This window comes from Neolamprologus multifasciatus, chromosome 14, assembly GCF_963576455.1.
Source record: "Neolamprologus multifasciatus chromosome 14, fNeoMul1.2, whole genome shotgun sequence".
Classification (NCBI taxonomy): Eukaryota; Metazoa; Chordata; class Actinopteri; order Cichliformes; family Cichlidae; genus Neolamprologus; species Neolamprologus multifasciatus.
This window is the reverse complement of record NC_140452.1, coordinates 24,770,762-24,887,846: the sequence shown is the minus strand read 5'-3', so window position 1 is coordinate 24,887,846 and position 117,085 is coordinate 24,770,762. Positions and strand designations below refer to the sequence as shown.

At 40.5% G+C, this 117,085-nt stretch overlaps 1 protein-coding gene and 1 long non-coding RNA gene across 4 annotated transcripts; one reads left to right on the top strand and one right to left on the bottom strand.

The window, feature by feature from the left end:
* Positions 1-7,952: 7,952 nt before the first annotated feature.
* Positions 7,953-68,592, top strand: LOC146504144 (uncharacterized). Its single transcript, XR_014868685.1, has 3 exons — positions 7,953-8,217; positions 16,019-16,134; positions 58,557-68,592. It is a non-coding gene; the product is annotated as an uncharacterized LOC146504144 (long non-coding RNA).
* Positions 68,593-70,384: 1,792 nt separating this feature from the next.
* On the bottom strand, positions 70,385-104,257 carry ets1 (ETS proto-oncogene 1, transcription factor). 3 transcript variants are annotated; one of them, XM_085130706.1, is made up of 10 exons: positions 104,173-104,257; positions 102,693-102,769; positions 98,832-98,979; positions 78,456-78,575; positions 77,679-77,879; positions 77,316-77,393; positions 76,589-76,837; positions 74,655-74,915; positions 70,947-71,065; positions 70,385-70,766 (listed from the first exon to the last, which is right to left on the bottom strand). In XM_085130706.1, the coding sequence occupies exons 2-10, from the start codon at positions 102,759-102,761 to the stop codon at positions 70,551-70,553; spliced, it is 1,461 nt and encodes a 486-aa protein (XP_084986832.1). In that variant the 5' UTR covers positions 102,762-102,769; positions 104,173-104,257; the 3' UTR covers positions 70,385-70,550. The 3 variants fall into 3 exon arrangements, with proteins under 3 accessions (XP_084986832.1, XP_084986833.1, XP_084986834.1); XM_085130707.1 differs by having other exon boundaries at positions 76,589-76,789; XM_085130708.1 differs by lacking the exons at positions 98,832-98,979; positions 102,693-102,769; positions 104,173-104,257 and adding an exon at positions 90,925-91,353.
* Between the last annotated feature and the right edge of the window lie 12,828 nt (positions 104,258-117,085).

The window sequence follows — 117,085 nt, the reverse complement described above, 5'->3', positions numbered from 1 at the left end:
GCTGAAAAAATGGGTTGGTGTATCTGGAACTGCTCTAGAGTGGTTCTCCTCTTATCTCCATCACCGATCCTTTTCTGTGGCAGTCTCTGATTTTAGGTCATCCTCTACCTCCCTTACTTATGGTTTCCCTCAAGGGTCAGTTTTGGGGCCTTTATTGTTTTTAATATATCTTCTCCCCCTTCAGCATATAATGGGCTCTTTTGAGGACATTTCTTATCATTGTTATGCTGATGATATTCAGTTGTACGTTTCTTTTATGCCCGAGGATTTATCTAAGCTTCAGCGTCTGAATGATTGCTTAGATTTGATCAAACGTTGGATGGCTGCAAATTTCCTCCAACTCAACGAGGGGAAAACCGAAGTCCTCGTATGCGCCCCTGATATGTTTCTATCGCAGATAGTGAAAGCCCTTGGTCCTCTCTCACTTTATGTTAAATCCTCTATCAGGAATTTAGGTGTCGCCTTTGACTCGAGTCTCACATTGGATGGGCATGTGAAATCTCTGGTTTGGTCTTGTTTTTATCATTTAAGAAATGTGGCTAGGCTAAGCCCGGTTTTATCTCGCTCTGAACTCGAGATTGCTATACATGCATTTATTTCATCATGCTTGGATTATTGTAATTCACTGTTTATGTGTCTAAGCAAAGGTTCTCTGGATCGTCTGCAGGTTGTGCAAAACGCTGCAGCTAGGCTTTTGACAAAATCCTCCAAGTACTCACATGTGACACCATTATTATCTCAGTTACACTGGCTTCCTGTTAAATTTAGAGTCGATTTTAAGATCCTGGTCTTGACCTACAGAGCTGTGCACGGACTGGCACCTGCCTACATCTTTGATCTGCTACAGCCCTATGTCCCTGGCAGGTCTTTGAGGTCATCTGATCAGGGCTTACTTGCTATAAAAATACTAAGAGGAGGACTAAGGGTGATAGAGCTTTTGCCACTGTGGCCCCTAGACTGTGGAACTCTCTCCCCCAAGCATTATGAACTGCGGAATCAGTAGCTGTTTTTAAAAAACAACTCAAAACTCACCTTTTTAAAACTGATTTTGGTTAATTTTTTGCCTGTTTTATTTTCTCTTTTTAAATCTTTTTATGACTTGTAATCTTATGTGCAGCACTTTGTGATTCTGTCTTGAAAGGTGCTATATAAATAAAAAAAAATTATTTATTATTTATTCCAGAATGCTGTTATATTAATTTCCATGATTAACAACTTGTGGTGCAAACACATTTTATGTGCAAACGGTAATTAATGCTTATTGAGCATTAAATATCCATCCGTGCCTAAAGAGAAGAGTTGAGTCAAACTACTTTAGACATATGTGACAAAATGAGCATGTACTTTTCTACCTTTGTGCCAGTATAAACCATTTTAGCCATGAATGTGCACCGATGCTGCCGGCTGTTTGGTTTCAGTACATAACTTTCACTGCTTGAGTTTGATTGAAAATGGACACTTTGTCTGGGTGCACAGTGTATGGAACTCAAGGCCGCCTTGAGATGGCAAGCATCAAAGGTATGTCATCCAATCAGTAGTTTCTCCATTTGAATCCCATTTAGCTGAAATTAACAGTTGGAGCTCAACTCATTCAAATCTTAATAGCATCTTTATCAACATTTGATGAGTTCCAACTTATTCATGTGGCATTTAGAACATGTTTAGAATGTTTAGATCCCTTTTTCTGTGGCCAGTATGTGTAGCTCATTTCTGAAATCAAGTTTCTGCATCATGCCAACAGTCCAGATCTATGAAGAAATAAAATGATTAAAAAAGTATAATTTCTAAATGCCTGTTGCAAAACTTTTAAACCCTTTGAGTATAACCAAAACTATTTTCTTCAGAAAGCTTTTGGTTCATTTCAAATCTGTTGTGATGGTGTACACAAGAAAAACTGCACACTATGCCCTGTCCAAATATTTATGGGCCTGCCTGCTAGTGTATGCTATTGGTAGACACAGCCAAGTAGAGTTCAGATTACTAGCCAGAATTAATTCTGGACAGCAAGAAAAAATATTAATAATAAATAAATAAAATTTAATCCAAACCACATTTGGAGGTCGTTTGAAATGCAATTCTAAAGCTGTTTCTTGGCCTGTATGCTTTAACCACTCAGACTTCAGTGTGTCTTTTTTTATCACTCTCAATGAGACATGCAATAGCAATGTTAAATGTAGATTTTTTTTAAAGTCCATAGCAGAGTCTAAGATGCTTCTAGTAGTGGACTATGTAAAACAATCTGGAGAATAATAAGCAGTAGATGGAGAGATAACTTATAAAAGCCAGTTTCCAATAGACACTTGCACTAGACTGTGCCCCAGACTGCTGCTCAATATATCAATGTAATTTACACCTTTTCTGACTTGAGTAACAAAACTGTGAAATATGTCTTTTCCCCACTCAGTTCTACAAAAATTATTATGGAATAATTAATTTTCTATTGTTTCGATCAAATCCAAGTTTCAAAATCTAGGCAAGGCAAGGCAAGTTTATTTGTATAGCACAATTCAACAACAAGGTGATTCAAAGTGCTTTACAGAGACATTAGAAACAAAAACAAATAAAAAGCATGATTTAAAATTGATTAAAACAAGCAAACAAACTAACTAATTAACAAACAAACAAACAAACAAAACAGTATATAAAATCAAAACAGATAAAATCAGAACAGTAGATAAAATCAGTAATTAAAATGTGAGTTTTGAAATTTAAGCCTAAGTGTGGATTTGGTGCTTTATTCAAATGCAGCTGAGAACAGGTGAGTCTTCAACCTGGATTTAAATAAACTGAGTGTTTCAGCTGATTGGAGGCTTTCTGGGAGTTTGTTCCAGATATAAGGAGCATAAAAGCTGAATGCGGCTTCTCCGTGTCTGGTTCTGACTCTGGGAACTGATAAAAGACCGGATCCAGATGACCTGAGGGATCTGGAAGGTTCATACTGGGTCAGGAGGTCACTGATGTATTTTGGTCCTAAACCATTCAGAGCTTTATAGACCAGCATCAGAACTTTAAAGTCTATCCTCTGACGGACAGGCAGCCAGTGTAAAGACCTCAGAGCTGGACTGATGTGGTCCACTTTTTTGGTCTTAGTGAGGACTCGAGCAGCAGAGTTCTGAATGAGCTGTAGTTGTCTGACTGATTTTTTAGGTAGACCTGTAAAGATGCTGTTACAGTAATCAAGCCTACTAAAGATGAATGCATGGACTAGTTTTTCCAGGTCCTGTTGAGACATCAGATCTTTTATCCTTGATATATTCTTGAGGTGATAGTAAGCTGATTTTGTTATTGTCTTGATGTGTTTTTCTAAGTTTAGGTCTGCATCCATCACTACACCCAAATTTCTCGCCTGGTTTGTGGTTTTTAGGTGTATAGACTGAAGTTCTCTGGTGACCTGTAATCGTTTTTCTTTGGCGCCAAAGACTATTACCTCAGTTTTGTTTTTGTTTAGCTGGAGAAAATTGTGGCACAACCAGTCATTAATTTCCTCAATGCATTTACCAAGAGCCTGTACAGGGCCTCGGTCTCCTGGTGACATTGTGATATATATTTGTGTGTCATCTGCATAGCTATGGTAGTTTATTTTGTTGTTCTTTATAATCTGTGCCAGTGGGAGCATGTAAATGTTAAACAGAAGGGGTCCCAGGATGGAACCTTGGGGAACTCCACATGTGATACTTGTCTGCTCAGATGTGAAGTTACCTATTGATACAAAGTATTTCCTGTTTTCTAAGTATGTTTTGAACCAGTTTAGTACAGTTCCTGAAAGACCTGTCCAGTTCTCCAGTCGTTTGAGTAATATTGTTAGGATGCCTGGGTCATTGACCCAGGGCTTTTGAGTTTATTATATTATTTCTAATTTCTAGTCTTTGGGTTTTCGTGAGTCATGTCTTATGGTTTGTCTCTGTGTAATCCTTGGTTGCTGTCTCCCCTGTCTGCTGTATCCCCGTGTCCAGTCTGTGTCTGCCCTGGTCCCACGTCTCTGTTCCCTCTGTTGTAGTGCCTGCATGTGAGTCTGTGTCTTTTGTTCAGTCTGTGTTTTGTGTTTCCTGTTTTACTTTGAAGGTTTCTGTCTTATCTCAGTGTGTTCAGTTTACGCTTCCTTGTCTCGTCAGTTCTGATTTGCCCCAGCTGTGTTTCCCTCCTGTTGTCCATTCCCTGATTGTTCCCTCTATGTATTTAAGCCCTGTGTTTCAGTTTGTCATTGTCGCGATCTACCGTTTATTTAGCTGTGTGTTTTTTCTCAGTCCTCTGGTGTAAGTCTATTTTGTTATTTTCAGTTATGTTACATTTGAGTTTAAAATTAAAACTGTTTTGAGTTACTTTCTGTCTCCGGAGTCTGCACTTTGGGTCCTTCTCCTGTCTGCACGCAGCCATCACATAACAAATATGTTGTGGTCAACTGTATCAAATGCTGCACTGAGATCCAGTAAAACTAAGACTGACATTTTTCCACTGTCTGTATTCAGACATATGTCATTAAACACTTTGGTCAGAGCGGTTTCAGTGCTGTGGTTCTGTCTAAAACCTGACTGGAAGGCATCATAGCAGTTATTCTGTTTTAAGAAGTAATTGAGCTGTTGAGAAACTGCTTTTTCAATGATCTTACTTAAAAATGGAAGATTTGAGATCGGCCTGTAGTTGTTCATTTGTGTCTTGTCAAGATTGTCCTTTTTTAGTATAGGTTTTATTACAGCAGTTTTTAGTGATTCTGGAAACACACCTGATAATAAAGAAAAATTGACGATCTGTAACAGGTCTGACTCTAAAGTCTTTGAGACCTTTTTGAAAAAACTTGTTGGCAGGACATCTAAACAGCAAGAGGAGGAGTTCAGTTGACCTAAGATGTCATCCAGGTCTTTGCTGTTAATCGGGTGAAACTGTTTCATGGTGTTTAAACAGTTTTTCGGTGGACACAGTACATATTCTGGATCTGCTGTTGATGTACCAATTGCTTGTCTAATCTTTTGGATTTTTTCTGTGAAGAATTTGGCAAAGTCATTGCAGGCCATGGTCGAATGAAGTTCAGCTGCCACTGACACAGGAGGGTTTGTTAGCCTGACAACTGTAGAAAATAAGACCCGAGCATTATGACTGTTTTTGGTGATGATGTCAGAGAACTAGGACCTCCTTGCACTCCTCAGTTGTAAATTATAATTGTGAAGTTTCTCTTTATAGATGTCATAATGAACCTGGAGGTTTGTTTTTCTCCATCTGCGCTCAGCTTTCCTACACTCTCTTTTTTTATTTTTCACTAGTGTGGAGTTTCTCCATGGAGACTTCTTCCTTCCAGAGATAACCTTCACCTTAATGGGAGCAATTGTATCCATTACATTTAACATTTTAGCATTGAAGCTATTGACGAGCTCAGTGATTGAACCTCTGGACAGGTCAGGTGTTAATGGGAAGACCTGGTTAAATATCTCACTACTGTATTCAGTTATACACCGTTTTGTGATCACTGCTGTTGATATATTTGTGTGGGCTGAGATTTTACTTTCAAAGAAAACACAGTAATGATCAGACAGGCCCACATCAGACACAGTAACCTTTGAAATGCTCAGGCCCTTGGAGATCAGTAGGTCAAGAGTGTGTCCTCTATTATGTGTGGGCTCTGTTACATGCTGAGTCAGCCCAAAGTTGCCCAGAGTGTTACTCAGGTCTTTAGTCCCTTTGTCCTGAGGGTTGTCCACATGGATGTTAAAGTCCCCAACAATAATTACACAGTCGAAATCAACACAGATCACAGACAGCAGTTCACTGAGATCATTAAAAAAGTCTGTGCAGTATTTGGGAGGCCTGTAAACATTAAGAAACACAACTTTGGATGGGGCCTTCAGCTCTAAAGCCACATATTCAAAAGACTGAAAACTTCCAGGAGATAGCTGCTTACATTGAAATGATTCATTAAATAAGACAGCAACCTCTCCTCCTCTCCTGCTCACCCTGGCCTCACTGATAAAACTGTAGTTAGGAGGGGTCGTCTCGATGAGAACAGCTCCACTGTTACTTTGGTCCAACCAAGTTTCAGTTAAAAACATAAAATCAAGGCTGTGCTCAGTGATTAAATCATTAATTAAAAATGTTTTCCCAGCTAAAGATCTAACATTTAATAAAGCCAACTTAAGTGTTTTAGAGGCATTACTTGTCCCCTCGTGTTTGGGAGCAGTCTGTGGCACACAAGGTATGTTTACTATATTTAAAGATCTTTTAGGGTGCAGCTCTCTGTGTTTTGACCAGGCCACATGTCTCCTTCTGTCACCTAAAAGTACGGAAATTTTAAAACCTTCTAGTAAGTCTAGACTAATTTCAATAAGGAAAGCTTGTTTGGAAGAACTGAAAATGATTTCTTGACATACAGGAATTACTTAATAACCTATTTGGTAATAAGACTCCAATGAACCATCATAGCGATGGCAATGATAGCAATGACAGGGATTAGGATGTGGTTTCGGCAGTCTATGTAGATGCTGGTAGTTGTGAAGATGAAGGTTGAGGGTAAGGCAGTGATGGGGAGGAAGAGGATTGCACGAACTGTCTGAAAGGCAGCATGAAAGAAGAGCACTGAGATTTACAGCACACAAAACAGAGGCTGATTGGATCATAGAAGGCAGGCAAGAAAATGACTGGACAGAGTAATAATGTCAGTATTGAGTTTCACAATGTGGGAAAGAGGAAATGATTCAATCTTCCGTTTCAGATACAGTGTTCACTTCAATTCAGAGAATGTTATGTAAAGTATAGACAGATGAGCGATTACAGAATTTCCTTATAGAACTATTTCAGCTTCATTTCATTTCAGTTTAAAAAAAAAAGATTAAAATATACTATTCACAATATAAACTGCAGCTACATTTCCTCCAGGCAGCCCTGGTTTTGATCGAGTGGCTGTAGTCTTTACAAAAGCTGTGTGCTTGTATTTTACAAATGAAGGTGTGGACTATTTTGCAGAATGATTGGCTGTTAGCAACATGCTGGGAAAGACTGGTGAATTGACTTATCTGGACAAAAGTGTTCTGAAATATTCTGAAACATTTTCTTGCTCTTCCATAGCCTTTTCCATGGCAAAAAGGCAGGCTGTAACTAAAAAATGATATTGATTTGTTTGAAAGCTGGTGGTTCTGCTGAGTAAGGCTCATCTGTTCCATCACCACCATCTGTGGGGGTATATGGCATGGAGAGTACCAAGTGAGCCTTGGTGATGTGTGTAAGGCACGTGAACAGCTTGTGCATGACCAAAAACTAGATCCTGAGCCGCCAACTCTTTTCATATTGCAGTACCAGCAGACATTATCTTTGTTTCTCAGCTACTTCTTCAGCTTATATTATGATGTGCTGCTTTTATTTATTTATTGTTTTTTTTTTTCTTGGAGGGCCCTCAGAAAAGAGTTGACAGTAAAAGCTCATGCATCTGCACGCAGAAAACTGACATGTCACATGTAATAACATCTAGAGGTTGAAACATCCATCAGTTAATATTGCTGTAATGCATCACAAGCCCCTCCCCCATTTTTATTATGTATTTATTTATTGTGTGGGTGTGTGCATGCCCTCGCCTGTATGTACATTTGTGAAGATATGTAGGTGATCTTTCTAATATTCACACCCCTAAAAGGCCAGGACAATGCACCACTATGAGACCCAAAAACCAAACATTTAACCAAGGATGAATATACAAGCACAGACAACACCAGGCAGTGTGGTGGACTCTGCCGTGGGGAGACATCCACTCCCATCAAAATCACCCAAATCTGAGTTCAAATTTCCTAACGAAGAGTCCTGATGAGGTGATTCTTGTTATTCCTGATATTACATTAATCCTACTTAATCGACCATCCTCATTATAAATATTTTTTTTTATTAAAAAACAAACAAACACACATTTTATAAAGTGTACATGAAAATATAAGCATATACATATAAGCAGAAGTTACTAATCTTGAGCAAAATTCTGTCTTTTCCACTCCAAAACACTAGAGGGCAGTAGTGCTCTGTCATAGAGGTTTTCTTAGTCAGTAGATTTACGTTTTGAACGACTGTGCATTTTATGGTATTGCGCATTATATGCAAATTCAGACAAGGAAAAAATTAAACTAATTAAAATTCCCACTTTATTTGGTACCATGGCAACCAGAGTAACAACGTTTACTGCTTTTAAGTAATCACCGTTTGTTCTTTTTTTCATAAGATAGCAAAGAAACCAGCCTTACATTCTTCCAGGTAAGATTCTTTACCTTTAAGTGTAAAAACTGTTTTGTTTGTTTGCTTGCTTGTTTAAATCTGAGATGAGGATTTTTCCACAAGCATTTTCTTTTCTTTTTTAAACTCGTCTCAGGTTTTCTCTTAACACTTTCGTGTCCTCTATTATAATGCCTGCTTTTCCATCCTCTGTGACCATATCAGAAGATGTAAATCAGTCAGTGGCTGCCAATAGTGAATCAGGTGTCAGCATAGAGAGGTGGTGTCATGCCGTGTGGGTGGATGTTGTAGCAGGATGTGGTAAAGGGGGCCTAGTGTCAGCAATGTCAGGTTCAGCTTCCTGTGGCCTAATCACTTCAGCATGGGGGCTCAGAGTAGATTGGGTAGACCCTGTTCTCCTCTCCAGGACCGAGTCCAAAGCCTCACCTTGTTTGGCTCCTGACAACACCCAAGTAATCATGGGCGAGGAAAAACCTTGTGGCCCCCACCTACTTCTCAAGCTCTGAGGCCATAAATATTTAGGATTGGCTGTAAATAGTAAGAGAAGGTAGGGGATCACAGAAGGGAGAGAAAGATGTTAGAGAAGGGGAAAGAAGGGCATAAGGATGAAGTAGGGCTGGGCGATATATCGAGTTTTTTAAAAATATCGATATATTTTTATATGAGATATAAGATGTGACAATATCTTTTATATCGATATAGTCTATGTTACGTTATAATTATAGTTGTGGAGCCACAAGTTTGCCTCTCTTTTGTCCACTTTTGTCTTTACGCAACGGTACTCGGCCTCGCCTCTCCTTCACTGAACACAACTCCCCCTCCCTCCCCCATTGCTTCACCTGCAGGCAGCGACAAGATGGACACGGCAAATCTCCGTTAACGAGGTACTGCGCATCGCCCCGTGCGTGCCGTGGGGCTGGACGGCGTCAACGTGTTAACGAGCTAACCACGCTAACGAGCTAACCACGCTAACGCCATGTACGGCCTAAAATCCTTTCATTCTCTCAAAAATTGACAGCGCGCCTTATGTATGAATTCTGGTTGTGCTTGATGGCCGCGAACCGATTTTATGTGGTACACGGCGCTCAGCAATCTGTCAAAAAATGTTTTAGTACGACTTTGGTAAGTTACGGAGCTGCACCGGCTTGATGGATTGTCGGAGCATTACGGCTACCGAGGAGCCTCGCGGAGTGATACGTACTGTGCGTCAACGTAATATTACCCTACTGTGTATAAGGACCATAAATGGCACCTGTTAAGAGACATGGTTACAAAGAGGATTTCAAACTCCAGGCTGTCAGTCACACAGTAGAAGTTGGGAACAGAGCAGCTGTGAAATCTGCCCTTGTTATTATGCTCAGCGTCTTTTAGTTTACATTTTGACTGCACAATTGTGAGCTCTTTGTTATGCACAAAAACAACATAGTTTTCTTTTATTTATGGAGCATTATTATTTAATAAATGCTCATAATTTATTTTTGAGTAGTTTTTTTCATGCTTTTCGTGTCATGCTTTGACTAAGAACTCTCTTTTTGTTCTTACCTTGTGGCTTTAAAAAAATATCGAGATATATATCTTATATCGCCATCCAGCTAAAAAATATCGAGATATGAATTTTGGGTCATATCGCCCAGCCCTAGGATGAAGGGAGGGGTGTTGTGCTGGGGTGATTTCACAGTCTAACTATTATAACCTGAGGAAAGGAAATCTAGACTGCTGGGATGCATAAGTGGAGCAGAGGAGACAGAAAAGGAGAGACGACGAAAGGAGCCTGAATTTAAAAAAAAAAAAAATACTGAAAGCAGGTAAAGAGAGGAAAAAGAGGCAGTCTATCTGAAATTTGTCATCCACATAGAAAAGGAAAGTGTAAGAGAAATGAGAGGGAATATACAATCGAAATGACCAGGATGTGAGAGCAGCTCTTAAGTGTGACATGCAGGAAAGTAGGTTGAATCTAGAGAGAAAATGAATGACTGGAAGGCAGGTACACGGCTAGAGGAGTTAAGGCTGAGAAGTTGTGTTGGCTTGATATGAAACCGAGACTTGAAGTATGAAATCCTTGAGCCTCGAATGGCTCAGCTGGCTCCCACACTGTTGTTCTACTTTCATTTATGGCTCAAAATGACGGCTTGGAGAGACCTAAAACAGTCTCACAGCCACTGTGTGATCTCCATGTAGTAACAGCTCAGTGCCTCTCTGCCGTTCTCATTTTCTCTGCTGTAATAGTGTTCCTAGGCAGTAACTTAAACTTGTCACTAAAATGGTCTGCTTTTTCATTTATACAAAAATAGGGAAACAGACAGAAGAGGAGGAATGTCTTCTCTTTGCATCTTCCCTTTGCATCTCAGCTGCTCAAGATGAGTACAGATCTTGAGCAGGAATGATACTTTGGATGTTGTACACAAGTACAAGTGCCTTTAAATTACAAAATTTGAGTTAATGTCTACAAATGTTCACACCACAGAAGACTAATGGGAATTGGTCCTCAAACAGAACAGGCAGGCTACTGATCCTGAGCTCAGTACACCTATAGGTTGTGTATATGCAGTTTAAAAAAGCAGAAGTTGCGTTTTTTTTTTGTTTGTTTTTTTAATTATATATACATTATTCCATAACAAAACTTAGAGGAAGCACATCCATAAAAAGGTGAATCAAACTTTAAACCTTTTGTTTTTATTTGCTCAAGCATTAAATCAGTGCATCATTATGCATTATGCTTTCTTGTGCAGACACAAAGGGAGAAGCTGGCAGATATTACACCATGAGGAAATTAGCTGAATACTTTGGAGACTGTTCAGAGACAGGCTGATGCTATGTGAGCTCTGTGGGGAAGCGCCCATCAGTCGTCCCAAACTCGTCTCTCCGCTGAAGCAGAGAATCACAGATCTGTTGTCCTACTGAGCTTTCCAAAGTTGTGAAGACATGGAGAAAATGTGTGCTAAAAATAAAAAAAGCTCCGGACAAAAAGCTAAAAAGTTCACTTTTACACTAAACTTTGTCACAGGTGCTATTGGAGGTAATTAGTGCGTGCTACTATAAGATGCAAAGTTTTGGTTGTCCATCTGCTGCAGAAAATTGCTCCTGAGATTCACTGAATAGTCTTACGTGGGCAAGGAATCGACATCATGCAGACTCTGTACTAAAGATAGTTGATCCGGGTGCATCAAACAGATTTTATTTTCACGTTCACCTCAGTTAGGCGTCGCATTAATCTGGAGTTATGTTTTTATCTTAGTGGCATAAATAACTCAGATTTTGACTCTCTTTAGCTGGGCTTTTGTTCTCAATAAATCCTAAGGGAAAATCCTAGCACTTTAGCCGATGCTCCACTGTACTCACTGTCTGTTTGGTGTAGAGCAGGTAGTACAAAAAAGATTATTAGACGTTTTTCACAGACTGAAAATTATCTGAAAAACTTCAATGAGCCTGCTGAGGACACAGTCAGGAAATGGCTCTCATACAGTGAAGAGAATATAACTACACACCTCTTTTCAGGTAATCAGGTTTACGTGGTTTAATATTCCAGTTCTTCATCTTCAGTGTTCTCGCCTTTGTATACTTAATTCTAAGAATGAAGGCAGCAGTTCTGTTCAGGCTTCAGCACAGAAAAGCTGATTGTAATTGAAGTTCACAGTTTCTGTTATAAAGGCACTGCGGTGCTCCGAGTCACTTCCACTCATCAGCTTACCGTGGATATAATGAGAGACGAAGGGAAAACATCTGAGAGGACTGCATCTAGACCAGCGGCTGTGGAACAAACACCCTCACTTTCAGAAAAATGAAGAAGGCAGATAGATGCCAAAAGAAGCTGAGCTTAAATCAGTGCAATTTCCTCCCTTCATGTCTCTGGCCAAAAGGACCTTTGAGAGTTTTCTACCTCTTTTCCTTTTTTTCCCTTTTTTTTTTGGAAACAGAAAAAAAAAGCCTGCTTTGAGATATACTGTAAATCACAATGCACAGGGAGGGGCTGAGCTAGTAAGAGAAAAGGGAGGCCTGTGGAAACACATTTATTATTTTCCTGCCAGTGTGCGTCTGCTTATGTTTTTCTTAGATCAAGACACAGTCCTAAAAAATCTGGTGCATTTCCTTCACTTCAGGAAGCACTTTCATAACTTCAAATATAATAATTTCCTTTTTGGAAAGACGCAGAGGATTATCTGTGTGTATTTGGATTTCATTTATCCGTTTTCTTACCCTGAAAGAAAAGGATTGAAGAAAAAAGGGGGATCTCCCATACAGTTAATGGTTGGACCTCTGGCCTCTGATCCTAAATGGGTTTTGATAGGTGTGGTGAATTCAGTTTCAGCTCAGGGATTATGATTTACCGCCTCTCTGGTTTGGCTCCAGGAAAGCAGCACTCACGTCCTCTGCCTATTTTCCTGTTTGTTTTGCCTCCCCTTGATGGTAGAAATAGTGAATATAAATGGCGTGCCGAAGAAATCCCTCCCTTCTCTGACATATGGTACTATAAAGAAGAAAGACTGAATTTCATTTGAAATGGAAGTGCAATCCATTTCAAATACACTAAAGTGCATTGATGAAAATATAAAAGATTTGTATGGCATACCAAAACTCGAAGAGTTGAACACTGAAGGGTCCTTAAGATTATTCGTGTTTCTCTATCAGAAGTGCTAGAAGTGTTGGAACAAGGCTGGCTGGTAAAGACGCTTTGTTTGATCACATGGATTGTTTTAATTCTACATAGCAAGCTTAAATGTTTTGCTAACTTTGTAGCTTTTATGTTTGTTCATTAGCAGATTTGGACTCTACTTTTAGCATTTTATATAGTCCTCATATTTGCCCTTCATGTACCTGCTTCAGACCCTGTCAGAAGAATTGGCTACCAGGTGAATTAATGACACCGTGTGTTTGAAACACTGATGTGATTTTTATTTAAATAAGGAAATAAACCTACTAAAACCACAAAAATAAACCATATTTATAATTATTATGATTTCCCTTACTTCAATAATGACACAAAGTCTCTTGTTTACAGGGCATTGTGTTTTTAGTTTTAGTTTGGAATCTTCTCAGTTACGAAGTACAGCCAAAATATGTGCAACAAGAATAACTTTTGCCAATCCATCCAAGACGTCTTGAATTACAGTGTTCACTTATCATGCCCCCCACCACCCCGTGCTTTCTCACATTTGAGGCTTTCCCCCATAATCTCTGTAGCTGGCCAACTATTTATGCAGTTTTGGATCAACAGACCAAGAGAGTGTTTTTATTTTCATGCGACAGACTGAGGTCAGATACTTTTTGAGAATAATACCAGAGTGAAATGAAAGGGCCCGTTTTATGAATAGAGGCATTACATCAGCTTATGCATCAGAAGCATTTGGCTATTGTGAAACAAACGTTTGAGATAGCATAAGGTAAGAGAATATCTGAATGCACAACACTGGAGGCAGAATGAAGTAAGGACAAATTTACTTAGAAAAGTGCAAAACAGGACAAACAACCTTGGAAATGTATGTGGTGTATATCCAATTCAATTCAATGGTATTTCTATAGTCCCAAATCACAACAACAGTTGCCTCAATGTGCTTTACATTGTAAAGACCCTACAATAATACAAAGAAAAAAGAGAAAACTCCAACAGTCACATGACCTATGACCCTATGCGCAAGCGCATTCGTGACCAGTGGGACAGAAAAAACTAACTTTTAACAATATATATGCCCTGCTGAACTGAGGACAAGGCTCACACAAATATGTGCAGAACAATGCTTATTTATGTTTGCTTATTTATACTTATTGTTTGCAGATTAGACATTTGACACTCCTGTCTCCGATAAGCTGACAATGAGCCAGCTAAACTACAACAACAGCTGATCATAACCTAACATTATGCCAGCTAATGTTAGGCTCCAGAGGCCCCAAAATCACACTTTCACTCTGATAAACACTGTTTTTAGTCATTTTAAGTGCCTGTGTCCAGTAATGTTAGAGCCGCCTCAATGATGGTTCACTGTTTTAACTAACAGTGGCTAACAGCAACTAACTAACAGTGGCAAAAATAGCAGTACTTGCAAACAGAAACATTCAGGATATCCTTAACAACTCGCCCTACATATTCACAGCTGAGAATAAGAATGGACTGACAACCTACTACAAACATTACACATAAAAGATGGCCACACCCCAGCCACCGTACCTAAGATTATGCACTTCAGTCTACACATTGTTACTTTAAAGAAATCAATATTCAGTGCTAAAATCATTAAATACACCTGCTAGTGTTTCCATTTAGTTCCTGCAATATTTTTACTTTTGTATGAAAAAATGTCGGTCTTTCTGAAGCACAAGGCTATACTTTCAACACTTAGCAGGTACACAAAACAGTAATTGGAATTTCTGAGTCTATCTTGCAAGTTTGTCTTGAAGCCAGAGAAGTTTTCTCTCTAATAACACACTTATTTCCTCGCCATTCTCCCCACAGAGAAAACTTGATGAGAAATAAGTCGAGTGTAGTATTACAGCCTCATCTAATGGAAACATTATTGGGATGTGATACAGCAGAAACAGCAGCATTCAGCAGCATTTCCAAGAATCCATTTCAAAGTTCAGTTTACTCCTAATCTAGAGATAATCCTTGTCATTCAAGAGGCGCCCCATTCACCGAAGGAGAGCATGACCAGTCATTGTTAATTTTTACAGCTTTATCATCTATTTATTGGAGAAGTCATGAGAATATTGTGACAATGATGAATAAAAAATTCCAACTGAAGTCATATATTATGAAGTAAGTCGAATAGCTAAAATCATGACTTAGGGTAACAAGGCTAAAAAAATATAAACACCTCCTAAAGGCTGCATGCTGGAAATGCATTTGCAGTAATAATTCTCATAGAAAATATTTAACAATAAGTTATTGAATAATGGTAAAACTGTCAAGCAGCTCTTCTTCACTGCTCCTTGTGTCTCCTTAAAAATATTTAAAATAAGCATAGCATTACTGTAGACTGGATTTTTATATATGCTGCATATTTGTAAATCATCCTAGCTGGAATAAGAGAGAGGTTGACAAAATGAAACAAGACTGTAGAAAGGTGGGGCATTGTGATTTTGAACGTGTTTGTGTGGACGTGGACAGGATGTGAACAAAGTTGCCCACAGTGTGTTCATGTGCATGTGCCTGCCTCCATGTCTGACTGTAAATCAGACATGGAGTGATGGCAAATTGTGCAGCCACACCATATGCAAGTTTAGCAGCTTCTGCTGCAGTATAGCGTACTGTTTAGTATACATCTAAAATTATTCAGTGGCATGTCATAACTATGGACATATACAGTAAGTGTCCAGTATATTTGATCCTATACAGCTTTAAAGCTGTATAAAAATTAAACTTCTGCTTCAACGGATTTTGAAAGCTCACCAGTGGAACTTATGGTTTCATGCTCCTCTATTCTTTATATCTACATACAACAATCAAACAAAGAAAAAAATGCCAGCTTTGTGCAGTGGCAAATGCCACAGCTGATTCTATTAGATCATTAGCAACACATCCTATACTTTTTAGGAACTCCAAAGCAGTGCGATTACAAAATTACATGGAGCTCATGCATTTACATTGCATTTATGGCTCAAGTTAAAGTTGACAATAACCTATTATCAAAATGAGACATAATAAAATATTATTTAAATCTGCAAAGAAATTAAATGAAATATAAAAATCTCCACTTTGAACTGGCGCAGCTTGCGACCTTGCTCAGGCCAAGCAAAGCTTCCATGGTCCCTCACTTGTTTTTCTTGTCTGCTAGTTTTTTTTTTCATTTTATCCCAAATGTTATCCCTCTGCCCTGTCCTATTGTTCCAGCGACACAGTGTGAACACAGGTTCTTGGATTCCCATTCAGTGAGGCGAAGGACAGCATTCCAACTCCTTGCCAAGACACCTTATCTGTGCCTGGCAGCCTGCAGACAGGAAAGAGCAGTAAGTGTGAGGGAGGGGGGGTGGCTGGAGAGGGCAAAGGCTAGAGGACACAAATGGAAAAATACAAAAAAATACTTGGTGGAAGATGCACAGTACAGGTGAAAAATATAAAAAGAAAATATAAAGTTATATGCAGAACACCATGTTTGAATATTTGGATTGGTTTATTCAGCTTTGTTGCATTTGTTGCTGGATAAAATTAGACAGCAGATTACACATTAATGAAGCAAAGATGAAGAAAAGATGAACAACATGTGCTGGCACAATGGCAAAGTATGGAGTAAGGGTGCAAAATACTGAGCTGAAACTTACACAGTTGTGAGGCAGCATACACACATGCATGTACTGCACTGTAAGCAAAACAGCTGTCCCAGTGTCCTGTTCCACACTGCTTACATTAAAATCAATGACAATTGCACGTGTTCTGTAAGCTGGTGGACTGAACTAAAAGCACCATTCTTTAGGTTTGTTCTTGCTTTGGCAATTTCAAAACAATGTTGCTGCCAAGTAGTGACTTTTAAAAGGTAAATATCTTATTATAGGTACAAAAACAAGCTCTTGTTTGGCACTGGCATGATTCACTGGTTCTCTCTGTTTAAAAGTGATAGGGGGGATTTATTTGACTTTCCAATTCTGTGCTGATGTCTTCCTCTTGTTTGTTTTTCTTCGCTTTGTTGCTGAAGCATAACTTGACTTTAAATTGATTTTTAGGTGAGAACATTGAAAGTTCACAATTTTGCTTTAGCGCGAGCTTTGAATTGTTTAATTGTGTGTGTGTGTGTGTGCGTGTGTGTGTACATAGGTAACAAAGGACAAAAAAGGCAAAATCTTATTATTTTTGAATGAGTTTTCCATGAATTAAGGGGACCAGCTTTATGGATCACATGAAATAATTCAGATTCAATTTCCACATTAATATTGTATTTTTTATTGGAATTGCTGAAACTATCTGAAATTAACCCACTTAACTCTGACCTAGGAGTCATTTAAGCATAGAAAATGAACTAAGGGATGAATTGGTGTTGTGTCTACACATAAAAGATAGAAAAAAAGCTATTTTAAATTGCATCTTTAGGTTTTTTGTTAATAGCAGTTTGTCGCAAAAATACAGTTTGTTTTTTCGAACATACAAAAAAAAGATAAACCAATTTGACAGAAAAGAGCACATACTGGACAAGCATAACAGCTACAGCAAATGAAGAGTGTATGTAAGTCACGTCCTTAAAAAACAGGAAATAAATCCAGTAAAAACCTGACACGGGACCTAAGAGATGCATCTGGCCCTTCAGTTGATCCATCTACTGTTCACTGAAGCCTCATCAGAAATGGTCTCAGTGGAAGGTTGGCTGTCAAGAAGCCATTCTTAAGAAAGGGAAACATGCCAGATTACACAAGAACTGGACTCAAAATCAGTGGCAACATGTCTGATAGAGGGATATATCGAAATTTGTCATTTTTGGTCAATGTGTGCCAAGGAGGCCGTGAGAGAGCTCGAACACAGTGTGTCTACAGCCATCTGTAACACACTGGAGTTTCTCTAATGGTTTTGGGGTACATTTGAGCCAAATTAATGGAATTATGAACACAGAAAAAAAATATTGTCAGATTTTGATCCACCATGCCCTACCGTCTGGAAAGTCTAATTGGCAACAGCTTAATGTTTCTGCATGACAATGATCCCAAACACACTGTCAATGCAGCAAAACATACCTGAATAGACAACACTACCGGTCAACGACTGGATTCTCCAGAGCAAGAATCTCAATGTGACTGAATCAGTGTGAGGTCATCTTAACAGAAAATGGAACAGAAGGCAGCAAACATCCAAAGAATTGCTTTGGATTTCCTTCAGGAAGAATGAAGAACTATTCCTGAAGACTCTGAAGAAAGAAACTTTTGACTTATTTGTAAGACCTACTTTATTTACTGGTACACATTCTGAACCACATGTCCAAATCATGGTTGAGGTGTAAAACTTCATGTATTTGAAAAAAAGAAAGAAAGAAAATAAAGTATGAAATACAGTTACCTACAGAAGCTTGACTACTTCATCTAGTGTATCATCCTAAGTGCAAAACTTCAATTAATGTCAGCGGACTGAGCTCTAGTTGCTCGATTGACATACTGTTCCTATTCCACTGTATGCTGTAGGCACACAGTTTAGAGAAGCACTGCAGGAAACTATCCACAGTTTGAGTCACAGATATTACTGTATATGAACATCAAGGGCAGGAAGGCCATCAAAAGGCCTTAAGTAACCCCAGTGTTTCCCACTTGACAGTGGATATTCTGACTCAAATCCCTTCCCACACTAATGTGAACCACATCCTCAGGAAATGTTTCAGTAATAATAAAAAATGAAGTGAAACAACATAAATAGTCTATTTTGTTTTGTTTTTGCTTTGTTTTGTTTTCTCTGGAGTAAGCTGAAAGACATAATCTGGAACAACACTGTAGTGTTTTTTTCTTCCCCTGTGATTTTTCAGGTGTTCCATTTATCCATCTATTGATGATTACCTATTAGGTTTTCCACGCCACCCGAGCACAGGGATGGTGTGTTGCAAAAACTCTGAAGTTAATATACTGAGTCAAAAACTAGAACTGTCACATAAGATTTAGCATTCATATTTATATGTTAGTGATTAACAACACTGCAGTTAGAGCTGCAATCATTATTACTTTTTTATTTATATGTGTTCATGTGCATGTGTTAAACTCATAAAGGGGAAAAACAGAGTGAGAAGAGAGAAAGAAAACAGGTTTGAGAATCATTAAAGAGCCAGAGAGTGTGATGGTGAAATCTAGTATCCAGCTGGTTTTGCACCATCTGCTGTGCTAATGCACTGATACATCATCATGCAAGTGCGAAGAAAATAATTGTGAACCTCAAACACTCCATTTGTAGTTACTGCAAATGTCCACTAGATGACAGTCATGTTCCTTTAATGCTCTCTGCTTCAAAGAAAAAAATGACTTGAAAGATGGGCTGAAAAGAAAAACTGTGTGTGTGTGTGTGTGTGTGTGTGTGTGTGACAGAGAGAGAGGGAGACTGTTTTAGATGGTCCTGCAGTATGGTATGTTGATTGCACATGGCTCTTTAAAAATTTCAGTTTATTGCTGTTTAATTTCTTCTCCTAGTTTTTTTTTACCTGTTGTTGTTGTTTCATTGTTTTTTTCCGTTAGATTGGAGTTTCACCAAACAGTATCAAAGACCTGAGCTCTGAATAACACATAAACACTAATGTTTGAACCGAGTCTGCTTAAGCTCTGGTTCTTGTGTAACAGAGGTGTCCAACTCCAATCCTCGAGAGCTACTGTCCTTCAGCACCCCTGATGTATAAGATTACTAGCAGTTTGTCCAACAGTGTGACACTACTGGTAAAAAGTTTTATTTTTTTGTTGTTTTGCTTAAAACTCTGAGGCTCTAAAGGCACTTGTGCTCAAATTAACTCTGTAATTACTCAACTTACTTAAGGTATTTCAGGGAAATAAGTTAGATTTTTAAATCACCTTTTAGACTGACTTCAATCAGTTCATCTGACAACAGCAGGGGTGTCCAAACTTTTTTCACTGAGGGCCACATACATAAAAATATAGGAGGGGCTGGGCCACTTACTAGAAATTAGGTATATAACCTTAACTTTAGTGTATTAAAGTTAGAAAAATCACTTGCATGTGGTCGAATATATTATATTGTTGAATATAATTAAAGACAAAACTGCCTTCATCACAGCTTTCCATAAATGGATCTTTATTGATTTATTCAGAAAAAGCTTTGGTAGCTCATTCTCAGAACAGCAGCCTCAGATTTCTTCTTAGACAGAAGATTTACAGCACAGAGAAAAAAAACAATAAAGGGGAAATGGGACGGGCACATTTCAAGTTTGTTATTTAAGTTATTGGGCTTAGCAACACACCTATTAACGTTCGTTTGAAACCGTTATCAACATTAACAGACTGAACTGGACTTAATAACAGGAGTGCATATAATTTTAGTAAATTATTCTGGTGAGTATCAGCTGCGCTGGGTATGTAAATCGGGACATCCAGCTGCGGTGCTGATCGCCACTCGTGCCAAAAATCCGGACAAATGTCACTTGATCAAGGAGCAAATCTGCATCAGATGAGATCAGCTGACTTTGCGTGTACGTGGGCAGTGCACAGCGGTGTGTACTCTGTGTGTTAACAAGAAAAGCGCATATAAGAAAGTGGTGTGCAAAAGCAGAGTAGTGACAGAATTGATGCGCATTATTGATATTTGAAGCATGTGTACCTGCACATTAACACACGGGTACTGTGGAATATATTTTTTACTCACCTAAAGTGCTCGTCCACTCCCCGCAAAAAAATAGCAGCTGTGCGGTGTCTGTGGCATCAGTGCTCTCATCGCATGCGATGGAGTAAAGATCAAAAGCACAGCTTTATCAGACATTTGCAGTTTAATGTTGGCTGACAAGTCTTCGACAACTGGATTTCTGGACATGCTGACGTTGTTGACGGGCGCATTATTTCGGTGACTTTAACGAGGCCGTGTTTTATGAGGTCTCCATCTGAAAAAGGCTTGCCATGTCTTGCGATGAGTTGGGCGACCTCATAGCTGGCTATTGTAGCCTTTTCCTGGACCTTTTGAGCACGAAAAAATTACTGTTGCTGACCCCGCAGGAGAGCTACCCTTTGCTTTAATTTCTGCTCTCGCTCAGCACCAGTGTAGGATGCATAGGCCTGATGTTTGGTTTCATAATGACGTCGTACATTATACTCTTTCATAACTGCCATAATTTCAGTGCAGATCAAACAGACACACTTCCCCTTGAATTCTTTGAAGAAATATTCACTCTCCCACCATGTCTGAAATTTTCTGCATTCACTTTCTACCTTTCGCTTCTTTGGTTCTGCCATGTTTAGTAACTAACTTGGGCTAAAATTCTTCTGTGATTGTCCTTTTTGGTGGAGCAACTGCCTCGATCGACAGTAGCTCCCCCTGGTGTTAAAACTAAGAAGTGCAATACACTCAAGCAAAAGTTGAAGTGCGGGCCATATTCGATTCTATTTATAAAATTACTTGCGGGCCAATTAAAAATGGATCGTGGGCCGCAGTTGGCCCGCGGGCCGGAGTTTGGACACCCCTGGACAACAGAGCTCACTGCAGGTAGAAGGGGCATCCAGCCAGGAGACTGCAAACATGCTCTCTCTGCTCAACCATAAGTTCCATTATAGGAGTAATTGTGGTTCAGCGGTGGTACCATGCTGGCAGTCCATGAGCATCTATGGACTGCAAGTTGTCAAATGGGGGCAGTGTCAAAAATATGTGGTACAGTCTGTCTGTGGGACACAGACTCATACTTGTGCTGTCGTTAGCCAGTTAGCCAGCCATTTGTTGTAAAATTTAAAGAGAAGAAGAGAAACCTTACATTAGAAACAATGAAGTATCCACTGCAGCCAATGTTCATGCTGTATATATTTATTTTTGATGGGGTTTTTTCCACACTTCTCCCATTCCCAGTAAACTGCTGTCGCTTCCTTTCCTGGTTTGGAAACTAGTCGACCCATCACAGTTTACATTATTTTGGCATTGTGCAATTTGCATTTGGAATTTTGGAGGACTCCACAGGAGCGTATTTGTGCTGGTTGAAAACTCTTCGCTGTATGCAAACACATATGCACATTTATGAATGAAGAATTACATGAAAACTCTGAATGGATCAAAGAGAAACACGTTGCAAAGCACTCTGTAGAACACTGAAGGTTAGAAAGTCTGATAAAATTATCCTTTCTTATCAGACAGGATGGGTTAAGATCAGATAGGTTTTAGGAAAGTAGGGGTCAATGCTGCATATTTGCCATTTCCTTTCCTTCCCTCTGTCCTTCCTTCCTTCCTTCCTTCCTTCCTTCCTTCCTTCCTTCCTTCCTTCTTTGCTTCCTTCCTTCCTTCTTTGCTTCCTTCCTTCCTTCCTTTCACACTTTCTCTTACCCTGCTGCTCTTTCTCTCAGTGGGACCTCGTGCAGACTCTACCCAAACACTGCCCCGTTGTTTAGGGCTGGGCAAGCTCTCTGCCTGACCACTCCCTGGACCTAATCGCCTCAGAGTTCTTTCCAAATCGCAATTACTGATAAACAGAGTTGGCTGATGGGGACAAGTGATTGTGCAGGCCATAGTTGGCAGTATCTGGCATCAGCCTAATTGTCACAAACAATTTGTCTCATTTCTTTACTCTTGCTAGTAGAGAATGATTCCACTGAGCACACTTGGGGAGCAAACCAGTTACGAGTATGCTCATTTGGGACTACTTTGAAGTGTTCCCTAGTGTTTCTCAAGAATCCCCCCCCCCCCCCCCCCCGCCCAATCTTAGCAGTCTGCATTTTGGGATTGTGTCTAAACAGAGTCCATTTAGAGTTATTTTGATTCATCATCAGAGACGGAGGGGAAAATATTTAATGAGCAAGTCACATAATGTAATGTCTGCTCTTGTTTCCCTTGGATTCTGCATGCAAACTCTTTTCATTTCACTAAATAAATAAGTTTCATTTATGCATTTTCATCATGGAAAAAGAAATTTACATTCCTGCCAGTGAATGAGTGCACATCTGGGAACTCAGTGAAACTTTATCCTATTATACGCTCTCACCCATCCCTGATCAGGTAAGTTCCTTTCTAAAGGGTAAATGCCAATGGGTACATTGCCATGACTCAAGAATTTTTCCTACTGCCAAGCTAAACCGACAACATTCAGTCACAAACCCGTTGTTCAGCCTTTTAAACTGCCATGATCCTCTATTTAGAATTATATGAGCCCTGCAGTTTCACAAGGCCTTGTTTTCCCCAGATGTGAATTTAAACAAGTATGCAACATGAGAGTTAAATGTGGCTTTCAGAGTTAGTACTGGTGCACATATTCTTGAGGTAAATGTTTTTTTAAAAAGGGAACAAAAACCTTTCAGCATGTCTTTCTAGGTATGTTGTGGGTGGGTGCATATGTGTAAGTGAGTGATGGGCTGAAGATGATTAAAGGGAGGAAGTCATGACCTTGTTTGCTCCTCTTCCCTCCTGAGTTATAACCTCAGCCAAGCCCAAATCATCCCTGTGCAGAAAAGAAAGAGGAAATGACCCAACTCAAAAAGGAAGTGCTGCAAGGTGACCAGTAGCAGTCTACGGGGAGGTGGGGATGGTATGCTCTCATTGTTGTGTGTGTGCGCACATGTGGCAGAGAGCCCTTGATTTGTGTTGGCCCACCTTTGGTTCTGCTAAACCACTGTTTCAGCAGTTTGGGGCAGGAAACAGCTGTGGAGAGTGAGGCTAAGGTAACAGTCTGCACACAGCCGTTTGAGGGTTTTCAGTGCACTGCTCGCCAATATCAATCAAATTGCATGAAGCTTAGCTTTTACTGAGCTGGAAACCCACAGAATTTTAGCACATTCACACAGACACAGACTTCAGCACACTGTCAGTAATGCTAGAGTATAAGATGATGGTTGAATTTTTTATTTTTTGGAAAGTCATCGTTTTCATCTTAGCGAGTGAAAAATTGGCACTGATGTTTTATTTATGTATTTGTGTCATGTTTTGAAGTTGAGAGCCTCCTGAACGAGCACCCAAGCATCCATATCGAGCAGATGAAGAGTAAAAGTAACATGAGGATAAATGCAGACTTTAGTGACACAAGGACAGAGTCATCGGAATATTTTTGAGCTTCACAGCTTGCGAGGAAGACGTGTCACTTTATGGGTAAATTAGTCACACCCCTCGCACAGCCAGCCACATCACCACAATCAACTGGGTGGCTTTTCTGTGGAATTTTGGCCTTGACAGTTAACATGTCTGCCACTAATGAAAACCATAATTTTGTACTGCTGTGTGTGTGCGCATACATATATATATATATATATGGATCTGTATGAAATGGATGTAGACAATATAGACATTTGCCATTTTCTCCTGAAGCATAGCCTGAAGCAATTTTCATTTGTATTCCCATGTATTTCTACCTGTAGCTAGTCCCTGCCAAAGCAGTGGCATTTGGGGTATGCAAGTCCCCAGAGCTTGCTGTCAGCTCTGTCAGGTTAGGGTGAAATGCGAGACTTGAATCAAGCCTGTAGGCAGCTCAAGCATTCACAGATGGTCTGGTAACAAAATAATCAAAACAGGCTCAGCTGTCTTGGTCCAGTGTTATTCTGAAGGATTAAATGATACTAAAGTGAGAGATTATTTTTGCTTCAATGTACTTTATGGATTCTAATTACATTTTCAAAGCCCTTGCCTAGGGATGGGTATCGAAAACCGGTTCTTGTTGAGAACCGGTTCCCACTGTTTCAATTCCTTGGAATCGTTTGCCATTTTTGCAAACGATTCGCTTATCGATTCCAGTCGCCCCGAATGACCACGTTGCGGAGCGTCATTTACCTGGCAGGAAACACGGCGCCTAAGCGGCTCAAACGCTCAAAAGTTTGGTTATACTTTACGAGAACGGATGACAACAGGGCAACTTGCAATACTTGCAAAGTACACAGCAAATTCAAAAGTGTTAAATGTTTTGGTGTTAGTAGTCTTAGAGTTAATTTTACTCTAAGTAGAGTCACATGCTTTTAATGTAACTCTGAGGTGTAAAATGATAGTAGTTAAAATCGAGTGTTAAAAATGAGTGTTTCTATTTCAAATCTGGAGGTGTTACAATGGAAACATTAACTCTTGACCTCTTAACTCTGAACTCCTAGAGGGGCTATGACACTAATAGAGTAAATTCACAGACTCCGCCCCCAGCACGGCTCCGATCGAAGCTGAAGTGAAGCCGTTTCAGAACATTTTGCTCTACATATTTGAGTTGTTTGCCATGCTTGGTAAGTCATTTTTTCAAAGATTGTTTCAATTATTATTATTAGCTTTTACTTCTGTGGCTCTTTGGAGTTGAGACAAAGCTGTGTGAAAGGCATTAGCCATGTTGCTCGCTGATAGCACCGCTTGCTGTTTTAGCTAGCTGAAAGGTATTGTTTTCGGCAAATACCACAGCCTTGAAAAAAAGCTTGCATGTGAATTTTCGGTTAAATTTTTTGGTCAAATACACCTAAAACAATGTCTAGAATGTGAAATGTTGATATAATGGTGCTACTTGAAGCCTGAAAACGATCTCCCATAAAAAACGAGCAAACAGCAGTAGCAGACGTCCCGACTGAGTTCTACGTTAGCATTTAGATCCCTCCAGAGTTTTGTGCACACGGTTTAGGTAAAAATGAAAAAGGTTGAGGTTTTACATTTAGTTCAGTATTACCTGTTGTCTATGTCCTTATCTTTTGGGAAAATACTTTACACAAGTAATGTCTCAAAAAGGATTCCTTTTTTTTTTTTTTTTACCGTGCTGCAATTGATTTGTGCCATTAATTAGTGTCAACTAATTTTTATTCAATCTCCACATAGGATATGCTTGTGAAGATGGAATATGGGGGAGAGCAGAAGTGCGTTGCAGTTCCACAAAGTGATGAATGAAGGACATGCATATTGTATTTTGTATTTATTGAAATAAGTGATGAGAATGCTGTTATTTGCATTTACCAGCTCACCTATGTCAGACCTTTTGATAAACAAAATTCTAATGAAAGTGAGAACATGTACACTGTTACATCTTTCAGAAAATATTTTGAAATTGTGGTGCACAGTTCAGAATAAATGTTTTTCAAAAACCATTGCGTCTTTTTAGTAAATGTTTATTTCCAAAAGAAATTTCTAGAAGTTCAGAACAGTAAAATTCCCGCTTTTTAGAATTAATTAGAAGATAACTCTTACGTAGTTAAACTAAAATACTCTTTGAGAGTTAATATATAAACTCTTAACACCAAGTGTTAAATTATCAACTCCAGAGAGATTTGGTGTTTAACACTAAATCAGAGTTAACATACCAACTCTCCAAAAAGAGTTAAATTAACACTCTCTGGTGTGGACCCATATAGACACTTTAAAAGTGTTGAAATCAAATCTGACAGTGTTAATTTGGACATGCTGGATTTGCTGTGTAGATATTTCATTTAAGGGAGGAAACACTACGAATATGCAAAAGCATTTGCTCACAAAACACGCGATGACCTTAAATGAATGTCGTGTTTTTAATTCCGCTCCGGACTCGTGAATCTCAACCCAGCAGCAGCGGTAACGTTTGCACGTCCTCTCCCGTTAATGCGGCAGGTAAATAATCAACTAACAGTGCATATTATGTTAGCGCGATCTGCCTTATTACAAAACCTGCCATTACTGTGCATTTAGATGACCATGATGAGAGAGACAGACAGAGTCTGGCTCAGATGCTGGCAGTTGTCGCTGCAGTCTACCGTTAGCGTCTCCTTTCAGGCCAGGATAGACGAATGTCACCGAGCAGTGACTAAGTTTGTGGTCAAAGGCTTGCACCCATTTGCCACAGCAGATGCCCCGATTTTAGGTAAGTGAATGTGTTTAATTGTAGGCAGGAACATTACTGGATATTCTTGTTTTATTGCTACAGAAGAATATTTATTTTATTATTTTACATTTACAATTTTTTTCCTGGGGACCCTGTGACACCCCATTGAAAAGCCGTAGGCTGTGGATCTCTTAAGATGTCACTGTTGGTTACTCCATGTTACTCCTAAATTTCTATCTCGTTCAAAGAGAAGATATAAAACAAAGTTCTAAGCTATTTGACCTTAGTGTTCTCCTTTTTTAAAAAGAATCGATAAGAGAATCGATAAAGAATCGAATCGTTAAACAGAATCGAAAATGGAATCGGAATCGTGAAAATCTTATCAATACCCATCCCTACCCTTGCCTGTCATTGACCTTCTGTATACAGGAGTTGCACAAACACGGCATTTTGGGATCCAACTTGAAAAAAGGCAGTGACACAGTTAGACGCAAACAAAACATTAGAGAATCTCATTCAAACACTAGATGGCTTAAATGCCTTCCTGACAAATTTGCAAAAAATTAAAGCTTGTTAGAATAATAAAAACTTTAATTTTAGCCTTATAATCAGAATCAGATTAATAATTGATTTAATAATCCCAGAGGAAATTATGTGGTCACAGTTGCTTCAAGATAATAAAACCAGTCACCAACTTCACAAATTTAAATATTACAAAATATAAAAAAATTCTCTAGTAAATATAAATAACTCTAATTATAAATATCCCAGTATACTGCACAAAATTAAAATACATATAGTTGGAACTAATGATATGAAAAGAGGGACATCTTTTCATATCATATTATATAAGCTGTATCCATGTACGTTTGCCTCTATCAATAAATCACTGCACCCATTTCCCATTTTTCAAACAAAAGATAAGGAAACCAATGGTGGTTGAAGACTTTTCCACAGTACTATACGTCTTATGCATCTTATATGAGTGACCTTGCAGTCAAGCAAGATCGTGCTCATGAGCTCACAACTCAGGTCAAGTGAGTTGCTGTCCTGCTGGTTATGACCAGCAGCAGGACGTGGTTAACCACATGAATGCATTTTCAGTCATAATGTGCCTCTCATGAGGTGCAACCTCTTCAGATGTAGAAACATTATATGTAATTTAGCCAATATCATTTCAGAAATCACTGACGATCCATCTGCTCTGTTCTTTACGTATTATGATGTGTTTTGTTTTTTAAAAGTGTGTTCAACCCAAAGACTGGTTGACTTGGTATCTTTCCCCATGTCCATGACCTCCATGTAGTCCTTGTAAAGCGGATGCAACAAAAAGGAGACTCATGACCCCATGAAGCAACCAGGCAAAACACTTCATAATCCCTTTAAAATCCATTAACTCAGACTTGCTTTGTGTTCCAGTATTCCTTCAACGATCTATTTACATGTGTATGAAAGACATTTTCCAATTAACTTCATTATGAGTTCTTTTCTTGAGCTCAACATACATACATAACTGTGCAGCTACTTTTCATCTCCCCGAGCAAAGCCGAGCAGAGACCTCCGCTGCTTGTCATCTGGATGGGTGGCATCTTGTCTTCTGAAGATCTGAAAGTTATGTTAGAAAGATTGGATTTGACAGAGCGATGCCTCATTCATGGTTCAGCTCAAATAAAATGATGATTTAATCTCTAACAAAGAGATTTTAAATAAATAGTTTGCTCATTTTTACATTACCTCCATTATTGATCAAGTGTCAGTTCAAGCACAGTTTGAGACTTAAAAAACAAGTTAAACCTTTAAAATAAAAACATGAATAACACAGCAGCTTCCTATTTATGATGACTCACATTGTCACAAACCATTTGTTTTACCAAGCTGAAGGACAGAAACAGAGGAAATAACTTCAGTTTTTGCACGCTAAAAAGGAAGAGGTGTCGTTTCACAAGTTTTGTTACCATGTGGTTGTTTGTTGTTGTTTGTAGCTTTTGTTTTTTCAGAGAAAAGGGGCACTGTTCCTCAAAATCTGTTAACAAACAGTTCATCTGTAGCATTTTTAATAATCATCTGACTTTAACTTAAAGCAGCTGTTAGCGGTATTTATAGAATGATCTAAAATTTCATTGTATCTGTTATGCAGCTGCTGGGAGTACATCTGGCAAGCAGCCTGCTATACCTTGGAAGCATAATTCTCTCTCTCTTGCACACACACACACACACACACACACACACTGGCTCTCTTCATGTTTCTCTGTCCTTTGTTTTTCCAAAAAAACAAAGTTTTCCCTGAATGTAACCTGGAAACAAAGTAAGGTATATGGCAATGATAATGCCAGAACTTGCAAACTCATCTGGAATATGAAGCTAGAGTAAAAAGCTTTCTGAAGAAAAAAAAAAATCATAGGAGTGAAACTTTGAAATCTATCCAGAAAAAGCAGAAAACGACAAGCAACTAGCACTTTTAATGGTGTGGCACAGCCTTCTGTTCAGTAGTCTTACTTTAACTATTCTTAAGGTTTATATTTTATACATTGATCAGCCACAACATTAAAACAACAAAAAATAGCATACCGAAGAACAGTGCTATTGATCAACTTGTGACCATGCAGTGTTTCATTGCGAAATGTTTGCATTTACATGAAATTCACCCTGACCCTATCCCCTAAACACCCACCCATAAAATGACCCTACAACAGGCTTCTATATGGCTTGTGGAGAGTCTCAGATGTTGACTCAGCCTTCAAAAACGCCCTAGATTAACATCTCCCTAAGCATCCATGGGATGCACCAGAACAAGACTCATCCATGGAGGCCATACCCTGAAACCCACACAACCCAAACAATCCACTGCCAACATCCCGATGCCAGGGCTACAAGACACCCTCAAATCTCCTATGCCCATAGTTTGACAGGTCAGAGTTGTGTTTGCCGAAAGATGGGGACCTACTGTACAGCATATTAGGCAAGTGGTTTCAATACTGTAGCTAATCGGTATGACCTGTTATTTAGTTCATAGCAAGAACATACTGAGTACATTTAAATCCTTGTATATGTCCTGTCATGAGAGCAGACACTCTAAAGAGCTTTTTTTGTGTGTCCAAGTTGTAAATTATACGGCTGGGCTTGGCTTCTAAACTCTCCTGTGGGCCTCTATCACATTTTTATGGATTACAGTTCCTTAAAGTGAAATTCCATGCAAAGCAGAATTCAGACCAGCCATGGTAGACAATTCAGCCTTGAATGGTAGATAATGTGAAAATATAGGCGAACATAACAAATAAGCGATTCCCCTGGGCTTGAGGCTGGATATGTAAACGTCAATCATTGCAGTTATAGTCGTTTTTATTTTTTGAAAATAGTCTTTTGAGAATTTCTGTGTGTGCTTTTCATCCAAACTAAATCCGAGGTCAACCACAGTACAACCACCCGATATTGTCTGCTTCCAGTGTCTTGTTCAATGTTCCTTCAGCAGGGTGAATGTTTGCTGTCTTAAATCCCACACAGTGTTTGTGGATTCAGTCTTTTACTGTTGATTACATAGTTTATTGAAGTTATCACAGATTTTTTTCTTTTTTTGGGGGTGGGGGGGTTGTAAGTCTTACTTTTATCTGCCTTTGGAAGATGTGTTATCTTTGATTGAGCTCGATTTTCTCATTTCGCCAGCTATAAACAAGGTAAAGATAAAACAAACATAAGTGCTTTCTGGGGTGGGGTGTATATCACACACATACCAACATATACTCATATCGGTGTAGAGAAAGTCTACACAGCCATTATGTTCTCTATAGTCTAAAGTGATAAAAAAAAAGAAAAGAAAAATCAGTGCCTGGACACTCATAAATAACAACAACAGCAACAACACACACATATGAAAACACAGCATACCAAATAGGTCTGATTTTACAGTCTGTTGTGTGTTTAATGAAGAGTATTTGGTTGAATCCCCGTAAAGTCACGCTACACCCTGCTCTGTGGGATGCCACTCCCTCTAATAGGGCTCCCTCTGGACAAAACCATTACAGAAGAGCCTCAGACACATTTATATAATGAATGTATATTAATCGGCAAATGGGGGTGGGGGTTGTTCAGGATGTAAAATTCTTCCACTTTATTTAAATTCAAATAATAATAATAATTCAAATAATTCAAAATCTTTATCTTCTTGGTAGTGTGTGCAGAGCAATGTAACATGGTCCTCATGTGAGGCTCATTGACAGTGTGGTTTAGGCTTTGGCTTTCTGTTATTCAAGCAATAGTTTCAGTTTTGTTGTGAGGTTTTAGTGACTCTTTTGACTCAATTTGCTTTGGTAACAGATGTTTATGTTTGCGTCGCTTTGAATCTCTGTTAAACATTTCCTTTTTTGTTAATTAGGCAGTTATTTTTGTCAGACACCCTCTGATTCATTGTCGACTTATCTGCAGAGGGCTGTGACAGAGCTTCTGAAGAATGTACCCTGAATTTTCGAACACGTGGCCCTGTCTGACTTTGTTGAGTGTTAGCATGGCATGTTCCAGTGACTTGCACATTTGGACCTCGCTGGATCGCAGTCTGTTTCTGTTGGAGGACTGGGCCACATATTTTAGCCACATGTGTGTTTGAGACAGAAACCCAAATGAAATACACATTGGGACGCAGAAGTGCTGCGCATGCAGTTGCATTCCTGGAAGCCGACTCGCAGGCTGACAAAAGAGGGGATGACTGTCACGGCTGAAACGGTATACCAGGAATTATCTGATGGACACTTTATTGTTATCGTTTTATTCCCTTTTAAAGGGTTTGGAACATTTGCTACTGTGTCTGTTTTTCATGTCTTGCTGCAGTAACCCTTATTTCTTGACAGAGGGCAGCAGTAAGCCATTCAAAAACAGAAGAAGAAGTAAAAGTGCTTCGCTTTGGTCTCTTACCAGAGCCGCATGCCAAAGACAAGCCATGAACTTAAGCTGATCACACTCTTCCTAATTTGTCCAATTTAAGCTTGTTTGATTCATTATTGAAAACTGTCTGTCTAAGGGGAGCCAAACCACCATTTGCTCCATCTCCAAAGCATAGTTGAAAGTCTGCCAGACATATTTGGTGGTTGCCTGCACATTACTGCATTGAAACAATATGTCAGTTTGGAGCATGACTTAATTTGAGCAATAAGCAAATATGCCGGGTAAACCATCCTGATGTTGTGAGACAAAGTGCATGACAAGGGGAGTATCAGGGAGTTAAAAGTCACCATCAACTTCTTGTCATAACGTTTTTTTCTCTCTAATCTTTGGGACTGTTGTGTTGGCCTTTTGAGAATTGTTTTATTACTTCAGCATTCCATATAAGAGATTCTAATGGTCCTTATGTGTCCCATTAAGACTTTACACCATCCCATAGAACCAAACTGGGAAAGTAATTTTCTCTGTGACAACCTGCAGTAGAAGTTCTTAGGTTTCCTTCTCTTAAACTCATGAAAACGCATTAACTCACAGCTTGACTTATAGTTCATGTCATGCACTCTTGATTCAAAATGCTCCGGCTGCTGTCAGTTGAAAAAAACCTTCAAACTCTAACAGTTTCAATTTTAGTGGAAGCTTGGGCAAGTATGAAAGAGCTTGTGCGTGGAGTGTAATTGAACTCCGTGGAAATTTTTCTGGGTTTTTGCAAAATCTGAAGAGAAAAAAAAATCAAGATAACACATAAGTAGATAGCGGGACACTACTATGGTATATGTTACAGTGCGGTCTAATGGAAAAATGTTTTATCTCAACATTTCATTCTGAGCTCAGCATCCTTGCTGACCTGCTGTGTAACTAATAATGTTTTTGATCAAGATGAATATTGTTTGCCTTGTTGGGTAAGACAGAGGGAGGGCAGAACATTAAAATACTGACCGTACTTGATGGTGTCCCCCAAGGCTCCTTTGAGAAGCATAGCTTGTCTTCATAAACAGAGGTTACTGTGGCACAAAGGGGGGTTTCATTCCTACAAGGGTTCATGTACTTGAGCTTGGCATTTTTTCATATTTACATTGGTTGATAGTCTCAGTAGATCTGTTTATGATATTTCCCCCCTCGCTGTTTGTTTGTACTTCTTTCTTCTCAGCTTTTGCAATCTCTCTCTCCTCCATGTCCCTCCCTCTTTCACATTCTCTTTTTATCTCTTTCTTCTCTCAGTGTTATATCCTGAATAGTGGGTTTCTATTTTTTTTCTCTCTAAAAGGCTTGCGTCATTATTCTCTGTCATTTAACTACATTTCACATGATATTCATAGTCTAAAACTTGATTTGTGTTGCCCTATCAGGACATAGTTGTATTCCAGGTCTACAGAAGAGGGCTTTGTACAGAAAATATGGAAAAAAAGAGGCTACCTGTTTTGACAGCAGTTCAGATATGTGGCAAACACGTAGCTGGTGAACTGAGCAGCGACAAAAACCAGACTGTTTGTGATTGCCGCAGCAAATCTATTTCTCCTGGAAAGCCTAGTAGAGAAAAAAAATGGGCCACAAAATTTTGAAGCACAACCGTTTTCACTGCACTCAGTTTACTTTTAACTGTTTCACGCCGTCTGTCTCACACCTGGTTGCTGGGCATGGCACTGAACAGAGCGCGCTCTGTTCTGCCGCTAGAAAAAAATCTGCCGAGCCATACGGAAAATAAATCAGCTCCACGTTCATTAAACAAAAAAGCTGTGGGCAGATTTATTTCATTATTGAGACACTCTCAGTTTAGTCCCCCCTCCCCGTGTACAGCAATTTAACTCTCAAAGGTATTCCTCCACATCATTCCTTTTGGCTCCTTGTGGAGCTACTGGCAATGTCCATGCTACTCTGGTGGATCTTCTTCAAAGTAAACCAGTGTATTGGTTATGGGTCTCCACCCTTGTTGCTATCTCTTACGCTGTGGTTTGTGAGGTGCTGTAAAAAAGGGGAAAAAATGCTAGCCCAGACACCCAAATTGCTGCATAATGAACCCGTGAAATATCCCCCACCGGGAGAGCCTAGGCTCTCTGAAACAACACAGACAAACCTGCACAAATATGCTGCTCTGTTTATGGAGAGGCAAAGCGCTCATGGAAATAATCGGCCTATTAGGGTCAGATATTTCAAAGTGTGCTATCTGTTTTCCCTCTTTACCCTCAGCTATGATCTTTGATGCAATTCCCACACCCAGTCTTAGAGTCGTTTGTGATAAAAATCCATCACTAGCTAATTTTCTGCCTATCTCTCTTTTCTTTTTTTTTTCTTTCCTTCTGCCTATCTCTCCTGCATGTGGAACAGGTATCTAAAGTGTTGACTTGTTATCATTCTGACTTCGCAATGCTGGTGCACACTGAGGTCACAGAGCAGGGAAACTGTGAAACCACAGCGCCCAAATCTGACATTCATGCGAAAATAAACATGGTGGCATGTCGGTTTCATTTAAGGTCTTGTGAGATTATGCTGATTTTGATTTTCACTCCCTTTCCTTTTTGAAACTTTTAGATAATAGCGTGCAGCTAGTAAGTCATGAAAGCAGCAATTAAGAGCAGTAAATAGCAGAAGCAGGTTGGCTCATTGTTGTTACAGGAATATAAATGTGGCCTCTGAAAAGAATCACCTGCTTTACGCACATGAAAAGGTGCCCTGCACGACCTTCCAGCTAAAGAAAGAAAAAAGAAAAAAAATCTTAGCCACTACCAGCTCCATCCTCTCAGGATCCACTGAGGAAGGAAGCAGGTCAGGCTACCTTAGTGCCCCATGAGCTATGCAGCACCATCTCCTGCAGGGACATTGGTTATTTTTGGACTGAAGGCGGATCGTGTTACGACTACGAGAAGACCCCTCAGACAGGAAATCACCCAGCACGCCACCTAGCTGCTCCCACATTCTTGGCCGTCAGCCTGACTGAATGGTGCTTCAGCATGCAGATGGTGATGTGAGAGGAAAACCCATAAGAGCAAGAGAGCCATCTTCTTTTCAGCTACAGATGACCTCTTGCTCACTCACGTCTCAGCCTTGTATGATAAAAATGTATATCGCCACACCCAGTTTGCTAAGGGCGTGCAATGATTTAGTACCTTTCTAGATGGTATATTGTAGAAATGCAGAAATGATGCCATTATCATACAATTTTTGCATTTCTGAGTCCAGCAAGAGGAAAAGACACCATGGTGCATGGTTACTAATCAGCTTACATCTGGTTATTTAAAATTGGCATTTGAATCAGTATTTATTTCTTGTGTATTTTTGTTATTCATATGTGGCCTAATATGTGGCCTCCATAATAAGACAGGTGGTATAAGCAGCGTTATGCTAATCCATTTTTGCTTACATAGCATCATAGATAAGCATGGCTAATGTTTCAGCAGTTTTCTGAGGCAGGCTTATGCTTACGCAAACTCTCTTTTAATCCCACAATGGTTTACAAAGGTGAAAGCAAGATTAGATCAAGCTTCTACACTGTTGAAATATTTCTTGCATCATTATCATAACCAAGCAAAAGCCTGCGCAACGAAGTCATGCGTTGTGCTATTTGTTTCATATGAACATTCCTGGGGTTAGCTGAAAAACCACCAAGTTATTATGTGGGAAATATCAAAGGCTGTGTGGCCACCAAGGCTGAAGTGAAGAGCGTGGGAGGTTTGTGACATACCCCCTGATTTCTTTCCATCTGCCCACCAAAAACATTTGTGTACTGCATTTGTGTGCGTGTGAGTGTAGTTAGTATGCATGGCTGTGTGTGTCTAATGAGACTGTTTGCCTGCTCTGCTGTGGACTTCCACTTAATTTCAATGAAGCCAAAAGAAATGGGAAAAAAACAACAACAACTTATCACCTCCAGGACAGTTGTTAACAGTCATGTAGATTTTATGAAACTTGTGCCTATGCTAAAATTTACTCTTGAAAGTGCCCACATTGTCATTTTTTTTCATACAGCATAATGTTTACCCGACTCACACCCTAAGACTGTACATGAATGATGGTCATAGCCACCGTAGTAACACCCACTGGTTCATTTGCTGTCATCTTAGTGTGTTTCTCGAGCCAGACATGGCCATGTTTGGAAAAGAGGATAATTTGAGTTATGAGTTCATGCTATGTTAGCAAGCTGCAACTAAAGACTGTATGGGTGCATTACATATACACAGTTACCTGCTCATTAGTCCTCAGCAAGATGCAAATGAAGAACAAATGTTAATGCCTGAAATGCTAGAGTCCACAGAGTTAACCAGCCTCAAGTGAACAGACAGAGCATGAAAAAGGCAGGGCGACGTGGCTAACACAACTTCAACCCTTAGTAAACATCTGCAAAGACAGCATGCTAGCACAAAGCTAGCCAACCCTAGTCGAGAAGCCAGAGAATAAAAGCAGTGACGAGCACTGAGGCTTGCAGCTACAGTGCTGCAAGCCACCATTTCTATCTGCGCATGTTTCTACAGTAGAATAACTGCGATTGCTTTGAAGTCTTGATTTGTGTCAGTGTGTGAGACTGTAGTCTCCAGTCTATATACTAACACTTATTTGCAGATTATTTGAATTGGATATCATGAGCAAATAAGTACAGATGATTGAAAGTTCTAATGTTAAAACTTTCAATCATTTCTCTCTCTGAGGTCGCTAATATGAAATACATAACAGAGGCCAAAGAGCAGAGTCCTGTGGGACACCACGCCGCAGGGGAATCTGACACCTAGCCTCCATCAGAGAAAATGAAACTTATATGTGTAAGAAATGATTTGAACCATTTTAGGGCTGCACCTCAAACACCCACACAGTGTGACGCCAAGGCGTCAAGCTCAGAGTGGAAATTACCTACAAAGAGCAAAAATTCTTATGAAACATACAGCACATATTTGGTTATGTTTCCTTACAGTGACTTAAGTATCATTATGCCAAATCACACTGGACTAGCACTGTTTACTATCTAATACATCATGCTAATCTTATTATTGCACTATATAAAGTGGGACTATTTAAACTATTGAAATTTGGCCATACTGTGTAACCAAAACCAGGCTTCTTTCCATATTTCCCCCGGAAAACCTTTCAATAATAATATTTTTTTTGGGATACAGACATCAGATACTTACACTTTTGGTTTAGAATAGCTCTTTTGTTTATCTGTGCATTTTACAATGGAATGTGTGCCAGTGCCCGGTTTATTGGTGTTCACGTCAGCCTGACCTCAGGGTGTAAAAGGGCTGTTTCGTCACAGTTACTTCACCGGCTCGGTTACGCACCATCGATCGAGCCTGAGAAAAACCAAGATGGAGGTGACCATTCTTTGAAACAACCCTGTTTTCTCGTATGCAAATGAAGAAATGTGTCAAATCTCCACAGCACCACATAGCATTTGGCATTCATTATGGATTTTGATGTATAGGCAAATAAAAGATCCCAAAATGCACCCATCGTGCAAGGTTTCCATCACACTTAGAATGAAGACATATCCGTAACGGATCTGATTCCTGCTTTGTAATCTTAAGATCTCAATAGTGTCTCAATAGTGAACACTGATTACTGTGTATTTATGGATTGTGTTTGTGAAGCTCATCATTACAATCACATCACTTAATTGAATTAGTTGCTACCTCAAAGACTTACACAAACTCAACAATATCTTCAATTACAATAACTTCCTTTGTATGTGGGCTGCAAAGCATGCCTTTAAAAGTGTGACTCAGTTTGAGTTATTTTTTTTAGTATATTTGGTGCTTTTTATAAAACTTTAAAGTGAGTAGAAACTATTCTCAATTTCCAGTCTTAGCTTTTTGTCCAAACATACTAGTGTTCATTCACTCTGTGCAGGGTGCAGCAGCTAAGTTTGAATGACTGGGCTAAAGGTGACCCTCTCACCTACTCAAGCTTGAGTACAGTACATTCCCTGACTGGAAGGTGGAGAGCATGAGGAAAAAGGAGTAGACCGTCTGCCCTCTTTCATCATTTCCCCTCCATGCTGCTGCTGCCCCTGAACCCACCTTCATTAAAACTCACTAGAGGGTTATGAATGGGCCTGTCTGGCCTACTGCACGGCCTTGAAAGCCCAGCTGGTTCCTATTACAGACTCTTACAATGCACGCGTGTGTGCATGGTTTGGTGTGTGTGGATGAGAGAAAGAGAGGCAGAGCTCATTCATCTGACACAGAGGGGTAACAGGTTCTAGTTAATCCCTGGCAGGTAGCCCTGATGAGACCCAGTATTCAGGTGCTGCCAGAATTGAGCACCATTTGGAAGTGTGGGAGGGGCACAAACATCTTTCAGTGGAAGTAAAGGTGGAGAACAGCGACGTGACCCCCGCGTTTTCAAGCCGCAGTCAATGCTGTTTCCCCGTGAACCTCTGAGACGCTTATCTTTCTCCTCCTGATCCCATCATCCTCAGCATCCTTGTACACAGCTTCCTTTAAAAAAAAAAAAATCATCTTCATCCTGCTCCCACTTTCCATGTGCTCATCACTCAGCTCTTTCAGTGTTTATGCTGTTCTTCTTTCACCTGCCTACCCTCTGTAATTTATAATAATACATTTCAAGAAAAAAAGGTGCCCTTTTTATGATAAGACATTATTTTCCTGGATGTTGTCCAAACACAAGGATGGGATTTCAGGCCCCGAGCCAGACATTTTGGGTCCACTTTTATGAAAGTATATAAATCTGACTGAGCCACAGAGGAGAGGTATATAAGCTCAGTCCCATGGCCGTTTGTTCTCATGTTGGTCTCTTATTGCAGCAACAAGCGGGGGGGGGGGGGGGGGGGGGGGGGGGGGGGTGACGACTGAAATAAAACTGCTTGGTTGAAGAGTCCGTGCTACAGTAGCTTCATGTATCATCCAAACAAGGGTCTTTCAAGCTGGAAACATTTCCACTCAATTTGTTAAGGAGAAGAACGGGAGTTACGAGGCGACTGCCATTATGAATCATAATTACTGCACAAATCCACGTTATCCTATCCAACTTTGAATTATATTCCCTTGTACCTTTAATGCTGCCGGACTGTGATTAAAAACAAACCGAAAAGCACGAAGGGTGCACTTGTGCTATCGGAGCCATCTGCATACTGACAAATGTCAGGCTGCTCTGAGTGACAGACGCTGTACATCACTGTGGTATTGGCGAGAAAGGGAAGCAAAAAAAAAAAGAAAAAAGGAAGACACGGAAAGAAGACATGTCTTATTTATGATAGCAATGTGGTTTAAATTGAGCCCACTCACACTAACCCCCCAACTCCACCCCCGCATTGAATTCCCAGGCTTGAGTAAATCGCCTCACTTACGTCGGAGTTTATATTCTCATGCCCTCCCAACCGCCAGGCCTTCGCTCCCACCCCCCACAAACAGATTTTTTTTCCCCCTCTTGTGTTTTTCTCTCTCCCATCACTAACACCCTCATTCACAGCAGCACCCTACACCCCCCACCCACCTCCCAAACCATCCTAAACTCCTGCACAGGGCAACACATGTGCTTCCAATTAAGTTTTCTTTTGTGAAGAAGCTGCCTCCTTCTTGCGTTCATGAGAAGAGATATATATGTATAAAAGGCATGTGTATAATGGTAAATTGCCCTCATTAGCAATCTGTAAAAAATATTTTTCCCATCCCATTTGCATATTTGAATTGGATTTAAGTTATATAGGGTTCATGCACATGTATTTACCTTTATTGCTTTTCTCAGACAATGCTATCAGGTGTAAATACAACATGCCCATTGCACGCCTGTCTCCGTTGCAAACGGCCTAAACAGGCAATCAAAAAATGTGCTTTTCTCATTGAGACAAAATGTGGATGCTAAAACACATCAACTTCCTGAAGTTTTTGCTTGCGACCACTAGAGGAGCTCCTACAACACATGAACACAGCAGCCCACTCGGTCAGAGTCTGAGTAGTTGCCGTCTGTGGCTGGGAAGCTTTTTATCGTAACACTTCAATGAAATTCTTGCAATCATGTTTCAGCCACTAATGGTAGCGTGATTTCCTTTTACCCTCAAAGAGTGGAGGGGTTTGGCAGATGTCTCAGAGGGTCACATATCATTCAGTGTTAAACTGTACATCCACTTTCATGATATAAAGGAATTGGCTAAACATGCATGCACATATGTTTATTCATTGTTTACAGGTGACTCACATAGCAGCGATGTTTAAATGGGGTTGTTTTCAAGGCTGCTTGCTGCAGCTTGTGATTGAAATTACTGTTGCTAGGGAGACGCTCTAATTTGGCTTCATTGTAGACGTTGTGGTTTGAGCAACAGGTGCCTGTTATTTTTGGTTGCTTTGTTGCAGGGCTCTGCGTGTTTAAGTACGCTGTGTTTGCATGTGTGTGTGTGTGCGTGTGTTTCTTCTGCAAGGGTGTATGCACAAAAGTGTGTGTACTGATGTGTGTCCTACCATGCTACCTTTGCATCTTCAGAAGGACAGAAATACACAGCCGCAAGCTGAGACAAGCAGGAGCAAATAAGGCTCTGCGGTTCGCCGAGCTCCACACCCATGGGATGCTTAGCATTTGTTTACCAACCCTCTTGAAGGTGTGAGATTTTTTTAAGGGTTATTTAAACCTCACTTCAATTCACACAAGCAAATCAGGTAAGAGGGGGAAAAAAATCAGGTTACCAAAGTTGTGTGAACTGAATCAACCGCCGCTCAACTTGACCTTTAAATTTTTCCATTCCTCTGTTTAACTAAACTGATACACAAGGGTTTGAGCTGACAGACTACGAGGATAAAGTGATTAGACTTTGCATACTCTGATCCTCGTTCTGTGATGTGAAACCGAAAGTGTGTGTTTATTATGAATTTAAATGACAACTTGCACTAAAGTAGCCTGCATACATTGCAACCGCTTCATAATCCACCTTATGTTGACATAAAAATGAAGCAACATATGCGTGAAACGGACCCCTTTTTAAAGTAAGTCTGATGGTTCATTTTTATTCTGAAAAAAGTAATATTTCCATTGACTGAGCTGTCCCTGATGTCCACTGATAGTGACATAACGCGTGTTAAATATAATCGGGGATTTTGGTAGCACTTTATAGTTCTGTAGTACTAAAACATTAATGGGGTAATAGGTCAATAAACAAGAGTGAATCATGCCAGCCAGTTTTCTCTGGTAACGCCTGTCTGGCTAAATGTTTTTACCTTTTTTGTGCTAATGTGAGCATAAGTTAGCTGACCTGAATTGCAAGCTATGGTGGCTCAGCTTATTTGTCCCGAGAGCTGAGTCGCCGGTAAATTATTCAGCCTGCTCTTTTCAAAACTAACAGTTGAATGCAAGCTGCAAATAACACAGCCAAGTTAAACCTAGTTGTTTTGTCTAATGTTACTACAAATATTACCATGCATAGAACCTTTATCAGCTAACACGATACTAGATTATTTATTATGTTAAACAACTTGGAATTTAGCTAACAAATTTGCAAATAAAGATTGCCTACTAGCAAAGATGAGGTGTGGTAGTTAGTTGTTAACAAGGGTGCAATTCGGTAGAAACCTCTGGTCTACATGTTCCTACTTATGCCCCAAAAGGTTGATTCTGTTCATCTGGACGTAACGTTTTCAACGGGAGAAACGTTTCGTCACTCACCCAAGTCACTTCTTCTGAAGAAGCACGTTTCACGAGTGATGATATAATATAACATCTTGGACACGTCTTCCTGACACAATTGAAAACTCTTCTTTCAAAGTGATACGTTTTAGCTATGCAAGGGGCTGCTTTCTGTAAGGAAATTAAGTGCATGGTTTGTTGGCTTTGGAACTGATGGTGCAATGCAGAGGTCTCAAACTTAAATGAGCTGTGGCCCACTGCTGTCATCTCTTTGGAGGGACACTTTAGTGTTCAAGTAGTACAAAAAAAACCCCCCACCAAACAAGAAAATGTAGTGTTTGTTTGGTTTTTTAAAAAATTTCAAATAAACTGCAAATGAACGCAATTGTTTTTCTGAAGCCTTCTTTTTCATTGAACTACCAACTAAACAAATTGTTACTCTCCTTCTTGCCAAACACGTGGCAGCACTTCTGCTGTCATTTTGTTCGTATTTAACAAAACAAAAATGCAGACATAAGTGTACACATTAGTTTTTGACTGCTAGTGAAATTGTTTTCTTTACAGACAACTCTCTCACTAAACTAACACAGCCAATCCCTCAACATGTTTGTACTCTCTGCTCATATTAAATTTTTTTTTTTTGCTTTTTAAAGAACTTATTTTAACGTTGCACTCAACAACAAACAAATCCTCCCTAACAAAAAAAGTAAGCTCAAGGGCCAAATTGCATTATAATTCTCCACGGCAATATCGGGGTGACGTGGGCCATAAGTGGCTCCCGGGCAAGTTTGAGACCCCTGGTGAGCAAATTGCAAAGCAGAATTATTTTCATATAATAACTTTCAAACTCTGAAATTCTCAAACTGAGTAAATCAACAGGTTCACCTTATTCCTGTTAGAGCCCAGAGAATTGCAGATGTGCTGCACGAAACAAAATCAAAACTTTTTTTAAATCTATTTATTAAATCTGTTCTGTAAGAAACTACCTGTATGGAAAAAAACATGTATATATTAGCTGAAAACATTTTATGCTGTTAAAATTTGAGATTATTTCATATTAAATATTGAGGTTAAATGGTGCAGCTGGCCAAATATAAAAGTGGGATTTAATCAGAAGCTAAAATTGAATCACCTGTGTCTGAAGAAGAAAACATGAGACTGAGCATATTGTGTGTAATAATTGTAACAATTGAAGAAATTAGTTATAATGCATATACGGTGACACAAAAATGCACTTCACACTTGCTGTTTTTTTCCTTCCACACCTTCAAGGCTTTCAGTGATAAATGTGTTAAGACTAAGGAAGCTCTTTTGACCTCCGCCACTGTGTCCACCCACCACCAGCCCCAGCAGGCCACCTCTTTCTAACCTTATGCAAAACTGATCTAAGTTTCAGAGAGTCAAAAAGAGTGAGAAAAGGAGAGATGGAGTGAAGCAGCAAAAAAGAAAAAAGTTTTACCCTGCGACCTCTCCCCAGGCCCCGAGCAGGGAGTAGGACTGAGCCCACCACATCACTGCATGGTGCTTGCCCCCTCTGTTATTCCAACTCTCTGGTTACGGTCCTAAACCCAAGGGGGTCTTTAACTCAGGCCTTGGGATCACAGGCCTGACTGTTAACAGCTCCAAGGTGAAAGGCCTTGGACATTGCCCTCCATGTTACATACTCCCCTGGCTTAGCCAAGTCCTTGGAGACTTCAGCCTCCTCCTTGGTGTGTAAGGACTATTTTGTGCTTAGGTCTTGGCATGCCAAGGTGTTGTATTACCGTTTTTTCACGTTGTGAAGATGGTGTTCACCTTTTGTGTAAACATATAATTAAACACACAACTTTTCAAGGATTCATTTGAATGCACAAATGGTCATTCGGTATTTTATATGCTACCGATAATTAAACGTTTGCCTCCTCCCTTCTCACTGCCACACACCAGCTCAGTATTTTTTAATCAGTCATTAGCAGTGATTAGTTTGAATCTCACATGTCAGATAAACATTGTAATCTCACCTAAAAATGATGGATTGCAGTAAAGAAAGTAAGCTAATAATAATTTAAATATATGCATGCTTGTCAACTAATATTCCTCTTTTGTTTAAGCCCCTTTCATGACCTGGCAATTTATCTTTTTGACAGTATGGCAGTGTTCAGACCAGTTAAATTTCCATTATCTCCCAAACCATTACCTGCTTATGTACCACATTTAAACCTGTCAAAATCTATCCAAATATAGTAATTGATGTGCGATCCATTGCAGGCCTAAAGACCCTGTGCTCTTTTTTTGTCAAAATTACACTTGTCATTTTTTATCTGAGAACTTGCCTCTCAAGATAAGAGTTGTTCTTCACCCACAGGTATGATTTGTCTCCTCTGTCAGCGGCATTTGTCTTGTCAGCCCCCCCCCCCTCCCCCAGAGTTAATTACATTTCTGCAAAAAACATGTATTGCATGCAAAGTATCGTGAAAACATGAGTGACTGAAGTAAGAATGTTTGAACCTTAAACGGTTCTATTTAGCAATTACGAAAATAAAATCTCACATGACTCATATAGCCATAGAGTAAATATGCATATGTACACACATACTGACTCAGTCTGTCAAAAAACAGAGGCAGATGGTACATTGTGATAATAATTATATTGTTGTGTCTGGCCTGGCAAAGGATTTCCTCTGGGAAGTGTCTGGCTGCTGCTGTGATGATGCTTCATTGAAACTGGGTGGAGGTCCATCGCTTAACAGCTGAACAGTCTGCTTTATGTGAAAACAGGGTGTCTTTTTTTTCCCTCTGTCACACGCATAGCATACAGTTGAACATATATGTATTTATATATACATACAAATACACACAGAGACATAACAGAATGAAAAAAATTAAATGAGCCAACTGAATGTTTGGCCAAAGGTCAATTAAGGGTTTTACTGCATTTCTCATATACTTTACATACTTGAGCAAAAAGATTGAGGAGTTGTGAACTCTGTACTTCAGCACTGGGGTTTGAATTATCATGCGCTTCATTGTTGTTTTGCCACTGCTTGCTCGTGTCTCCATTGACCCTTGACGTTCTACTATCTCAGCCACACAGACACAACACACCTACGCTGGTCAGCCAGCGGCCTTGTTCCCCTATTGTCTTCCATTCCACTAGTCATGACCCTGAACAGCACACTGCAGGGGTCTGTTCCTTTTTATAATGGAAGGGTTTCCTCCTCTTGCATTGTTGCTGTTTGCCAGCGCTTCCTCCTTTCATTCACTGACCTCTTCTCTACTTCCTGTTTGTGTGGTGTACCAGTGGTCATCACGGGGTAGTTTGGCTCTTAATTATCGTGGGTAAAAGGGTGTGATTGAGACAGTGTGAGGCAGAGAAACTTGCATCTTGTGTCTGTTTGTGATACGCTAATGCCAGATGTTTGTGCAGATTGTTGCTATAGCACATTACATTTTATTGATGCCTCTGTCCAAAAGAAAAAAAAAATCATATACTGTAGACTTAATGCACATTGGTTACTATTTGGGGTTTGTTGTTTTACTCAAGGGCCCTTGAATCTCAACATAATGATTTCATCAGCCATCATTAGTGATTAATGAATTTACCAACTGAGCTCCAGCTCCTGGCAATGAACAAGCTAGAAATGAACACGTAGACATTTGGTAACATGTTTTGTATTATTGTAGGGTCTTTACCTTACAATGTAAAGCGCCTTGAGGCAACTGTTGTTGTGATTTGGTGCTATATAAATAAAACTGAGTTGAATTGAATGAGTTAAGACAGATAAGACACTAAAAGTTTAACAAGTTTAGTCAAGTTTAACCTGATCCTTAATAGAAAGGATTGTATAGTTTTTCACTACAGTATTTTGTTTTTGGTGGGAGTTTATTGATGCTGATTGATATCAAGTTCTTTTGAACATGTTAACAAGTCTGAGAACTTTATAAGACAATAAATATTAGGTATATGAGTCGATATCTCAGTCCTGAAAGAAACAAAAGGGTCGTTAGGTAATTTTCATATCTTCACATTTATGGGCAATTCCAGTGTTTTTGTAACTGCTGTTAAAATGAGCACATGAAATCAGACTTTCACTTTTGAGACAAAGTAGCTTTTTATCTCTAACTTTCTAAATGTTTGATTGACTGTTAAAAGAAATACTTGCTAACTTTTTACCTGGTACTTTCTTGAAATCATATATTCATAACCTTTCCCTGACTAACTTTTATATAACTTTTCCATGTCACCAAGGACCCATTATTTATCAGTTTATGAAGATCCAGGCTGGTGGTGTGCAGTCGCCTCTGATTGCAGAACAATCTGTGAGTTCCACTTCAGATCTTATGTCCCAAGAGAGTCCTTTTTATAGTTTAACAGGAACCAAACCTCCCCTGTGACTTCTACTCATCTGTGCGAATGACATAGTTTTCTTCATAAATTATCTGTTATTTTTTCCCTCTCTGTTTTATGTTCCTCACGCAAAGTAATCAACAGTGATAAGGAGGATGCGAATATGTTTTTGTGATGGCGGAAAGGCAAAGGGTTAAAAACTGGAGCACAATGATACACTTTCAAATTGAATTTACATTCACACGCATGCATGGTTCTGCTAGTTTCTTGCCAATTTTTTTTTTACTTTTATGTTTTTCATAAACTATGGCCTCAAGTGTTTAGATGAGCAATTGAAAATAAACAATACAGCTGACACTAGAATTCAAATCAAACAATCCGCAGCACAACAATGAAGCTCAAGTGTTGGCATTACAAGTCAATGGCTAACTATTCATGCATACTTTGTTGCCCAGCCGATGTTAAAACTATGGCAGGAAATGATGTAAATGGTGACCCGGGGAGGCAAAAACATTGTATAAAGGGAGTCTCATGAGAGTCTGGCTGACAATGGATCAAAATGAGACTATAAGAACAATGGAACACAAGTTACTGACAACATTCACAACCCGACCAGATGCTAGTGTGAGAAAAAAGAAAGAAAGAAAAAAAAACCCTGCAGTTTGATTATTTGGACCTTTGAGCTGTTGAAGTCACGGCTACAGCCCACCTGGATATTACAAAGCCTCATCATACAGAGATGGGAGGCTGAACTCTAACTCATGGGCTCTTATCTCATTCCGACATCTGTTTGCACTGGGTCTTCCAGATGTTTCCTGCTTGGCTTCTGCTGATTCTTAGTAGGGCCAAGGGCCTGCACACTTGCCTGTCCTCTCAGCCTAATGCTGGTGCTAGACCTTTGGGTCCTATCAAATGTGTTTACCTAAGGCACCACATTGATACTAACTTGGCGACAAGGCTAAATCATGCTCCAAATGTCATCATCTGTTAGTGGGAGAGGCAAGTTATTTTTGATACAGGGCAAGTGCTTTGGAATTCATATAGGGCAAACAGGAGGATTTTCTTTTCTTTTTTTTTTTTTTGCTGGTTATCTTCTTATTCAGAGGACATGTATTTGTATTGTATCAAGGTGCAGCTAACTGACTCAGACGACTGAAGCTAAGTCACTGAGGCCTACGTGACAACAATCACTGCTTATTTCGTTAAATAATGGTGTCCTTTGTTTGTTTAAGATACAGTTTGGAAGACAGCCAATGGGAGTCGTGCTAATTTAGACTTCGATATGGAAAATGACTTCATCATTAGTTTAATATCTGATGTGATATTTGACAAACACTTCAGAGCTTAGACACGTACACAACCTTGTTAATGGAGATTCAGTTAACAACAAATGAAACAAAAACAAAAATATCTTAATACAACAGTATGAAGTAGGATTGACTTTGGAATGTGTGCAAGTATTCTAGCGTACACCGGAAACAAAGCTAAAACAACATTTATAGAGCTGAGAAGTTCTGTATGTCTACTTTTCAGTTCTCATGCCTCCAGCGCCTGATGCATGTATGCATTATTAGCATGTTCGAAAACAAACAGCAAAATTGACGATTCAGTAAAAAACTGCAATACTGTGATGGCATCAAGTTATTTGCAATATCAAAATAGATATTATTTGTATTTTAGTCTCAGTTGAAATAGAATCTGTTGAACTAGATGGGATAATAAAATCTTTAATTTATTCTGTAGAAGAATTTAAACAAAAAAGAAAAGCTCATAAAAATAACAAGTGGCAAGGTTAAACCGAATATAGGGCCATAGGGAGTCTTCTAATTGTTGGGATTTTCTCTGTTTTATTGTAGGGTCTTTAGCTTATAATATAAAGTACCTTTTTGTGATTTAGTGCTATATAAATAAAATTAAACTGCATAGGATTTTAATTGATCAAATGTATAGTTAGGGTTGGATCATGTGAATCCACCCTGAGTTATTTATCAATAGGCCTAGGCTGCCTTTCAACTTGTGAAGGATTATAAGGCCATTTGTAAAAAAGTTGAAGTCCATTCTTCCACAGTGAGAAAGAAATATTCTTAAAGATAGTGGAAGTGTTGCCAGGAGAAAGCCTCATCTGTCTAAAAGGATCATGGCAGCACAGCCTGTTGCATCTGAACAAGCCACAAGACTGCTGGAACAATGTCCTTTGGACTGACAAGACCAAAATGGAGATGTGCCATGTTGGCAAAAACCAAACACAGCACATCAGCACAAACACCTCATACCAGTTGTCAAGCATTTGAGTTCACCATGTTTTCTTTTATGCACTAAAGTATTGTAGAGTCAAATGTGAGGCCATCTGTCAGCTAACGCTTGGTCATAATTGGGTCTTAGAACAGAACAATAATCTCCAGTACAGCAGCACATTTACAACAGAATACGTGAAAATGAAAAGAATCTAGGTGTTTGAATGGCCCAGTCTAAACCTCAACCTGATTGAATCCTGTCATCGGACCTTATGAGACCTGTGCAAAAAGAAATGCCTACAAACTTAAATCAACTGCAGCAACACTGTAAAGAAGAGTAGGCCAAAATTCCTTCACAACAATGTTAGCAACTGATATTCATAGACGAACCAATTACATCAAGTTAGTGCTGCTAATAGTGGTCCTATAAGCTACTGAGTCATGGGGATTTTTTTTTGACACACTGCTGTATTTTGGTGCAGTCTTTCTTTTAAAAGCACTAATGACACAGTGTAATATGTTGTGTGTTTCATATTTATCTCAGGTTGAACAGGGTGAGCTGGTGGATTGACAGTGACTGCTCTTTCTTTTCATCATGACTACAGCTCATTTGACAAAATCATCAAATGTTTCACCCACATACATATTTTTTTTCGAACAGCTGTGTTTGCTGGACAATGGTAAAGTTATCATTAAGTTTTTAGTAATTTTGTTGTTTTACCTGCACTCTCTACTCACTACTTATGGTTAATGTTTAAAGGCATCCCCGTGGACTGGGGCCTAACTATATTCTACCACTTCATTTGCAGAAGGGAAAGAAAAAGCGATCTACCGTGTTTGTATCTAAGCCATGCAGAGATCAGTGTTTTACTGCACCTTGATAAAAGTCAGAGACAGGCTCTTACGAGATGCCGAGTTGGTCTATCATCTCTGACAGCCGTGGAGACTGCTTGCCTATCTCCTGTCTCATCCTCCTATTCCTGATATACTTCTTTACACAACTGTCCAACCAGTCATCCTCCCTCTTAAATCCCCTTCGAACTCAACGTAACCTCATTCCTGCTATCCTTCCTCTCATGTCTCTTTTTGCCGTTTATTCTTGTCCATTTATCCTGATTCTGCTTGTCTACTGATGGTGATACCAATACAGAAGTGGTAGGCTGTAATAAAGTTAGTATGGATGGAAACTGATAAGAAGTTTGCAACTCTGATTTCGTTATCGATATCACTTATCGATTCTCAGAGAAAAAAATGTAGTACAAATTGATTTGTTTTGCATTACATGTTTAATGTAAAGTATCTACAAACATTTTGCATTTGATTAGAACAAATTAAAACTGGCATTAAAAAATAAGAATAGTTGACTCGACTCGACTCGGTTTACGTTGTTTTCCGTTACAGCTGAGTACTACCTCAGAGTGTAGGGGGTGATTAAAGCAACATGTCCAAAGGTTTGTGATGTCATTGTATATAAATGAGTCCTTTGTTAGTAGATCACCTGCAGACCATTCTGCCCATCAGTGGATTTTTGTTATTGCGTCTTCATGCCAAGCTCAAACTGTAAAAGCTAAAATGCTGAAGATAACCGGCCTTCTCCTATTCTTTCAGTTAAAGGCTAAAGACATAGGATGTTGTGTTCTAAGTTCCACTTTGAGAGTCACCAACATCGCTAGGCAGTGTATCAAAGACATTACATTCGTGCAAATTACTTACATGCTTTGGGGAGAAATGTTTGTCCGTGTTTTCATTCGTCACGTTGTCTTTGCTTGTGAAATAGAACTATGCTTTAGAGCACTTCTGCCTCAGCTCCATGTTGGATATGTTCTGAACCAAAATACGGACCACGTCATCATGTAAATGCATCCTGACATTAGTGGAACTCATAACTGGAATTGACTAACATTGCAAGGAACTGAACAACTGGCAACCAACCAGTTCTTTACAAGAACTGGTTCTCTATTTCCATTCCTAGAAGTTACATTTTTCCATTGTTTTTTTGATGAATTATTTTTCCTAATTTTTCATTATTTATATAATTGTTATTTTTAGCAGCAGTAGCACTAATAGTAGTAGCATTTCATCTGCCTTCAGAACAGCATGCACTCGATTTCTGTGATTTACAAAAAAAGAAAATCTACCACAGCACAACGTCTCTGTTGTTCGAGGTGCTATACGACAAGGTGGGGGAGAAGACGCACATGTTTCGTCATGAAAGTGAAGTGTCTGAAAGCTTCAGACAGATTACAGGAGACGCTGTTTGATGGTTTGGCAAATGTATGTCACCCACACACACACAAAAAAAACCCAGGACCGTACACACGGTAGTTTATGCAGATTTTTTAAACCCCAAAGCAAACTGCAAAAACTTTAAGATGTGAACTTTAACAGAGGTATGTGTGTTAAGAGGAACACTTGGGGCGAGGAATGGGGGATGTTCATTGCCCTTTTGCAGCCATACAACATTGGTAGGTAATCATTCTAGCGCACAAAAACACCTACTGTAGAAATCCACTGGGTCCTATGTCTTTCACTGCTCTGCTGTGTTTGTGGCTTTCTATTCCTGCATCACTATGATGCTGAAGTTATGTCATTTTCCTGCTTATTCATTTGAAAGCATTTTCACAGAAAATAAACTCTCTTCAATAAATGGAGTCAGTTTGTTGCGAAATAGATTTGAGAGCCAATATAGGACTGCAGCTGGTCTAAAGCCATCTTTGTTATTAGTTTTGAGTTATTTCTAATAAGCACCTATTCTTGATTCTTGCTGTATTAAAACCACTGGCACTAATATGCAAGAGGCTTTGAGGCAAGAGGATCCATTTAATATCCTCCTACATTTCATTTGAATTATAAGGATCAGAGTTTATTTATAGAGTGTACTGCCAAGATGTGTGATTCTTTCCAGACCGTTTGGCACAAAGCTTTGCAGAGTGCCCAGCAGATGGTTCTTTTATTCACCTTATCTGGCTCTTTTCTTTTTTTTTTGGACTGTTTTTTTTTTTTTTTTTTTATCATTTTTCTTTTATAGAATGCTCTGGCTCAGTTCTTTTGGAGAGGAAATCCATCAGATCTGCAGTGGTGCACTGTACCTCTCGGCTCATAAATTGTACATGCCTGAAAGTAGCAGGAAGTAGAGGCCTAATAGGGTGTATCCTCCAGGTTTCCTGTTAGGTTAACCCACTGGGCCTGGGGTATTCTACCCTGCCAGTGGTTCATAAGACATGACCCCCTGTTGCCCTAGCACTTAAAATGAATGGGCCTATAATGTGGTCAAGCTGCAATATCATCACGGAGCAGTTTCTTTTTCTTTTCTTTTTTTTTGGTATAGAATTGTATCATATTCTGTTTTCATACAAAAATATAAACCTCCACCCCCAAGCTATTTTAATGCCACAGTTACCTCTGTTGTCAGCCATAAAGAGCAGGTGATCTGCAAGACGGATTGGGGAGCTCCCATTCCAAACAAGCAATGTTAGCAGCTAACATCTTGTGCACATTGCAAGGGGAAAAAAAGGATCAAGAAATTACAGTTGTTGTTTGGTTATATGATTTCCAAATCATTACAGGGCTCACACTCTTCAGATGCACACATGCAGCTGTTTTTTCACTGTTTGATTGAATTTCCAGCTCAGCCTCATCGAGTTTCCAGGGAATCAGGCATAAGCAGGCACTGAAAGGGTTAGGCTTGAGCACGGAAACTCTTGCTCAAAGCAAATACACACACACACACACACACACACACCACACATACACGCAGAGAAAAAGAAAGAGAAAGAAAAAGGTGATCAGGTGCCACATCTACATCCAGTCCCACCTGGACACAGATATATATATATATAGAAACAAGGCGAGGGCCATAGGTTCACAAGTCCTTCTTCTTAAAAGGGGGAGGAGTATGTCCTTGGTGTTGACCCATGCACTTCTTTTAATTTTAATGAGAGCCGTCTGAAGGGTTGCAGGTGCTGGGAATCAGGTTTTGCGATACTTCTGAGTCTTGGCAGCTGTTGAAGTTGTTTAGGGTTCTGAGGAGTTTAGGTTTAGGTTTCTTGATTTTTTCATCACTGAATTGAGCTGGGCCTTTGAACCACCGGTGTGACACCACTAGCACTACCCCCAGGCCTCTTTTTACAGATGAAATGCTCAGGTAGAACATGTTGAAAGGATATGTTTTCAATTTGACTCATGCCACCCTTATCCCCCCCACACACAAACAGACACACATCATCGTCATCATTCTTACTATCTCCCTCACTCTGTCTACCTCCCTGTCTGCTTTGGTGGATGTGTCAGACAAGTGATTAATTCTCCACAGGAGAGGAGGGGAATGAAAGAGCGTAGAACACAAGAGGTGACTTGATAAATCAGCTCTTTATTCATTTATAGATAAATAAAAAAACACAACTTGGGTCAGAAATACATACCCTTGACTTGCACAGATGCTGTGCATTAATACCTTCCTGGCTTCAGTGTAATACAATCATTTATAAACTGCCTCTAGATGTACACCCCTGGAATTCATTCTTATTTCTGCAGCAGTTGTATGGCTAGAATTTGCCATGCATCCGAATTTCCTGCATACGGTTTAAGAGTAATAAGTACTAAGATACATTTATAAACGTATATGATATGGTATATGGCCAAAGAGCTTTAACAAAGATCCTAGTCAAATATAATTTGTAAAAAGCTGATAGATATCATTCAAGATATACTCAGAATAGCAGGAGCATTAGTACAACACATTTGTCTTTCGTGTGCTGTATTTCCAATAGCACAGTTCTTAATCAGCACTAACACAGACATTCATTTCTGACAAAGCCTGCCGATGACATCTACTCATGATGAAAAATAAACTTTATATTTTAGAAATTGCCATTGCTCGCACAGCCCCGAGTCCCAGCCGCACAAGCGTTTACACTCTTTCCAACCCGAAAGCCCCATTTTTACAACCACTATCAACACTGCGATTATTATTCATCACTCTTTTGTAAACATTAACTTCTGCACTGTGACGAATGCACATTGTGCGGATTTCTTCATGTAAACGTTGTTCTAAATATGTTTAACAAGGTATGAAAAATGCAGCAATGTGAGAAAACCCCGAGCGGTTTGGGAGTTTCCTTTCGAACAATGCTGATCTGTCTTTTTTCCCTCACTCGCTAGTTACATATAGTAACGTACCTGCATGCAAGTTTGCATATGAATTTTATGGCAACTTCACTTATATTGGCAAGAGCGCCCAGTTTCCAGCATTAAGCAACAATGTTACCACGTTCATTTATTTAGTAAGGCCTTGTCAGAGTGATAAATAATTCTAAATTCTGTTGACATTTTGGATGCTTGGCTTGACTATCTTACCAGAAGCTGTTTGGTAGAGGTTATACTATAAATGTCATTTCTGTGAGCTCTGTCCTGATGAAAATGTATTGGCTTTGAGGTTCTGGAGGTAGACAGAGGTAGTGAGTCGCTGTCAAAACAGGTTTTATTTATTTGTTTTTTTAATGACATCTGAAAGTTTGAGGAACTATATTTATACTTCTACTTATTATGTCACACTACACTGACACTACACTGCTTCAGTCCCCCCCAGAATTTTAATTAAAATGTTGTTTTTTTTTCCATTTTCTTAGAAATGGTTGTTTGGAGAGCTTTGTGGTGCAGGGCCGTCACAATGCTCATATTTTACCTCGAGCTGGTTAAAGGCGTTCATCTTTGCGGGAGAAGAAAAAAAAAGTCATATGACTTCCTGTATGTGCTTCTTTTAGTGAGAAAGTGTGTGCGTGTGTCCAACACAGAGAGAGAGAGAGGGAGGGAGAGACAGCAGTTCTAACTAAATAAAAAGTAGAGTTTGTGCAATCAGCAGAATATATCCTCTTGCTCATTCCTGTGTGTGAGTTTGCGACTTTGCGTGTGTTTGTGTGTGTCTATAAATAGAGGTACATGTTCATGCTGATATGCATGTGTGACCTCTCCACTGCGAATACATTGTGTTTACAACTTGTTTAGCAAGTTGCTAATGGTTGCTTGGTCAATGACCCCAAAACACAGCCCCCTCCACCCTTCTACCCCACCTCCTCCTCCTGCTTACCAGTCCTTATCTGTGCTGCCACTGCCGCCCACTCGTTCTCATTCGCAACATGGGAGGTATGACCACGTTTGCAGAAACTGAAAGTGCCGTAGCGGCTTTAGGTAAACACATCGATTTCTACTTCATTACTTCAAGGGTGAGCAAGACGGCACTCCTGTGTGTCAGTTTTCTCGAGCATTTTATGCAGCATACTGAACTTCATTTTTTAACACTCAGTCACATTGTAAACCACGAAGATTCACTCAGGATATCACCTCAGGCTTTTAAAAGTCACGGGCAGTAAAATTTACATTTTGTCATGATCCTCAATAGATATTTTTCCAAATCAAGCTGAACTTAATGCTCATGCCCACCCACAAACTGACTGCCGCAGTTGCCTAAAACCACTGTTTCCATTCACTGCACTCTGCTGACATACAGCTGACAAGTTTATGAGTGAAAGGTGAACTTTAAATCATAGCTTGTCGAACAGAAGGTATGTTTTGTTTTCTTTTGTTTTTTCTGTCTTGCTTGTTTGTCTCATAGTTAGCACACTATGGGACTTATGTCATACTATATGACAAATAAGACAAAAGTACAGTGACGTGCAAAAGTCTTGAGCCAATACTGGTTTCTTTAGACTGGCCTTTAGCAATAGCATTTTGCAAACTCTGTTTCTTGCACTTTGTACTTCAATAAATTGCTCCACCTATTTCCCATTTTCCTAACAAACTATAAGGACATGCGAAGTGGGTTAAAGCTTTTACACAGGGTTTTTGTTTTAGTTTCTTTGTTACTGTACTCTGTAAAACTGTAATTAGATCTGGGCAAAATTTGATTTTGTAGCTTCCCACTGATCACAACAGGGATCAGTGTTTGCTTATTTATCATTAAAAAGCCATTTAGAAATAAAAATAAATAGAATAAGAGTAATTTGGGAGTGATTTAATGCTCATATTTCAGCATGTAATAGTTACAGATGAGTGCAAATCTAACTTTTGTCCTGTCTCCCTCACCTCCAACCAATCGCAACAGATGGCTGCCTCTCTCTAAGCCTGTTCAAACTGAGTTTTCCTTTTGCCAAGTGCTTGCTTATACGGGTCAGGGTTTTCTGTTATTATATATTATTATTATATAGATTTTGTCATTACAAAGTGCCTTGATGCGTCTGTTGTTGGGATTCGACCCTACATAAATAAAACGGAATTCAATTGAATAAAACTGATCAATAAATGCAGGCACTAATTCTGCCGGGGTTATGGACGAGCAGATAAACTGATGTATACCTGGCAAAACAAAACAATGAACGCAATGCTCTCATGCCAAATAGGCTCAAGTCAAACAAATCAAATGCTGTGCAGTGAATCAAGCAACACTTCTGTCTGGACACTGAATACATGCTAAAATGTAAGCAGGAGGCTCACATGTTGCGTAGGCACAGCTGAGTTGATAATATTATGCAGTTGTCTGGTGAGTCATTCACTTCGGCTTGGAAACAGACGTACACAAAAACGTCTGCGATAGAGAAACATTGACGTTAATCCAATTGAGCAAATATCCCTCCAAGTTCTCAATAAACATTTACCCCAAAATCACGAGCAGTGTCACTTGTCATCTCTAACTCCGCTCCCGCCCGCCCCCCCTCTTGTTCACTCTCTCCTGGGTTAGTTGCTACAGGGGAGATGGTGAGAACAGTGGGCCGTAGCGTTTCCCAGCCACAGCCCGAAAAGATTGCTGCAGAGCAAGGAGCCCACCTCTCGCCTCAGCACAACCGCACCGCACCGCCCCCCACCTCCCCTTCCCCGGCCCCCAGTGATGTGGGAAAAGACGGGGAGGGTGTCCCACTGAGCGTGCTCAGGCAGACGTCCGGGCTTAAAACCTATCACTGGAGCCCTCTCAGCTGCAGCATCAAGCAGGCCAGGCTGTGCTCGTTACAGAAGGCTCACTTCATGATTGTTTTCTTTACCATGTTGTTTCACCGTGGCTCAGACCAAACACAAACTGCCACACAAGTTGCAGTGGGAATGAGTAAGGCTGCATTGCATCAGTGACTCGTGACTTTGTGTTACTACTTAAAAAGCTCTCCATACACTCTGCATCTGTTTGGCTTCAGAGTTGTTTTCCCGGGCCGGACCTGCAGTTCTTGAAACCCATATCATTTCTTGCCTTCTTACCGCTTTTGTAACAAGACACTGCTATAATCATTACTGTTGACAACCGCTTCAAGTCTAATGACTCTTCTCCAGCTGCGTGGCTAACATTTGAAAGTTACACAACCTCCATGGCAAGCGTGAGGGACTGCATGGTGGCTCGGTGAGTAATCTCGGGCTTGTTCCCTTGTAATGCTGACAAAGAGCAGGAGTGTCTGTGCAGTGTCAAATGCAATAACAAGCCAAACACACGCAAATGCTCACACAATGACGGATAAATCGACTTTGCATCAGCAGAGAGGATAAGAACTCCAAAACATGAGGAAAGAGAAAAAGAGATCATTGACCTTCATCTAGGCTTCGAAAGCATTATAATTTTAAGGCTTTTGCATGTTTTCATGAGAAGTTCTTGCCATAGGAATGGGAATATTTCTCCACAGCTTGCACCTTCTGTGTCACAATGTGTTTATGAGACTAGATCAAATCAAGAAGGGGAAAGGGCTTTTATTATTATTATTATTATTTGTGCAGATAATTAGGAATCAGACGTCATGATTGCTATATGTTCACATACACACCCCCTCTCTCAGCTGAGAGTTTTGCACTGATTCACAGTCCATATGTGAGGGAGCAAATCTTTGTATGGGAAACTCTGTGACCTGAGGCGTAGCTTTCCCCTCCACGCCATGTGAAAAACTCCCCCTCCACACTCTCCACAGCTTTATGCTATCTTTGAGTTTCATTGTCTCAGTGAAAGAGTGACCAGTTGGCACCAGATCGCCAAGTGTCTGCTTTACATTAGTTCTGAGTCACAAGGAGAGTCATGCTTGTGCTGTCAAAGAGAAGGATTCTTGGGAAAACAGTTTATTTACTCAGGTTTCTTGGATTTGTCGAGATACATGCAATGTCATAGCCTTGGGGGAAGCAGCGTAAGCATGGATTGCCCCCTGTATCTGTGTGTGATTGCGAGTTGGGGTGTGGGGATTGGTTTGTGGTTATCTGAACAAGAGCTTTTTGGCACATTGTCATATGACTCTCACACACTGTGAGAAAGGGGAGGATGTGAGCACACCACCAGTATTATTGTTAAAAAAAATAAGACTATTTTTGCAGACCTGCAGTAAACACATGATTACATAGCAACCACAGAGAGTTTTTTAGCATGTCAATGCATATACAGGCAAGATGTTGCTGACTGTGGGTTTCAAGGGTATTTGTAGCTCATTAAAATGACTAATGTTCTGTGGTTACAGTTAAAGGAGAAATAGTCATGTATATTTATAACTGATGTCACTTACTGTACACCTGAAAACAAGGAAATTAGTCATTGTTTTCCTTATATTTGTTTAGACTTTAATGTTGAAATTACGTTTCATTTTAAACTTTCACACATATTTTAAACTGTCACCATGACCCTGATAAAGACAAGTGGAAGAGAATGGATGGATGATTTTGCAGGTATTTGCTGACTTTTGGCGACACAACTAAAAATAAAGCTTGGAAGTCGAGAGGGGAATCATGGGACTTTGTCTACTCCAAAATAAATCTGTTCAAAGCTCTCCTAAAACGTCTTCTATAGCGGATAATCGACATGATGCATTTACTCCAACTGAGTTATAGAGATTTTATAATTGTTTTACTGGAACATGATCAGACAGTCTGCTTTGGCAAGATAGAAATAATTTAGCTTAGACATTATCGGCCCGGGAAAGTTGCTTTTTTCGGTTCAGCGAAGATCCAAGTTGCTAAATGTCTCTATTATTATAATTACATAAAGCATTGCAGACCAAACATCTACAGTAATGGCTCTCCGAGACTACTTGGCACAGTGGTGTTTTGAGCATGCTTTGTAGAACATGTTTACAGTAGCAATGCAAACAAAGAGGGTGAGGTTTTTTTTTTGTTGTCGTTGTTTTTACCATATTCACAATCTTAGTTTAGCATGCTAGCATGCTAAAATTGCTAATTGCCATAAATTACAAAGTATAGCTGATATTGATGCTATATAACATCAGGAAGGAATTTAGTGGAATCTTTAATGTTCTCATTAACTTCCTTTTCTTTTAAATTCATTAACTAGGACCTTTTGCTCTGCAAGGGCCTAATATCCACTTACGAGGAAATTATATACTGTTCTATTAAAACGAATGTCCGCATACGTGGTTTTCATTTTTCTCAGAAACAAAAATCAGGTTAAAAAAAAAAGATAATTCTTTGTTTTTACATTCATCAGGTCCCAATCAGCCCAAATAGCAAAGAGAAATTAAAAATGCATGCCATGAAAGAGTTCGGGTCTTAGGAGGTTAATATATTTTCTGTTGACCAAATTATAGCTGACTGTATCAACATAATGCTGTGATGATCCATATACATACCTGATTAGAAGTCCTCTTCCTATCTAATATACTTGTAGCTTTTTAGTGCTTGCACTCTTCCTCTGTTTAGTGCTGTTATAACACTGATACTTAAAAAAAACCCCATATATTTAACTGTGTTATCAGAGCACAGATAGACTCATGTTGTATATACATGCCTTCACACAATTCTTGGGTGTTTCTGTCCTTTCACACAAAGCTCTAAACTCTCAAGAGCTAAAGGTTAAACAGTGTGCTTCAGTCATTTTTGTAGATGCATAAGGGTGTATGCTAAAATCGATCAGTTCTCTAGTTATTTTAACTTTTTGTTTGCTTTTCAGGCTGCTCAGTAAATAATATATTTGGATCATAATGCTATTATTCCCTCACTGCCATTCTTGCTTAATGCCAATCTAATTTATCTTTTCAGAAAAATCATATGCTGGGCTCATCCCACACGAGACAGTTTCTCAGACCCGTTGCCCTGAAGGTAAGCCAAAACAGAGCCTGAGACATCTCATGAAACACATCATATGCCAGTTCTCATGACTCACTACAAACTGCAGATCAGCAGGTGCTGTGAAACTTGGTTTCTCCTTTATTCTTTACATATCACTTTGGTGTATTTACACTGACCATGTTTTTAAAGACAACGTCAAAATATCTCATTTAAACAGAAATGCTTTCACTGATTATTTACAGCTTACCATCAAATGAGCAGCTGAGTGCTAAACCAATAATTTGCTTCTAATCAGCTGTCAATCCCCTTTACCTCCTTAAAGGAAGCTACGAAAAAAAAGCTGTTCAAAAAAGAACAGCCCTGAACTGAATGGATAAAAAGACCCTCATGAAAACCATCAATTAGGAAGTAAATACATTTGTAAAAATCCACTAAACACTGATGTTATCAAACCTTTTCAACAGGAAATAAAGCACAAGAAATGCTACATTGGAGCATGGTGAATATGTATTGCTTGGCAACCTTTAAGAAATGGTTCAATTTTTGGTTCAGATTCTGCCCTCGGTAAAGGGACCTCCGAGATGGAAAAGATTCTATTTGTGCAAATCATGTGTGCAAAGCCCAAATAAAGCATGGAAATTACACATCTTCACTTGATCAACCTGCTTTGTTTTTTTGAAATGCAAAGGGAGGTTTCTGTGGGAACTGGTTTAAATTGAATTCAAAGTGTACACCTTTCCTTTCACGCTTCCTCAGCTTACCCTTAGCCATTTTTTCTTTTTTAATCCATTCTTCCGCCATCATCAGCCTTTCTTTCTTTCGGCATTCATCTGTGAAATGCCTGGCATGGGCAAAGGTAATTGGAAGTGACTTTTTTGTAATTCAAACTAAGGAGAGATTGACAGCAATATAAAGGCTCTGTTAAAAAAAATCATTGGTAATTGGTATGATTATACACTTCTGTAGAGCAAGAAGTCAGCAGAGATATGAATTCTCCTTTTCCACAATGCTTACTACTTTTGATTGGCATTTTCTTCTCTCCAAATGCTTTGCATTGCAGAATTATACATACGTTCATTAAGTCTCATGTAAACTTTCAAACCTCCACACTTAACCACCTGTAGTTTCATTTTAACACAGACATGTAACTCATTGTAACATGTTCCGAAGTATAAACCCAGTGTTATGTGTTGCAGGCAGGATATTTAAATGCTGTAACAGTCATATAAAGAGGCTATGAAATTAAAAAAAATTATGATTAAAAAATGTAATCTTTAAGGAAACAATTAAAAAAAAATACCAACAAAAGTAGCACACTTCAGATTTATTAGCTCAGTCTGACCCAGGATTACATTCAAAGACCAAGTAACTACTGCGCTGTAAATCAAGCTGTGCCCAGCAGGAGCAGGATCACAAAGTCAATAGCCTTCAGGGTCAAGGGTCATTGGGAGGAAGCTCAAAATCAGGCAGCTGGTAGTTATAACTTTATCTACACTAAATGACACAGTTGTTATACTAACAATTTCTTACAATGTAATTTCAGACAATACCAAAAAGTAAATATAATGACATTCAAGCATGTTTGAATCATCTTTCAATCTCAGTACTGTGTATTTCATCAAAGGTAACATAAGTAAGCATTTATTTACCTGTTTAAAAATGCTTAGATTTGTAGCTGGGCTGGCCTTTACAGTTTGCTCCAGCTGCTCCAAAAAAATGTCTGCAAGAACTCCTAAATTTCACTTGACCAGCCTTATAACTTCCAAGTTATTTCTCCCATGGTTGTATAGCCAAGGGGGCCAAAGCCTATTAAGTAGTTTGCTGGCAGAAATAACACAGGCAGCCTTACTAATGGGGAGGTATTGCTAAGAACTGAAGGAACTGCTGCTTACACTGTGTGTTTCTCTTTGGATACAGTGAATCACTATGGTTATTTCTGAATATCTGTGGAAAGTACCTGCTATAATAAGCAGGGTTTTCTGGAGTTTGTTGACTTGCAGTCAAAAGTGATACAATGGAAGCAACAGCAATGACCACACAGGAGGGAAGAGCTGTGACTCAAAGATAGAAAGTAAGAAGCAGTAGCAAAACACATAAAACTTGCGGTAGGAAGCTGAACTTCAGTACTAATCACGAAAAAGACAGGACGCTGTGCTGAGGACAGCAGTTGCAAGGATGTTCAACATGTGTTCGAGTGTGTACATTTAGAAAATGTTACCAATTTATACAATGTTTGCTCTCACTCAATTCACTGAGATCTATTTCATGAACAGAATAATGATGTATGATGGCTATCTATCAAATATCAGCATAAAATTGTCTGTGTAAAGATAGTAAAATACTACACTGGTATAATTAAATAAACTCGACTAAGAAGTATCTTTAATGTTGCCAAAAACATAAAATTTCCTCTATGTTAACAAGTCGGAATGCAGATGACTGAGAATAGTGCGTATGTGTATGTGTCTGGTGTAATATGTCCATGTGTGTGCACCCCAGACAGCAGGGAGAAAGAAAAGCCGCCTTTTTACTAACGTTGATTGGAAACAGATGTTGGCGAAAGCCAAGACAGCAAAGAAAATGTTTCGGAAAATTCTCAGGGCTCAGCCTTCCCTTTCTGGGCCCTGGCCCAGGCAACCAATCATTGCAGAGCACCCTCTGGTCTTTGGGGTGAACTAAGCACTTCTATTGGATGAAGACGTGAACGTGGGCGTTGGGAGCAGATGTCCTGGGAAAGTTGCTGAATCCCACTCAACTCACAGTAAAAGAAAGCGAAAACATTTGCTTGGTTAACTGGACAGTGACCAAAGCATGTTTTAATCCAGATGAACTCTCAGTGCATGTACAAGCTGACAGTGAATACATTAGCACTGTGTTACAGATTTATACATTTGAAATGGATTGCTTTTCAAGTTGTTATTCATTCAACTGCCTCACAAAAAGAAACCTTAGAAGAATAAGAAAAATGTCTTTAAGACCTCTAATTCTTTTCTGTCATCCAGTCGGCTCAAATGAATGCGAATGAGAGTTTCCTCGCACTATCATCTCCCCATCCCTTCACACTTCTAAACCTTCAACTGCTCCTTTGCTCCTTTTCACCTCCTAACCTTCACCCTCCTGCATTCAACTCTTTCTATTCCATCTCTCATCTCTCTGTTCGTCTCTGCCCCCAGCCCCCTCTCACTCCATCTTCAGCACCCAGATTCAGTCACAGTCTAGTTCACATATGGCCTCACCTGCACACAAAGCTCCATCTCACTCTTTTATTGTGCCAGTCTATTGCCTATTCACAGCAACGACGCAGCACAAATCAATCATCTTTCCTAATGGAAAGTCCACATTAACATGAGAAGACACTCAATTTCCGTCTCAGAATGCCAGGTCGACTGGTACCTGAGCTCCAGTCGATGAAGATCCAGGGCCCTGCAGGCACTCTCATTTCGGGTGGGATAGCGAGGTGATGCCGTCAGGTTCAGGGGTGGCACCAGGAGTCAATGGTGTATTAACTGAGGATGTGACAATGGCAATAAAAATGCAAATTGCCATCCAAAGCAGGGGATGGCCTGGATCTGCCCTTCATAAGCCTGCATAATACAGTCAGCACACACCTGCTAAGACATGCGGTTCAACACGTCTCAAACATAACAATACAATGAGTGAGAGGAAGGGAGCGTGTGCGTCTATCCTCGAGACCATAACACCGGTAACTAAAAGAGTTTTCTTATCACTGTCACTTCTCATTGATTTGTCTAGAAGTCCCCATTATGTACAATTTGTATTGGGTAAGAAAAAAAAAAGTTAATATGCAATTGAACAGCACTGGTCTCTACAAACCTTTTACCATTCTTCAAGTTATTTTTTGTTCTCATGAAAACGACTTCAACATGGTTTAACACCTATTTGACATTTTGAAACCAACATGCTAGACAGCACTCGCCACAATCAAAATAACACCAAAAGAGGAAATGTTTCTTAAAAGACTGATGGGTGATATTTCTAGTAGTTCCAGAGACTTGGGCAGTTCATACCAGGGTGCAGTGAAGCTATTCTGGTGTTATTGGAAAATCTGTTGTATCCTCATTGTTGTTAACTTTGGGCAAATTAATCCATTATGTTTTGTCTGATATATTCCATACTAAGGTTAAAGGCCAAGTGTGTAGGATTCAGCATGATTTACTAGCAAAAACTGTATCTCTGAGTCCAGTTCATTACACACACCCTCAATCATGGGAAGACTCTGACCTGACAGCTGTCCAGATGATAGTTATCAACAGCCTCCACAAGAAGGGTAAGCCATAAAAATGATTGCTGAAAAGGCTGGCTGTTGGTAGAGTGCTGTACTGAAGTAAATTAATGGAAGGTTTCGTGGACAGGAAAGTGTGGTAGCAAAAGGTACACATGTCTCAAAAAGTTATTTCAAAAACTTGGGAGAGCTTCACAAAGAGTGCACTAAGCTAGTTTGAGTACATCAAGGCTACTCTGCATTCCTAATGTTAAGCACTCCTCAACAAAGCCACAAGAAGTGTCTCTTTCCACATAAAGATAAAGTTTTGCATTTCATCATTGGAAATCAAGGCCATACAGTCTAGAAGAGGAGCGGAAAGTCACAGAATCCAAGGTGTTTGAAGTTTCTGCTTTCTGTGGTGAATTGCGTTGCAATGACCTGTGGTGTCAGTTTGCAGTGTTTTATCACGTCCAAAGTCAACATAGTCATCTAAGTGTAGATTTTAGATTAACTCGTGCTTCCATCTGCTGACAACCTTTACAGAGATGCAGATTTTCTTTTTTAGCATCTTCCTACCATGCCAAAACTATGAAAAGGTTTGCTAACCATGTTATTACTGTATTTGACCCAACTAACCTGGCCTGAACTGTCAAGAGGAAGATGAAGGCCACTATGAAAGCAACTTCAGTAACACCTTAGCAGTAACACCTTCATAACACACCACACTGATGCAGTAATTTGTTGTAAAGGAGCATCAATAAATCAATGCATAAATCAACACACCTTTTTACAAGGTAAACATTTCTGTATAAAACTTTGTTGCTTGAGCTTGGAAAATATTTGAGATATATATATTAAAAACAATAAATTGAAGTGTAATTAAAATCACCTTCACTTTTCCATGATAGTCTATTTTTGAGATAGACCAGGGCAAACCCCCATAATCGTTTAGCAGGGTCTTTTTGAGACAAGGGTTTTAACTCTGTTTATGTTAGTGCCTGCATACTATAGTAACACAAGACAGCACAACTTTGAAGGGCAATAGGACATGAATTTGTCCTCTGATAATAGTTTTTTTTTTCTTTTGGGCCATAAGGGCCCACAGGGACACATTGGTTGTATTTCAAAACTGCGTAATGGAACCACTGAGCTGTTGTCTCGTGCGTCACAGGGATTCTGTTTCAATGAAGAGGATATAATGTTGGGCAGTGAAGATAGATGTAGTTATGTTCTGTCCACAGCAGAATTTTAGGTCATTAACATTAAAGATTGAGCTACAGAAGAAATTAAAAGTTGGAAAAGATTTTGGAGTTCAGTTTACAATAACAATCAGTTTAAGGCACTTTATATTTTGAGATAAAGACCCTACAATAATATGTTGAGTGACATATTATATATTCCATATTATATGACATATAATAACATGTAGACTGTATTACATGCTTTGCCTTCCAGTGTTGGATTTATGGTTGTTCCAGTTCTACTGCTTTCTTCACAGTTCATTTAGATGTTCTAACTCTGTATACATGTAGTCTAATACGAAAAACTGATAGAGTACAAATACTATAGTGTCACCACAACTTGTTCTAGTTCCATTCACAAACTCTGAGGAGTTTGACTGATTAAATGAGCCAAAGGGTGATTTACTTAATCTATTAAAAATTACTATGTTACTTAGGGACCAGACAACATTGCAACATCTGTCACATCTTGTTATTTGGGATTTGTTGAAATTGATTCTGTAATCTGGCGCAGCAACTATTCTGCCTGTAATTACAATTGGATGCTATGCTGCTCCTTGATCCAAGGCAAAGGGCACATTGTGTGTATTTAAATTTACATGTATAAGTGTCACATATGTCTCTGCAACTAATCCTAAAATATTTTAGAAAATACTTAATATAGCTATTGATGAGTAAGTAAGCCCTTTAACTGTCTAATCTCTTACTGTTTGTGTGTGTGTGTGTGTGTGTGTGTGTGTGTGTGTGTGTGTCTTGCATTTAAATGTGTACTACTTTAAATCAAAAACAAATCTTGTAATTTAACCAGTTGGCATGTTACAGATTTTAGATAATACATACATTGCATTTGCATATATTGCAGTCATTATTATTCATACATTTGTAAATGTAATGATGAAGCAATAGCCTTTGTCTGAACACAAAATGGCTCGACAGTTAATTGCAAGTTACTTTAGAACCTCAGAAAATGGAGAAATGATCTAATATCCTTCCGAGACTGACAGGTGTTACACTTCTCACTTTGAACACAGGTCGCCTTTTCCTTTTCCTTTTCTGTCTCAGTTTTCTTTTTTCCCACCTTGAGACACTGCTTAAATCAGTGGAAGGTTTCTTTGAATAAGGCACAAAAGGGGAGAAAGAGTACTGTGTCTGCGTGAGCCAGCTTTGTGTCTCTGGATGAGGAAGAGGTGGGTATGAGTAGTATCATAATGATTTGGGTTTCGTTCCAGGTCTCTTGGAACATGCACTGTCTGGTGAAGTATTTTAAAAACCTGCCTCGTGAATGTGTCTGCTTTGGATCATCAGCCCAGTCAGAGAGAGGGAGGTGGAAGAAGAGAAGACCCACCTGCGTAACCTCAGCTTGTCCTCTGCCAAGAACACAAAACACTGATCCAAGAGAAGAATATGGGTCTAATTTTGTCAGAAGACAGCTCTATCATATCATGAATCTTATCACTTTACATATTTTTTTTTACATGGCAGTCTATTGTAAGGAGTACAACTGCCAATATAAAATATACTTGTCTAAATAAATACATTTAAACTCCCTGAAATAATAAAAATAACATATCAAATTTTAAAAAAATACAAAAATATGTTTAACGATTATTTTTGTAACTTTAGCTTGTTATAGTGGAGCCAAACAGCTGTGGGCAGCAGGCAACAGCCTTGCATGTTTGTTTTTTTTTATCTAGAGTGGAATTAATTTGAAGGGTTGAATGAGCCTCAGTGTGTTGGTTTCATTTTTATGTCACCTCATCAGTGTGCACGAAGCACAATTGTTAAAACTCAGACACACTATGGATGGAATGTATTTCAAAGGGAAACGATACGCCTCCTTTGAAGCACCACAGCAATATGTACAAAGGATGAATGTGTTTGACAAATTTGTACCACTATGACCTTGAGGTTATTACAGAATCAGGTCTTTACTCAAACAATTTTTCTGTGTTTGTCTTCATTAGTAAATCAAAACTATACGTTAATAAACACATCAGGCATACGCTTTTTGGAGACTTTATTCGATACCCACATTTGCCTTCAGAACTGGCTGAACTCTTCATGGCATAGATTCAACAAAGTGCTGGAGACATCGCTCAGAGACTTTGGTCCATATTGATATGATAGCATCACACAGCTGTGGATTTGTTGGCTACACATCCATGATGTGAATCTCCTGTTCTACTACATCCCAGTGGTGCTCTACTGGATTGATTGGATGATTGTGTTGGCCATTTGAATGCAGTGAACTCACTGTTATCTTAAAAGAAAGCAGTTTGAGATTATTTAAGCTTTGTGAGATACCATGAAGCAGCCACCAGAAAATGAGCAAAATGTGGTCATAAAGGGATAGACATGCTCAGCAGCAACACTCAGGTAGGTTGAGGTGTTTAAATAATGCTCAGCTGGTGCCTAAAGTGTGCCAGGAAAATATCCCCCATACCATTACACTGCCAGCACCCTGAACATTTGAGGTGAGATTGATCCACATTATTATGCTGTTAATGCCAAGTTGTGATGCTACCATCCAAATGTCGCAGCAGGAATAAATTCATCAGAACAGCCGACGCTTTTCCACTGTGTGCTATTTTATTGAGCTTATGTGAATTGTGACCTTAGTTTCTTGTTCTTATTTGACACAAGTGGCACCCAGTGTGGTCTTCTGCTGCTCTAGCTCATATGCTTCAAGTTACAGTATATTATGCATTAAAAGATATTCTTCTGCATGCCTTGGTTATAAACAGTGGTTATTTGATGCTTTCTGAACAATTTGAAGGATTCATTTTCACCATTCTTTAGAAAAGCCCTGAGATGGTTGTGCAGGGAAAACCCCAGCACATCAGCATTTTCTGAAAACTTAGACCAGTCCGCCTGCTACATGTTTCATTCAAAGTCACTTAAATCACCTTTCTTCTCCATTCTGATGCTCAGTTGGAACTTCAGCAGGTCATCTTGACCATTTCTCCACACCTAAATACACCGAGTTGCTGCAATGTGATTGGCTAATTAGATCACTTTAACAAGCAGTTCAATAATTGTACCTGATAAAGTGTGTGGGGTATGTACTTTGACAAGTTTCTCTTAATTTCACTTCATATTTTACAAAGTGATCTGCAGGTGAGTGAAAACTCTAAACTAGGGCTGTTATTTTACTGCCCAGTTATTGTGCAGTATTATCACAGTGATAATAGCACAATATCTGGAAATGCAAACAGCAATATTAATAACACTATGATTAAATTTCATCATTTAGTTGTTGTTTGCTGTTCAAGAACAGTATTGAAGCCAAAGTATGAATATAGGGAGCTGTAAAGAGACTCTGCGAATCAAAGCACATTACTTATATACATACAATATTTCCATATATGTTATTTCCAATAATGGCATGTAATCCCTACATTTCACACCCATACTCTCATTGAACTGTGACCAAAATCTATATTTAAACTATATAGCAAAGTGAAGAAAACACTAGGTAGGCAGATGGTTAACCTTTCATGTGAACTTTCACAATAAAAACACCACACGCAGTGATAAAATCTTTCTTCACATATATTTTATAACATTTTGAAGTACATTAAGTACATTTTGGAAATAGAAGCTACAGTTTATAAAACCTTTCCAGCAGAAATCATTGATGGGCCAGCATCAGCCTTTTTTACCTCTAGCAGACAGGTCTATTTTCTATATAAAAAATGAATTCAAAAACAAAAACAAAAAGAAATTAGCTACATTATTTTTGTCCTGCGCTACCTTTAAATTCCCATGAAAGCACCAGCTGTCTGCATCTCGTCTTTTATAAAATATAAATTATTGAAAAATATTCAAATGCTTGTGAACTAAATACAATAAAAATGATCTCATAACAAAAATACAAAGACACTATAAAATATACAAAAAAAACAACATCCAAAATAACAAGTTTTCCTTCTGAATCCATTCCGAGATATGCATATGCCACAAAATATTGTTAGGTGTACACTTGCCTGACTAGGTTTCATTAATACATAAGACCTGCAGTAGACTGTAGACTCTGACATTTAACAACAGTATAATTTCCTGACAAAGTAAATGTCAAAATATTAACATTTTAGGTAACAGAAATGTTTTCTTCGAGCACATTGATCTTATGAAGCCAACCATACTAACATTATGACGTTTGTGTTGGGAGGAAAAAAGAAAACATTTTTTTAATACAAACAGATAAAAAATAAGTCTTTTAAGCTCACTTTAATACAGAACACTGACATCAGAAAAATACCCGAACAATACCAAAGAAAAAAGAAAAAAAAAAGAGAGAAAGAAGATTTTCAAAACACTGGCGTCAACATATGCAATAAAGGAATGAACATACAGTGCAGCTTATTACTGACCCAACTGTTTAACTTCCAATTCTTTATCTTGGATAAGGAAACACTAAGCCAGTGCTGAATAACAATGGACAAGCTTGTTACCAGTTACACAGTATGAACGTATACATCATCTCTTACCTAAACTCAGCGGGTATCCAAAATAAAAAATTAAAAAAAAAAAAAAAAAACATCAGCAAAGACGTTACTCTTTGTCCTTAAGCTGTGTGCTTTCTGACATATTAACAAAAGATAAAAGACGACATTTCACGAATACGTGAGAGGTTTCTGGTCCCCATCTTCTAACGTTGTGGGTGCACCGTGGCCAAAGACCTCACATGGGCTTTGGTTATTATTCCTGCTTTGTCTTTTGCTTATTTGTGTAATCTGGGTCTCAGTAAAGCGTTATGAAACAGAATCTGTACAAATAGACATCTCAGAAGCTATTTTCATCCATATGGGTAACTTTCAGCTACTGTAAACAATAACATTGTATTCTAATATAATACTCAACTTTGGCATTTCCCATAAGGCTAGTGTACAGCCACTGTTCCCACTGTTTGGGAGGAAACTGTTGCCAATTTGCTTGTAACCAGTCATTCATATCTGAACTGAATGTAGATAAGCTGCAAAAGAATGTAAAATTGAAATGGAAGCCTCTGCCATCCGTCCTATATGTCTCAAGCAAGTTAACTTGCATCACTTGTATCAACCTGTCTTTATCAGACATCACGAGAGATCACCTACATTATCCACATCACCCATCACCTTCATCTATCCTCTAAAGTTTCAGATTCTCTATAGTCAACATTTATAGTCAGCTTTCCTATTACCTGACCTGCTTTCCTACACTGTACCTTCACACTATACTACCCTTCCTTATGGCCAAAACGTACAACACATCTGAAAGAGAATTATGCAAGATAACATCAGCAAACCAACTTGCAATTTTACTCTCTAGGCAATTAATATGAAAACGTGTCTAAAAGTAAGCTTACATGAGCAGTGAAATGAAATTACGCATCTAATCTGCACATGAAACAGCTCATCTGACTCCTGAATTTCCCCATATAAGATTGTCTACAGTTTGCTAATACTGGTGGTATATGCAAAAAAAAAAAAAAAAAATGCACGACTTTCAGTCACAATATGCGTCTCTAACGAGGTGGCAAACATGTACATAAAGGTGAACGTGTCAGTTTCAAAAGCAACGGCTACTTTCAGTTGTCTTTCAGACACTCTTGCTATGAGTAACCTCACCAGGTCTTCACACTCTACAAAGCAAGGGGCCAGTGTCTATAGTGTTGTCTGATAACGCATCAGCACATTTCAGTTGAAGGTTCCTTGAGAACAGACGAGTAAAACTTGGCATCTAATGTTTGGTTCCACTGTAATACTGTCACTGAGAACAATGTGAAAAAATACCCTTTACAACACTTATCCGAAAGATGTACAGCGACTGTTTTGAGAAATCGGCATTAGTATAGTGGCACAAGCGTAAACAGCAATTTATACCAGACACTTTTTTTTTCTTTTGGTTTTTTTTTTGGTCCTAGCTGAAAAACAGTCTGTCACTGCCAATGGGAAAAACAGTAAGCATGTATGCAAGTATAAGATTATACCTTCCTCAGTTCAGTTCAGGTTTTTTTGGCAACCGTTTTCTTAGCAGGAACTTTCCGCTTCGTTTAGCCCAAAATTTTTATTGTCTCTCTCTCTCTCTCCCCCTCTCTCTCAGTTCTCCCCCACTTTGCTACTTAGTCAGAACAGAACCTGAAATCTACCCGGTAACGCTTTGTCTGCTTTGAGCTGCTAAATGACACCAGTATAAGTCACTCATACACACATACACACATGCGTGCACACACACGCACCTCAAATGCAACAGGGTAAGAATACAGGTTTTAGGCTTCTGCCTTCGGTTTTAAAATTATGGTCTGAGAGACAGGAGCTCAAAGTTGACAAAGACCACAGTTATTCGTTTAAAAAAAAAACAGCAAAAAAAACCCAAAAACCAAAACAAAACATTTTGGTCCCCAAAATAATTGGTTTACCAATTCTATTAAACAGTTAAGACCACTTTATGAGCCTCAGTCCGAGTGGCTCCTTAACTTAACTTTTTGTCTTCACTTCCTTTTTTTTCATATCTGATTCACTCGTCCGTATCAGGCTTTACATCCAACATTGCATGCAGCTCCTCGGGAGTGTACCCCAGCAGGCTTTTCAAGTCACAGACAAAGCGGTAGACATAGCGTTTCCCAGATGTCTTGTGGATGATATTCTTGTCATAGTAGTAACGCAGGCCACGGCTCAGCTTCTCATAATTCATCTTAGGCTTGTTTTTTCTTTTGCCCCACCTTCGAGCAACCTGAAAAAGCACAGTGAACAAGCCTGTCAAGATGTGCCAGAAACATTAGAATACATACTTTTGTTGAAACTTGCAATTAATTGAGCTACATGGAACAAGCAGCCATCTTGTTCATCTGGCTAACTACTTAAGACCTCCCAGCACGTGTGCTAGATGACCAGTGGGGTCGCAACCTCTCACCTCATCTGGGTCAGAAAGCTTGAACTCCCAGCCGTCGCCTGTCCAGCTGATGAAGGACTGGCAAGACTTGTCGGTCAGTAGCTCCAGAAGAAACTGCCACAGCTGGATGGGGCCACTGCCTGCAGAGCAGATGGGGGTGGAAGGGGAGAAGGTGTTCGTTTAAGAAGAAGAGCTACATACACTGAGAGGACACATTGTTGTTTGTGCAGATGCCAGTTGCTGTGGGGATTGATTGAGGTGAGGCTAAGTTCAGAGCAAAAGATCTCCTGTTGTTGGAAAATGCTCCCAAGTCCCATAGTCTGCTTAACATTTTATCGAACTAAACTAGTATATTTCACATAACAATACGCCGAATCTAGGAGATATATTCCCATCAGTCCATGTGCTATGCAGAATGCGTTGAGGAACAGCACTGTCTGTACAATGTCCTGTCTGTGATAAAAGTCACGGCCAGAAGAAGCACGACACTAAGTACTTATGCTATATATGAAAAGTGTTACATATTCATGCAAATTATTCACTTAATTTGAAAAGAGGAACAAAGTAAAGCTTCTAATCTGGGTCAGACTGAAGTACAGCAGTGGAACTAAATGTCGTCCCAAGCACAGAAGTCCCATTCATCATGTATCCCCTTGTCTGCCAGTTGCCCTGTGCAGTATGTGAATTTAGAGTGAGAGTCTGTCTCTGCAAGCGTTCCACACTGATGAAATCACTATTTTAAAAATAAGAAGGGCTGCATTTAGGCTTCAGCAGCACATCTACTGTACTTGAATAGAGTCTGTTTTAAGAAAGAGAGCAGTTGCCAAGTTCAATGCAAAGTTAAGAGGGTGCATTTTTCCAAGAGTAACAGTAAATGAATAAACTAGTAAAACATAATTTCAATGTCAGAGCAAAAAGTTTATTAGAGTTCATGGAAAAAAAGGAGGGAAACAAAGGCGATAAAAAAAAGCCTGGTTTTGTCTCTGAACTAGATTCACTGCAGTGCACTTTGATCGTGTGGTTTTTTTTTGTTTGTTTTTTTTTCAGCATACACACGAACCCACCCACTTTTGAGGCTTGCGTGTTGAAATCACACCTGCCAGTGCAGCGCACCGCCTAAGCAAAACTGGAGCTGAGCAAAAGTCACCTCTCTCGAGTGCCTCAGAAAACCAAACGTAGCCTTTTTGTAACAAAAACAAAAGCGTTCAGGGAAACAGACGTGTGGGTTGAACAACTCGAAATTTAGAGCCCTCTAAGGCCTCGCAGGGACTGAAGAAGAAGGTGCATGACAGCAGCCATTCCGAGTTTGGAAAATAAGTGGCTCTGCCACATCGGGTGTCACTCATACAGAAAGCTTTGACTCGTGTTCCTGCTGCAGTAACTGTGAGCCCACATAAGGGTAATACCAGAACCTCATGCTTTCACGCCACAATGTAGGCAACCCTTTTTAAAATATGTTAAAATCTTAATGCACAATGGGCCTCACTGAACAAGCACAAGGTTGGGGCTCATCTTCATAACGTTAAGTATTGAATCCATGGCAATATGAGTCTAAAACCTATGTGGCTATTTAAAGGACAATAATTCAATGGTGTGGATAAAAAATTTTTAAAGGCGAGACCAGCTAATATTGACTGGCAAATTATTATTTTTTACAGTGTTGCAATGCAAAAGCCCTCTGTATGTACGAGCAAATACATGCAATAGTGAGACAGAGCGAAATATCATGAGCCACTGGTGGCCTGATGTTATTGCAGACAGAGGTGTAAATGATGAATTGTCGCAGGAAACCACGCAGATGGCAACTGGAGCCTTATCTCCCTGCAGCCTTATCAGGTCCCCTGTCCTCGTTACAAGTGTCACCTGTCACCCCGTGACTTAAACAGGAAGTCGAGCAAGAGCAAGCTGTCGAGCTGTCATAAACACTGTTTTGGAATTGTACAAGAGCTTGTTTCTTTATTTTGAGGGATTTCTTTTTTCCAGATAGAGGTCTCTTTCTCTCTCTTGCTCCCCCGATCCTTTTTTTTTCTTCTGTTTTTATTCACCCACCCACACATGCACATGGGCAAACACAAAAATGCTTCCATCTTTGAAAGACCACAACTCTCTTTGCACTACTCTTTAAAATAGCAGGGTCCAGAGCGGCAGTTAGAAGTTTTTGGTTGTTTTTTTTTGTCTTAAAAACTGGAGTGTTGTGGCATTATTACCTTCATGGTTATAGTTTCATAGTCAAAACAAGTCTCTTCTCACATTAGGCTGAAAACAGCTGCCATGCTTTCCTTACAAGTACACAATTTGGAGTTGAAACATGCAGTACATAAAAAGACAGATTATGAAACTATGCAACTATGACTCGTTTAAAATATGTTTACGCCGTGACTGCTTGCAGCCAGTTTGCATTGCTTCCGCTGGTTTAGCGTGCAGGGAGAAAACAGATTTAGATCATTCTAGAGACGCTCTGTGCCTTGGTCTAATCCATTTGATTATAAATTCATAACTATATCTTTCCAACATTTCATAAATGACTTATTGTTCTAAAAGTGGCTCTTGAACTAATGACCATACAGCTGACCAATTAACTTGTACATACCAACTTTGGGGCACTCTGCAGAGATCTGATGTATGCATTGTTTGTGACGTTGGAAAATATGCTTGGATTTCCCCCTTTTTCCAATACTGGCAGTCTTACTGCCGTGTGACTGTAATTTCAACAAGACCGAAAAAGTCCCAAACACTCTGTGAAGAGTGGATTCAGCATCAGCGTTCAACTGTGTCAGTGTTCAGCTGTGTTTACAGTTCAGCTTTAAACTAGAATAACTTGAATTAAACCCCTTTGCAGGGATTTGACAACTTTTCTCTTCGTATGTTTGTATGGCAATTGACATTAAAAGACAGCTAACTTGAGGCCAAAAAAACTGAGTTATTTATGTCATCTTTCTTGATTCATATGAACTTAAAAGTTGTATTTATGGCTCAGTGCCGATAAACGGTTAAGAAGTAGCAACAGCAGCAGTTGGGTTTCTTTTTTTTGCACCCTTTTGAAACCAAAAGTCATGCCAGATGCTAAAATAGTGCATTTGCTGCACAAGAGCATTTAAAATATCTCTCCATCTTACTGAACTTGAAGAACATACATAAAGCAGCTTTTTCAGCATGCATGAGTGAGAAGATGCCTCATGAGATGAAGAGATAATTTTACTCTGCTCTGGTGTTATGTGCAGGGGCAGGCATAATTTCTAAATTTCACGAGCGTTGCTAGGACGACCTGGAAAAAATAGGTTGAGATGCGGGCTGCCGATAAGAAGAAGGTAGATGAGAAGACAGAAAAGAAGAAGCGGAAAAAAAAGCGAGAGAAAAAGAAGTGAAGTAAAAGGAGGCATGAGTAAAATCTGTTTTATTTCCTGTGATGTGCATAACTTGGGTTGCCTGGGTAAAAGGTGTGCTTTTTTTCCCTTCTTTGGTCTAAAAGTGTTGCATTCAGGCACCACAAGATTTGGCACTTTTGCAGAGCATCAACAAGTTTGTTACACTACATTATACACTGCATTGTGTGCCCTACAGAAGTGTCTATATTAAAATTATATTCACAGAAATCAACAATCGGACTGGTTTTCCATAAACATCTACTGTTTGCATGCATGCGATCAGAAAAAATATATATAGACCAATATTACTCTTTTAATATAATGTCTGCATATAAATATAAAGTGTGATTTCTAGACATCTTACCTGTGTATCCTGCCAGTGCTGCTGCTGGGATGACGGGTTTGTCCTTGCTGAGGTCTGAGCGCTCCCTCACATAGTCTTTAAAGGTGCCCTTGGGCTTGTGGCCATGCAAGGCAGCGGGGTAGTCTTCTGAGTCAAAGCTGTCATAAGACGGTACCCGCTGCAGGCTGCTAAATGAAGACTGGCTGCTCCAGGACTGGGTCAGTCGGTCGCAGCTCTCATAGCTTTCAATGCTCTCAAACGAGTCCTGGCCACCAAGCTTACCTAGAAGGGAAAGGGCGAAAAAAAAAAATTAAAATTTGCAAGAAAGCCATTGTTATGTAGGTAGAAACTCTACACTCACACACATTACTGTGATTTCAAACTCTGACATTGTTTGTGGACAAGCTATATGATATTAAAATTTTAGCATTTAGGCCAGTTTGATGATGGCAAAAATCTTAAGATGATTCCCGTCAATGTTGCATTGACGTTGGCATTGCACATTAATGATTACTCAGTTTTATAGCATCATTCAATTTGTCACAGTCACACACAGGCTATGTTTTTTTAGTCATCCCAAGATGAACCAAGTCTACCACAGCCTGATGGAAAGTGACTTTGGACTTTCGGTAAGAGCCAAAGTTGAACCGATGGAAAAGAAATAAGTCCACTCGCTATATGACACAGATAGATTCTATGACAAATCACTATTACCTCCAAAACTGTCGGATGGTGAAACTTGAACAATAGCAAATAACTCTGAATTAATTACGAAAACCTTGCTGAGGTTTGACAAAAGGGACATTAGCCACACCTTAGAAGTAAATTGTTTTGCTCCTCACTAAGCTATAGCTTATTGCTCTACAGTGCCACGTCCCTCCATTTCACACCTCATTTCACTTTCACAACCAGCATTTGGGTTTGATTTTAAATGGAAGACATTCACAGAAATTGCCCCGCTATTTTTGGCCTTGAGGACGATAAGAGGAGTCTTTCAGTGGTAAGCCATTAACAAATGACAGATAATGCCGTGCCGCTATTGATGCTGAAATCTTCAACTGGTAAAATTGGAGCCACATGTGGATATCAATTGTGCTACAAAATACTTTCCCACGTCGGGAGAGCACAGTTCAATGCGCAAACACTTGGTATGTGTGATGCATGGGGATTGGATCTCAAGCCTTGCAGGCAAATGCTTGAAGCACTGGATGGAGGACTCGTATGGTTTACATGGCACTTGCTAATAATTTATACAGCTGGGGATTTGGGAGAAGAAAACCCCTAGCTTTATGGGTAACAGTCTAAATCATACCGCTAATTCCTCTGTAAACTATTGCTGGGAGAGAAAACAAGCTCGAGCATTCAGAAAAGCAAACAGTTTCATGAGAAAACCCCACGCTTGCTAACTGAGGATGACACCTCTATCTCCTTACCCAGAACCCTAAGGTTGAGCCGAAGAAAGGAGGCCAAGAAAAACAAGAAAGAGAAAAAAATACCTTCTTTTTTTTGAAGGTTACACCACTTGAACTGTTTTACATAAGGGACATGCGGCAAGAACAGAACACATTGTGGCTTTGGTTCGTGTATCGCTCTGACAAAAACAATAGAGTTTTTTTTTCCCCAACCCAGTCTAGAGTGTACAAGTCGGGTTTGCTTGAACCACAAGCCAACCAGAAGGCCTGCTTTTCTTCTCTTCTAATACTTGCACACTGATGTGGCATGACAAGATTCTGGTAGCTTCAGCACAATCACACGCAGGCAGACAACCATAGAAACCTTCAACTTTTACATGCATTCAGACAAACTCAAGCAAGTGCATGTGGTAAGCAGGTAATTCGAGCAAACCTTCTGAGTAAAATGTAAATGCACCACATTTTCACTGCAAAGCTAATCCCACATTCTTTAATGTCTCCTCAAATCTCAGCCACGTACTTATGCATTGTACGATCGCTCACCTCTGCTGAGGCGTCCCACGCACATGTTGTCAGGTGACACCACCTCTTGCTTGACAGAAAAGTAGTCTCCCGGCATGCCGTTGAGGGCCGTGTCCCGGAGGATGACCGCAGCAGGGTATTCACTCTCATATTTGAGGGTCAGCAGTTCTTCTGAGCTGATGGGATGAAGCGTCTGGTAGGACTCTGTGATGAAGCCGGGCTCTGAGTATTCAGAAGGAGGGACACACTGAGCGTGCTCAACACCATAGCCTGGAGCAAACAAAGGGAAATGAGTGTAGATAGAAAGCAGAGAAGGAAGGCAAGCAAGGAGCAACACAGAGGAGGAAGATCGATCTTAAAAGGAGTGGAGTCATTATCCCTCTTGTGCTGAGCCGCCACCGAAGTTCTCGGTGTGTGAATAGTCCAAAAGAAAATATAGCCCTGAGCACACAGGAACAATCTTGTAGATTTTCAGCAAGACATATTGATTGGAGCTAAACTCAGCAAAAGATTCACAGTGATGCCACTGTACGTGTGGTCACTATTCATCTACAGCTGCAAAGATGTACTGAGGATCTATATCTAGGAAATAAATCCAAGAAAAAAAAATGTGCGTGGGGGTATTATTTGCTAACACTAACCTACTTACCACACTGAACCACCTTATCTACTTCCTCTATTTGGATTCCCTTTCATATTTTAATATTTGTTTTCTCATGCTATTAGATTGACTGTGATGAATACTTACTGACAAAGTAGTCTGAGGTAAAGCGGGATTCCTGGAAGTTAGAGTTGAGTCCATTCATGGGGTAATGCTTTGTATCCTCTTCATGAAAAATAGATGGAGAATGAGAATCAGTGACCTCATCATTGATTTTATGTATCGTGTAACTGCATCCTGCTCTATCAAAAATTAATGACCTGAGCTAAATCGTGTCTTCCTGTTTGGCTCCTGTTACAAGAGCAAATACCAACAGTCCTAAACTGGAATAAGCAGTGATGTCAGCCTGTGTGGTGAGAGCTTTCTTATTTGACTTGCATCACAAAACTGAGACTTTTAAATCTCTTAAACTCATCGGATAATCAGAGGATAACCATCTTACGCCGTTACCTTTTTGAAGCATTTCCAAATGCTCCCAAAGGATGTCGCCCACAAAGTCAGGCGCCAAGTCCAAGAATCGCTCCTTCCCCATCGCACACAGGCTGGCTCCGTTGATGCCAAACTTGTCGAAATCGACGTTCTTCAGACTGAATTCGTTCACAGTCCACGTTAGCCACTCGGCCACATGCTTTTCTGTCCACAGTCTAGGATCTGCACAGGATTGCAGAGTGGCAGTTACTGTTAAATGTCAACAACACCATCCAGACACATTTACTCAAATATTCAGGTCAGCTTGTGAATGATACGATGGGACAGACTCTCATTTTTTGCAGTCTGAGCTGGAGCCAACTTTCACTTAATAACCAACAGCAAAGTGGGAAGCTGAAGTGACTGTAAACCACAGTTGTAATGAAAAGCTAAAAAAAAATCATAATTTGCAGATCACATGGGTTGCTTTAATTGCTTCAATTTTAAATGCCATCTCTTTGCTGTCTGTCTCTGTGTCTCAATTCTTGGGATGTTGCAGTCAGTCAGTCTGCCTGGACTGAATATATATAATGCAACGCCATTTCTGGAACAACTGGGCGTTTCCTTTTCAGTCAGTCTTTCTAAGAGGTGCTTTCTCAGAATCCTCTGAAGAAAGCCGAAATGTGAAAGAACTGCAGATGTGTGCGCCTGATATGTGACACACTGAGGTATTCTTAGAGGGCTCGTGCTGCAATTTGAGTTTTTAAATGAAAACATTAACAGGAACTAATGACAGCAAAAAGCAGCTGGCAGTCTTACCTTTGGGAATACCCAGTCGCTGCTGTTCCTTTGTGAAGCCACTAAAGGTGGCCTTCAAAGCCTGGGACATCATCTCTTTACTTCCTGGAGTTAGCAGGGGGACATCTCCACACTCGGGATCTGCACATCACAAATCAAAAAGAAGAATATTTATTTTGAGTAACACCAGCATCTGTTAGACTTGAAATCCAAATGACTAATATTACATGCTCCTTTCACTCCTATTGACAACTGAGGCTGCGGCAGTGCATCCTGTATTATATTTCATGCCGATAAAGCTCGCTGAATGGAAAATTTAATTGAGACAAAGAGGCGGCGGGAAGAGTCTTGTGAATGTGCGCTTCGGTTAGACATTGACACAGTTACGCACACGTGCATCCACGTCCACGCAAACACACAAACAAAGCAAACATTTATATGTTTGCTTTGTCAACAACATGGTTCAACAATTACATTCCGTCTAGACAAACACTGTCTCCATATCGGCTCCAATCTATTGAAACAAGGACTGTCACAGCTTTTGCTCTAACCTGTTTAAAAAGCAAGGGAGAGCCGTGTCACTGTGTGTATACTGTGTTGGTAAACCCCACATTTATTATCTTCTACCTGTACATCCTGGGTGGGAGAGTGGTCAGTGGCTAGTGCTGCCCATCAGCGACACTATGACCTCTGCTAGCCCTCCTACCACGTCGCCCCGACACAGTGGGCCTACTGTCACAGAACCCAGCACGGGGTCAAGCATTCTCACAGGTCAAGGGTCAAGGGATGAGGTGATGATGTCACTGCGGCTGCTGGCGAGTGACTTGGAAAGTCGGGGGTGGCCCGTCTCGAGGGGATTCAGTTACACACTAGGGTTACTGTTCTCGGCTCACAGCCAGTGGGCAACCAGTGGGACACAGAGCTCCCTTTGATGGCTTTAAACAGTGCCTGATGACTCGCACTCATCTAATTAGATTGACTGGGCTGCAGAAGTATGGCGATAAGGGGGCAAAACAGAGGATATGATGAGGAGGAGGGAAGGGGAAAGACCCTCTGGCCTCTAATATAAAAACAGACTAGTTAAAAAAACAAATACAAAAAGAAACAACAACCTAGGCTCAACAAATAACTTGTAAACAGCCACAAAAAAGAACCTAGAGTTTCAGTTAGGGCATATTTTATCGTTTAAATCTCCAAACCGTCCACACATACAGTGGGGCAAAAAAGTATTTAGTCAGCCACCGATTGTGCAAGTTCCCCCACTTAAAATGATGACAGAGGTCAGTAATTTGCACCAGAGGTACACTTCAACTGTGAGAGACAGAATGTGAAAAAAAAATCCATGAATTCACATGGTAGGATTTGTAAAGAATTTATTCGTAAATCAGGGTGGAAAATAAGTATTTGGTCACCTCAAACAAGGAAAATCCCTGGCTCTCACAGACCTGTAACGTCTTCTGTAAGAAGCTTTTCTGTCCCCCACTCGTTACCTGTATGAATGGCACCTGTTTGACCTCATCATCTGTATAAAAGACACCTGTCCACAGCCTCAACCAGTCAGACTCCAAACTCCGCCATGGCCAAGACCAAAGAGCTTTCGAAGGACACCAGGAAAAGAATTGTAGACCTGCACCAGACTGGGAAGAGTGAATCTACAATAGGCAAGCAGCTTGGTGTGAAAAAATCAACTGTGGGAGCAATCATCAGAAAATGGAAGACATACAAGACCACTGATAATCTCCCTCGATCTGGGGCTCCACGCAAGATCTCATCCCGTGGGGTCAAAATGATCATGAGAACGGTGAGCAAAGATCCCAGAACCACACGGGGGGACCTGGTGAATGACCTGCAGAGAGCTGGGACCAAAGTAACAAAGGTCACCATCAGTAACACACTACAACGGCAGGGAATCAAATCCCGCAGTGCCAGACGTGTTCCGCTGCTGAAGCCAGTGCATGTCCAGGCCCGTCTGAAGTTTGCCAGAGAGCACATGGATGATACAGCAGAGGATTGGGAGAATGTCATGTGGTCAGATGAAACCAAAGTAGAACTTTTTGGTATAAACTCAACTCGTCGTGTTTGGAGGAAGAAGAATACTGAGTTGCATCCCAAGAACACCATACCTACTGTGAAGCATGGGGGTGGAAACATCATGCTATGGGGCTGTTTTTCTGCCAAGGGGACAGGACGACTGATCCGTGTTAAGGACAGAATGAATGGGGCCAAGTATTGTGAGATTTTGAGCCAAAACCTCCTTCCATCAGTGAGAACTTTGAAGATGAAACGAGGCTGGGTCTTCCAACATGACAATGATCCAAAACACACCGCCCGGGCAACAAAGGAGTGGCTCCGTAAGAAGCATTTGAAAGTCCTGGAGTGGCCTAGCCAGTCTCCAGACCTCAACCCCATAGAAAATCTGTGGCGGGAGTTGAAAGTCCGTGTTGCTCGGCGACAGCCCCAAAACATCACTGCTCTTGAGAAGATCTGCATGGAGGAATGGGCCAAAATACCAGCTACTGTGTGTGCAAACCTGGTAAAGACCTATAGTAAACGTTTGACCTCTGTTATTGCCAACAAAGGTTATGTTACAAAGTATTGAGTTGTATTTTTGTTATTGACCAAATACTTATTTTCCACCCTGATTTACGAATAAATTCTTTACAAATCCTACCATGTGAATTCATGGATTTTTTTTTTCACATTCTGTCTCTCACAGTTGAAGTGTACCTCTGGTGCAAATTACTGACCTCTGTCATCATTTTAAGTGGGGGAACTTGCACAATCGGTGGCTGACTAAATACTTTTTTGCCCCACTGTATTTGCACAGCACACAATTACATCTGTTATTATCTGTTACTGTGCAGTAAAGCTTAATGTCACTATCTTGTGTAATCAACTTTTGGGGGGGGGGGGGGGGGGGGAGGCAACGTGCATACGGCAAAACTTAAAAACACAACTGGTCAGCTTAGGTCTCAAGTAGGTTAACATGCAAACACATAAAAAAATCAAAGAGTCAGCCAGGTCTTGATTTCACTGGTGAGTCTATTTCTTTAGATCATTTTTTTCTTTGTCCATTACATGCAATTTCAAATCATTAATCCTAGATCACAGAAAGGCTTGTCTTCAGGGCAAACAAGCTGTGAGGAGTGGGTGTGTCACACTTGCAGCACCGCCATGTGTCAAACCCAGATGTTCTGGCATCTCCACCGGCTGGTGGTTTTATCTGCCAGCAGTATACTAGAGCAACATACAGTTCATGCTTGTTTTCACCACTCACTGACGTCGCGACCTTGTCTGGAATGCACAGCAGCTTACCCCCCCTGTCCCTACTTCGCCCATGTAACCAATGTCTGTCTGGCTGTTTGTAAAATTAGGTTTCCCAGTTTCTGTTTTTTCGGTCTTTAGGTCGTTTTTTTCCCCTTTTCTTCCCCCTCTCAAGCTTTTTTGCAGCAGACTGGAGAAAGAAGACAGAGGAGCTCTTTGCTTCTTCCTGTGATTCAATTTGGGCTGTAATAATATAGTCTGAGCAAACAGAATGTAACCATTTCAGTCAGAAGTGAAGGTAAAAGGTTAAAGAGTTGAGAACAGCCATTGTTTTACAGTCTCACACAAAAACACTGTTTAACTACTGTCAGACATGGCTCACACATCAAAATAAAGCTGGTTTCTCTATTTGACAAAAAAAAAAAAGACTGCAAGGCTGTCTAAGTTTCTACTGAGTTCGTTTTGCTTTTAAGTTGTGTTGGTAATGCAGAGAGGTACATGTTGCAAATGGCTGCAAACTGAGATGTGACCGGGGCTCAGACAGTCTGTGCTTTGATGTGAAAGCAAAGGCAAAATGTGGCAGTTTATTTAAGCTGGCTCAAGTGGAGTTTGTCTGCACTTTCAAACCGCTTACACCCCTCCCTCCACACCGTTTTATCAACCCATCCGCAGCGCGTACTTGCCCACACAGACTTGAACCCACTTTAGCACTAAATCTTCCATCAAAGACACTTAACACTACAGTGCATGAGAACTAACATTAGACACTAGAGAGAGTAAAAAGAAAAATGTGAACCCCATCTACAAAAGCATATCATTATTGGGTTGTTTTAATACTTCTTGAAATCCTGTTCTAATTCAAACCACAAACACAATTTAAAAAAAAAGACTGTCAGGTCAAATAGTGTGTTTTATGTACATACACTCCTTTGTTGTAAATTTTTCTTTTTGATCTGAGCTGATCCCCTAAAAACATAATGCAGAATGTTCAGCAAGGCTGAAAGGAGAACGCTAAACGTAACAGTGAAGTGATACTAGAGCAGTCTCCATGGTGAATGATCCATATGAAAGTTATCTGCGGCAGTGCTAATGTACAATGTGCATCCATTAGCGAGAGAGGCGAGCTTGGATCTAGACAGTCTCGAGTAATGATGAAGTCCTGATACGATTTTAATGCCTGCGAGCCCCATTAGATAGAGAACGGTCAGTATGTACTGAGAGCTAGAGCATCCACTAGTCATCACTTTCCACATTAGACTGTGTGGGTCTGTCCGCAAAATGAGTCCCATCCACTTAGCTCATGAAATGTGGGAATGGATGTAAATCACAGGCAACATTATGGCATTTCACTGACAAGTATCTGACTTAAAAGAAGAGAAAAAAAGAAAAAGAGCTTCTGCAGCAAAAAGTACAAAATGAAACCAATTTTACTAATGAGGTAAAAACCATATTAAGTTCATCTATGCTAAGAATCACTGACGAATTGAGACTGATGTTTAGTCTAGATTACAGTAAAAGGTATTGATTAGCCACTCTCCTCTTGCCATGAAATGAGTAATGGACAAGCTGCTGAGTGCGACGACGATATTTCCCCCAGGGGTTCTCGCTGAGGCTGTTCCACCTTTACTGCTCTGCCCTTGTGAGCAAGGCCCAACCCAACTTTAGACAGAGGTACTTCTTTGGCACCTCAGGCTGTTAAAGTGACTCACATAAACACACATATACACATACACACCAAATTAGTGGCCGTCTTTGCCTGTGCGCCAGAGCGTGGGTGTGAAATTGGGATTTTCACAGCCAGGGCCAAAGTCTATTGGGCTGGAATAGGCACGGATGGGTGGGGCGGGACAGGGCTGGGGAAGATAGCAAGAAAGCATCTTGGGTGGGTGATGGGTGACTGAGTTGAGTGAGGGGTGGGCAAAAAAAAAAAAAAAGAGCAAGGGAAAGAGAGCGAAACCAATGAATGGGAGGTTTCATGAAGCTCCCTCTCTTCTCCTTGTCTGTGGCATGACATCACAGTGGGATCGGTGCCATCTCCCAGCCTCTGGCGGAGAGTCAGTTCATTCATAAAGCCTGGACTGCTGCCTCTGCTCCGAATGATGCAATGATACAACAGAGCAGGCAACCAGACCCAACAAATAAGGGACAATATGCTTTCTATCATGTGATTGAGCTATAAATAGGCCTTTAGTTTATGAGTGGGTGTGTGTTGGTGTGAGGAAGCAAGATTGGACTGTGAATAAAAAAATAAGGACAAGATCTGAAAGGGTAAATCAAAGCTGGGCTTTTGATAGCCTTTGTCAATAGTAAGGAGCCAGTACTTAGGACTGCATAGCTGTTTATTTATATCAGATTGTGGCAATTTGGGTATCCCGCTATACGCACATCTTAGCACATTGGGGGGGGGGGGGGGGGGGGGGACGTCTTTATAAAGATCTGCATAAGTCCATTTCCTGTGGCTGAGTTGCCACTTCCTGTGGGAGGTGAGGTGAATTGAGGGTTCGGGTGAGGGTTAAAACATTTCATAACAACCACTAAGGGTTTATACCCTTCTTGATTATCCCTACATGCACACACGTACATATTAAACAGGATTACGGCAAGCTGTGAGGAAAAAAAACAGGAGCTCCTGGTTAATAGTTAAGAGCTTATAATTAGTTCTTTAAGGCAGATCAGCCCACAGCTGACCAGAGGTGACAGCGGTATCTGAGGACGCCTTTGATGGAGATACATATCTAGACCCCCGGTCTGCAAAAGCAGGGTCATAAACTCGGCCGGTATGAAGGGGACCCATTCAGCACCACAGAGTGATAAAGTGGTGACTGAAGGCTGCAGTGGAGCAAAAGGAGAAGAACGGGGTGGCGGTCTGGTTTTAAGAGGGCTGCTTGTTCAGTCAGCCAGACTGTTTAAATTTCCATCTCAATGCCAAGAAACCAGGAATTGAAGTGTATGCAAGGCGATGAAGCCGGCCAGACCGGCAGCAGACCTTAGCATGCTTCGAAGCAGGACAACGTCAGGCTGAAGTCCTCCCACGCGCAAACCAGTACAATCCCACCATCACAGGCAGCAGTGCTGAATAACTAGTTTTATTCTTAGATCTTCACCACTGCCTTCTGGCTGCCCTCCTGAAACACAAGCCTGTGGTGGTGTAAAGCTGCTGTACGGGACAAGCCTAGTACTGCTGACATCTGTCTTTGGCCATGAAAATAGAGTTGCCCAGGATCATCACCACCACAGACACACTGGCTACTGAAGCAGACAATAAGTCAGACTAATACCCCATAGCTGCCTTTCTGTCTTTCTTTCCTCCACTCCCTCCTTCTCTGAAATCATATTAGCCCATGATGTGAAAGTGCATTAACGCTACTGTTTATGCTATGGCCTCAGTGCTTGATATGACATTCACTTTGATCCACGCCATCACCAAGAGACACTTAACATTGTTTTTCTTTTTTTGCTAAAAGCTTGTTAGAAATTCTGTCCTAGAAAAATAAAAAAAATAAAAAATAAAGAGCTTTCAGCAGGATTTGGCTCCTTGCTGCAACTTTAACTGACTAAAAGCTGCACTGGTCTGTCTTTAACAGTGTGAAAATGTCTGTTTTTACTTACTTAGTCCAATAAGATCAGTTCATCTTGTTTTATGCATCAGTGCATAGTGGGGGGGGGGGGGGGGGGGGGTTGACAGGGAAGTGCTACAGTCCAGAGTGCAGGTGGCGCTAGCCTAGCCATGTCCAGGCTCCACTGCTGTTATAAACAGACATGGGATGCTCTGGAGGAACTGTTTAGGCGTTAAACCAAACACACGACATGTCTGACAAACAGTTTACTTTCTGTGTTGCATTTTTTCCACAAAACATGGTGCCTGCCCCATTTTTAGTCCAAACTGATACATTCCGCAATCGGGTTCCTGATATACGCACGATTCATGTGGGACAGTATAAAGATGCACGTTCACACACTTGGATGGAGCCGTCTGCAACACAACCATGCTTACGGTTTGCAACATGTATGCTTGTAACGGTTGGGTCCAATTAGACATCATACGTATACACATATAAAAAGACTGTTGCTTGTTTGATGGCAAACTTTGGGCGGCAGATGGATACTTGATAAATAAATTCTCCCTAGACCGCCATGTTTTCATGTTACATGCCTCGCATTCCACCTCTGTTTTACAATCGCCAATGTGCTTCTCACAGCTTTCTTGTTTTCCTCTAACGTGACCAAAAATGACTCGCGGTCTAAGTGGCAAAATGGTCTCAGCTCAAGAAGATGAATCGCTCTTCTATTTTGGGCTCCGTGTCAGCTCCACAGCTAATAGGAGCGTAAAACATCTGGCCACATCTTTCTTCCTTTATCTTTTTTATAAAGATATGCACGCTTTTCACGATGCTGTGAAACTTCTCAGGTTTGGCTGACTGTACTGATTGAAAGATTTAAACTAGGATTTTGATAGCTGGAAAGTTACAACTCAGGGTTTTGCAATACGAGATGTAAGTGATTTCAAAAAACATGAGACTAACGTTGCAGTTGTGTAAACTGGTGCTCAAAAATGTCTTATCTTACTCTCTTTAGTTCTCTCTCTTAAACACACACTCACATAGACAAGCATACATAGACAGGGTGTGACTCATTTAGTCAAAGGATGACTGGACGTCAGGGGATATCGTGCTGCTTCATTTGACAATGTGACTGGTCATGATTAAAGCAATGACCAGATCTTGTAAAATTCCTGCTGGTGATTCAAAATGTGGTCACAGTTACCTTGAAACCACACGTAAAACAAATACATGTTGCAGAGCAACAAAGAAGTGTCTGCAATAAGAACTTAGGTGAAGCAAAAATAACAATGGTCTACAATCCCAATTTCTACGACAGAATGATGGTGATGAAATATTTAATACAAAAAAAAAGTACTCTAACTAACACAGCCCATAAAACACACACTCTGGACATGTGTCTTCCATTTGACTGTGTCGCTCATTACAGGCATCGCAGAATCAAACTTAAACGCCAAGCAAACACCACCCCTCTCTGTCATCTGTTGCTTTGGCGGGCTGGTCGATCTACATACATCTGACGCTGTGGGTCTGATACGGGCACACTTGGTGGCTGTGCCCCATTTGCTCACCTGATTACAAAAGGAGCATGCTATACACACCAACTCCGAAAACAGGTGTTGTGAAGCAAGCATAGACAAAAGAGAAGAAAGTGAGCACAATGTGGAGCACACGCCGAGCAAAATAAGTTATCTGACTTCGTTGTGGACAGCCGAACATCTGCACTGAAACAAACAGACTACCTTTAAAGACAGTGGACTGATCCCCAAAGCAGGCGTGTTCCTAAACCAGCCAAGTTTCCATTTTATTATAGGAAACACAGCTACTAAATGTGGAAATATAAAACAGAAAAAGATTTTCACGACAATGTAGAGATCCGTGGGCAGTTGTTGGAGGCCTTTCTGGACAGTGTAAAGCTAGTCAGGGTTCCCCGTCATGCTAGTAATGAGGGGCAGAGGACTGTGATAGCTGTAAGCTAATCAACACCGGCGCATAGCCAGTGGCGTGTGGTGTAGCAGGCGTCTAGTCCCATGACTCAGGGATTACAAACTAGGAATGACTGGGGATGGGACAAAGTGCATTCACCGGGAACTCACTACAGTATATACCACATCAAGGGCACGAGAGAAACTCATGTGGCCAACAGAAAGACATGGAAATAGAGGGAGAAAGGGAAAGGAGGGGGGAAGAATGCTAGTGGAGGAATTGAGTCAGTGGGTGGGTGAATGACTGAAAAGAGTAACAAAAAATGCTTGTTAATGCTTTCTGTTCCTCTCTCCTTTGCTTTGGTTGTTGGTGTTTTTATGTAATGCAAATAAAATGAGAAGCTGCGAGAAAGACATTCTAGCCTTTGTGATCTCTTTTGCTTTTATACCCATTTACTGTAGCCTCATTGGCCACACCTTGGTAGCTCCTCAACCCCTTACTCACCATATGCTTATTATTTAGTCGACTGCTGTCTGTGGAGCTAGCACGCCTTTTTTATGACTAAGCTTTATAAGCAAATATTAAGGTGTGTAGTCACGAGGGAAGCATCAAGAAAGACCCACGCACAATAACGGTTTTATGTTTCTATGGGCAACGCAACAGATGTAGGAACTAGTGAATGGCTGGCTGACTGGATGCGGGAATAACCCATTTAATGAAACAAAGTGGCACCACTGTGCAACACTGGAAAGAAAGAAAGAAAGAAAGAAAGAAAGAAAGAAAGAAAGAAAGAAAGAGTCATTGTGAAAGCCAAATTGTCACAGGGAGTCCCATTGAGCAAACTGGTATATGTTGCCCTCTAGGGACAGTCGAATCCCATTCAAATGAAACCTCATGTTAAGTAGGTGAGGCTGGACTAAAGTTTTGATCTCACAAACCAGATAGTCTTCAGTTCGACACGCCAGACATCAGAAGAAAAACTGACCCGTTTGCTCTGTTTGGCCCAGTTCATTGACAGACCACATCAAGAGAAGCACAGATCACCCAAACAGTGTTTGCACAGCTGCTAGCCAGCCACGCACACTCAAACACTAGCATATATTACACTGTGCTACTCAAGCAGTGCTGTCACAAACGCACCAAAGAAAGAAAAAAAAAAGCTTATGTAACTCCCTCTTTCCTGACTCAAGCTACTACTCCTCTCCACAGTGCACCAACATGAGAGGAACCATGAAAGAGAAAGTAGGTGAAGTCCTTCTATGAGTCTACTGTTTTTGCCATGGCCTGTATGTGCTTGTGCGTCTGCTGCCTTTTTTGAAGTGTGGATTTGGATGCCATATAAGGTCTTTCGGAAGAAACGTCAGAACTGCCAGTTACAACAAAGTGCAGCATTTTTGATCAGATAAACCTGAACCTTGCCAAAGCTATTTCTATGCTTCCATGCATACCACCCAGCAGGGCATGTTCACAAAACATTCCTGTCTTTCACTGAACCTCGACCTTCAGGCCTGGCAGAGACATAAACAAAACAGGGACTGCTCATTCAGGTCTAAAAACTGTATTGTAAATAATTAACTCTGTTGAATATTAAATCCATCACTGGGCAGCCATAATAAATGTTTCTCAAATGTACTACAATACGCCTGGTGAGGTAATGTTCTACACTATCTTTTAAATTAGTCTCTGTAGAAGTTTCCTCGTGGCTAGAGAGTGCTTTCAGCAACAACAACCCCACCGGCTGGGTCACAACAAAGTAAGCTTGGAGTGCTTCGAAGTGAATCCCGTAACAGTGAAGTAAGCAGTGTTATTTTGGGTTTACCTCTGCGCGAATGACTTTTAAAGAGTTACCTCTGCTGTCACTTCCGTCAAAAAAAGAAAACAAACAAAAGAGCAAGGTGGGCTAGAAACCACTTAAGCCTGTTAGCAGGGTGTGCATGCATGTGCAGTGTGTGACTGCAGGTGTTATTCAAAACAATGCCACAGACCTGACGGGGCTAAAGCTGAGCTGCCATCACCACTTGCTGCAGAGCTGCTTCTCACAGTAACAGTCCAAGAACTTGACCTGTGTGGACTACTTTCTTTCAGTAAGCTGTAAGCAAAGGGCGAGTGCAACTTGGTCATGCCTGTAAATTTGTTATTTCTTATCAGGCTGAAGAACAGCCTTGGGCATTGGTAGTACATCTATCTTGCGACTATGGTAACACCAAGAAGTAAACAAGAACAGTGTGCGTGAGTGTGTGCGTGTATGCATGCGAGAGGGAGGTGAAGAAAGGATGTGTTTGTGTGAAGTTGTGAACTGCTCCTTGGCAGGCTTGGCTTGACCTGAGTGCACCCAACTTAGCGTAAGTAGGAGCGAGAGTTGCGAAATGCTTTTGCAAGATTGTGCTACGCTTTGGCAACAATTCTGCAGCTGTCAGCAGAATTTGCGAGTTTTGTGTGATGTGCATGTATGAATCTATGCTCTGCAGGTATTGACAGCAGGGAGAAGGCGGTTAATGTGGTGAGTCACAACCCCTTAGTGGGTCAGCACTAGCAATTAGTATCAGATTTCCATGATGCATCAGTGCTGCTTGCTACTCTGCTAATAGGTTCTCTGCACCTGAACTGCAAAAGCACAGGGGGATTGGTTAATGTAAAAAGCTGCTGAATGCAAATCCTGCAAACATGCCACCATATGCTACGAAAAAAAAAGATAAAGAGAGAAGTGAAACCACGCAAAGATTTAAACCCCAACACGAAAACAGCTTACAGTTGCGGCCTCCCCTGCCTGCGCCCTGAACTACCCCTGGAGCAATCCAAAGGGTTCTGGGCAGTGGAGTTAAGAGAGAGGCAAGCCTCAGCACTGCAGATTCATCACCTCAGCCTGCCTCTCCTGATTTCTGGAAAGTCAGTTTCAGCCACTAAAGGAGGAGGTGGTGGGGAGGGAGGCAGAGAAGAAAGGGAGAAAAAGGAGGCAGTTTGGCTGGTGGGTGAGGGGAGGGGGTTATTAGGCACCACTGCCTGTCTCCCATGCCGGCTGGGCAATATGCCTCGGATTTCTCCAGCATGGCATGGAATATATGGGTCAGTGTTAGGTGAGATCAAAGCAGGATTAGAGAGATAGGGTTACCATCTGTACAAAAAGAGGAAATGTGGCAAAACTTAACTCGGATAGCTGTTCATGCTTGAGATCATCAGAGAACTGTCATAAAACATACAGCATGTCTTAAAGTGGCAGCTACACACACACATAAACAGTAAAAGTCAGACTGCTGTTTGCATGTACTAGTAAAAATTGCCAATGCTATGCAAAGCAGCACGCTTTGTGATGACTGATCACAAATGTAAAAAGTCCAGTGTCATAACTTTTTTTTCATATTAGCACATCATCACATCTGAAACAGTCACACCTGTCAGAGCCGGATTTCTAGCAATAAGGAGCACACACACGCACGCATGCATGTATGCATACAGTACAGTCTATTGCAAGACTCTAGACCCTCAGGCATGATTTCATCTTTCTCAAGTCTTGCCTGTAGAGTCCAATATTGAGCAACCAGCAGCGCCTTCATCAAAGAAATGCGTTCAGGGCGTTATGTCCCTCTCTCAGCTCATCTACTTGTTCTCGAGAATTAACAGCGTGCTTTACTGTGAGCGTAATCCGGAGACAGACGCTTGTGTTACAAGGAAACATTGAGGAGTAATGTACAGTAAGTCTCGTGTTAGCTGTCAAAGCGCTCAGAAGAGTTGAGATTACTCACCGTCCATTTTTTCAGCCTTTATGATTGTTAACGTCGGTTTCATATCGACAGCTGCCGTCATGATCATCAGATCAGCGTGAATTAATAACGCCGCCTCCCTCTTTAATTCTAACACCTCCAAAAGCGCAATATATTTCAAAGGAAAAAAAAAATCTTCTCCTCCTCCTCTGGCGTCCCGATCAGTTCTTGGTTTTGTAAAAAAATATATATTTATATATATATAATATTCTCCTCTCACTCTAAAAAAATAAAGGGAAAAGAAAAGAAAGAAACGATTCAGATTCTTTTACTCCTAACTTATCTTTCTCCCTCTCCGGTACACACACTCCCTCTTTTCCTCGTTCTTTCTTACTCACTCACTCACACACTCACTCACTTACTCCCTCCTCTGTATCTGTGGCTATGGGCGTTGCATTTGTGAAGAACCAGAGTGCGACGACAGAGAAGGGGGCGGTGACTGGGAATAACTTGCTAGCTGATTCACAATTCAATTACAAGGACCCCCCCATCCCACACCCACCTCTTCCCTCTAGACACACACACACACCCCCACACACACCAGCTCATGTGAAAGCTGTTACCTGTGACCCCGAGCAGCCTACATACGTCATCGCACTCACTTGGCGCCTTGCACTTGATGTTGAGAAACACGCTGGTGATTTGATGATGAACATTTTAAATATGTATACACATATTTTTAAGAGAGACTAACGGAAAAAACGTCTTTATCACCTAATTTAGCATGCAACAACATTAGGAATGAATTAATGTTGATCTATAAATCAGAGTCTGAGTTATTAAATAACTGTGTGGAAATAGTATTTCTACTAAAATCTCAAAACAAATAAGCTATATAGCTGAGATGAAGTTACTAAGAGCTAAAAGAACCTGGACTGTCTCTGTCCTATATATTCTGCGGGTCCAGGCATCCTCATAACTTGTAACTCACCCTCATAAACACCTCAGAGTATTTCCTGTTCAGGTTGCAGAGATCAATAAAAGTCAGCCACGTCTGTGTTCTTTATGCTGCTGCAGCACAGTCATAACAAAGTTTGTCTTTACAAACAGTTGGCCTATTAACCTTTATTGAAAATGAAGATATAAAAATAAAATAAAAATAAGGCACAAAAGTAATGCGAGGTTTAGTTGTCTGGATGTTTAAATCGATCTGCGTCACCGAGACCGTCAATGAAAATCTAGTTTGGGAAATGCAAACTGCTTTTTCTTTAGTTTTCTGCTTGCTTTTTTTTTTTATCTGCCAATAATCAGGAACAATGACCATGCCTCACTGGAAATTGAATCATGTATTTGTCCTGCTGCTGAAAAAGAATAAAGGCAAAAGAAAGACTGGGCTTTTTGCCACAGTAGGACTCCACTCTTCATAAGCTACTACCATCAAGGAGCACCTCCCATGGCAACAGAAGCTGTAATAACAGATGATTTATTTTTAACCAGGTTTTGTAAGAAATTTAAAATGTAAATAATTTTCTTTAGGGCACATTTCCCACAGCCATAGAATGAATCAATGGTACATCCTATGATGCACATCCACACGATACATCTGCATGTCTTGTACACTACGTCTAAATGGAACGATCTGGGAGGAGGCTGGGGAGCCAGGGATATTGATCACGCATGGATTTTTTTCAACTGGTGGTACTTCACCGACTCCATTAGCAGCCCTGGATCGGGTTTCATTGCCCTGATAGGAGCCTCATCTGTGAGGAGTGCTGGTGGGTTCTGTGGTGAGAAAAGCTGCCTCACCAGGGAGGGAGGGGAGCTTTAAAGTAGAGGGGGTGCTGGAGGAGAAGAATGGAGGAAGAAACAGTAGCTCTCCAGCAGTCAGCACGTCGGTCTCTCAAACGCTCTGACTGAACCTCTTTGTCTTCTGTTAATGAACTCCCTTGTATCTGTTCTTAAAAGGACAGCCTGGGTCCTTTTGTGCCTAAGGGCAGCCATTTATAGTTTAATGGTGTTGCTGACTAATATCTGGGCTGGTGACACTCTGGATGATTTTCACTTTGTTCCTGTCCATCTCTATTGGTTTACATATTTTGTTAATATTTCATTTGATTTTAGTGATGAAACGTGCATACTAATTGGTAAGCTAATATCTTAATAATAATCCTGTTAAAAAGTGATTACAAAAGCTCTTTAAATTCTTGGCTCCGCTATGCATCTGAATATATTTATATTATGTTAGTACATTGTTGAGCTGTTTCTCAGAGCAGTGGCCATTGCCTTAGATAGTCTGGTGTACAATGACCCTTAAAAGCAAGGCGAACAGCACTCTGACATGAGGAAAGGTTAAATGCTAAACAATCAGCTTGTCATCATCAGTGGTACAAGCTTATTATAACACAGTTTGGAACAATCTGAATTCCATAAGCAACTGCTAAAACAATCGTGTCATTTTATTTTTAGCAATAAACATGAAACAATCGTCTCATGCATGTACAGTACCCCCAGGACACATGTCCTAGATCAAACAAGTTTTGGTTGCAGTGTCTCTTTTTCTTCACCTGGCAAATGCTGTTTCCATGGTTTTGACAGTTAGCTGCCTTCACTCATTTGTGTTGCTGTATAGCACCCCCGGCAAAAACAGCCTTCTCTCTCTCTCCTCGCTGCTGCTTGCTGTCAGTCTCTTACTGGCACATCTGTGCTTTCTGCCTGTCTATAATCCTCAGATGTAACCGTTGCACCTGCTACTTTTCACAGAGTTAACTGAAAGGTTATTTGATTTAGAGCAATCCATACAGCTGTCAAGTGATATTTGTCTTTGATGGCGGCACCCTCGCAGTAGTTGCAGGAGCCTTGGATGCTCTGAGGCTTTCGATGTTTGGCGTGTGCATTCTCACACATTTCTAAACGTGAAGCCTTAAAAGATGACCGGGATAAAATCCCAAAGTCCCAGAGAATGTCTATGATCTGATGGGTATGGTATGTTGCGTGAATAGAAGCCATTTAGCATGTAATCAGTCAGTCATTTATTTACAGCCACTCAAGCACACACACACACACACACACACACACACACACACACACACACACACACACACAGGGCAGACAGTCAAACAGTAAAACAGTGGGGTCCTTGTGGCTTCTGTCTAACAGCTCAGTCTCAGCTCTATCTGTGGTGGATGCTGTCTGAAGGTGCCACAGGCTGGTTGCACTCCTGCTGAGATCAGAGGGTTAGCTGGGACAGGAGTGCTGTGTCCCTGTATGTGTGAGTCTGTCTCTGCTCATAGATGTCTACTGTGCTTGTGCACATCTCTTTCTTATGCCTCGCATTCCAAAATCCTTTTCTTCCAGAATGTGTTTGTGTGCGTGCATGTGTTTTTTTGTGTGTGTGTGTGCGCACACGCCGCTAAATTGTGTGGATGTAAAGTGCACTGGGAAAGTAGCAGGGCCTCCCTGAACAAAGGCTCAGCTCTTTTCTGAACAATTAGCTCCGCTAAAAAGGACATCTCTTCCTCCATTAGCGGCACCACGTGCCCTCCATCACTCCATTGTGCAGATAATTCAATTATCCCCACCCCCCTCCGCGTCTCTTTGCCTCCCAGACCTCCCTTTACTTGTCTTGCGTTCTTCTCCCTCCCTCCCTCCTCTCCGTTATTAGCACAGTCTCGCAGTCTGCTAGTCCTCACAGCTAAAGGGATCATACATCAGTGTTATTCTATGTTTCATATGAAAAATGAAGGTTGTGTATCATAGTAAATAGCAACGCCCAAAGGAATGGTCCACTCAGTTAAGAAACAAGCAGTTGTTGGATTCTTCTTTTTCTTCCTTTGGTTAATTGTTGTATAAATTCAGTTTATATTAAAATGCTAAAGTGAGCAACTGATCATTAACTACTATAAAGAGGACTTGACTCAACAACCAACGCAAATTACGGGATACAGTCAGAGGAATTCACTTTTACCGCTACTGGTAAAGTACGCTCATTGTTGTTAAAGGCTCTGCATATTGCTATGCTCACGACACAAACATTAAAACAATGGGAGGTCTATGACAGGATTCATTAAAGCACCACCTTTCCTGGTGAGCTGGCATCTGTTGCATCATCATCCCCATCAGTGATTGCATGTCTTTCAGAACTGCATGTTCTCCTACTGAAGTGGTTTGTAATTAGTCACTGCGCTATCAAGAGGAACTTACTACACGAAATATGGCCTGTAGAACTCTGGGAAAGGGAAGTTTAAGAAATGATTGGTACTTAAAAGCAGAGCATTTCCAAAAGAGAATAAATAAATAAAAACGCTAACAGGGAAGAAAGCAATCTTTTTTCAATCAGGGTACAATGCCAAAAGCTGTAGGTGAAAAGGGGAAAAACGTATTTCTGACGATCTCAAGTGATATTTTAAAAAAGCATTGGAGGAAATGGCTCATCAAAGGAGAAGAAGCGAAAAAATAATTTCAAGATTTCAGTTAACCGAAGCAGAACTTTGAATTATGTTATAGAGATTCCAGAGTGGTTCTATTGTAAACCGTGTCTCAGAAGCCTAATGTGGAAACTCATTCAAACGGTTCAGACATCTAAAAATAAAACTACAAATGTGCAGTGTAGTAGAAGCAGATGAACTCTTCACTATTTTTATTGACTTGCATTTCTTGCTGTAGCTCTATCACCATGCCATGCGCTTCAAATGTGCACAGTCGTGTAGCCCATTCCCCCGCAGTTGTCTGTCGCTTTTCCGTGTTTCCACTCTTGTTTTGTTTTATTGTTAGAGGGGGAAGTGTGCGCTGGCCTGATTAGTATCAATGTTTCCTCCTTTCCCATAACCCTCCAGACCCCCGCAGGCTGCCTGTTTACTTTTAGAAAATAAAAAATGGGCCTTCGCCCGTGAGGACGTGCCCCTCATCAGAGGCGAACCCCCCCACCCCAACTCCACTCAAGGCCCCACATCTTAGATCCTCCTCCCCTCATCTCTTCTCCTCCCACCACTGCAGTCCCACTTCTGTGACTTCTCTTTTTCCCTATCCATATTCTCTCCTAAAATTGTACTCCACCCCCACCCCCCACCCCCCAATTCCCCTCCTCTTGTAACTGTCCAGCTGTCAAATCACATCATATAAAACACAGGCCAATGGTCTCTGAGTGCCAGATCACAGCTGTGTCTGCGTGTACTAAATGGGAGTGCATGTTTAAATGTACAGTGAACTCAGGAGAGCCTGGGAGTGAATGTATGTGTGTGTGTGTGCCTCCCTGTATGTGTGTGTGTGTGCCTGTTTCACTGAATGGAAGGATGCTGTAATACAATATACACAAGAGTGCAGGGTGTGAATTTAATGAATGAATACGCGAGTGTGTATCACTCCAGGATGTTGGTGGAGCGTGTTTGCATGTGTGTGATTTCTGTGCCTGGATTTTGGTGAGATTGTGCAGAAATGCATGCTCACTCTTTTTTTTAGCACACACACACACACACGCATACTTAACTCACACATGCACATAAAGTGAATTTCCTCAGTGGGCGTTTGCAACAGATCCTTTGGTGTGAGTGTTGGAGAGTATAGAGTAGAGCTGGGTTAGTGTAAACATCACCATGTCATGGCTGTTGTCAGGAAGCAGTGTGTGTGACATTGGGCTCAGGGCCAAGCATGTAACATCCAAAATCCCTGCCTCACATCTGCTCTGTACTCTTTTCTTTCTCACAGTAACACGTTTCATTTTAAACACACCCGGTCCATTCACAGGAGAAAAAAATGTGACTTCAGTTGCAAAATCAGGCTCTAACCACCTTAAAAGACACACAAAATATTTCATCCCAAATATCCAAGACAGACATGACATGTTTGCGTTTATATTTATAGCGCCAATGGATTTGTTACATGAATATACATAAAGAGGGGGGTTTAAAGATGTGAAAAAAATAACAGAATTTAAAACTGGCAAAACCTCAGTGGTCTGAAAAAGAACAAGTATGCGTTCAAATACGAGAAATCTCCAAAGCTCTGCTTGCACAGCACCAGAAACTTAAAATTGTTTGCACCTGTATTTCTAAGTCTACACAAATCGTTTGTGGGTATTCAGAATTTGCAAATGTAAAATTATTAAGAGAAGTTTCTCTTTGTTTTTTTCAGTTTGAAAGAAATGAGTCAAATCAACGGCTCGGGGTGTGGAGACTGTGTCAGAGGTTATTGAGCAGCTTTTTGAGGTTAACGGCAACTCATAACAGCGTATGGCGGTAGGACAGAAACCAAAGCAGTTCTTATGACATTGCTGTTAAGAGCGAAATGACTCTAACCGCATCTCCAGGTGGCTCAAATGCTCTGAGACCTGCGGTCTCCATGGATTTTGGAGACGAGAACGAGAAAAGAAAAAGAAAAAAAAGAAGGTCAGCACTCGGTCATTTTTTTCCACTTAGCAATGTTTATGTCAATGGTTTAGCGCTGGGAGGAATGAAGTGAGTGCTCCAAAAGAGTGTGTCTCTGTAACAAACATCAGCAAATCCCATCAAATCCTGACTCCCTCTTGTACTGGCGTATGCAAGCATATGCACACACACACACGTACAAACACACACACATACACTCTCTCTCTCACCCACACACACACACAAGCACAAGCACTTAGCCCCCCTCCACCTCTCCAGAGACCAAACCAGAGGCTTGGGAAAAAGATGGCCGCCCTTTGGCCCCCTGTCTTGCCCCTGCATCCAGCTCAGGGAGGTGACGGAAGAAAGCCCGTGCCCCCCAGCACCCCTATCTTACTCCCGTGGCGTGCGTCCCAGTCCAACAGCATCAATCACTTTTGAGAAGTAGAAGAGGCCAGAGTCAAACGCAGGCAAATGCATTGGGAGGAATGTTCCAGTTTAAAATAAAACTAATTTGAAAAACAATGAACGAAAAAAAAAAAAAACCTAGAAAGAGAGGGCTGTTGGAAGAAAAATGAAGAGCATTTGCCCCCAGAAACAGAGTGGGAGGAAGATAGAGAGCGTAAGAGAGGGGGGTATGAGGGTATCTGGTAAAGGCATTGCCCTCAGGGTCAGCATCACCAACATCCCCCGTGCAGCAGAAGCAGAACAACAGGCCAAGTTGAGACTCTGCACGCGTGCATGTGTGTGTGTGTGTGTGTGTGTGTGTCCTTAAATGTGTGCAATACTGAAGTTGTGGAGACATAAATCTGCTCCACTTTGGGGTCTCTATTAATAGGAGCAACGCATGTCCATGGTGTAAATCATCACATTTTACTTTTGAAAGCTTGGTTTAAGGTTAGGTTGCGGGTTAGGGAAGATGACAATCAGGTTGGACCCTTGTCCTGAGCTCCCTTTTTCCCATCTAGCATACAGCAGGGACTTTTTTCACATAACTGGAAATACTCAGTTTTATTTAAGCATTGATGCCTCCTGCATAGAGCCTATGCAGGCAGCTAAGCACATGATGCCCACTCAGCTTGGTGTGAATTTTCCAGACAATTACCTTCACTATTCTGTACCTGGAAGACGATAAGTTAAAGGCTGTCAGCTCTGACTGAAACAGGCGTCGGGGTTTGACATTCATGGTGACAATACATGTGTTAAAATAGCTTTATTGTGTTATAACAAGAAAATGAGCAAGATTTGGTGTGCCGTGATCGAAGAGATGAATCCATTTAGCATACAAACTCTTTTGGTTGCTCTTTGTTGTTGTAGTGCCGAATCACATACAGGAAGGAATAAAAAGGAGGCAAATTTTAATCTCTATTTTCTTACAGATTACCACTTCTGTGTCTTGTGGTTTCATACAAGTTATGACAATGTTTCTATCAAGCAACTAAGGGTCTATTAGGAACATTAACATTTTATTGTAAAAGGCTAACTTGATCAAAACGCTATCACAATTAAAAATTGTTAAATTATGGGTCCTGGTTGAGAATCAGTTCATAAATACCACATACATTTGACATCAGACTGATGATTTCTTACCTGTAGGACACATTTCACATGCGTCCGGAACCTCCTGCAGAGGTATATTGTGAGGGTAAAGGGGCTGTGATGGGTAATACTGCTGATGGGGGTGAACCACACCTGGGTGCTGGGTCTGTGGGCCCATTGCCACACCTCCACTCTGCCTCTGGAGAAAAAAATGCAAAATGGAGACAAAATTTAATTTGTAATCATTTATCCACAAGATGACAAACGGAATGTGCAGTTGCATGCAGAGACTAGAATCTTAAAAGAAATCTTTTTAAAAATCACCCAGACTTCTCAAACGAGGGATGGGGACTTTTTATTTGATAAACATTAAATAAATCAGTTAGCAACACAAAATGTGGTATGGGCTTAGTTTATGCCTCTAACAGTAAGTTATACAGTCTTCCTAATTGTGATTTTGGTTATAGTGAGCTCAGATAGCATAGCTAATGAGGATGTATGTGGAAAATGCTACTTTTAAAACTTCTGTAGTGTGTGAGTGTTAGAATAAAAGATATGGTCAGGGTTTAAAATCACCCAAAATCACTTGAACCCTTGAAGAACAAGAGGAAAAGCCTGTTGTTTAGTGTGCCTTTCCATGGAATAATTATGCAGCTAAATTTGATGTGTTAACCAATGAAAAATGTTAGCGTATGAGCCTATCAATATAGCTGTCCGGTGGCTTTGTCCCAGAGTGTAACCTTGTATTTTGGAAACATTTTTTCATTGTACTCACATACAGATAACCCCTGCAGCTAAATTTGACTCATTCAGTTTATCTTTGCTCTGTTGTTTTATCCCGCTTATCGCAGAACTGTTCACGTAAGAGGCTGCACTGGGGGGAAGTCTAAAGTCAGCACTTGGCAGCAGAGCTAAAGAGATATGAAATTCTTTGAGGAAACAAGAGACAGTGGCGAAGAAGATAGCCATTTTTAGTAAATCAAAATCTAACTTTGACCACTCGTGAAAAACATCAGGAAATAGCATTCTTTAAAACTGCCATTTTTCTCACAGGCACATGACGGCTTATATAACTGGATATATAATTGGATATAACTATCCAATTCATCCAGCCTAGAATGAGCTTACATCAATGTCTTATAAATACTGATATACAGTGTTTAGCCTGTTGATGCTGGAGTAATACATTCTCAGCATTCACGCTACAACATGCAATTTATCTTGAAATGAAATGAAATTATGTTGATTTCATAGATGTCTCACTTACAGTGTCATTCAGTACAAGACAGTTGACTTTGTAGCACAAGGAAAGAGACTGAGAGCTACAGCATCCTATGATTTATGTCACACGTGTAAGTGACAGCCCCAGCAGACAGAGTGACTGGCAATCTGATAAGCAGCTCCTGTTTAAGCACTGCACCATTTATCAGTAGCTATCTAGTTTTATGGATGACTAACATGACCAAAGAATCGAGGAGGCCAGTTTACAAGGTTCTCGAGAGATTTGCATTTTCTATCAAGTCAGTCAGCAAAGGAGGGAAAGTTAGATAGGGAAGAAGGGAGCCACATGGAGGATTTATGGAGTAGACAGGCTGTCGCAGATACCAATGAAGATACCATCGACACCATAATATTCAGCTCATGTAGAACAACTTTAAATGTCAGGGTCAGCCTATATTTGGAGGAGCCTGCCTTTATAATGCATGTTTTTATATGGCCTACCTGTTATTTTAGGGACTAAAGTATTGGGAAATCTAATAGAAGTTTAGGGTCAAGTAATTTCTCAGGGGGAAGACTACTGTCGACTACTGTAAATGAAAATTCATATATTTTGGATGTGGGGCTTGCAATGCTCACCATTTTGAGTATGAGTATTAGCAGCATCCTATTTGTTTTAATAATCTATGTGAAGCACATTGAGTTTATGTGTAGTGGAATGTGTGAAAACATTCCACTACACGGGCTAACAATAATATTTATTGAAATATATTTATTCCTCCAGATATAAGAATGAATCTTTTCTTATGGACTCAAACACGTTTTGCTGAAAAACTGAGTATTGAACAAGCAAAGCTTAATACTAAACAATATATATATGAGCTGTATAATACCAGTAGGCCAGCTCTAATAGTAATTTGGTATGGCTTCGCGGGCCAAATGTAATTAGGCTGCGGGCCAAATTTGGCCCGCGGGCCAGAGTTTGACACCTATGAGTTAGACCATTCCATGTACAGAAAGGCATAACTTTAGAATATTGCAACATATTTTGCAATATGGTGAAGAAATCTTACAGTGCACATGTAAAAACAACTGAAACGCCCACTGTTACAAGGCGCTACATCTGTGTCACAATCAAACATATGCGCACAAACACATACTCAATTACCACCGAGTGGTTTTAAGAGGAAAGCAAACCCGGCAGATTTAATTAAACATACCTTTGTGTTACTTGAAATGTGGTCTATAAGGGTTCTTAATATACTTAATACAAATGATGTGTTGTTAACAGGTTATAATCTTTTGCACTTTTGCTTTTCTGCAAAGACAAAATGTAAATTTCCAAAAATAGCCGTGTCTGAAATCATACATCCATATGTCCATGCAAACAACTTGGAGTGCACAGATATCCAAAATCTAAATTTGCAACTCACTTTTGAGTAAAACAATGAGTTTTCTTCATATATTGTGGAGGTAATGAGTGATTCTGGGCACAGCCCTTGCAACCTGCTGCTGTTCACTCCATCCTTCATGTCTGGGGTTCTTTCATTGTGTTCATTATTTGTGTGAAAAAGATATGTAAAGAAAAGGACTAATTCAATGCATTACAAAAGGTAAGGTTACAAATGAAACTATTTGCATTTGTATCCATTTCATTTTCAACAAGCTGTGTGATTCTTTGAGTTTTTCTTTTTCTTTTTGCAGGCGTTTTCTGAATACTGCCTTTGTGAAATACATAGAACTTAGTTATTGTCTTAAAGAAAGAAAAAAATATCAGAGCCTTTGCTTTTTGCTGATAATTTATGTAAATTCAAGAGGATAAAGCTACCGAGGTGACATGGGCTCACCTTTTGACCAAGCTGCCCTTGTATACAGTAGTCTCAATTTCAAAGGCAAGCCCCACCACCTGAGCCAATTAGGAAACAGGGAGAGGCATCATTCTGTGTTTTGTATTAGAGCGGGGTGGGGTTGCCATTTGCATGTAACCTCAGTCTATTATCCTAATGTGCTGGCGCTCTGCATACAAATGGAGCCATTTATATTGCAGCACACTGGCCTTCACCCTTCAAATGCTCACCTGACAGGAATCCCAATGTTCCCAGCAACTGTCTCTGACTTTGTATTCAGCGCTACCATTTGGAAAGTGTTAAGGGTTCTTGCAAACACACTGCTGCAAAGCACAGTGCGGGTTGCTCAGCTGAGAAAAGTGCTGGTCTGCTGGGATTGCCTGACTCCAGTTTGATTGGTTAGTGCCAAGGCTGGAGGCCTAGGTCTCATTATTTACAATATTACTTGCTAAAGAGAAGTACACGGTGCAGGCTTGTTCTGCAACACAGAGGAGCTCGAAAGGGCAATTTCACAGCCGTGTAGAGAATTGTCTTGTTCAACAGCTCTGTTTCCTAACTTTTGATGAAATCATGAGGAACAGCATGTACAGATACAGGCACTTTTACTGCAAACCCTGGTGGAGTGAACTGAAAAAGAAATAGAGTATCCTCCTGTAAGGTGAAGGAATCCAGAGTTGCTAATACACTGACAAGAACACCACTCTAATGCTCCTGCACACATTCCTGCACTGAGCAGTTTGCACACACACACACACACAAACGCTCATTCGCTCACACTCATGGACGGCTGTGTGGTAGGTAGCCGAGGCAGTCTTAACACAGAGATAATTTATGAGGGAGGTCTTACCAGTGTGCCCAGACGGTCACAGGGGTGAAGGGCTGGGTAGGAAGAAACTGGATCCATGTAGTAACTCATCACGGACACTGTGGACAGGAGAAGCAGGGCCTGCTGAAGGGATCAATGTACAAACAGTGCAGGCAGAGAGAAGCAGCCTATCCGTCACACGCTGTTTACACTTTGTGTGTGCAGGTCCGTGGTATATGTGCATGTATGCATAGGTGTGTGAGAGAGGAAAAGCTGGGAGAGGGACGGGGGTCAAAAAAGAGACAAGATAATACGGGGAAATAGAAATTTGAGGTGTTTTTTTTAAATACAACATCCTGTTTTCATGCCATTTTTTACATTTGTTTTTGATTTACAATATATATTTGTGTTACTTTATTTCTATTGACATGTAGCCAATCAATCAATATCTCACATTGCACTACTTCTGACAGGATGTTATTTTTTTAAGAAAATCTTGGTATGTTCTCAACAAAAATGGATTTCAGCTGACGTAAATCCATCCACTAAAGAACATTTCCACCACTTCTTCCACTGTCTTCCTCCCTCCCATTACACCAGTCTGTCTCCTCCTTTCATCTACCTCGCTTCTTCCTCCTCTTCTCCTTCACCCTCCTTCCTCCTCCTCCTCCTCCTCTCCTTGCCGCCCTCCTCCACGCTTCTGCTTATCACTTAACATTGTTTACTCAAAGCAGCACCAACAAAAGAGACTGAAAAGTGAACTGAAGGACTGCATTAGAGGTGGGTTGTGATATGGGCAGTGTTGTGTTTCATACAGGTCTCATCTTCGTCACATTCATATGTTAAGCAATTTGGCATTTCTAGTCTGTGGCAGCTGCTGACAGAAAGATGTGCAGCCGCTCAATGCTTGCAGATGTTCGGCATATCAAAATAAATAAATAAATGAATTAATTAAAAAAAAAGATTCAAATGCTTTTATTCCCGTAGAAAGAAAAAAATAGCACAAAGTGAATAATTACTTCTGTCAATCAAACGCATCCCTTACTTTTAGCCGTTCAAGTCTCTCTGATTTATTGAGAAAAAGGCAAAAAATCAATAAAAAATCAATAAATCACTGCTAGATAAAACATTCATATAGGTCTAACTCCACATTTAGTCATATAAAGAGATGCTATTTATATATGAAGCTACATTTCGGAGCTCTGTTAGAAGTCAGTTTAAAGCCCGTTAATTGAAGACAATTAGCAATCCTGAAATTTCTCTTGTTCAGAGAAAATAAAATAAAACAAAAACGTGAAAGCAAGTTTTTATGCGCAAAATAAGTAAAGGTGGAACAGGTCGGAAACAACGCGTCGCGCATTCGGAAGAATTCCCGACGGGAAAAAACTAAAACTTTAAAGCCAACACTTGGATCAAAGGAGCGACGAGCGCAGATAATAACAGCGTCTTCTTATTCTACCACTGACCTGTAAGAAGATGCAGAAAGAAAAGAAGAAGAAAAAAACAACAACTTTGCACTTACCGACTGCGGTGTTTAAAAGTTTCCTGTGAGCGCTGGACAGCTGAGTGTGACAGCTGAGCGGTGGACTGCAGAGATGCTGTACCTGCCTCGCAGCGAATCCCACGGAGGAAGAAATGATATGCACACTTTTAGTCCCTCCCTCAGTCCTACGGTGATCCTCTCCAAATCCAATTTTTCCTCTGTATGTAGTCTTTGGACTTCACATGTGGTTCACATGCAGCCACAGTAGGTGTAAACTTGTAGAGAACCTGTGCTGCCATGTGTTTTCCTCTATTTTCAGTCAGCTTGTGTTTCAAATATCTATATTCTCTTTCAGTAAATATAATAGTGTATTTATTTTTTCTTTAGCTAAATTAGATTTAGGTTTGTTTATTTCCTCTTTTTTTTTTGTTTGTTTGTTCCTCTTCCTCCGTCAGAGTCATGACAGAGAGGAAACAGCAGGGAGGCAAAAAACAAAGGTTTTGACTATCATTGCAACTGTTGACTTTCCTGCGTTGTTGTCCTCTGACACCGTTATTTGTCTGACAAATGCAATTTTTTTTCTCTCTCTCTCTTTAAAACAAGGATCTCAGATGTCTGAGCATGTGTGTCAAGCAGCAATTTTACATTCTTGTATTATCTGTGTAACCTGGCACAGTATCCCAGACTTCTTAGATCTGGCATCAACCTAGGCTTAAATTACCTTTTAAATGAAACTGAGGCTGTTAGATCAGTTTGTCTTAGCAGAAAGCACCTGCATATTTATTTACTGTACATCCCTGACCATCATATCATCCTCCAACCTTTAACTGCAAGCGTCGGCTGGTGCATGCGGGACACTGATTAAAGCAGTGGTAGGAACACTGACTGCTCTTCTGCGAAATGAGAAGCCCGCCCACTACAAGGCAAAATCTACATCCACGTGTTCTGATAGAGGACAGTGATAAGTAATTGAGATTGGGCAGTGTTATCTGTCTATTTGCTTATTCATTGCTGCATTTGTTTGCTTATTTCCACGCTGAAAACTCACAAGCTTTCCACAGCATTGCTCCCTAACAGCATGAAGCGCCAGCTCCCCCCCACACTGCTTCTTCTCCCCTCTTCTCTCTCTCTATCAGCTCAGCACTCAACACTTGCGAGGCATCTGAAACACCTTGTGGCTCCATGATAATAGCATGACCTCAGTGCCGCATTTGTTTGAATTAGAAAGTGCACGGTCCAAACCTCCTGACAACCACTGCTCTTACCAGTAAATCTTAAGTCTGGGGGGTAAAGAGGTGTGTGTGTCTGTGTATGAGTGAGTGAAGAGCTGTGGGGATGTGGGGTGGGGGTCAAGTCCAAGGTGAGAGGCGTGAAAAAGTACCATAAGGGGCTTTCTCAAGACCTCGTCTGAATCCCTTGGCGTTCTCAGGGCCTCAGCACTCTGGGCCCCAGGGGACACAGATGGGCAACACGTCGAGGGCAAAAGGCGAGGGTATGACTTATTGCCATGTGGAGAGAAAAAGCACGAGACGCGCCCCCGTGATGAAACCAAATTGAATAAAAGCGGGGGTGAATGAGATCCAGATCTTCAGCCGATGCCCTGGCAATGCTGTTTCAATTAGCCGGCTCACCAGTTCAAAGGCGAGGCCCCAGATACACTTCTGCTCTGCATGAAGCTACTATCATCACTTTGCCCCTTGCCTTTCACCTCCCCATTACGGTGCCATCTTTTTCCGCTCAGAGCCTCAGCCTGTCTGCTGGCTTTGCTCATGTTTTACATTAAACAGATAGTGAACGCCTTGCCATCCCAGTCGGTGAAAACCATCAGTCAAACAACCTGCAGAATTTTACGACCTTTACAATCACTCTCTTGGTTTGAACTGCATCTGCATCAGCTCTGAATTATACTTATGTTGGGTTATTTTTATCAGAAGAACAACATTTAATACATTTTTTTCTTGTTTTTATTTGATCTAAAACCATGTGAGCTTAAGGTCATGACAGCATTATGTACAGCCCATATTGAAACACAACCCCTAAAATATGCTAATATGTATACTGAAATTACACAGTTCTCAAGCATCGCTTTAAACTACGTTTTTCCTTTTAGTTACGATACATAGGAATATTTATCATCCTTCTTGTTTTCTTGATGGTTTCCTGTCAGCTCACTGCTCAAGCGCTGCAGCCGTTTGTCCTCCACTGGTATCCCACATCTTGTTGAGCAGCTCCAGACTGAATCCTTTTGTCTCATTTTCTCATTTTGGATCTTCCAAAGATAGCACTGACAGGTGATATTAATGGCCTTTTATTAGCATCGTCCTGATTGCTACAGATTTTTTGGAAGCGCAAGATAAAAAGAGCGAGGGAGGAGAACAAAAAAAGAAGGAGAGAGACAGACAGAGAGGGAGAATATGGAAGTCCTCCACCCACCACTTCTCACAGGAGATCGCCTCTCTTTGATAGCCTGCCCGAATCTGTTCCCCCCATAGAAACTGCCCTGCAGATGTTGTTGCTGTATGTCGACTACAAAGAAGGAGCCCTTTATGAGAGGAACATCTATTTTGGGCCTCAGCGTTTCCGAGCTGTGGTGCTCAGCGAGAGAAGTGCAGGCCTAATCTTTCTGCTGTTGAAAACTGTGTTTTATTCTCTGCCCATGATATTTTTAGATTAAAGCGCAGTTCTAATGAATAAAGCAAGAATGTAATGTTTTATGACAGTATCAATATGCCATCACTGTGGTGGACTTGGGCCTAGAACAGCCTACGTTGCTATTGGCATCAGCAGACAGAAAAAGGGGTGGGGGGGGGGGCACATGCGACAGTAACCTCAGTGAAATCACGAATGTGGAGAAGCCTTTGTTTTGGGCCTGACTATACTCGTTTAGAAGTGCTTGTGGCTCAGATTTTCATCTTCAGCCACAGAACCGTGACTTTGTTGCACTGTTGACTGCGAGGCAAAGGTCTCGGGGGCAATATTAGCTCTTGATATTATTTTTAATTAAGGCACCAATCCTTCAGCCAAGTTGTCCAAACAGTTCTAAATAGGCTCTGTAAATCAGACAAACATCCTCAATATTTGATGGGTTGAGAGTGTGCACTATAGCCTCCAGATGGTTTGTGTTTCTCAAGCGTTTCACGAGGGATGGTACGGGACAGCAATCTTCTGTTCGAGTGTGCCTCTTGACAGAGCAAGTTCCTCCAAATCACATGCTGAGTCGCTGGACTTCTGCCTAGGTCTTCTCTCTCTCTCCCTCTCATGCTCTCTTTCCCCGCTGGTCTTCTGACTCCACTGTGTGTGGATTTATCAGTAAGCTATGTGTGTGCACGAACTGTAGCTCTTGCTTTTTTGCCAGTCAGTACTTTGTTTAATTAATTCCATGACAAACCGATTCGTGCTGAAGCTAACACTATGCATTTGGTCCTTTACACCCCCCCCCCCCCCCCCCCCCCCAAAAAAAAAAAAGGCCAGCACAGCTCACGATATCAGGATATCGAGCAGTTGTGTGTGCCATAGTCAAAGCTGTTCAAAGCTAATGCATTCTTTGATAAGTGTAAATGTAATGGTGCTTAGGAAAAACAAATCAAAACACTGATGTTCTACACTGAAAGAAAAAAAAAGATGGGAGTAGAGTAAGATGAAAGGCAAGCAGTCTGAAGATGTAGGGAGAGGACTAGATGCACAGTCCAACTTTCACTGGTTGATAAGATGCTGGCCTGGCGCCAAAATCCCCATCCCCACACCCCTCAAACATACACATACTCACACACGCATGTTCAAACACCCCGCCCAGTGGTGAGCACTGACCCTCACCACCCTCACAACCACCACACCAACACACACATACACGCAGCGCCACCACTCCAGTGGCGTCTCCAGCTCGCTATCCCTCTTCATTAGTGTCCCAGAACGAGATGCTTGTCATGTAATTAACAGAGGTTTTCTGAATGCCTGCGTAACGCACGCTCTCATTAGGAAAGCGAAAAAAAAAGGCTGGAGCGAGAGAGGAGAGGTGGAGAGGCAGGCCTGGGAGGCACGTAGAGGGAGAGCAATCAGGGGAGACAGATGGGGAGAGAGACGGACAGAAGGACAGAGAGAACACGGGAGAGGGGGGGGGGATAACGTGCTTAGAGCAGCAAGAAAAACAGTGACTTACATGTCGAGGGGCAAGGTTTCTGACTTTCCACGTGCCAGCTAGGGACACAACTGACAATTACGGGGGTCTGGACTAAATTATAACGACTTACCTCAGTCAACTGCTATTCTCGTTAATATTCAAAAAGTCTTCTAGAGGTCGTTTAAGCCAAGCCCTCCTCGGTTTTCTCTCAGGGTCATCGTATTTAAATGTGATGTAAAACGAAACAGATAAGTCAAGTATGAATAATGAGTATAAGTGTAAAGGGAAAGTTACCTTAGCTGTTGAAAAACATGTAATTGTGCTTATGTTTGAATGACTATCGGCCCTGATGACCTGTCCTCGGTCTCTATGATAGCTAAGATATTAGTCAAAAGAAACAGATGAATACTGCTGTATATTTCTCAGCACCTAATTTAGCAGTGTCTGGAGAAAGTCTCTAAAGTATAAAATGTTATGATTCTTGTTGAAGCCATATCAGGTATGAAGCAAAATTGTTCATGTGTCATCCGGAACATTTGTTTCTCTGGTGGATACTGTACCTGTGTGACCTGAGTTTTCTTTATCTGACACAGGTGGAGCCAGCTTAGAGGCCTATTGTATACGCTTAGGCTGGCATCACAGTACTTAAGCACAATTATAGTTCATGGAAGGCTAGGCCCTCGAATTTGGAATAAGGAAAACACACAATATAACCTACTAATCCGTAACTGGATTAGAGCAACACCTTTTAGCATGTGCACAAAAGCATCTGATGTATTAACACTTATTTAAGTGTCCAGCACACTTAAAATGTAGTGATCACATGAAAGTTCATGGAGATGCCCAGTATGGTGTTCCATGAAAGATTTCCTTCACTGCTATTCCTCGCTTTGTGTAAGGATACGAGTCTTGCAGAGTGCATAAGGATGCCCTATGGGTGCCCTGATAGCATCACACAGTCGATGAGAGAAACACTGTTTTTACAGACATTTGTGTCACGTAATAAATGATAATAAGACAACATAAGTGGGGGTGGGCGCTAATAAAACACATATTCATCCTCTTTTAGCCTCATTCAATGCTACAATTCAAAGCCTTTTGAAAAAGAGTTTGGCTATCTTGAAGAAGGCTTTTAATCTAAGTCCTCAGTAAGAGAGGTAAACCCCACGTAGGTGACCAGAAACCACTGGCCTGTTTTGTGAGCTGCTTCTAAATACAAATAAGAGGCAAGCAATTAGCAAAACATCAGCAAAGACAATTACAGCCTGCTAAACAAAGCAGTGGAACATCATTGCACATGTTCATGGAGACCAATAACCAGCAGTCTGTTGTGACGCAAATGTTCTTAAAATTTGTTCAAATTTGTTCTCATTTTTTATTAACTGTGCCTGGGACTCGGGGGTCGGGGGTGTACTGAACATAAATTTAGGAAAGGAACTGTTTGTGAAAACTGAGACAAAGTCTGACAAGTATTTTCAGCAGCTGTAGCTATGTTCACTGGTGCCATGATTTTTGTCTCTTCATGCTACAACAGTGGAGTGTAAAGTGTATTAATACTATGCCAATTGCAATTACAGTTATTAAATGTATGTCTGTGAGAATAAAAGGGATTTGAGTATGTTTTTGAATGTAGACTCAGTTGTAACTGACCTCAGGTCAGCAGACAGCTTATTTCAAAGAACAGGATCACAGTAACCCTCAGCACACTCAGATATAGTTCTGGGAACAGTTAAAGACCTGGCCAGAGAGGCTTATACACTGAACCATTCAGAGATATAGTGAAGGGCCAAATCATTGAGACCTTTATGAACTAATCAAATGATTTTAAAGGTAATTCTTTATTGATCTGGGAGCCAATGAAATGTCCTCAGTACTGGGGTAATATGTTCAAATTTCCATGTATGAGTGACTCTGCTTCATTCTAAATATGCCAGCAATCCATGGACCAAGAGCCAGGCTGAGAAAAGAATGCTCTAACTTTTGACACATATTTTTCTAAGTGACAAAAAGCTGTTCTGGTGACTTTATTAACATGATCATCAAAACAAAAATCACCGCCCATGCTTCCTTACTGTTTTAGAAATAATTATGATATATATGAAAAAATATTTCTGTCTTGGCTAAAGGCTTGGCTAAAGGTCTAAAATGTTTCTAGTCATCCAGCAGTTAGTGTCATCAGCGGAGTTTATAGATCTTGAGAGCAAAATAATAGGTACAACTGTATATCATCTGCATAAGAGTGAAAGGAGATGTTTTTATATAGTACAGTACCAAGCAATAGCTTGTAAAAGTTAAAGAGCAATGAACGAAGAGAAGACCCTTGAGGAACACCTGTTTTATTTGCGCAGTTCTAAAACTACTTATTGAAACATAAAAACCGCTGCCCTTTAGGTATGAAAGCGGTCGAGAACCTGACTGAATCATGAAGCCTTTGAATTAAAATGTCAAGATCAGCAGAGTTGAAGGCAACAGTGAGATCAAGCAGAAGTCAGAATGAAACTCTGTGAATCACTGTTGCTCTTCAGGTCACTGATGACTTTGGTAAGACCTGTTCCAGTTCTATGATTTGTTACGAAACCATACTGGTATTTATACATACTGTCAGTTCAAAAATATTTCTTCTATATTTTAAAAACTTTTTCTTTTTTAAAAATTTGGCAAAGGAAATAACGATTAGAAATATATCTGTAATTATTAATTACCACTGGATCAAAGTGTATGATTACGTGATTATGATTAAGTGTATGGTTTGGAATTTGGTGCTCAGTGCTACCAGAAATAAACACAGAGAGATTACACGATTTTCCTCCAATAACTTGAGATTTGCACATTCGTCCTGAGCTGTTTATGAGTGCAACACTATGCATTGCCTATTAGTGTATATCAAGGCAAAGCAACCCAATCAGGGATATGGGACCATTAACCAGCTTCCATCTGATTTAAGAGGAAAGCTGTGACATTAGAAGCCTCACATTATGCTGCATCATAGTGCTGCGTTACAATGGGCAAGGCTGTGAAGCCATGTTAAGGGTCATGATGGCTGTCAAAGTGTCTCTGAAATGTTGTCGCCAGCCCACGTAAAACAGCATGTGCTTGGTCACCAAAGGAAATGTCATGTTGTAGATAACCACTTTGTTAATCTACTTCCATCTGTTAGGTAACTGAGGGCTTGAGTCTGCAAATCTACCTTTGTATTTTGTGGCCACTTTTTGACCACAAAATGCTCATTAGAGTCTTAATACTGATAATAATGCAGCCACTAGTAGCATTGCTGTTCAACATATATTTAGCCAGTGATGGGCTGTGGAGTAACCTGCAGAGGAGCGGTTATCAGGGTGATGAGAGCAAAGAAGGAGCTGCTTTTCAGTGGCTTGTTTTCAAGGGGTTCTGTGCTGTTTTCAGTCCTTCCCTGAATGTGTGATGTAAATCATAAACACAGGTGTCATTAATTCTCTCAGTTAAAGCAAAACCAGAAAAAACTTGTTAATTGCACCAAGTTCCTTGTATGCCATAGGTAAGCAATGGTTTGATCCCAGCCAAATTCACTTGACTATTTCCAGAACCAAAGAGAGTTTTACAGGGAAGTCTTTCATCTCAATCGGGGTCGTCTCTTATCCACTTTCACTCTTTCAGTCCTGCACACTTAGTCTCTGTCTCTATCTGAGGCCTCTTATTCTCTGACCCACTGCTTTTCCCAGCTGTCTTGCAGGTTGGTGTTTCTTTGTTTCTACCATTTCCAACTGCCAGATGCCACCGCTCACCCTCACCTCACTCATTCCTACTTCTACTCCCACTTCCAACTCTTACTGTGCAGAAAAAGGGGGCTATTTTTAGAGCACTGTTGACGGTTTAAGGATTTCCATATTGTGCCCTGGATTTTAAGTGAGGAAACAGGCTGTTTCTCTTTTTGCCCCCCCTCACTTCCATTCATTTCCTTCTCTGCATCCTCTCTTTCCATCCCAGTTACCCCTCTCTGCAAAACGCCCTTGAACCAACACACTTTCTTTTTCTCTCGCCCTCTCTGTAACCGATTGTCAACATTAACACCATTACCGCTCTCTCACCTCTCTCCTCACACCTACACCGTTCTCTCGTTTTCTCGTCTAGGTTTGTGCTCTTCCTAGCAGTGAGCTTTTTTTCCCTCTGCATGTAAACGGGCCTGCCATCTTCAGACTTCTCAAGCCACTCTGTTGTCTGTATGTTGAGTGAAGACACTTTCAGAATTAATACTAGCTTCTTGTATGTGCCAGTTTTGCCACGTTGTGAAAGATTTTAGCTAAAACTACAAACTAGATACAAGAATACACCTCAGTTCACCTACCTAGAAACCTCTGGAAAGTATAATTCTCTGTGTAACATCAGGGACTAACATGGCAGTGCTAGCAACGCAGAAATGCTGGTTGTGTAGTTGACCTTCTGGTATTTTTTTAATTTATTTATTTATTTTTTTTTGGCAATGCTTAAATCAAATCTTTGTGATTGATACAGAAAAAGTTTCAAACACAAGCCTGCCTCTGCTCGTGTGTGGAGCTCTCCTCTCCTCGCACTTGTTTCACGGCTCAACTCTGCCCTCTGTTGTGTCTCCGAAATGTAGCCACAGTAACCTGTCTTTTTGTCCCCTTTTTCTTTTTTAGCCGTAGCAAGACACAAGCCACAAGTCTGTTTGGATTTCAATCAAAAAGAAAAAAAGAGTCCAATTTTAGTGAAACTAATGTGAAATTTTAAAAAAATGCATAAATCTGCACTTTCTCAGAGATTACCTGACACCCAACTCGAATGCCATCTTAGTGCTGGCATAGCCACCTACTGATTCTGCACCTCTCACCAGCTGTCTCAAATAGCCCTCTCCATATGTTAACGCTTTACGCCCCAGATACCCACGATGACAGCGTCGCTCTGTCTCTTTAAGACTTACATGGAATGCTGTGGTTTTGCCTAGGCGTTTGGGGTAGTGCCCTCACCGACACGTAAACACAACCCTGAAAGTAGCTCTGACTCATTCTCCCTGCGTCCCATTTCATTCTTAGATGCTTCTTCTGGCTTTTCTGTCAGTGTGAGGATTTTCCCCGTGCCTTCACTCTGCTTCTCTCATAATATTTAGAATGAAACGACCTGGAAACGATACATAATACACTCATGGGTTATTTTATTTATTTTTGATTCTACGTGGTTGTTTGTGTCATGGCTGGAAAAGGAGGAGACTGTTGTTATCTTTGGACTCAATAACCCCACGAGTTCTGTTTTTTAAGCTTCAAATAGTCCAGAACAGGAATGTCTTATCTTGCAGATGTCAATATGTCTTTTTTATCTGTGCTAACACATTTATATAAAACACTGCCTTTAGATAAAAGACATTTAAAAGAAAATCAATATGAAAAAGGTTATTAAGACAGGAATAGATGTTGTTTTAATAACAAGTCACATCAGTTTACTTAGAAGATTTCGCCCTTCCTATCTCCTATGATGAGCAACTGTGCCAGAGTGATCAAGAAGCCGTCACAAACTTGAGCTACAGAGCCCCCAAGTGGTAAGAGTTTGCACTGCCTTCCCTTGTAAATAGGATCAATAGGCAGGCTCCCTTTATTAGATCCAGATTTGACCGTCTGAAGCCACAGATGAATGATTTTTGTAGTCTGGTGAGCAGCCCACATCGAGTTCAGCCTGTCAGACATGTCTGGGGGGACGTGGGGGAGGAACGAGAGAGACTTGGGCCTCAAAGCATTGAGAATGAGGGACAGGGGTAAACCCTAAACCTGAGAGCTCAGCTTGGACTAGCAGCCTTCCAGGGAACAACACTTTTCTTATTGAGCTAGTGGGCCAGACCCAAATGAGAGGTGACAGCATATTCATTTCACTCAGTGTTTTTCTTTAAGGGGTTTTTAAAATGCTGCTGAATGATGAGTGGTCACAGGATTTATAGTTCAGGGGATGATTTAGGCTTTCTAAATGGCACTGCTTTCCTCCTGCTCTCACTCTCCCAACTGTTTTTTTTTTTCCACAGGAGCAGTCATTTTCTGGGGCTTTATTTCAGCCTTGTGTTGTTCGTGTAGGGATGACTCCCCCCTTGGCAAGTGAGACTGATTTAAAATGTAAAGCGAGCACCTTGGTTTCCCATGTCCTGTCTGGACTATAGAGGCAGGGTGTGCCAGCACTTACGGCTGAACTGGCATGGGATAGGTGGTCTGGAAGACCAGTGTGTATGAGGTCGTGAATTCAGACCAATTTGTGGTGTTGGGAAAAGCAATTATGTGGACAAGGTGTCTCACAAAAAGACACCGACCACTCTTCTTTTGATTAAACACATACCAGAACACACTATGTGAAGTGGCAGCGTGCGTTTTGTCTCAACACCACTCCCAAGCTCTGGTCTCAGCATTATTCCCGGGAGCGAAAATACCAAGACTGAACAGGTGGGGGTCAAATAGTTGAAGTATCAGTGCTTTTCTCCGGACCCGACAAAGGAGAAACACATCAAGAGACATCGGGAGGTCGTTAATTTATAGGGACGCTATTACCTTCATAAATGCTTGGCTCATAAAATGACTGCTTTGCTTTAATTTAATACTTCCCCTCTCTAATTATCATTACACACACGTGCACAGAAGTGGGCTGCTGTCTGCTATGGACCTACAGAATGCAGCTTTGTGATTGTTTCTTTGTTGTTTTCACTCCACACTCTGGTGCTGGTTTAGTGTCTTTGCCCTTGCAAGCAGCTGAAAAGAAACTTTTACTTTCTCCTTCCTTCAGCTTGTTTTATTTGAGAATTCAGAGAGGGTAGATGGTTGAAGTCTTCCCGAAAGAACCTTATCTGTCACTTTTCACATTTTGCCATCTCCTTGCTGTTGTTCAGCGTACTCACACACACGCAGGCATACACACACATACACAAGATACATATAGTGGCTTTCACTCTTTTGAACATGAGCCCAGCGCAAAAGCACCGTTCCACGTCTGGATCATAAGTGCCTGGGAGCTTGCGTGAAAACATTTGAGGTTCTGCCTTGCCTTCCCTGGTGCCACACTGCCATTTTCTCTCTCCCCCAGGAGCTACAAAAGAAAGGTTTGGATTGGACCAATAATCTCCATCTTCAGATCATCTCTCAGTAGCCTCTTCAGCTAAATAAATAACTCATTACAGTTCAGAGTGAGGAGCTTCATTTACTCTGAGCGATGCAATCACAGATGTCTGCAGGTTTGCCCGCATCATCTCAAATAAAAGTGTTTCTGTTGTCCCAAGAGAAGAGGCGCTCTCAAATGTTAACATACCAGTGCAGAGCAAGGACTAGCAGTTAACTGCATGTGGCAAAACTGCTGATGGCAGATTGCTCGGCACCGGCGGCAGAGAGGGGCTACGTCTGCTTGCTTAAGCACACAATGAGATTCTGTTTGCAACATTAGGGCTTAGATGCTAAACAATATTAAAACAAGACACATAAAGCTGCCAGCATGTTTGCCTGGACCATTAGCAGGAGGCATAATGAGCCACATTACACATTTACTATCAGTCTCAGGGAAACCCCCCCAAAAAAACAACAACAGTGAAAAGTGCAAGATAGCGCAACACTATAGGTGTAAAACTGTCCCCCAGTGTTAATATATGACAACTTCTGTTTCCTGTTGTTCACAAAAATTAGATTTCAGTAAATATGGGAGCCATTCAGTGCTGATTTGAGAGTGAACAAAATAAATAAAAGCCTGGGCTTTGTTTGGACTGAGACAGCTGGATGTTAATAAAACCCTGCACTGTGCAGCATATAGATGCACATATACTCTGTCTTTGTTGTTGTTGTTGTTTGTCTATTTATTTTGTAAAACTGTAGTAGCTGCTGTTCAAATGTGTTAGAAAAGTCTTCTGCTGTACCCTGAGGAAGGCAACAAAGCAGGCGCATGAATGCCATTTTTCAGTAAAAAGGATGTTGGGATTTCCGCCAATTGTTTCGTGCTGGGAACACTATTATCAGCGTTGTTGTTCTTAATCACTGCATTAGGAAACGGTGCAACAAACAGAAGGTCTAGCCGGTGATGAAAGACGACCTTTTTACCAGATGACCCCATCACTGTAAAAGAATGAGTGAAGGCGCTCGGTAGGCCATATCTTAGCGTTTTAAGACTGTTTTCGGACGCCTGTCATTAAAGGCATGTGTCAGAAAAAAACATAAATGTACTTATTTTCTTGACCTCGTTTTATAGCCTGAAGCAATCCCATCACAAAAGTAGGCTATGGAGGCTATGCGGACATTACAGCTCTGCTCTGACAAGTATGTAAGTATGTTACAGAGTATGAGAGGTCTTAAAAAAGCCGCACCAGATCCAACATTTCACACTCATTTTAAGCATATCTTATAGGCTCTCGCACGCAACAAGTTACAACCAACTTCTCTGTTTCACTTTGGTTGCCCTGCGTGAAATAGCAACCTTGATGAGGCTATAAAATGCTATGGTTGGGCGACTTTCCTCACCGTGAATTGCCCCCACACCCTTTGGAGGACTCCGGGTCGAAGATGAGGGCAGAGACGTGAAGGAAATGAATTTAGTGAAGCGAGTGGGGTCAGATGCAGGAAAAGGAACTCGTTTTGCTGTTTTATTCCTGCGGGGACTGTCACCGTGAGGACAGAGAGGAACATGAACGGAAAAGCTACTCCTGAGAGATAATTGATTATTAATATTAGCATCAGTATTAATAACTGGAGGGTGTGCTTGTTTGTGTGGCAGAGGGAGATTTCCTCACTAAGTCAGTTTCTTGTGGATAACATTTTTAGGCTTGCTCAGTATCTGTCATATACATTGCTTTATGTTTTAATTCCACCCACGAACGAACTTTGTTTAGAACTTTAC

What these genes read in the sequence shown, in the direction of transcription:
- ets1 (XM_085130706.1), bottom strand. Translation starts at nt 102,761, where the DNA reads ATGAGTTACTACATGGATCCAGTTTCTTCCTACCCAGCCCTTCACCCC. An exon ending in GCGACTGGGTATTCCCAAAG is followed by an intron (nt 77,880 to 78,455) that starts GTAAGACTGCCA and finishes AATCCTGTGCAG; the next exon opens with ATCCTAGACTGTGGACAGAA. An exon ending in AGCTTTCTGACCCAGATGAG is followed by an intron (nt 70,767 to 70,946) that starts GTGAGAGGTTGC and finishes GTGCTTTTTCAG; the next exon opens with GTTGCTCGAAGGTGGGGCAA.